At 39.4% G+C, this 144179-nt stretch overlaps 10 protein-coding genes across 10 annotated transcripts; 5 read left to right on the top strand and 5 right to left on the bottom strand.

Moving 5' to 3' along the window:
- Positions 1 to 1728: 1728 nt before the first annotated feature.
- Positions 1729 to 19545, top strand: hap1 (huntingtin associated protein 1). Its single transcript, XM_053330976.1, has 14 exons — positions 1729 to 1905; positions 6301 to 6377; positions 6633 to 6749; positions 6863 to 6957; positions 7400 to 7508; positions 7894 to 7972; positions 8069 to 8199; positions 8413 to 8487; positions 8859 to 9070; positions 12910 to 13128; positions 15323 to 15660; positions 16464 to 16652; positions 16844 to 16946; positions 17878 to 19545. The coding sequence occupies exons 1-14, from the start codon at positions 1746 to 1748 to the stop codon at positions 18296 to 18298; spliced, it is 2325 nt and encodes a 774-aa protein (XP_053186951.1). The 5' UTR covers positions 1729 to 1745; the 3' UTR covers positions 18299 to 19545.
- A 217-nt stretch (positions 19546 to 19762) lies between these two features.
- On the bottom strand, positions 19763 to 20247 carry LOC128370616 (gastrin/cholecystokinin-like peptide). Its single transcript, XM_053330979.1, has 2 exons — positions 20004 to 20247; positions 19763 to 19839 (listed from the first exon to the last, which is right to left on the bottom strand). The coding sequence occupies exons 1-2, from the start codon at positions 20245 to 20247 to the stop codon at positions 19763 to 19765; spliced, it is 321 nt and encodes a 106-aa protein (XP_053186954.1).
- Positions 20248 to 24605: 4358 nt separating this feature from the next.
- On the top strand, positions 24606 to 28016 carry LOC128370600 (keratin, type I cytoskeletal 42-like). Its single transcript, XM_053330978.1, has 9 exons — positions 24606 to 24754; positions 25607 to 25732; positions 26236 to 26318; positions 26565 to 26721; positions 26899 to 27060; positions 27184 to 27309; positions 27454 to 27680; positions 27766 to 27803; positions 27910 to 28016. Exons 1-9 carry the CDS (start codon positions 24668 to 24670, stop codon positions 28014 to 28016), a joined length of 1113 nt encoding a protein of 370 aa, XP_053186953.1. The 5' UTR covers positions 24606 to 24667.
- A 9392-nt stretch (positions 28017 to 37408) lies between these two features.
- Positions 37409 to 39727, top strand: krt15 (keratin 15). Its single transcript, XM_053341599.1, has 7 exons — positions 37409 to 37884; positions 38111 to 38193; positions 38313 to 38469; positions 38576 to 38737; positions 38887 to 39012; positions 39159 to 39376; positions 39519 to 39727. The coding sequence occupies exons 1-7, from the start codon at positions 37447 to 37449 to the stop codon at positions 39625 to 39627; spliced, it is 1293 nt and encodes a 430-aa protein (XP_053197574.1). The 5' UTR covers positions 37409 to 37446; the 3' UTR covers positions 39628 to 39727.
- A 1544-nt stretch (positions 39728 to 41271) lies between these two features.
- krt98 (keratin 98) lies at positions 41272 to 44916 on the bottom strand. The gene is made up of 8 exons (XM_053341610.1): positions 44578 to 44916; positions 43934 to 44016; positions 43626 to 43782; positions 42837 to 42998; positions 42018 to 42143; positions 41599 to 41819; positions 41475 to 41485; positions 41272 to 41369 (listed from the first exon to the last, which is right to left on the bottom strand). Exons 1-8 carry the CDS (start codon positions 44914 to 44916, stop codon positions 41272 to 41274), a joined length of 1197 nt encoding a protein of 398 aa, XP_053197585.1.
- A 10855-nt stretch (positions 44917 to 55771) lies between these two features.
- Positions 55772 to 60031, top strand: krt94 (keratin 94). The gene is made up of 9 exons (XM_053329667.1): positions 55772 to 55855; positions 56809 to 57268; positions 57706 to 57788; positions 57893 to 58049; positions 58185 to 58346; positions 58504 to 58629; positions 59317 to 59537; positions 59644 to 59657; positions 59763 to 60031. The coding sequence occupies exons 1-9, from the start codon at positions 55845 to 55847 to the stop codon at positions 59807 to 59809; spliced, it is 1281 nt and encodes a 426-aa protein (XP_053185642.1). The 5' UTR covers positions 55772 to 55844; the 3' UTR covers positions 59810 to 60031.
- A 6481-nt stretch (positions 60032 to 66512) lies between these two features.
- Positions 66513 to 76813, bottom strand: LOC128375231 (stromal membrane-associated protein 1-like). Its single transcript, XM_053335528.1, has 10 exons — positions 76560 to 76813; positions 74732 to 74865; positions 73231 to 73316; positions 73042 to 73117; positions 72818 to 72880; positions 72634 to 72709; positions 70889 to 71019; positions 70297 to 70504; positions 67912 to 68249; positions 66513 to 67199 (listed from the first exon to the last, which is right to left on the bottom strand). Exons 1-10 carry the CDS (start codon positions 76675 to 76677, stop codon positions 67065 to 67067), a joined length of 1365 nt encoding a protein of 454 aa, XP_053191503.1. The 5' UTR covers positions 76678 to 76813; the 3' UTR covers positions 66513 to 67064.
- Positions 76814 to 77637: 824 nt separating this feature from the next.
- On the bottom strand, positions 77638 to 82472 carry cenpk (centromere protein K). Its single transcript, XM_053335049.1, has 10 exons — positions 82380 to 82472; positions 82079 to 82180; positions 81942 to 81998; positions 80671 to 80734; positions 80071 to 80117; positions 79879 to 79961; positions 79656 to 79754; positions 79277 to 79412; positions 79106 to 79159; positions 77638 to 77975 (listed from the first exon to the last, which is right to left on the bottom strand). The coding sequence occupies exons 1-10, from the start codon at positions 82380 to 82382 to the stop codon at positions 77820 to 77822; spliced, it is 801 nt and encodes a 266-aa protein (XP_053191024.1). The 5' UTR covers positions 82383 to 82472; the 3' UTR covers positions 77638 to 77819.
- Positions 82473 to 89219: 6747 nt separating this feature from the next.
- lbx1b (ladybird homeobox 1b) lies at positions 89220 to 90555 on the bottom strand. The gene is made up of 2 exons (XM_053335022.1): positions 90228 to 90555; positions 89220 to 89707 (listed from the first exon to the last, which is right to left on the bottom strand). The coding sequence occupies exons 1-2, from the start codon at positions 90553 to 90555 to the stop codon at positions 89220 to 89222; spliced, it is 816 nt and encodes a 271-aa protein (XP_053190997.1).
- Positions 90556 to 128904: 38349 nt separating this feature from the next.
- Positions 128905 to 144042, top strand: slc2a15b (solute carrier family 2 member 15b). The gene is made up of 12 exons (XM_053332431.1): positions 128905 to 128949; positions 130685 to 130783; positions 134412 to 134572; positions 134669 to 134793; positions 135003 to 135148; positions 135683 to 135815; positions 136387 to 136574; positions 139112 to 139222; positions 139894 to 139995; positions 140714 to 140789; positions 142134 to 142261; positions 143815 to 144042. Exons 1-12 carry the CDS (start codon positions 128905 to 128907, stop codon positions 144040 to 144042), a joined length of 1542 nt encoding a protein of 513 aa, XP_053188406.1.
- The last annotated feature ends 137 nt before the right edge of the window (positions 144043 to 144179 follow it).

A 144179-nucleotide genomic window follows, 5' to 3' on the forward strand; every position in this document is an offset into this window, starting at 1 on the left:
TAATTGAATGTGTTGGTTCAGAAATACGAGCGGTACGTGGTTGCTGTTTAGGACTGTGTCTATGTTGACACTGTGGACCAAAATAATGTCATAATCAACCTGTCAGGGCGTTCACTCTGGCAAATATTGACCAGTGATGCCAGATTACAGAGTTAGATATATAGATTAGTAACTTAGTAAGTAGATTTGATCATGCCTTTGTAACATTTTTGTAACAATCTTACTTTACTGAATATATGAAGAAAACAAATCATCAGTTTGCTTGTTTTTGTAGACATAGCACTTGAAACATTACTTCCCTGCAACCTCTATTTACGTTGCTTCATTTTGAGTAATGCTTCTGTAGTACTGACCTCTTCACTTCTAGTGTTTAAACATTTCTCTATAAGGTGAAGTGGTTTCTTCTTAAGCCATACATGCTTTATTTGCTACTTTCAAATGATTTATTCTGCAAGGGCAAACAAACGCTTTCAGAGACGAAGGGCAGGAGGAAATGGGACAGTGCAGATGGCGAAAGTTGTGTCTCCGCTGTCTCTTGCGTGCAGTATTTGATCTGGAAGAGTTCCTCTTTGTGGCTGAAAAATTTATGAGCAAGTTAATATTTGATTGTCTGGGTCACATCTTCAAGTGCATATGGGGCGGACTGAGAAAAGACAGTGAGCTCTTAAAATATGGAGCATGACAGCACAATAGAGTCTGCTGGAAAATTTCACTGGAAACCTCTTTATCTTGATATTGAAATAAAAACAAACAGTTTTTCCTCCTCATTTAGGGAAAAAGAATAATATTTTCTGAGTGGGTGTTCACAGAAAGCAACCCTCTGATCACTTTCTTGGCTTGCAGCAATTGTGCAGAAATTTGCCTCAATAGAACAGCTATGTTTGATTAGTTATTCATATAAATGTTGACTTAATCTTTATGTATTACATAAAAGGAACTATTTATATACAGGGAGAAATATATTTAAATGGAAGGAAAAATGAAGAAACCCTTTCAGGGCAAAAAAAGGAAAAAAAGTTGTATTCTTTTTGTGGTTTTGCTCAACCACCCTGAACAAAACACACATAATCTCAGCATGTGTTCACTCTTTTTCCTCCATCAGACCCCTGTGAAGGGGGTGTGGCTCTGTCTGCACCAGTATTACGCAGAGCCCTCTCTCCATCACTCTGCTGTTACGTATGTGTGGAGAATAAGAGCAGCCATTGGCATGGGCGGAACCTACCATCTCCCTCATTTCACAGGGGTGTGTGGGCTTAATGCTGCTTCCCTTGAATCTGCATCAGTTTTTACGTCTTTATTATTTTTCTCAGTTAAAGTTATATTATAGTTAATCTTTGTATGCTTGGGCAAGGTGCGATCAATATCAGCTGTACTAGTTAGTGATTTAGCTTTTGCTTCCTTCTTCACCACCCCTCCTCCTCTTCCTCCCCTCTCTTACCCGGTAGTCCAACGTGGCCAGGTGAACGGAGGCAGGCATGACGACAGCTGGCCCTTACAGTCAGAGGGATTATATATTAACACCAAGCAGCTCAGATTCTCTTGCACACACAAACACAGGTGTATACACCCACTGTCGTAAAGTAGTCGACACTGTTTTTCCCCGACACACGAACCAGCAGAATGATGCTGGGGGCACAGCTGGTGTGTCGTAGCACAACAAATAAGCAGTAGAATCAGGAGAGTAAGAAGAAAAAGAAGGGATTAAACCCATGGACGGAGAGATGGAGCGCAGTTTTTCACCGGTCATGGAGGTTTGGAGCTCTTCGGCATCTGAGGAGGAGGAAGAAGAGAGGAGCACTTCCAGTCTTGTGGATGAAGTGGTGGAGGAGAAGACATTCCTCAACAGCAATAACAATAATAATAACAACAACAACAGTGACAGCCTTTGCAGGGAGGTAACACAAGGTGAGATAAGTGTGCGTGATGAAGTAGAAGATAAGAAAAAGGAAGGTGACATGCACAAGAGATGATCGGAGAGAGTGGAGAAATATAATACCAGGAGTTTAAAGTATTATAATGCTTTTTGACCTGTCAATCTAATTTTTACTGGCTGGTCTACTTTGTTGTACGTGGCATTATTGAGGTCTCTGTTATCTAAGTGCTTTAATACTTAATAGTGAACAGTGTGTACTGCAGAGCGCAGGGGGCAGTGATGTCATAGAAGGTAGATCATGCAAATAATAATCCAGTCCATTCAACAAAATGCTTGTTTTTGTGGTTGCAGTTATATTATTGCTGGAGTTTATCATGAAGGTGCCTGAAGACCTGTGCAGTTTTGTAAATATATCCAACCTGAGTGTTTCCTATTAGTGTGGTGAAGGTCACTGAGCCTGTGTGTGTTTGTGTGTGTGTGCACGTATACACACACATGCTGCAGAAACACAATCAATCTATGTGTACATATATAAGCAGTTATTATTTAAAGCAGTATTGTGATCATAGGTTGTGTTTTGTGCTGCTTTTTTATGGCAGTTTTAATGGAGGTCAATGCAATAAAATGTCAGAAGAGTATCTTAATGGAAGCTTATTTTTCCAGTGATAAGCTTGTTGTTAACAGAGAATTATAATGTTTAAATAAGAATAAAGACATGAGCTGAATGTTTTTCTATATATAATTTCGTTGCTCCAACATTTAGAGATTTCAGAGGTCTGTGGTTCAGTGGAACAAAACCTGCAGGTACAGTAACTGTGCTGCTAACCCAGTTTCTATCCAGTATTGTTAGCTGTCTTTAATTATACTATAACGCCTCTAGCAGTGATACAATATCAGTACATTTCAATCAATACTTAATGATCTAGTTACATGTGATCTTAATGAAGGGCATGATTGCACATCTGAGATTATAAAGATATTTGCACTGATCTCCTGAATTAACAAAGCAGTTGATGTGAGCAGGAAGTCTCCTTTATTCCCTCTCTCTGTGGGGCGTTCTTTGTCTAAATGGGCATGTGGCTGGCACCCGCACCATAACTGCGACACGGGCGCCCCTCCAGAAAGACGGGACGTTGTGAACAAATTTGTGAACAAATGTCAGTTATGCAAGAGGATAAATACACTGGATTAAAAAAATGTTCAGCGCATGTGTACGTCAGCTGTTTTTTGTTTTCTGTTGGATTAATTGTTCATCTATATTGTGTATGAATGTTTTTACCTACTAGTGATGGATCTGGTACTGATAATGTTATTAGAAATCCATAAAATTCTTTAGAGTGCGATTAACGTGAACTACTCTCAAAAAATATCCTAGCAGATTTAAGAAGCTTTATGAGACACTTCAGTTCAAACTATATTTTGGATTCACAAGAGGAGTCCATAGAGATATTTTTAGCTCTTTGTCAATCTTGTCAAGTCTGCACCTTTTACAGCAGTAGAGATGAACAGGGGATCAAAGTGAATCTTAATCTCAGAGCTCATCCCTGCCTGTCTGATCCCCCACACCATGACAGACGTCATAAGTATACCTATGTCTGCAAGGGTCATACATAGAAACAGTATTAGCTTAACAGTTTATGATGGCTGCCTGGATTTAGCTCCACCCAAACCCTAAAACCTCAAGCTGGCATAGTGACATCTCTTGCCTTGATCTATGCCGGTCAGGTCAAGAGGAAATAGATCAGGTATTTTGGCAGATGAGACTTTGCAGAGGCACTGTTTAGATGCATGCTGACAGAAGCATTCAATGAACAACAATTCACAATATTTGAGAAACAGTACAGGATGTCTAATTGACTAAGAATTACAAGAGCTTGCTCGTAATAAATGATACACTTCATATATTTTATTTTTATATTCCTGTAGCAGAATGATATGAGACACATAAACTGAAAATAGTTACAGGATAATTGAGTTTTCACTTGCTGCACTGATTGAATGAAAATTGATTTGGCTTTTTATTACATTTGTGTGTGTTTGTGCGGGTGGTTTGTCTGTCATAGGCTACTTCTGGGGACAAATTTTAGACTAAGACCAAATAATTGGGTTGATTTTTAGATCAGTAATTCAGAGCAAGTTATGGTTATGGTTATGGTTATGGTTGGGGTAAGTCTTCAGGAAGTTAATGTTAGTCTATGTAACGCCCCCAGAAATGACCTAAGTAAACTTTTGTGTTTATGTGTGTGTGACTGTGGATCAGTGCTGGGCTCCAGGACGGTATCTACTGCTGACTTTGCTTTTAGCACTTTGGCTGCAATCCACTTAAAGCACAGTAGGATTTGAGAGAGTTGGAACTGTGATGTTATCAACTTTTAAAATGTATTTTGATAACAACACAATCAGCCTGTAACTGCTTGAGAATTGAATGTTTGCTGTTTCAGAAAATGATCGTTGGTTGTCCTTCCTGATTTAAAGTCATTTAGTGATTGTACAGAATCAGAGTGGAAGATCTGTTATCAGAAACTGAAATGTCTACACTGTATTTGATTAGGGCGTTCAAGGTGAATAACGAGTGCGTCTACTATAACCTTGTATAGCTTTTAGGCACCGTAATGAACAAAATGAATCCATTTGATTATCATATTTGGTTCTTATGATGTCAGAAATATGCACAAAAGTAAGGAAATCAATTTAAGGTATTTGTGCAGTTATCAGAATGAATAACGTCCATGATCTATGTGTGACCTAATATTCAGGAAACAGAGTTGGCCAGTAACGGTAGATTCATCCGCCTATCAGATGTATTTGCCCTACTGCAATGTCCTTGAGAGAAACCTGCCAACAGTGAGCTCTAAATTTAAATTTCCCAGTGGAGTTTTAAAATGACAAACACATTTTTTCTGTTTTGTCATCTTGCTGCCTCGGACTCAAGTTTAAACTGTTCTTGTTTTATTTTCTTTACTCCACTTTTGCTGCTTAGTCTGCTTTTGTGGTGCTGTAGGTCTGCCCACTTTTAATGAAGATGGAAACATGGCCTCTATCTTATAGTTAATCATCTCAGTGGGGTATAGACCTTATTTATGTTATATAATTCATGGACAGCTATACTTTACAGTGTGGGGGTTCAGCCCCAGTTTAGCTTCTTTCCATTAGGCTGATTAGATACTGATACAGCTACCCAATCTCTGCATTTCCAAGCCAAATTCTAGGATCTCAATCTAATTACTTTGCTTTATGGCAACTATCCATCTCTTTAGTCCAGTTAAGCTTTCTACCAAAGCAAGATTACACAACAGATTTTGCTTTGGAGGTATGCAGTGTCATTCAGACATGCGCTCTAGTCCAGGCAAAATCTGTCCTGTCTTAAATGGAGATAAAATCAGAGGTTTACAGATGGTATCCATCTTAAGTCAACAGGTTGTGGCCCAAAAGCGGGAATCATGATGTTGCAACTTAATCATTGATCACTTTTCAAATTGAGGACACGACTAATTAATCACCCACACATCCTCACATAACCCTTACTGACTTCGAAATGGACATAAACAAGTTCTACAGGGTATAAACACAGTTTCAGGTCAACATCCAGTTACTGTTATCCCCTCCATGCTGTACATGTCCTGCTGTTGTGAACACTCCTTCACTTTAGTCCTAGCAGTCTCTCCCATTGAGCTATAATAGTATCCAAGAGAACGAGGTCTATTGGTGTCTTATCTGGGCTAAAAGGGATCAAGCTAAGAGGATCATAATGTGCCCGACCACATGGAGATGTTGTGGTCTGTTGCTCTTGAAACGTAAAGGAGAAACAAGCTCCATTCAAGAAAAGTCAGTCTTATAAACAACAGTGTCGTCAGTGTAAAGGAAGATTGTAGTTTTTTGTTGGTAAATGTTCTTTTGATGATGAATGAATAAAAACAAGTTAACAGAGTCAGCCTTACTCACTTTCATTTGTTTACATGATTGTGTAATTAATAAATAATAATCCACTCTGAATACTCATAATACATAATCCATTTTCAAATATTTCACAGACAATCTAAGGAAAAATGCTTTGATTTCCAGGTGAATTTTGGAAAGTGCAGTTCAAGAAATTATAGTACTAGTTGCTCAGGGACAGCAATATGCCAAACATTATGCATATTCAAGAGGATACAAGAGAAAACGTGCTTTTATTTTTATTTTAAGTATGAAATGAACTCTTCTTATCATTTTCTGTAGTAGTGATGCTGGCTCACTATATTGCTGGTTAGAATAAGAATAGATGTAGAGATCATTCCTAATCCAAAAAGCTTTTCCATTTGCTAATCATTGCTAATTATTCTTGCTCACTGCCTGTTATAGAAATGTTGTGTAGCTACAGTATTCTTTGTGTACCATCTAAAGCCTCTTCCCCATTCATGAAATCCCCTCTCTCCCTCCTCCCTCAGTGCTGTGCTCAGACAGAGTGGGCCAGGTCACCAAGACATATCATGACATTAAGGCAGTCACCCACCTGCTGGAGGAGGTAAGAGGGAGACACGCAGCAGATGAACAGGATTAAAGAGGATTAAACTTTTCTGCCTCACTGACCATCACTGTTTGTCACCATTTTCAGCACTCTTATTTCTATCAGAGGACACAAAACAACAAAACACCTCTGCTGTTTTTATGAATTGCTAAAAGTTTGATTGTGTTTCTTAAATTTTTTTTAATAAAAATATAAATATAGTATATCCACACACATTGTACAAATGCAGTAGTATTTTGTGTTACTTTGCAGAAAGAGCGGGATCTTGAGTTAGCAGCACGGATTGGTCAGTCTCTCCTGAAGCAAAACCAAGAACTTACAGCACGGAATGAAATGCTAGATGAACAGATTGAAATTGCAAAGGAAGAGGTATTTAAACAAACTCCATAATAATCGGAATGAAAACAAATATGGAATATGTGACCTCTTTTTGCTACAGTATCAACACCGTTGAACTCAAATGAGTGTGGCTTATTTTCCAGATTGCTCAGCTTCGTCATGAACTCACTATGAGAGACGACCTCCTCCAGTTCTATGCAAGCACTGAGGAGATAGAGAACGCTGAGTCCCATTCACCGTAAGTACAACACACACACACACACACACACACACACACACATCCAGTTGGAATAGTTTTTCTCCATTAAACCATGTAGTATTTAGTTTGTTTTAATAGGTTTCACATCTTTTAAAATGTTGTAAACAGCAGAAAATACTCGTTGCTGTTCAAAACACCACTTACTTCAGAATAAACAGTACATTAGTGTTAGCTTATTACATTCACAAATAGTATTTATATTAATACTCGTGATTTTATACAGTATATTTTCAAGATGATGCATGTTTCCTGAAATATTTTTTCTAATCTTTTTTTTTCTTTGATATGTTGTCATGTATGAAAAGATCCAAAATTAACACTACTATACAAATTATTTAAACGGCATTTGTACAGGAATTATGCTGTCCCAAGGTTTTTGACACAAATAAGTGGTTAACGCAGACACATTTTCATTTCGTAGAATAAAAAGGAATGAATCCTGCAGTTCTCTCAGCAACTTTGTCCACTACGACTTTCTGCAGCAGAAACTGAAAGGTCTAGAGGATGAGAACCGCAAACTGCGATCCGAGGTACTGTATGCAACTCTTCACAGTTCTCACACTCAGTGAAATATAAAGACGTTTGCTCTTAGTCTTGTGTAACATCAAATGTTCATGGTTTATGGATATGTCTGTAATCACTTAACTTTTTTTTCCTACCAATACATAAAGTTCAGGCAGTAATTATACCAGTAAAATCAGTGTTTATCACAGTCTGTATGTGTGTTTGTGTTAAGTTATAATCAGGTGTGCAGTGCAGTGTCTTTATACAGTACCAGTCAAAAGTTTGGAAACGGAGACAGTGATATACACAGTTCAGTAACCATATAAAACTGTCATACATTTCAATTTGTAAATTACTCTTTCATGAAATCTCCACCATTTCGAGCAATGACATTAAAATTACTTTTTGCAGGCCAATGATCTCACGACAGAGACGACAAACTACGAGGAGCAAGAACAGGAGCTGATGATGGTGTGTGTGGAGGAGCTCTGTAAGTGTCACAGTCTCGTTTCAGTACATAGGAATACTGTAATGCATAGTATAGAGCCTCAGTTACAAGTGCATTAACGGGACTTGTGTGTTTCAGCTTCTGTCAACAAGCAGGTAGTGGACCTGTCAGACGAGCTGGCGCGGAAGGTAGAGGACACTCTCCGACAGCAAGAGGAGATCAGTTCACTACTCGCTCAGATCGTTGACCTGCAGGCCCGCTGCAAAGGGGTGAGAGAAACACACACACACACACACACACACACACACACACACACACTAGTTTAACAGTTAAGATGTTCTTGAAAAGGGCACATAAAACACTTACTGACTATACTAATGGAGTAGATCATAGTAAATATTTAGTTTTGCTTTCAAACGATTCCATTTTATGTATATAATCACAGTGAAACTCTTCTGACTTCCTCCTCTCTACCTCTCCAGATCACCCATGAGAACGAGGAGCTGAACCAACACCTGAGTGCCTCCCGTGAGGGCCAGCTTAAACTGAAATCAGAGGCAAGGCTTTTTTTAGTGACTTTAGTAAAAAACATGCTCATTTGACGTTGGATTAGGATCCATTCACTTTCTTACCAGAGCTCAGTTTTGTTTTTCCTTATTGAACAGTGCAATACAAATATGCCACACACGCCTCTGTGCATACAAGTCTGAAACATGCTACCTGCCAACATTTGGACATTTAACAATAACAAATCACAATGTTCAGGAAACAGAAGAAAAAACAAGATACTAAATCCTATTTTCAGTTTAAAGAACACAAAAACAATAAATGAGTTTGTATTAAAACAGAAGCTTTTATTCAGTTCCTATATTGTGAAGGTATTCTTCATGTACTACGGTTTGACAGATTTATCTCCCCCTGTCTGCAGCTCAAGGACTTGCAGGACAAGTACTCTGAGTGTAAGGACATGCTCCATGAGGCCCGAGAGGACATTAAAAACCTGAGAAATAAGAGCGTGCCTAATAGCACAGTGCAGCGGTACACTGCGCTGGCCTCTGTGCTCCCCATGGACTGTCTGGCTGCAGAGATAGAAGGCACCTTCCGCAAAGGCCTTGACACACCGCCTTCCTCGGAGTACAAGTGAGTAAATGTTACTGTTTTATAACTGTACATATTTATCAACAGGTCTCAAAGTGTTTTTTACCCTTTTACCCTTATAGGTTGGTCTGTTTGCACTGTAAACTAGGAGTAGGTGTGTAGGTCTTATGTGTAGAACAATTCCTGTAACTAGAAATAAGTTCAGGACTCATAAAAGCATCACATTTATGGCACTCCATAAATGATTTTAATAATAGTAATTGGTGCTTTTGTGATTTCATAATTGACGCTGGAATCTAATGCTGAAAATCCAGTTTGATTGCAGCCGTTGTTCTGCAAAGGAGCAAACAAGATTTTTTTTACAGCCTACAGAGGATGAGTGTTTGACTTCACTGAAGGTAAAAGATCTCTTTTATCCAAGCCAACTTACTTTGAGATAAAGAGTTTGGAGAGAATATCAATAGATCATTATTGCACAAAATCTTATTGATTTAATCTTTATGTGTAATTAGGTAGCAATCTTACAATTTGATAATTTTTAAAGCCAAAAAGTATTTACAATTTCCGTGATCATTTAAACCATCATGCAGGAGCAGTTTGGAACATATCATGGTCTTATAGTGAAGTATGACATTTAAAGACCATATAACTGATTATATAAAATAAATATGAAAAATGAAACAAAAAAATATTTTTAAATGCTTGAAAATACACTTCAGGTGTTACTTTACATTCAAGCCTTCATCTTCTTAAGTGTTATTCAAAGAAATGAGAACCTGAAGGAATCAAAGGTTAAAACTTCAAAAACACTGAAAGCAGTCGTTCATCATAGTCATAGAGTATAATTTTAATACATTTTGTCAGGCTGCAGTGTTGCAGACTGAGTCACTATGAAGGAAAGAAGGAGGTGAAGCATGTGTGAATGTTGCTGCCCAGATGAAGCCAGTCAAACATCTTCATCGCTGACCTGGCTGTCGCAATCTGCTGCCTTCTTCTTTCTACAGAAAGAGAACAACCGTTTCTTCTTTTTTGAGCCCTGCTCCTAGAAAAGAAGACATATCAGGCTATAAAAAGATAGATCCTCAACAAGTTTTTAAGTCTTCTGTGCAAAGCAAAGAAACATAAAGGCTTACCTTCTCGGCCTTCTCCCTCTTAGCCTGCTCCTCTCTGAGTCTGACCTCCAGGGCCTCACATTTTATCTTCCACTGTCTCTCGCTCTCCTCCCGAGCATCCTTTTCCTCCTGCGCAGTCTGCAACAGATCGTTGACGAGAGCCAGCCTTTCTATCAGCAACCCACTGATCATCTCTTCCTTTTTCTTTATCTCCTCTTGCTGCCCACAGTACTTCTCCTGAATTTCTTTAAGTTCAGTGGTTAATTTTTCCTCTCTGAGTCTCCGCCGGCTCTTCCACTCTGCATCGACTACGTTCAAGATGTTATCTAAGTCCATTTGAAGAGCGACTTTTCCCTGAAGAGCTTCCGTTTCCTTCCGGCTCTCTTTGATCTTCTCCTCGTTCCTCCTGTCAGTCTCTTCTTTGTTGGACTTGGCAGCATTCAGTGCCATCTCCAACCTGTTGATCTCATTTCTAGCTTTGTTGTATTTCCTCTCGAGTGTCTTTTGTATGCAAACATTATCATGCATGAGTTTAGTCTTTTGCTTTACCCAGCTGATCTCCATGCGCTTGAATTCAGAGACCTGTCTGCACAGACTATCGTTGTTGGTGCACAGTTTCTGGTTGGCTCTGTTGGCTGACTGAAGAGCTTTTCGAAGTGAAGGCATCTCGCTGTCTGAAGGTCCTGCTCTGTGCTTTCTGGTACCTTTTGTACGCTGCTCTCTTTTATATGCCTGTAAGAAACAATTACCCAGCTTCAAACACAATCACACAGGCATATACGTATTTTACATTCAGTATGTTGTCAAAGAAAACTGCAACAGCTTCTGCAACCATAACCCTAACCTAATAATGAATGTTATTAGGTTATGTTTCTTTTGATACAGAAATTGAAATGAGGATCCATCAAAATGCCAAAACTATCCTTGTTCTGTACCTTAACTGACAGAAATGCTGCCCAATTTTGAATTTCTTCACTAAACTTATTTTTTTGTTCATGAAATATTAGTCTTTTCTATCAGGTTAGTAACAAAAACAGACACATTCATCTATTCCATTTCATCTATAATAAACAAAGCCACACATTTTCCTCAATGCATTCAAGGTGCTGGCATATCTGTATTTTAGTATTCTTAACTACTTAATAAGGATAAGGATAAAGTTATTGATCCCACAGTGGGGAAAATTCATTGCTACAGAAGCTCAAAAATTTGTGATATAGAAAAAAACAAATGTATACAACAATAAAATTAAAAATGTTTTAACTTTTTAAATTGTTCACATTTAGCTTTTGCTATTTAGCTAAAGGTTTCAGTGATGCACAGGATAGTTTTTTAGTGAATTAATAAAAAAAACATTTAAATTGCTGTGAGAAGTGCAAAGGTATGATTTGAGCCAATATAAATCAGCTTTTTTCACACAGGTTTGTTTGGTTACATTAAGTTACAATGCAAACAACTCACCTTTATTCAGCAGGAAAGGTTTCAGCACACCTCTGTCACCCTGCTGCATCCAATCAACCCTGTATTTATTGTTATTCAAAATATATCCAGGCTAGGCTGTGCTTTCTATTCCTCACTGTTATTTTATCAGTTCTTTTTATCAAAGTGTATGAAAATCTGTACGCTCACTAGAAACAGAAGATTTAATTAATTTATTAAAGCAACTTTTGCGTTTTGTTTCCGTAGTTTTCTTATAGTTTAATCTAGGGGGGAATGAGAAAATCTTACCTTATTTCTTTTCTGCATGTTGACTGAACACAGATAACAGATATGTAGATGCTAGTGCACGGTGTGTGAGGAGGCGACTCCAGATGACTTTAACATGAAGTGTAACGTTATTTTAAATGAAAACAAATGTTTGTCAGGTTCTGTGTTTGTTTATGTTTGTAATTTCATGCTGAGCAACAGTTCATTCTATAACTGAGCTTCAGTCTTGACTCTGGTTCAAACTGCATTTACAAAATTGTAGAAATGAACATGAAGACATCATTTTCTGCCAGAGTTAAAACAGTTTTGGTTGTTTCACATCTGAGATTTCTTTAATTGTACTTTTGTCTTTGCTTTTTTCACTTGTTTAATGTTGTGGAGCTCAGCTGGAAGAAAAGGTGATGTCACAAACTTCAGTGCACCAATCAGAGTTTAGCTGAATCTGAATGAAGATTTGATGACAGTTGCCAGGCCGCTGTCACTCAAATTTAACATTAGCACGCTCACACAGTCCTGATGAAGCAGAATACTTTAGCTTTTTAGCTTGTGAGTGTTAAATATTTATTTACATTTAATTTGAAAAAAAGAAAAGTCAAATTTGAACTTTGATTGTTAGGGTTAGGGTTATATGGATTTATACATTAATTTCAATGTCATAGAGAAAGGCTTTAAAGTGCTGCAAAGTGATTTTTTTCAGGATTGGATTATAACACACACCACATACTAATATAGGTGACCTGATTTGCTATCCAGAACACACCTGCTGGGCTCCTGCACTGTCGGATAAACATGGAACATTGAAATTGAAAAACATAAACTCATCTCTCAAATTGTCCTCTTATAAAATCACACAAGGTGGATGTGAATTCAGTCTAATGGGCTCAATGTCACAACTCAAATGCGAATTATTACTTCAAACCATTATGTCTATTTGAGGAGCAGTATTAGGGATTATATGATGAAAAAAAACATATTTCAGAAGTGTCATCATCTCGATGAATTCTCTACATCATGTGAGTTAATGTCATTTGATAGCCACTCACACCCTGTTTGTCTTTGCAGGAACCACCCGTGGCGTGTGTTTGAAACCGTGAAGGTAGTCAACAAGGTCGGGAGGCTGCGGTCTCTGTGCCACTCCCCGGGGCTGCCAGGCTCCAGCCCGGTGTCCATGCGCTCCAGTTGTACCAGCACACCCCGAACCAGCTACTATGGCTCCGATAATGTCAGCTTTACTCTGGAGGACCGGCCCAGCTCCAGTCAAGCTCAGAAAGAAGACAATAGGTGTGTTTCAAATATCTGAATACTGTGTTTATGATCAACAGCATGCATGTATTTGCACTGCATGTATGTTTCTGTTTGGATGTAGGTATTTCCCAGAAACATTAAAAGCAGTAATCTTTTTTTTATTGTGATTTATAATGTTTGATATTGTTTTGGCCACATGAATCATGTTTTTCTTAGTGCCTAAATTATATTAGTCCAGCCTGACACATTGCATTTTCTGTATATTTTACGTTCAGTATTGCATGAATGAGTGGGGTCATAACACATCTCAGCACAGTAATAACACCTATGAGTGCATCTTCCTCAAATCAAGTTGGTTCCTGAGGGCTGTTCACGTTCTTGATACTTATTTTACCCAGACCACTGTATTCAATAGTATGTACAATCACTGGCATCTCTGGGTGACTCATATATGTCTCTAGAGAGTATCACATTTGGTTCTGTCCTTTTAAATCACCCCAAACTTCTGAAATGCTGTCTGAGAAAGTTTGTTTTTTACTGTGCCAGTCTTGTGAAACAATACACTGCAGCTGACTGATTCAGACTGGACTCTTTCTTAGAGCATGTGTGGCATTTGTTGTCTCTGCTACAAAACACACAAAAAACACTTTGTTTCCTTCTTTTAGGTCAGAGGCTCCACTGTTTCTGCTGCCACTTAACCAAGAGAGCATTATTATGATCACGCACCGCCAGTGGAAAGTTCTCAATTGGCTTCCAAATCCATTTGCTCTGGCTTGTGTGCATTCACGTGTCTCTCTCCGTTATCTCTAATAGGCTCATTAATGTATCTGCAATGACTCACGTGCACCCATGTGATCCTCTCTGTAATCTTGACTGCTGAGGCAACAGTGAGGAGAACTAGGTAGAGTCCTTGCTGCCTGGCCTGGTTCCAAAGCTTTCTTCTGAAGTCCTTTATCACCTCCCAGTCAAGGTTGTGCAGGTTGCCTGGTTTCACCTTTGTGTGGACAGCACTAAGAACAGAGGACAAGTTTACACAATACTTCAACATTTCATCCATACATTCCTCTGTGCTGGGGAGCTGTGTTTAGCTGGTCCAGCACCTGGCTTCATTGGTCTGCCAAATAGGATTTCAAAAAGACTGAGATTTCTGGGTCTGATGTGTGTTCTCGTTGGTGTTAACACGCAGGAACACAATGTTTGGTCAGTGACAGTCTGTTTTTTATTTTCTCTCTCTGCTGCCCATCCACTCTTATCTTGTTCAGAGGAAATGTTGAAGGTCACACTGAAAATGTGTCACATGGTACAACAATTCCTGCTTTCAGGAGAGAGTTAAACACTAGTTTTATACTCTCTATTGCTTCTAGTGGGGTTGGCAGCAACTTGTACCATGTCTCTGTGCATCCATGGTCATCGGGAGGGAGAACACACTCCCCCATGGGGAAGATATCGCCCTCCTCTGATCTCACTTGCTATCACAATTGTAAAATCACAGAGCAGTTGTTCTCCTCTCTGAGTGAATTTGCTGGTTTGAAATGTATTCAGTCACCCAACACCAGACTCACACACGCCTCGGTTGCTCATTGAGTCTCTTGGAGGGTAGTTTTTGCAGCTCAGTGGTCCCAGACTGCTGTTCCCTTTTTCCTCAGAGATGAACTGTCACTGATTCATGCTTAACATGCCATCTTTATTCCTCTTAATAATAGATGAATTCATAGAGAGCAGCTTTGGGAGTTTATGGCAGTCAATCATTCGCAGATGGACGTCTAAGCGTGTTGGACGTCTAAGCGTGTTGGACTGTGTGATATTTGTACATACTGTACAGCTACGTCACAAAACATCCCATATTCATCACCCTCTAAGACAAACAGGTGTCTTTTAATTAATACAGTATATTCCTTCTGTTCATATCTGTCTTTCTCTCTTTGTCTCTGCTTCTGCCTACAGAGCATTAAAAGTTGAAGGTTGAATACACAGTTTTTTTGTTTTGTGGAACAATTTCAAACAAGAAGCAGAAAATACAAAGAATTACACTGTGAACTTCCTGTACCCATGGAACAGTATAACATAAGACAGTGTATATAAACCTGAGCTTACATTTCTATCTCAATACATTTCTCTGTATTCAGCATGGCATATTTGGTGTATTTAAAAATAAAAGAAGAAAAACTAGGAATCTGGTTTGAGTAACACACTAAAGTATTTAAAACACTGTCACTTCTTCTCCCTGTAGTGTCAGTGGGCCAAAGCGTCTGGGCCAGCCAGGAACACCAGGAGGCCAGGACCTGGAAGCCGCCTTGCGCAGCCTTTCAGACCGCCAGCAGAACCACTCTTCTGAGCGGCCTTTTTTCGACGTGGAGCGTGAGCGTAAACTCCGTGCCTTGGCAGCAAACTGTGAGGAGGGCGAGAGCTCCAGTGGCTTCCTGACACCTAATGACAGTCTGGTCTCCAGCCCCGCAGCATCAACGGGCACCAACTACTCCAACGGCAGCTCGCGGCACTCTTACGGCTCCTCGGGAGGATCCAGGTCCTACCTGCCAGACCGCCTGCAGATTGTCAAACCTCTGGAAGGTAGAAACTACAGCTTTATAGTTTGTTGGAGCCCATTCAAGCTTCTGTAGAGTCAGAGCGGACTATAAGAGTCTGTTGGTAAATAGGACAGGCAAAGAATATTGATAATTTTTGATATTAGTCTGTGATACTGATTAAATAGCAAAAGTTCAAAGCTGCCCTGCTCTTAAAAGTAGAAAATAGAATGAGAGGAATAAATTCAACCTCAGCAAAGGGAACAATATGTGTTTCAAATTATGAAAGCTATATCAGCTTTGCAAACAAAAGGAACAAAATCAATGAAAACCTTATTAGTATGGGATCAGATTAGGGTCAAATTGTATTATAGCTGTGTATCACCATATCTGAATGTGTGAAAACATTTTGTATGGATACATTCAAAAACAAATACAGATTTAATTTTGAATCTACAAGGAGATCTGTAGCTGCTCATTACTTAATTTGAACAAATGAAAAAAAATTGCACAAATCATTTCCAGTGTGTGAATGCATCAAGATGATTTGCACAAGGGTTTGCAGCTACACATCAGTCTGTCTGTGGTTGAAAGAAGTTCACACAGAACTCAGCTAATAATCAAATAAACAAGTACAAATCAAATACCAGATACAAATACTCTTGTCCCATAATTAACGCCTCCTCCTGAACAGACAATGCAGATGCTCTGAAACCATGAAGGTGTGTCAGGTCATCCCCAACCATCATTAATCATTAGTCAGTGCTTTTATAACAGTATAAATAAAATGAAACTATGTCGCTCTACAGCATTCCTAATCGGCAGTTCCCTTCACTTTCTCACTGTCAGGCTCGGTGACTCTGCACCAGTGGCAGCAGCTGGCTAAACCAAACCTGGGAGGCATCCTGCATCCACGCCCTGGTGTCCTCACGAAAGACTTCAGAGAGCTGGAGGTGGACATACAGCATGTTTACAGCCTGAACGACCTGGAGGAGGATGAACCTGACCTGTCGCTACTCTCTGGAGCACATGGCATGGGTAGGAAGCAAGTTGGCACCGCTACACTCTGTCAATCTTATTAACTTCATTAAATTCCTGTTAAAATCCTCTTAGCATATGTCCTCTGCTGTAGTTCTCAGCTTCATTGACCCCTGTAGTGTCTCTTTTGATGCAAGTATTTTCCCTCGTGCGTAGTTTTAATGTGACTTTCTCCCTCCATGACCTCGCAGTCTCTCCATCCGGTCCTAACCCACCTCAGACCTCTCCCACACATAACATTACCACCAGCCAAGCCCACCAACCCTCCCTCCTCATCCCCTCCCTCTCCGCTAGGTAAGAAAATACATACTGTGAACATGCAATGCTAAAATGTGTAAAAAGGTGTATTTCTGAGTATGTTCTGTTGTCTTTGTGCATTTTTCACAGCCCTGAACCAGATGAATTCCATCATAAGAACTTAAACTTTTTGATTTGTTTTTCTTTAGTTAGTCTTTTTCTTCTTTAGTTAACTCTGACCAAGTAAAAATCCCCAACAATTATTCAGTGTTGTTTTGTTTTTTTTTGGCAGCGTCATCTCATTGATAAAGTGTGGGCAGTTCAGATTTCCTCTCTTCCTTCCTGCAGTTGTTTCTCTCTCTTTACAAATCTTTGCTCTTTACCCCCACAGTGGCAGGAAACGTCTGTCCAGGCTCTTTGTCCACCTCTAGAAGAAGAGCTCAGGGCAAAGTAAGAGTTGGAGGATGCAGATACTACTAACTATTCCATTCATCTCTTTTCAAATATTAACAACAGGGTCACAGTACTATGTTTGAATAACTACAAAAAAAAACATCAGTTGAAGCTTTTTGCCAATTTTATTGTTTCACAGACTAAGATGTTACAAATTAGCTGTGACCTAATTGGAGCTGGTCAGAGCTACTTTATGGGCAAATCCTGTACTGTGACTCTGTTAAATGTTAACCCTTTACCACCTGCTAATGCTTTCCTTAATGCTGTTGGGCTGTTACATTCCCTCTTGTGTTGTTACACCGCATATTTCAGTGTCTCTTGCTTTTTTTAGGTGTTTCATCTACGCCGTCACACTAACATCATGTTTATCCATCTTTCAGCAGTGATAAATGGACACTAACAATGAATGAACTAACTGCTCACTTTTGTGTTTCCTTTTTAGTTGTTGAATTTAAACATGTTTGTGCAACAAGAAACATTTTTGTTTTGTGTTCTTTTTAATTCTTAATACTGATTATTCCTTTCTGTTTGGCAGCCTTCACTCTTTCGGCGTGCCATCTTGTTGGAACTGTGAGCACGTGAGTCCTGTGGCCCCGTTCCAGCAGCAGCAGCAGCAATTTGGCCCAGGAGGCCAAACCCCCAACCCCACCACCACCACCACCATCACAAACGGAGCCACTTCATCACTGGGACTCCTGCAGCTGCTGCAAGAGCGCGGCATCTCAGCTTCCACTCATCCCCACCACAACCTGCACTGCACCCACCAAACCAGCACCAAACCTTCACCCTCCACAGCGAACGAGAGAGGTGGAGGCTCACGCGTGGACAAAGAGGAAAGAAAAAACATTTTCAGCTTGAACCTGGTGGGGAAGCTTCAGAGGCTCGGGCTGCAAAAAGTGGCAGCCTGGGGGATGATGGGTCGTGACAGCGCAGACAGACAGCCTCCGAAAGTGTGATGCAGGCTGATCCACCTCTCACTCCTCTCTCATTCACCGTAGTGACTTTGCATCAAGCCATGTGATTCCCACTGTGCAGTTAAGGTCCCCGAGCACTGGTGTCTTGAAAACAAAAGCCACAGAATGTGCTAGAGCCATACTTTAAGTTGTCTGTAGTGTACAGTACTGTTCTTTTCTATTGACGTGTGTGTGTGTATGTGTGTGCGTGCATGTGTATCTGTGTATGTGTGAGTGTGTGAGAAACATCTTCATCTCAGGAGCATCACCTGTTTAATAGAAACGTGCAGAAACTGTTTCCTTTTACACAAAAAAGAGAAAGATTATGAAGGAAAAAAAACTTTTTATACTGTGTTTTGTGGAAGTCATTTTACATGTTTTTCCCTGCCTCTGGTTTAAAAAAACCTTATCTCCTGTCATTGTTTTAGTTTCCAAAGTGGCACATCAGTTTATGTACAGTATATATAAAACAACTTGTCTTTTTAGGAATGTTAAAACAAGAGTACATGCAGTAAATTATTGTTGGCTGAAACCACAAACCAAACCAATGCTGTCACACTGAACAACTGTCAAATGAACACAATGAAACACACTCTGGTCTTCCTGCTTATTAGCTGCTATATTGAGAAAAGCATGTTGTATATATGATTGTCAAATATAATGAATTCCAAATTGAGGAATAAGTAGATTAAGAAACACTGCGATGACATCATCCCCAAACCAGGACAGATGATGATGATACACTGACTGAACTGAATAATGTTGACACCCTTTAGCTGCCTGCCCTTCATCATTACATGTTGAAATTCCTGACTTAGTGGACTTTATCCTGAGCGAAACCTCACCAAAAAAACAAACAATTCAGGTGTGACAGCGAATGAGATTTTTAGAAGCGATATGTATATTTTACTTGTTGACTGTAAAATCTTGTATTAATCTGCTGTATTTCACGTCATCATCAGGAATTCTGCTGGGATGTAAAATCACAAAATCACATCCGGGGGTTGAAGGCAGCATTAATTTAAAGTAGAAGAGTGGACGTAATTATTGAAACAGCATGTTTTCTGTGAAAATCTTTCTGAATATTCAGATGTAGCAAAAAGGCATAGGATACTGAGGATTAAAAAGGGAAGAAATCATAAACACAAGTTATGATAATCAACCAAACCACTGTTTCTCTGCACTACTGTTTGCCCTGTTCTGTTTTAGCATCACAACTGTATGTGTATATACATATATATATATGTCAGTCTGTGTATAAATTGTACCACCTGTGAATAAAACTTTGCATTTCCATCCAGTACAGCTTTGTAAGTTTTTAAGAAGGCAACAATGAAACCAACAGATGTGATAATTCTGCAAAGTGGTTTATTTATAAAGTTGAAGGGGAAGTAAAACTTTGCATATAAAATCTGAACTTAAAGCCTTAAGTGTGAACTCTCCAGCTGTTGCAGCAACTGTTGGGTCTCATTCTGCATCCCGGCGTCCGAAGTCCACCCAGCCCTGATAGTCCCGATCAGACATGCACTCAGAGTTCATCATCTCTGTGAACAAACCATTCCTACATGAATCACACACAAGGATGCAGTAAACAGATCTGAGCGTTTCTTGGATCTCTGCCCACTCCCTCATTTGAATGTAACTATCACCAGCAAAACAATTCACAACAATCAGGAATGATCGCTCACACCCTAAACACACATCATACCTGAAATTGCTTGCATAATTTGTTTGGTCACAACCTCACGTTCATCCTCAGATAGGTGTGCCCGTCTCGCCATCTGTGCGGAGCGAGCCCTAAGAACTGGCGCCTGTCTATCAGCAGACTCCCTTGCTTTCTCCCTCTGGGCTAAAAGCTGCTGTAGGGCATTTTTCTCATTAGCTTCTCCAGCTGCACTAGACAGAAGCAGCACTGCCACAAGTGCAAACACCACAATCCTGTTTCCTGGCATGTCTGCACAGAAGGAGGACAAAAGAAAGGTTACATTCACACACAGAGTGACACTATTCTGCTCAAAGCGACTGTAAGAACTTACTGTAAGTATGAAGACGGCTATGTGCACAGCAGAACCCAAGCAGTGTGATGTTTCTGGTGCTACATCCATCCTTTTTATACCACAAGCTGGGTGCAAGTGATGCGGCCTAAAATCAAAGATCGATTCCGGTGTTCACCTTAGAGCTTTGCATTGATTAGGAGACAGGTGCATTGGGAGGATGTGCGTAAAGGAAATGATGGATCACTACATCCACAAACCCATTATGATGCTCCTCTCTTACCTGGAATGGCCTTTTTTTTGCACTGCAATAATAGTAAAACAAGTCAATGTATTTACATTAGAAATCCAATACTCTTTAAGAAGCTTTTTTAACCATTACAGAGGATGTAATGTGACTGGCTGGACATTTGGCTTGGAATATCGGAAAAACGTGTTTTCAAGATTTCAGATGGAATATAAGGAATAGTTATTAATAAGAAATTATTTTTTATTTTTATTATTTCTTATTTCTTTGCACTACTGTGTACATCCCCCTTCATTTCAACACTGTGTGGGATATTACACTTTTTAAAAAACTCTTGTTTTAAGAAAGTAGAGCTTGAAGCTGATCAATCACAGTTTAATGATTGAATTGAAGTGATGATCACCTTCATCATATCATGTTATGGTCTGGACTTTGCAGATGACGACCACTCTACCTTCCTAGCAACGGTACAACTGAGTGTTGTTGACATTAGGACTGTTTACATACTGAATGGATTTTCTACAACACCAAGTAGCCCAGTTATTGACTGCTCCGCAGAGCAAAACGCCTGATCATAACCTGGATGAGCGATTATGTGCTGTGTACTTTGATTCACACAGAGTAAAGGTGACAGGTGACAGCAAATATAATGGAAAGCAGAGAAAGTAGATCTCAGAATGTTCGGCCAAGGCTGTACAGTAAATCTACAGCTTGTAGGAATGTTACTGGTGAACTCTGAACGACTTCCTGCGGTGGAAAGACTTATTTTTGCTACTTTCCTTGGACTGTGACTGACTGCACACACCCAACAGTGAAATCTGATCAACGTCCCAGACAGCTCATACTGAGGAAAGATTGATCCCTCAACTTTATCTGTGTTCCAGGTCAGATTCACACACACACCCACTGTATCAGGAAATGATGCAACAGATATCGTTTTTGCTTTTTTTTTTTATCTTATCACCTACATTGTGTTTTCACACATTTTTCTTCTCACTTTCCACTTTTATTTGCAGAATTTGTGACCCTGGTGAGAGGTAATAAGTCCGTCTTTTACTAATACAATATATAAACTCATGCAGCCTCTGATATTAAACATACAGTAATGCTGTATGTGATCTTCACACACAACCACACAAAGGGTTATTAGGGTATTCACACAATACCACTTTTACATATTGTCCTACTGGAGGGGGGAAGAACATTCAACCAGCAGGACAGAAAAAAGGGGAAAAAGCCATTTATTGACAATGATGATGTTAACAAACATAATAATATAAAAAAACAAAACGAATGCACATTGCTAAATCCTATCTTCACCTTTTAACTAAAATAAATGAACAGATACCATAATGAACAGTGACATTTTGAAGCAATACATGATTATGATGCTGAATAAAGTTTTTAATTTAAAGTGAGTGTGTAAATTAGAGAACATACTGAAAATATTGTTCTCAATCAAAAGCCACAATCACAATGTTATGGCATACAATGTGTTATCTGTCACTTTCTACTGATGGGTGTGTTCCACAGCATAGCGACAAGATGGTTTTAAGATACAGGCATCAATAACTACTAGATGTTTTAGTCCGATTGCATGCCAGATATCTTTCCAACTAAGGTGTGACACTGTTTGTGTTGGGTTGACAGCAGTTGAGTTCAGTAATGTTTGATTGGACACATTTCCTAAATGATCCATTAAGAAAAACACAATTAACATATTTGCCAAATCTTGCTTTGAGAACATAACAAAAATGTTTTTTAAAAATATATTTATATTTAACCGTGCATAAGAAAGCAGAAAGTGATTCAGAAGAACCTGAAAAACATGTCTTTGTTTGCCAGCCATCTGTGTTAGTCAAAATAAAGTTTGCACTGCACACTTTCTAGATGATGTAATGTGTTATCCCTGAGTAGATGTGTGACACAGATTTGAATTAAGAACTTATATTAATGAAGATATAATGAGTATGATGGTGTTCCATGGGCATTTACCACACTCCTCCTATGAGCTTGCTTACCCTGTCTCCTCCTTATTTTCATAAATCATTTCCAAACCTTTTTCCAAATTAGGTCACAATTGTTGTGTGTGTACTGGCTCCAAACATTAGTTTTTTTTATGTTACCATTATTTCTGGTTCTGATGATCAAATCAAATAAAAATAAAATGGTGCATGGCTTTTATTGGTTCTTAAACCTTACTGATTCATAATAACTTCATATTAAACTTGTAACATAAACCACACTCCTGCTGAAGTGTGCCTGGTACAAGCTTCTCCTCCCTCATGTTGCAGTCCTTTCATATGTGTGATCATGCTGATCCATGCAACATTTGATTACACAGTGCAGTATTGCTTACACACACACACACACACACACACACACACACACACACACACACACACACACACACACACACACACACACACACACACACACACACACACATATATAACCATATATAACTTACACTAGGAATCAAACAACATTATATGACACTGGCAAACTTCACACATTGAAAATAACCCAAAATTTCCAACAGAAGCCACTAATTATTGAGATGTGCTTTGGATGATTCTCATTCGTAGGTAAAGTTCTTGTTAATGCAGCTGCTAGATACCTAATAGCCTTTACTATAGTTACAAATCAGTATGCAAACTGTAGAAAACATCGACTAATGCTGGTATGACTATTGTTACATTTGCTTACTTAAAGATCCACTTCAGACATGCATTAAGACATATAAAAACACTCTGCTTAGAATAGTAATGTGTGTCTTATATGGTTTTTCAACGAAAAGGTGTAATTACAACTTTAAAATCCTTCATCTCTTCTATCTCCCCCATTAGAAAAATCCATCATCTTAATAATGTTCATTTCAGAAGTTTCACTGCAAAATGTCTCCTACTTCACTGTAAAGTTCACTCTCAGTGTTTGTGCAGTGGGGGCTTCATGTTTCCTCATCACACTTGTGTAAGTTGATTATTGGACCAGGAGTGACTACAAACTGGTTGTGATGTCACAAATCATGCTAAGAGGCCCACCCCTTAAAATCTGACTTTGATGGGCACAGAGAAACTCCACTTTCAGCAGATGCATCATTCTGCACAGTGAAGTTCAAACATACAACTGTAGGAATAAGAAGAAAAACTCATTTATGAGTGGAGGGGGACTTTAAGATAGATGGTAGATGGAAACAAAGAAAAGATGCTGTGATGTAACAGTTTACTTCCATTCAAAAGCCCCCAAAAGTCCCTATACATTTGTACAATATGCAATTGGTCAAATATATTGCTGAGGTACTTTAAAGCTAAAGATAAACGCTAAAACTTATTGTAACAGTATAGTACAAGAAAAGATGAGTGTCTCATGTCAGTTAAATAGAATCTCTTCACTGGCTCTCAATATATTTACACAGAATAACAACTCAACAATATTCAGAAATACACACTAGGAATGATTACAGACAGGTGAAACTATATCTGTGAAGTGTATAAGTGAAGAGTGCAGGAGATAAATACTAAATGGTGAAAAAGGAGAAATGTTACTTTATATACATAGTAGGATTAACATTTTTTGATTTCAAAATCTTCAATATCAAAAGTAATATGCTTTAAAATGATCTCAAAATCTATGCAGACTAGACACAGTATCCAGATGATCAGAATTACATTAAAACCATGTAAAGCCAAAGTGAAACGGACACAGAAGAATAATAAAAACCATTAAACACCTGAGATGATCTGTTATCAATCCATCAAGTTTACCAACCTGATATTCAACCTGTCCTCCATGGAGAACATTAACTGTCACGCCTAATCAGTTAAAAATAAAACAATTATCTGCATGCCAGACACTGTCTTGGAATCTAAACTGACGCTGCCTCCCTCCCTCGGGCTCTATATAATGCTCAGTAGTCTCAGTCAGAAACACCTCCTGCTACAGACTGTCTAGTTTTGACCACCTGCAGCTCAGCCTCCTTCTCCACCTCTCATCATGCCTGTCTCTGTCGAGCAACGAAGCCTCATCTCCACCGGGGGCTACCTGGGGCGCGCTCCCAGCGTGTACGGAGGCGCGGGAGGTTACGGGACGCGCATCTCCCAGTCCAACTCTGTCTTCTCCTCTGGGTCTATGTCGGGCTACGACTCTTCAATGATAACCAACGAGAAGGTGACCATGCAGAACCTCAACGACCGCCTGGCCTCCTACTTGGAGAGGGTAAGTTGTTGTTGTTGATGATGATGATGATGATGATGCACTCTATAAACTGCAACAATCCCACTTTCCAGTACTTATGCCTAGAAATAACTCAGAAAGCACATGTAGTAAACAACAATAATAATCATAATAATCATAGTCATTATTATTATTATAAAATGTATCCTTGCTCCTCATACATAAAGTATCATATAATCTGGTTTTTGCAGTTTAATTTGATTTTATATATTTAAAAAAAAGATAATAAAGATCACAGGTCTCTGGAGAAAGTACCTTTAGTGCATATAAAGTGCTGACTATGCTTAATAACAGTACTACTGAGAATTATCTCACATTTGTGTCTACTACATTTTAGAGGGAACTATTTTTTTTTATTTTATTGTTTTTTACTTGACTTATTTGAAAGTTACTTGTTACTTTGCAGATCGTGATATTTAGCTGAATGTATCATGAGCTTACAAGATATAAATCACTGTAAAATAAGCTACTTAACCATATGTAACATATATGTACTTGAATTGAGCTCCACCATGACCAGCTATAACATTAAAAAATAACATATTAACATATTAACATATCATTACATCAGTGATATTAAGTCAATATTTCTACGTTTATATGTAAAAATACACCAATAACAGGAAGCTTTCAAGTACTTTATGTTTGATACTTTAAGTGTAGCAGGATGAAATGTTTTAGGAGTGGTATAATATCCTTTTTTGGATTAGAAAAATATAATTTAACTGAGGAGATGCAGGAGTTATGAGCCCGGACTGAAGCGCTTTATAAACAGCGTCATCTATCATCTGTCATCTGTCGTTGCGTGCCGTGACACTTTGGTTGTGTGTGCAGGTGCGTTCCCTGGAGAGTGCCAACGGGAAGCTGGAGCTGCAGATTAAAGAGTTCAATGAGAAGAGATGTATCATTTCCAGAGACTACACCATTCACTCTGCCACCATCTCTGATCTCAGAGCGAAAGTAAAACTTACATTTAACACCACACATTAAGAACAATAAGAAAACTATTTTAAAAACAAAGAGCTAGAAACACACAGAAAGCATGTTGTGTATATGGTTTAAAACCTAAACTGGATTAACAAAGCAGGTTTTTAAAAGAGGCATAATCCTCAATTATACCATTATGACAACACATAACACATTTTTTGTCTACTTTGAACTGCTTAGAAGTAGAGAACAGAAATCTTATTAGTTTTTCAAAAGAACACAGAGATTAAGATGAACCAGTTTCTAGTGGTTAACATAACTTTGTTTCTCAGCCTTTCATGTCAAATGTGATAGACTTAAGAACCAGTGGAGCACATCTGTGGATTCTCTTTGTTGTAACTTAAAACCTTTGCATACCAAGAAGTCAGTCATTTTCTGATGTCTGCTACAGAACAAAAATGACACAAATTTACTGATGAATGCCTTCAGTGAAGCAATCAAACATATGAACAAAGACATTTTTCCACCGCATTTAGATTGCAAGGAGATATTCAGAGAATCAAAGTATCATCCTGCAGATTGAGAATGCTCAACTGGCCATGGAAGACTTCAAGATAAAGTAGGTTTAATTCTTCTGTCACTTCATGCAAAAATCTGGATATACTTTCTTATAATCTCATTAGGGTAAAAAAGAAAGAAGAAAACAATACTTTTGTAATTGCTGTAAAGTAATGGCTAATTGTATAAGTTTTGAATAAGATTTACATTATGCATTTATTGTTAAATGTGAACTGTTTTATTGCAACTATAAATAACTGTAAATCCTGACACAGCTTCTGTAACTCCACCTGACCTCCTTCTGTAGGTATGAGATGGAGGTACACATGTGTAATGCAGTGGAGGCTGATGTGGCTCGTCTCCGAGGGATCCGGGACTCCATGAAACTTTCCATCACCGACCTCAGTGCGCAGATTCAAAGTCTGAAAGAAGAGCTGGCGTACTGCAAATCCAGCCATGCGGAGGTGAGGAACGAAATGTCTTCTCTGTCCTGTTTAAAACTGAATTTGAAACTATAAGTGTTGGAGGATTCTGAATGACTTAAGAGCAGGTGTGTTTCTGGTGCAATGGCACCATCTGTTGGTGCCATGACTCTCACACCACGCAGAGGACATAAAAGTTTTCTCCTTTTCATGTGGCAGGAGATGGAGCGGTTGAGGGTACAGCAGAGTGGTAATGTGAACGTCCAAGTGGACAACGCACACTCTGTGGATCTAAAAAAGGTCATGGAGGACATGAGGAGCCAGTATGAAGTGCTGATGATGAAGAACAAGGAAGAACTTGAGAGATGGTTCCAACAAAAGGTGAGATGGGAGAGCGACATACTCAAAATGACTAGAAACAAAAATTATGAGAAGAGTCACAGATGGAAAATTCAAGACATTTATTTATTGTGTGTGTGTGTGCATGTGTGTACGTGTGTGAAGATGAAAGGTCTCCAGACAACCATCAGCACCCACACAAAAGAGGTGGAGACATATTCTGTCCAGCTCAAGGAACTGAAGATGACCTACCAGAGTCTGGAGATTAACCTCCAAAGTGTCCACGCAGAGGTAGGAAACAGACAAAAGCACCTTGACTGTGTGGGATTATATTTGTATTGTGCAGATACATCACGAAGCTGTAACTTTATGATTTCCTATCAGGCAAGCAGTGTGGTTTTCCTTCTCTTACAGTTTCTCTTGCATTCCCTGCAGATTCAGTGCCGTTATCAGAGTCTAGAGGAAACAAAGAGTCGATTCAGCATTCAGCTCAGCCAGCTCCAGCTGACCATCAACATGATGGAGGTGGAGCTGCAGCAGTTGAGAGACTCTCTGGGACAACAGAGAAGGGAGTACAACCTGCTGCTGGACATCAAGATGCGACTGGAACTGGAGATTGTCGAGTACAGGAGACTGCTGGATGGAGAACATAAGCAAGCAAAGTGAGATATGAAGCAGTCTGTAATTCTTTAAGCCAACAGTTTAAGCAGAACATTATGTTTTAACACATGTCCACTCTCTTCAAAGGGCTGTGATCATCAGCAAGGTGGTGGAGCATGTGGAAGGTAAGAAACTGTCCAATAAACCAGCTTCACTTTCCTGTAAATGTTTGCTGTGATTAGGGTGCAGCGACTGTCAATGATGCATTATGTGTCTTCTCCACCTCTGCAGAGAAAAAACCCCACATTGAGAGGCGAGTGAAGACCATTGTGGAGGAAATCATTGATGGAAAGGTGGTGTCCTCCGTTGTTGACACTCAAGTGGAGGACATTCAATAACACCTCTGATAGTGCTAAACTTCATTTATGATGATTCGGCCCCTAAATAGTTAATAATTGACTCCTTTAATATCATTTATTATAGTCAACTGTTATGTTCAGCTCAGCTGTCTACAGGTATTATAATTACTTCCTAAATTTAAACTATATTGAAAAAGCACATTTCCTTTGCATGTTCTCTCTCACTTTTCTTTTTATTGCTTATTTTGTTTTTATATTGAGGTGGGAGTACATAATGAGTTTTTTGTGGTGATTGCTCAGTGCGAGGCCAAAATACATTAAAAATTCAGAAAATACAGATACAAATGCATGTTAAATCACAAATCAGAAAGGTTTTTGTGCTTTTGAATAGTATAATTTAACCACAGATGGTGTAACTTCCTGTTTAAAACATCAAACAAACAAATCATGTTTTGGACACACAAACAACAATTGGGTGTTAAAGGTGGTCAGACAGTATCAGACATTGTTTAAAAAAACATAGCTATGTAGAGAAACCTGCATGAAACTTGTCAATCTTTTAGATCACTTTTGGTTTTGGCCCCCTGCTGCAGCATCAAGCCAGTTTTAAGCTTTGGAAATAAAATGACATACTTTGCAACGTTTTTCTGCAAGACCTTAAAGTTAGTATCGATATTTTTACTGTGTGGATACTCTGCTAAATATTATAACAACATACTGTAATAAAACCTAATTAAATGTTAACTCTGAAGTCCCATGTAGTTTTTATTATGTAATTCTACTCAAGACCACCAGGTGTCACCTTTGTCTTTCCATCCAACAGTGCAATCATGACATACTGTAACTTTGGTGGATCTTATGATCGCATTTCACCAAAGTGGAAACAGATTGTTGTTGCACAAAATTCATTTAAAGACATGATTAACTGAACTTACCCACAGGACAATGAACAATGTTCTAGAAATAGCACAGTAGACACGATATAGACCTATGTGATATACTCAGAAACATGCAGAGCTTTGCCAGAGATGTAAATGTGTCCTGAATGTGATACAGTAGATGTTTTAGAGTGGTTGGGGGAGGCTCATAGTTCATGCTTCAGTCTTCATTTGGGTGGAGTTGAATCAAGTGGAGACTTGAGATCTCCATACATCCATTATTCACCTTCCTGGTGGGAAAAATGACTCAACTTGTAATACCTTTCTTCCTTCGCTGCTTTTGTGCTGCACTCAATTAACACATCATTGCTAGGTTATTAAATCAATTTAATGGTCCTGAGATGTGATTCTTGCTGTTTCAGCAGCTTTGAGTAGAAGAGAATGATCAAGTTTAGGCAAAGAAGACTGTAGGCATCTACCTCACAAACAATCGAAATGTGAATCATTCTGCATTGACTAGTCAAGACAAAAGCCAACAGTGTTGATGGACCTTTGAAACTTACACTTAACTCACTGTAGAGGCAGTCTGAAAAGAGTGTGTGTCACATTCATGATTAAAACATAGATACTAAATCTGTTTAGATTGGCAAATGCACAGTACACTTCCTCTCCTTTACTGTCCATCTTCTCACCTGGACACACACATTTCTAACATCCAATTTGTACTCCTAGTGTCAAACTTCATGCCCAAGAGAGTAAAAAGTGGACAAAAACAGACAAAATCTACATTTTGCAGTAGCATGTACTATGTGGACAGAACAGAACAGAAAAAAACAACAAAATCACAAACACAGTCCTGTTACCTCAGGCTTGTGTGCAATGTGCATCACATGAGTTTTCCTTCAGCTGACTAATCTCTATTATCAACAAAATAAATGTCATTAATTGTGTGCATGTGGGTCCTCATTCAATTTAGTTACGCATTGTGATGCTTTTGAAATGCAGCGAGGAGATAGTGAAGCTCTCAAGTGAATATACAAGTTACTTTTATATATTATTAATGACAAAAAGTGAATCTAGAGTTAGTTCTCCTCAGTTCTGTTGCATTTTCTGTTGTAAATTTCCAGACTTCTCAGTGTATCTGCATTCAAGTGTTGCATGAATTACTGCTGTTAGTAAAGGGTGTTGCCAATATGTGCAGGGTATAAGTGCAAGCAAAATCTGTCTGGGCCTGAAATACTTTTTTAAACATCACATAGACAAATGGGCATTTAAAGAAAAAAAACAAACTTGGATGCATCAGTGATTCACCCCAGAAGGTATTCGCTCTGCTACAAGACATAAAAAGAGAGATATTGTTTCAGGCTGGTCTTCTCTCTTACATGAGACATACACACCCAGGTAAAAGCACCTCGAGCTAATTCTCATGTCACAGCAGTAACCACATTTCAAACATACTGATCCTGTTTTCACCACAAGCTGCAGTTATTTGTGTGTAACAGGAACTTCGTACCCAGGCTTGAATAGGTCTTTCGTACTCTGAGAACTCATTCAGATGAATAGTGGAACACATATGTGACAAAGTAAAAGTGTCATTACGGGTTATTGATATGTTTTTTTTTGACAGAACACCCACAAGTTAAACTACAAGTATAACTAATGTATATGTGGAGATTATCACCTTCTATACACACTGCACATGAGTCTATTACTGTAAAGTCTGCATTCAAGTTTCAACATGAATTCTCTAGATAAAAAAACTGCAAAAAAAGGACATTCTTAGTGAATGGAGCATGTGGTTTGTAGGAGTCTCCCAATTAAAAGCGTCCATACCTCATTCATGGTTGCTTCACACACAGAAACCACAGTCACACCTTGCCTCATAGCCACACATACCATAACCATCACTCACTCACATAAAACCAAACCCTGTCCTTTGTTTTGTCAAAGCAGAAGAGTGCACAGAGTGTCTGTTGGTTACATAATATTGTTTCACTCTAACTAAAATTAAATACCTTAGTTTTATCTTCAAGTGAATTAAATCTACCTATAAAGTGTATGTATTGACAAAGAGATCATAATAATGATAACTTTATTTGTATAGTACCTTTCATAAAAGAAATGCAGCTCAAAGTGCCTTACAACAAAAGAAATTACATAAACAAAGTGCTTCACATTACGCAACCTGTGAAGAAACTTATAAAGTCTCTTAACACTTTGGTGTTTTAAAAGAATCCTAAAGCAAGAGCACCTGAGTTTGATTTCAGAGACAGTGGGTGAAAATGCTTGCTATGTTATTAACTTAGAGCATCAGGGAGGCACAAGCACACTTCTCCAGACCACTGCTGCCTCAAAGGGACTTTTATGTGATTTTTGTGGGTTTTGTGGATTATGTTTTGTGAACTGTCATTTAATTGCAGAAGCTGATAAAGTGGTTGTGTTTATTTCTGGTAGCAGTAATTAATTAAATTAGGTAAAGTAAAATACCCTCTCAATGTTCCTGGAAATATGCAGCATTTCCAGTTTATTACAATTGCTCACAGGCATTACTCTATAGTCATACAACTACAACTCTTCACAAAGTCAGCACCACAGAAGTCTTTGTTGATTAAACTGGGCCGGTGTGATTCGTTACCATGACACTAAATGCCTACAATGACCACACCTTTCACAATTCACAAATTACTTTCTCACTAAAACTCAGCCACCAATGAATCTCTGTGTAATTCCATTTTGCACACATTTACATACTATTGTCAAAACTGTTCAGTTTACATTAAAGAACCAAACATATCACAAAATGACGCTACATTAGGGTGCAATTTGATACATTCTGCTGCATCTTAAAATACAGAAATGAGAAAGAAATTGGATTATACAACACTGAGCTCTTTCTTTGATGACCTCCATGAAAGCCAGGTGGGGAAAAAAAGGGTTAAAAAGTTTTTCACTTCACTTTTCATTGCTCAACCCCACAGAGAAATACTTTTTCTCATTGAGGTGTAAAGTTTATGACCTGATCACATGATCACATCCTTCTTTGACATAATGGATGCTGCATGTCTGTATCTGCAGGGGATTGTAGGGACGGATCAGACATGGAAAAAGAGTCTTTCGCACATGTATTACAAGATGGGGTTGACTATCTGTAGCTCTCCTTTACATGTAAGTGAAAATGCATGGGTTTGTACTGCATTACTGGTAATACTTTAGTTTCAAGCAATTGATAACATCTAAAATACTGCAGCATCAAAACGGTTTTATCTTTGCTCAAAATCAAACAATGATTGCACCACCAGATAAAATAAAAACACTACTGATCATTTATTACATACTACATAAACAATTGCATAGAGATCTAGAAAAAAGTTTGTTTATACTGTAATACAGTAAATGAAAAGAAATATTCACAACTCAGTGACACAGTTGATGGGCCCGGCCAGCGGGCTTCATCTACATTACAGGCTGCCTGATAATGTTCTGTCTAGGCAAGAAATGGGAGAAAAACCCTCTAGTGTGCCAGATCCAGCCTTGGCAAGACTCCACACCTGTATCACCACAGGCTAATGTCATGGCCTGGTACTGGGTTTTTGGTCGTAAACCTCCACTGCCATGCAGACAAAAACCCTTCTAATGGGCTTAAAAGGGAGTACAGTGGAAGGCAAACATTTATGAATGCCTGGTTGATGTTGAACCACTCTTTTAACAGCACAGTGAAAACTGGCGTTGTCCCAATTTACGACATAGACAGGAGGCTCTGCCTACTCATGATCCTGCTGCTCAAGTCCAAACAAGACATTCTAAAGACCACCTAGAAATGTAAGATGATGTTCGGTGTTTCCCAATAACGCTGTGGAAATATGTTTACTGTGGGGCAGTGTGGGCAGTGCAAACCCACACTAAACCAAAATGGGCCCTGTGTGTGTTAGCCAATGTAGGGCCCAAAGCAACTTTGCCTTTTTGGGCCCTCATGTGGGTTTCATACCCCTTTCACACCAAAGCAGTTCCAGTGCTGGTGCTGGTGCTGGTTCGCAGTCGGTTCAACTGCGAACCAGCTGAGAACCAGTTTGCTTTCCCACTGCTCAAGGGTCTTGCGGGGCCACGTAATGGCATCACTGCATACGCCAGTTACGTTCGCTGCTTTCCCATAAAGACTCGTGCAACAACAACAATAATGGCAGACTAGCTTTGGTACAGCTGTTGCTCCTGGCTCGCAACCACACGGCAGATACAACGTATTTGTGCTGCTCGACAGGTTGTTAGTCTTTGTTGTTAGCCGGCAGAGCGCAGTTAACTCACAACACATTAATTTCACCATCAGTCAAATGTTCAAGGGATAATTCACTCCTTATCTATTCACCACACGGTCTTGTTTGTTGTGGTTGGTCTCAATAACCCCGCCCCCTGCACCTTAAGGTAAGCGGTTCTTTCTTTTAGTCCAGCAAAGAACTGGTGCCACTCTGGAACCAGTTTTTGTGGCCCGGAGCCAGTTCTTTGTGTGAACAGGAAAACCGGTTCCAAATTAAGCACTGGCCCCGAACCAGCACTGCAACTGCTTTGGTGTTAAAGGGGATGTGACCCACTGTGGGCTTGACCACAGATTGTCAATTTTCAATATCATTTCTTAATTTCTTTCTTCTAATCTGGTTGTGAATATATAAGTATTCAAAACATACAACTTAGTTGACACTACTTTCAACAAGAGCACTTATCCTGCATATGCATAGTAATTTTGTGGGTCTATACTACAGGTACAACAGGACCACATTCATTGTTTTTGTTAAGTATGCCCAGTTTGCCCACACAGGGTCTAACAAATATACTGCTTTGGGGCCTCTGCGGCCAGTGTGCTGTGGACCAGCATGAAATGCAGGGGGAATGTGGACTCCACACCCCACACTATGGTGCCCAGGTCTGTATGGCTGAGGGCGACATGACCTGTGGAGAACCCCACAATTACTTACGGCTGCATACAGTGTCACATTGTTACCATGTTGGCCAGGGAGTCCTTACATACATGTCTTTACAATATAGTGCAGCCTGACAGTTGCATGTAGCATACTGTACTGTAAACAATCACCACTGACTGTGTCTGTTTGAATGCACACTTTTACAAACTGAAATCACTGATCTTTAACGCTTCGAGTTATGCTCAATAGGTTGCTTCATGTGAACCCTGTTATGTTGGAGCACACGGTCAGTGGTGGAAATACTGACACTGTTGATTCCTTCAGACATTGGGCCAGATGCAAAAAAACACTCGTACGCACAGATTCGTTCTTAAACCATGCGTACAAGTGATTTACGAGGATTTGCCGCATTCACAAATTTTCTTGAATTTTGGATTTTCTCTGAGGTACGAACAAACTGTCGTACCTGTCACGCACAATCAACCTGCAGTCCTCCATTCTTTGTCTTTCCCTTGACCTTTAATTCCACCACGTACACACTAAATAATAAAATGTGTTTTAGGTGCCATTTTAATGAATGGAGCTTCTCTACAACCTGCCGGATGTCCTAATATGGTATTTTGAAGGCGTCATTCATGTTATTTCACTATTCTCGGGAAAAAGGTTGGATTCATCATGTTTATGACAGCCATTTACGACTGTTTCCTGGTGATAAGAATGTTTGATGAATCCGACGTGGCACACTCATAAATTCCACTTCACGAAAAAAGTACAATAGATTTTAAAAGAAAAATACGAACATATTCTTGCATCTGGCCCATTGTCTTGAAGGACCATGTCAACAATGAGAGCCTCTTGCTGTTAAGAGAATGTAAGAGTCCCTCCACTCTCACATGGCAGTCCAGCAATACTACAAAGAGGGAACATGCAGTAATTAATTCCATGAAGAAGAACATGGTCTATCACAATTGCAGGAATTTCATCTGAAATGTTTATGGTCTTCCTCCTCCTCTTCCTTCTTATAACACACTTTTCTGCCTTTCAGATTGTTTCCTCCTGTTGGTATCATCCTCCAACTCACTTGTGCAGCCTGTCCACTTTGAACTGGCTTACATTGGTTTTATCCCATCATTAGCAACCAAGTGAGAACAGTTTAGAGTCATTGTGTGTAAGCTATGACATCTGTGCTGTAATTATGTTTAACCTCGGCCTCCTGTGGTTACAGTTATGCATCAGAAATGTATCACAACACAAAATGTGTTTTAGTGAGTTTCACAAAAAGAGTAAAAAAGATCTACAAATTGTGTATACTTGATAAAAAATTGTTGAAAGTTTTTCTAAAAGAGCCATTGATTCAATAAATGGGTTCACGCTACTGAACACTTGGTTCAGAGAAATGGGGTTTACAGCTTTGGCAGTTCAGAAAAACTGCAAAATGTAAACCAAATGTAGCAAGTGAACTTAAAAAGAATAATTTAACTCTGTCATAATAATATTAACCATGTAATCTACATTGATAATTGAACATCAACCATGTCAAACTGTAAACCAATATGCTCAAATTGATGAAATAACATTTTGAACAGCATGAATTTAATTTCAGAAAAAGTCAAGTAGGCAAATATTTTAAAAAGAAAAAAAAATTACTAATTCAACATTGTCCATGTCACAGTCTCCAACTTTAGCCCTCTTTGACCTGCAGTGAGATCTCTCTGCCACTCTGTCTGTTTTTTTGGCAGATGTAATGATTGCCTTGTGCCTGAGGAATAATGTCTCTGTCATGCTTTCTTTCATCTTTGATAACCACCAGTTACTATCAAAATGTTTTCTCTTTAAGAATACGATTAATATTCTTTATATTTTCATAGTGTCTATTTTATTATTTTGTTCAGTGTGAGAAAATCTCACAATTTTTGTCAGTCCACAGAAAATCAATGTGTTTAGTATTTTGCACTCATTTACTCACAGTGTAACAGTGTCTGAAATTACTCATACATTAACTCATAATTTACTGCTGACACTAACATCCAGTAAACTTTATATAGACTAACTAAACCAGAATGTACTGTAACAATATGCTCTGTTTAAACATCTTCACCAGTGCCACACCCACGATACAAACAATGTGCACAAACTCTGTCCTGTTGCACTGAATTATGTGGCAACTACCAAGCATTAAGTTCATATTTATAAATGAAACAAGAATGCAAGCTAAAATGTTTGAAACTCGACAAATGTCCTTAATTATACTTCGGTGCTGTAGAATACTTTTTCAACACTTGTGAATTGCTATACATTAGAACACACACACACTAGAGTTTGGTGTGTTAGTGTGAAAATGCTATCTCTAGGGAGCTGTCTTAGACATAATTTATAGCTGTTTAGCACATGCATGGGATGAGTTCTTAACCTCAAAACGAAAAGCAGCAGTGAAAAGAAACATCTGGTTTGTATTACCCCAAGCCAGTGTACAGTAGTCATTTGGCAGTTAGAGATCAAACAACTCTTTGTTAGGTTTAACTCTTAAGCAAAATGCCCCAAAGCAAAAATGCATTATTGTTGCATCCGTAAATCCAGAACTGCAAGGAAAACTTTAAAAAGTCTGCATGTTTTAATTAAATCAACCTTTTCACATTTGATGTGAGACTTATTGTTCAAAGTCCTCTGGGCATTATAAAACACCAAAAGAAATACTGTTGTGAAATGGAAAGAAGCAAACAAGCAAGAGCTTGTTCTTCTTTGAGCATGATGCACATGCCAACGCACAATGCCAAGAAAAATAAAGAACAAGACTCATCGTGGGGAACTTTCCAGCATTGCTGTGCCCAGTCTTGAATATGGCCAGGTCTCAACTAACGTCATAAATGCCCTTAAAACTAATTAAAACTGGCAACTCTGCAGTCTATTGTTGAGCAAAACAGAAGACAATGTATCAGATCTTTTCCAGAAAAGTTTCAGATGTGAAAAAGAAATTAATGTATGAAACACAAAAGAACCAACGCTTAGAAGTTGATTTTACTGCTAGATAACATCAGCATAAAAAAAAGACAAAGGGGTGTGTGAAAAGAAGTATGCTGGCTGAGAGTCAAGTGAAAGACTATCATTCATTTTGCTGTGTTTACAGTGCTCGTTTCTGTGGTTACACAACAGGTTTGCCATGGCACAAATTCAATAAAAATGGATTATGTGTCAGAACACTGACAAAGGCTTAAACCTGACGGATTTGCATCAATAACTAACCTGGAGCTCACAGTGACGGGTGTGGCTGTTGGCAATCATACTTTGTAGAAATAACAGGTAAAAGTTCAGATAGATGCACATTAATATGGAGTCTTGATATGAATAAATGCATAACAGAATAATGAAGCATGTGTTTTGTTTGAGGTTTGGAGATAGTTTTGAGGTTTGAATGGTGTCAGTAAATTGCTTCTCAAACAAGGATTTAGTGTAACCCTACTTTCTCCCCAGAATCGTTGCATAAAATGAACCTGAAGGGGGGGTGTGATGGGTGGGGCAGAGCACTCATCTCAGATTATGCTCCTCCCTTCAGTTCTGCACGCCCCCACTCACAGCAGAGGGAGCAGCCTTGTGAAGGATATAAAAGGTGAAGGAGGCAAGGCTGTACATCTCAGTCTATCATCTCCTCTCCAAGGCAGGCAGACCTTCTCAGCAACCATCACAATGGCATCCATTAGAAGCAGCGGCATTAAAAGCTCATTCTCTGGGCGCTCCTATTCAAGTGGAGGCTTGGGTGGAGGTTCAGTGCGTAGGGGATATGCCTCAAGTGTGTATGGTGGTGCAGGTGGCAGTGGAGCAAGAATCTCCTCTGCCAGCGTTTTCAGCTCAGGAGGTGGTTCAGGTGGTTATGGTTTTGGCATGGGAGAGGGCGCAGGCTATGGAGCAGGAGGTTGCATTGACCTTAGCGCAGGCCTCAACGAGAAGGCCACCATGCAGAACCTGAATGACCGTCTATCCTCCTACCTGGACAAGGTCCGCATCCTGGAGAAGGCCAATGCTGAGCTGGAACTCAAGATCCGCCAGTTCATGGAGAGCAAGACCTCCCCCAGATCCCGTGACTTCTCAGCTTTTGAGGTCACCATTGCTGACCTCCAGGGAAAGGTATGTTAGAAGAAGCCAAAGCATGTCACACTGTAGTTTATCATGCAGTGCAAAATGATCCACTGGCATTTAAAGTCAATGATTGTGAGCATTACTGTCCTTGTGTTACATGTAGTACCTTTTGTTGCTGACAGCATAGTTAATGTCTGGAGTCTGTTTGCAGTTGGAGACAGGTTGATGAAAGAACTCCACTAATTATGTTACATGAAACATTTCTTCATCACAGATCCAGGATGCCACCCGTACCAATGGAGGCATCTATCTGGCTATTGACAACGCAAAACTGGCAGCAGACGACTTCAGAACCAAGTAAGAATCATGTTGACTATGAGTGAAATGGAAAAAGAAGATAATTGACTGTAAAGAGAACAAGAGATTCATAATTTGAAGGTGCAAACACTGATGTTTGATCTCTTGCTGTGTGACAGGTATGAGAATGAGCTTGCTATGCGTCAATCAGTGGAGGCTGACATCGCAGGTCTGAAGAGACTCTTGGATGAGCTGACACTGGCCAGATCAGACCTGGAGATGCAGATAGAAGGTCTCAGGGAGGAGCTGATCTTCCTCAAGAAGAACCACGAGGAGGTGGGTAAAGCAAATTGTCATCTGAGTGGATTTGCATTGTGATTCATTCGTTACTGTACGGTAAAAGGAGCCCAACAAACCTCTTACCAATCTGTTTATTCAAAAGGAAATGGCGTCCATGCGGGCACAGATGACCGGACAGATCAACGTGGAGGTGGATGCAAAACCACAAGTAGACCTGAGCACCATCATGGCTGAGATCCGTGAGCAGTATGAGGGTGTGGCTGCCAAGAACCAGAGAGAGTTGGAACACTGGTTCCAGTCAAAGGTAAGACTCAACCCTGTACCCTGGTATTTATTTAACATGACATCCAGCACTATATATTTCTTTCACTTAGTATTTAATTGTCTGCTTAGAATCTAGTTTGATGGCATGTAGTCAAACATAACACTGATATTCTCCCATGTCTACTGCAGACAGAGGCGCTGAACAAGGAGGTGGCCGTGAGCACAGAAACTCTACAGACATCCAAGTCCGAAATCTCTGAGATCCGTCGTACACTGCAGGGCCTGGAAATCGAGCTACAATCCCAGCTAAGCATGGTAAATCCTCATCTTACTCCCTTTTTCATTCTGCACATTCTTTACCTATTCCACTCTCTGCAAAATGTCATTCAAAGTTTGATACACCTACAGTATTCATTGTTTCTCTCCTCACCGCCTCTCTTTTCTTCTCTTCCCTCCTGCAGAAAGCGGCTCTGGAAGGCACTTTAGGTGACACAGAGGCAAGATACTCAATGCAGCTACAAGGCCTCCAGATGCAGGTGACGAACTTGGAAGAACAATTGATGCAACTACGTGCTGACATGGAACACCAGGGCCAAGAATACAAAATGCTGCTCGACATCAAGACCCGTCTGGAGATGGAAATTGCAGAATACAGAAGACTGCTGGACGGAGAGGGCAGGTAAGAGAGGAGAGGATCAAAGCTTTGTAGAGATATGTATGATGTGATTGTGTGTGAAATAAAACTAACAGAACATTTGTATCTTTTCATCATAACTTTTCATCATAAACTAATATAACAATGATTGTCTTACCCTCCACAGCTTTGGCACTTCATCGAGCAGCAGTACGAAGACCAGCACCAAGGTGATAGTGGTGACAGAGGAACTGAAGGACGGCAAGGTGGTGTCCTCCTCCACCACCACCTCCTAATCCGTCTCACGCAGCAAACAAACACAAGAGAGCGACACCTGACAACTAAAAGCAAATCTGAATCCAGTACTTCCATCACGTACATGTTTGAACAAAATAAAAGGCTCTCTGTTTGCCGACTGCCATTTTGTGCTCTGTGTTTGACTAAATGTGTCTGCTTCATTCAAAATAATATCATGATGGTTACATGTTTTGAAATGGTATATTTCATCTTCCTACTGATGAATGTCAATTTAGATGTTTGATAGTTCAAATATTCATTACTTTGGGACATATGTGTATAAAACCTACACACAATGAAATCATAATAGCTTGAAGCTGTAGTACTTCAGCAGTGTTTGCCACATTATGTCCTGACAATAAAGGACAGATAAAATGGTTCTGTGAAGATAAGGTTGCTAATATGAAACCTGAGGCTAGCTGGTCTTGCCTCTTTTCATAAATTTCTCTGGGATACAAGTGACTTCAGGATTTAAACCCCAGAGACTACCCAGTGTTCAGCAATACAACACTACAGTTGTACAGCTCTCAGGTCTGAACTATAAGACTGAAGCAGAGCATGTGTTAAAAACAGCATACATGCTCATCATGACTTTTAACCCCCAGTGAATTAAGATTTTCTGTTTCAAGTTTAATTTTTATTAAACAACAATTTGCATATGTATTTGATTCTCTGAAGGGCAACTTATCAAGTGAGTGTGCTTCACTTTCACCCAATGCATGCTGGGATAAGGCTGTCATTACACTGACTAAAGTTGCATCAATTGATGTTTGGCCACTAGGGGACAAAGCATGGCGTGCTCTCTGATTTGCTTGCATCATATGGAGCCCACTACACATGTGCATTTACTGTTTCTTCCATGGGTCCACCTGCCTGTCCAAAAGTCTTTTTATCATGAGATGACATCACACACATAAAAATATATTTTCCAAGCTCTGAAGAAGATTTACAATATTAACTCTTCATGGATTAAAAATGCGTAATGCAAAGAGTAATAATGGCTTGAAGCTACACATTTATTTTTATTATCTTTTTAATGGAGGTCTATAGGTATTTTTTTGTTGCAGCATCACAGCCACAAACAAAGCCACATATCATCACAATTGAGTTATTTCTAGCCACCTGACGAATGTTAGTTCACATTCCTTGGCTTTAGCTTAGCCTTACTGTCTGTTTATCAGATGTTGTTTGCTATCAACTGTTTGCGATAAAAAGCTGCCCACTGATGCTGGAAACAAGGTTGAGGAGAGCAGTAAGCCTCAATCGTATAATAATTGTGTCATTAAAGCAAAACAATGAGCTATAAGAGGCTGAAAAGCTCCCTAGAAGTGCAGAGTTAGAAGATAATTCTCTGAGTGTGTGACTACAAGTGACCCCGTTTTCATTACTTGTACAGTACTCTATCCATTGTTTGTATAAAAATGCTGATTAATGCTACTTTTTAAAAATACATGGGCACATAAAATAAAATAGCCATCAGAAGCAATATCTGCTCTGATATCTGTTCTTTACCAAAAGATTCATTATTCGTCAGCGAGGAACAATGATGATGAAAATGTAGCACAAGCAATTAAATCACATACACAGGAGGCTCTGATTCAGTTGCATGATCTTTATTGTTTTTTAACAATACTTCCAACGCATCACTCAATCTGATCGACATCCACATCAACAGTCTTGCTAGTTTCCACTACCTTTCCATCCACAACTGTCTCCACAACTGTGATGACCTTGGTGACCACTGAGGAAAAGAAAAGAAACAACAATCATGAGAAAATCTTGTCATGTCATTTCAAACGCTGTTAAGACTTGAGCAGCACATTAAAGAAAATCAGAGAATGCTTACCTTGCTTTGTGCTGGTGATGGAGAGGAGGACAAGAAGAAGAAAATGTTAGAATGTATCGACTTTGTGATTAAAACATTACATATTTTTATCTATAACATATAATCTCTCCCTCATCTCTCTTACCTTTCATCCTCCCCATCCAGCAACCGTCTGTACTCTGCGATCTCCAGCTCCAGCCTGGTCTTGAGGTCCAGCAGCATGTCGTACTCTTGCTTGCTGCTTGTGATGTTGGCATGGATCTGGGACAGCTGGGCCTCCAGGCTTGTGACCATGTTTTGAAGACTTGCTAGCTGTGCAGCATAGCGAGCCTGAGTCTCTGCCAAGGTGCCTTCCAGAGATGCTTTCTGGTGGTGTCAGAGGGTGAAGTTGTCATGTGAGTGAACATTCAGTGATTAAGATTTTGATGCACTGACTGGAGGACCTGTAGGTCTGAGTGTGATTCTGCATCATTAAACAAATCTACAGTGTTGTAGACTTGGAACTATATCCTTACAGTTTCAAATGCAGTAGATGATCATTATGATCAGTATATGTTAACATACCATGCTCAAATGGGACTGCAGTTCGATCTCAAGCCTCTGGAGTGTGCTCTTCAGGTCTTTAATCTCTGTGCGGGTTGTTAATAGAGTTTCTGTGTGTACAACCACGTCCTGTTCCACTGCTGCGATCTAAGCATATCAGAGACAAAGTGTTACATGTTTTACTCAAGAATTACAGCAGATGACTGTCATACTCTCAAGATAAGAAAAGCTCTTTAAAAATCAATTAAACAGTTGTATTTTGCAGTGGTGGAAGAAGTACTTAAATCCTTTACTTAGTAAAAGAAGCACTGTCAAGATATTACAAGTAAAAGTCCTAGATGAAAAATCCTACTCACATGAAGTATTAAAAGTAGTTTTTTCATCCCTGGTGGTGTTTTGAACTGATATATATGACATCATTAAATTATTAATACTGAATACTGAAATACAGAATCAATGTGTAAGCAGCAATTTATTGTTGTAGCTGCAACTACTTTATATCAAGTGGTTCCCAACCCTCCAAAGGGTCAACAGATAAATTGCCTCATGAGGTTCAGGAGGGTCATGAGGTGATTAATAGGAGAGGAAAGAAGAAAAGTTCAAACACGTGAATCTGTTTTCTGTTTTTTACTTTTTCTGTAGTCTTTGATTTCATGTTAAAAGTCACTAAAGCTGTCAAATAAATGGAGTGTAGAAAAGTACAACATTTCCTTCTGAAATGTAGTGGATTGAAAGTATAAAGAAGCATGACATGGTAATACTCAAGTACCTCAATACTGTACTTCATTACAGTCTTGAGTAAATCTACTAAGTTACTTTCCACCGCTGGTATTTTCTCACCTTGTTCTGGTACCACAACTCGAGTTCCTTGCGGTTCTTGGCGATGGCACTCTCATAGTGTTCCCTGATGTCTGTCATAACCTTGTTCAGGTCTGGAGCGGGACAAGCGTCAACGGACACATTGACCTGACCACCCATCTGACTCCTCATCATAGTCAGCTCCTGTGGGGGTCAAAGGGCAACAACTTGATCAGCCAGTGCAAAATCTCAAAGTAATCAGGTATTTTTTATTTATTATAGCAAGAGTATCTTCCTGTATTGTATGCATGCATGCTTTTGGTTAGTCGATCTCTGTTAAGAACTGTGTGAGTGTGTGTTCGTGTGTGCAGTGTGTCTGAGACAAACGGTGCCAATGAGCTAATGGAGGCAGAGAAGAATACAAGGAAGTGTGCAGAGGAGAAGGGGGGCAGCTTTGGGAAATTGGAGAGGCCGACAGAGCTGTTTATAAAAACATGCAATTTCCTCACTGCTATCAGAGGTGAGGCAGAGGTCATGTGTGCACCTTTAGTCTGGTTTAGGTTACAATGGACTATGACAAATGATGAGAACTTTTTCATGCAATGAATAGCTGCTGTGTTAGGCTCCCTACTGCTAAAGCGATGGATGATGTTGAACATTGTGTCATTTATCACTCGTGTACTAACATTTACTCTCAGACACTGTGCATACACAGTGTGGGTGTGGGCCTGTGTGAATGTATTATGTGCTGACAGATGCAAATTAAGTTTTTGCTGTCAACCAACACTGAGTTAGTTCAATTTGGTTCCCCACCACTCTCTATACCCTCACCTCTTCATGGTTCCTCTTGAGCATGATGAGCTCATCCTTCATGTTCTCATACTGACTCTCCAGATCCATCCTGGCCAGATTCATCTCATCCAGCACCCTCTTCAGTCCTGTAATGTCTGCCTCCACAGCCATCCTCATGGCCAGCTCGTTCTCATACCTGAGGGCAGAGGGCACAGGAGGACGTCCAGACAGGTCAGGCAGGTTTTAGTGGATTGTTAAGATTAGAAGTTGTTAGTTAGACATGACGTCACGCTTTGATGCACATGTAAAGTTTCACTTATGTGGCAGGTTGAAGAGGGCACACTCACTTGGTTTTGAAATCATCGGCAGCCAGTTTTGCATTGTCGATGTCCAGGACTGTCTTGGCATTGAGTCTGGAGGCGATACGAATCTGAGAAGGGACATAAACACAAGGAAATAAGTCAAAAAAGATACATCTCATGTATCTAACAGTTTACCGGACACAACAGCACTACCGCTATGGGATGTTTAAGGCCAATATATTGACATTTAGAGTTCAAAAAGTATGTTATACCCTGATTTCTTTTGATATCCCATTTTAAGGCTGATAGTGATGATACTTAATAATGTCAGTCAGGCTGTGGCTTTCGTAATTATCACTGTGACACTGAACCCTGTCGGCAAGATGTGATGCACTGTAGGAATGACAGTCATGAAAATTGCCGTCTCACTGCTTTCTGTTTGTGTCATGTGCTTCCTGATGAGATGGCTTACTTCTAAACTATGGCAATGATGGATTTACTAGCTCTCTAAATCAAATGTCACCTGTCATACCTTAACCCCGAAATCATAGTTAAGCTACATGCAGTACATACCAACAAATATCTGCCCAACCCCTTACTCCTAAACTCACAAGATACAATAATATCACAAAGATGAAAAGATAACAGAAAACACTGAAACACACCCACATCTCCCTGCTTCCTCTTACCTTGTCCTTCAGGTCTTCGATGATGACGAAGTAGCTGGTGTAGTCGTGGGAGATGATAGTTTTGCTCTGGTACCAATCCCTGATCTGCTTATCCAGGCGGTCGTTCTCCTTCTCCAGGGTGCGGACCTTCTCCAGGTAGGAGGCCAGACGGTCATTCAGATTCTGCATGGTGGCCTTCTCATTGGCTCCAACATGGAGGTCCAGGCCGTCGGCAAGATTGAGGCCTCCCTGGGATGGTGCATAGTTCATCTGGGCTGAGGAGATACGGGTCCCACGACCACCTGCTCCACCGTAGACACTCATGGTCCTTGGGCCGTAGGATCTGGAGCTGAAAGACATGCTGAAGGATTTGAATCTGGACTAGGTAAGGATACTGGAGGTGATCAGCAGTTGAAAGCATCACTTGGGTATCCTTGGTTATATAGCAGCAGCAAAGTGGGAAGGGCTGGGGGTTGAAAGGAAAGAATGCAGCTGACTGGCTACCCCCACACAATCTCTCCATCAGCATGGGTGTGGTGGTGAATGGTGGGTAGGGGTTCTTTTCTCCTTCTTTACAGGTCAAACTTGTGATTCCACATTTTAACATTTCTTAATGAAAGACATTCCTTGAATACATTTCTTGTAAGTCCTGAACCTGTAGTAGTGTGTAACAGCAGGTTTAAAGACACAAAAACATGCTTAAATAATGTGCACCTTCGGTATAGAAGAAAAGACTATGTGCAGCTATATAGTAAATATTCATTCAGCCTGATTGCTCACACCAGTGACAGAAATGGCACATACCAGTGACAATTTCACCTCAGTGAAACTTGGGGCCAAAGGTAGAGGGCAAAGCATTTCTAAGATGGCTGAGATTATTTTGTCTCAAAAGTTTAGAGCCAAGATGTTCACGATTGTGTGTACTAGTCTTTATACAATATACTCTGATGAATAAATAAATACTTACTCAACTGTCACAAACCCAAAGTTGAGAGGCAATACAGAGGCAATAGAAAACAAAAAGGAACAAGTAAAGCTCTTAGCAAGTGTGTCACAACATAACAGTTGTAACTTTAAAGTAATTGTACCTTCTATTCATACCATGAAGATAAGCCTGTGATAAATGACTGGTATGTAGACCTGTACGCCCACCTGTTATGTCTCTGGAAAAGCACAAGTCAACCATTCAACAACAACAATCAACTGTAAAATATTTAATCACACAGGTGACTCTTTCTGTCCACCTGAGCAACATACCTGCGTGCTCTGCAGGATAGGGGTGACAATTTTTCTCTGCATGGGAAACGTGCTAAGTAAGTAGGTTTGCTTAGAATTTATCTAAAACATTTCTTCTTTGTCAGTCTTAAAATAACTAACACTATAATGGAACTTGAATCATTTTATGTAGAGTAAATTAAACATTGGAAACAACTCTGTGGGCTCCATGGATAGTTATTTGAACAATTACATTAAAAGATTTGTTCAGTAAATCTGTTGGAAGGCATGTCAGTTCATCTGTTCCAGAGTCTTATTATATCAGCCCTTTTCCTGACTTCGCATGGCTCCTAAAGCTGACCCTAACCCTGACCCAAGTGCCGATTGGAACTTAAGGCAGCAGAAAAGGATGGAAAAACTATGGAAGACAAAATTAGGCACATTGTCTGAACAAATGTCTGAATATGTCATAGTTGCTAGGCATCACCGTTGCATGAATGAAAAAACAACAGAAAAACTCCCTGCCATTTGTAATTAACCCACCTGGATTGTTTATTAATGTACTGTTTAACTGAAACTAATTATGTAGTCAACTTGTACTTCTCTTAAATTCAAGGTGTAGAAGCCATTGGGATTCTATCAGCCTCCTGAGCCTGTACAATAAAGCCTCATGCAGGATAATTTACCCTCAATCTCTCCTCCACCTGACTTTAACCCTGACAGTGATTTCCCTTCTGAACCATGTAGGATTTCCTCTAAAAACACCCATAAAAAATTACTAAAAATCCAAAAGGCTTTAATTAAATCAATTGGGAAATGTGAAAGTCTATGACTGTTTAGAGCAAGTAACAAATTGGATGAACCAAAATGTCCTTCAATTAAATCAGGACAAAACTGAGGTCATTGTTTTTGGCAATAAAGAGAAGAGGATTGCTGTCAACATCTTGAGTCACTCTCTCTAAAAACTAGGGACCAAGTCCGAAACCTTGGTGTGCTGATAGACTCAGATCTGACCTTCAGCAGTCACATCAAATCAATCACCAAAACAGCCTTCTATCAGCTTAAGAACATATCCAGAGTGAAGGGTTTATGTCTCAAACAGACCAGGAGAAGTTGATTCATGCTTTCATCTCAAGTAGACTCGACTACTGTAACGGTCTTCTGACTGGACTCCCACAAAAAAGCATTAAACAGCTGCAGCTCATTCAGAACGCTGCAGCTCGAGTTTTAACCAGAACAAAGAGATCAGAGCACATTACTCCAGTTCTAAAGTCTTTACACTGGCTCCCAGTCAGTTCTAAAGTCTTTACACTGGCTCCCAGTCAGCTATAGAATAGATTTTAAAGTTCTGCTACTGGTCTACAAATCACTGAATGGTTTAGGTCCAGAATACATGAATGACATGTTAGTAGAATATAAACCCAGTAGAGCTCTGAGATCTACTGACTCAGGTCAGATAGTTGAGCCCAGAGTTCAAACTAAACATGGTGAAACAGCTTTTAGCTGTTATGCTGCACACAACTGGAACAAACTACCAGCAGAACTGAAATCAGCCCCAACAGTGAACACTTTTAAATCCAGGTTAAAAACACTTCTCTTCTCCTGTACTTATGATTGAGCTCTTTTAAAGCACTTTACATTTTAATCTTTCTTTTGCACTCTGCGTCCTATTAAGGATTTTAATGCAAATCATTATTTTATGCTGTAACCTTATATTTAATGCTGTATTCTAGCATTTTATTTATGTCTTTCTATTTTTCTGTACTTTGTTTTTATTATTAGTGTGGGGGATGGGGGATGGGGGGGGGGGTTAATTGTATGTTTTAATGTTTCTCAAATTGCAATTTTTTCTGTTTTACGTAAAGCACATTGAGTTGCCATTGTGTATGAAATGCGCCATATAAATAAAACTGCCTTGCCTTGCCTTGCCTATGATAATCACTACCAACTTCTACAAGGTTGACATTAACTTATTGAAAATGTACCATTTGGTTTCATTGGTTTATAATCCTCCACACATACACATCCCTACACTAGCAAGAACTCATCACCTACATTCTTTTGTTTTCAGTTATCTCTCACTTGTCTCCACCTTACTTTGTCTTCATTTCACAACCTCTTCAGTCAACACTCAGGCTGATAAGCAGGGCGAGTCCTGAGAAGACTTGACTGATGGTTTGATAACGACTGAAGAATGAATGCTTCAGTTGTGTTTTTTTATATAGCACAATGTGCAAAATATTATTGGAGGTGAATGACACACATTCTAATCCAGTGCATGCTTCCATTATGCAGCAGAATTTTTTATTGATTATTAAAGACCTAATAAATGTTTTATTATTATGATTTGATTTTATTACTGTCACTTTATTATGCTACAGGGACCTGAGTACAAATTTCATTCTGTTCACGTAAAAAGCATGTTTCAAATGACAATAAACAAACCTTGAATCTTGAACCTTGAAGGATATCAGTCAGTGAAATGATTGATGTGGATGATTCGAGGGCTGATGCATGTTTAAAGTCGGAAAAAACACCAGTGTCTTATCTTGAATCTCTTAAACTGTAGACTGTGTTGTAGCTTTAAATTAAGGATTGTAATTACTTGTAGTGAAGCTGTGATAAAGATTTGACAGTTATTTTTGACAGTGAGATGTGCCTTTTGTTGGGAAGAGGCCCAGTATTCATATTAAATTATGTTTTTCCATTTTTAGGTCCTGTAGCAGGTAACAAGGTCTGCCATATTAAATCTACTGAGCTGTCTGACCGGTGACACCATTCTCTCACATCTTTAAACTGCATTTGAACACTCTCACCCAGACAAAGAGCTGATACTGTCTTGACTCAGTCTTGTATCTAAATGAAATCTGCTCAGGCTAAACTGCATTGGCTTGCCCCACTGGCTGAGCAGTTTCATGTAAATGCCATGATCCGCCCAGTAGCCCTGCAATCATCCCTGCTTGTCTAATAAAACAAAAAAAGGTAATAAAGGTAGCAAAGCCTAATAAATTAAAATGATTGTTGTTTATAGGATCAGCTATTCTGGTCTAGTTTTGGCTTGTGAATACATTTTAAAATCTAAACCTTCTTTCCCACAAACAGCTTCAGGCCTTACAGGCCTCGAATAATGTAGCACCCTGATAGGCGTGACAGGCTTGTAAAACAACTTTCTCAATTTCACTTGAACCCCTTAAAGTTCCTAAAGTCACTGTGGGCTAAATCCAGCCTGTTTGCACTCTGGGATGATAAGTACTGATAAGTCTTTTGTTTGATCAAACACTCAAGACAAAAAATGCAGCTCTGCCAGATCGGCACAGCTCTTCCTCTCTGATAAGACAGGTTAATGGTATGTTTGCATGTGGAGGGAGAAACTGCAGGTGAAGTAACACACCTTTATGTGCATATGCTTGGACAGCGTAGGTATTTATGTGGGAACATTTTTATCTGATTGTTCATTAAAGTACTGCTTTTGGTGTGTTGCATTATGCACACAACTGCCTTGAGCTTGTAGCTTCTACTGAGTATATGATGCATTTGAAAAGCATGGTCTGGCTGTATGATTGCAGCTCTTCAAAGGGGTTAATCAAGTATCCAGCACATAAATCCAGTGCAGACCTACTTTTTAATATATTGAAAAAAAGGACTTCATAAAATGAATAATGAATCCCAGTCTTATTAACAATATCATCACTTCCCTGTTGGGAATGGAGATTCCAGCAGATCAATGTAAAAGCAGCCCAAGGAAAAAGGCCACCTTTAAAAACGTATGTGTTCATAATTAAAGGATACATTTTCAAGTCTCTCTTAAACAACAGTCAGATGTCCTTATGTACACTGACACTGTTTTTTCTTGCCATAATCAATCCACTTGTTCATACAGTAGGAGGCAAGATAAATCAGTTCCCTTTTGTGTAAAACACTGAATCTAACATGAGTAGTCAGCAGTCTTTTTAAAACAAAGTTCCCTCTTTGTCTTACTATCCCATCACTGCAGCTCAGCATGGAAACACTTTCTCTGGAAACACAAAAACATCATCTAAAACGTTTGCACTGTATTATATTACGAAATAAAACAGTGCAGGTTATGTTTTCATTGAGTAGGCTTAGGTGTGCTGGTTTAATTTACCCGGCAGTGGTTAAAATAACCATCCAGGGATTCGAGGTGTAAGCAAGCTCAAAGAATGATGGCAAGATATGAAATTAAAAAAAAGTTTCAACACTCAACACTGACCAATCCTGACCATGCATAAACTCACCACCTCCCAACAGCTGTCCACGCCCACTTTGTTTCACTGTTCAAAACTGAAGAAGCAGAGAACTCAAAGTGGGCACAAGAACAAGAAAGAGAACAACAAGTACTACTACAAGAACAAGAACAGGTTTAAGTACAAGAGTTGCAATGTGTGTCTTTCTTCTCTGCTCACTCCCATTATGTCAAGATGCTTTCACGAACACATTCTGCAGCTGCTTGCTGTTATTAGATGTCGGCTACAGTGTACATTCGTGTGTATTATATAACTACATACTTTGTGAATGTCTTAGTAGGAAGACAAAGAGAGAAAATATGTGTCTGCTTACTTTGAATTGTGCTTTAAATGACTTGCAACCCACTGAACATGAAACATTCATTTTTAAATATTCATTAGATAGATAGCACCATGGTTTAAATGACCTCATTACATGTATAAATATACACTGACTGATAAAATACACAGGAAAATCAACATCATATTCTTCTTTAGGAAAAACCAGTTTTGACTCTTACTTCTTTAAAACTTTCACAACTCTCAGGTGTGGCACAGTGATTCACTTTGACTCATTACACAAAAGTAGGGGGGCTTGCTGGATTTCTATGGTGAGCAGTTTTTGCAGTGACCATCGCTAGAGGGAGCTCTTCAGCTGTGCATCTCACCTCCACAACTCAGAAATCTGTTTCACAGGAAGGGTGTGGCCCTGTTGATCATCTGTTGCATTTGTCAAGTCAACTGTGAGATGCGTCAACCCCCAAAAACCTCATCACATCATCTATTTGTCAAGTATCACTTACAGTATGAACTCTTGCTTAGGTTTGCAATATGATACTCATTATTATTTCTGGCAGTTCCTTTGAACATTTCTCTGTAGCGTGAGTTGATTTAAAACAAGAGGTCTGCTGATACATCTCAAAGGTTAAATCATGTCAGTTTTCTCTCCTTATACTTAAAATGTTTACTAGAGGGATATATATGTTAAATGTGGTATTTATTCATGTTATGTGAAACCCCATTAATGACATCCTTCTATAGCACTAAACATTCACTGCACTTCAGTAGTCATCAATTCATTAGTTGTCATAAGGTGTTTTCACTTTTGAACAGACCAAGCCTTCTGGTAATATATCTTTATTAATGGAACCAAAGGTATAAAGCAAGGTGGCACTATTGACAAAAGACTTGTGTTTACTTCAGATACAGTGGCTGAACAGATAAGTCTAGCTGATAACTCAAGGTGTTAGTGAATGTTTAACTTCATGTCTAGAAGCTGTTTCCACATCGCATGAGCACACAAACCTGAGCGTGTCACACCACATACTACATAGCCAGACACAGGTGTAACCCACGTCTCAGCACATTTCACTGTGGATGTTCAGTCTATGATTCAATCCAGGAACTCGGTGGAGGGTGTTGCATGCTGGGCTGCTATTGCACAGTGCAGGCTAAGAGTTGAGCAGAATGGGATGATGCCTGCTGCGGAGGGGTGTGGTACATCAGGAGGAGGCTCCAAGGACCATGTTGCTCCACACAGGCCCACAGCTGTGATTCATAGTTAATATAACACTGTACACACAGAGCTGCACCCTCTGATGTTTATCTATTCACTGGAAAGACTTTATTAAGTGGCTATTATTATACAAGAAAGAACTAATTAACTTGTAATCTTTTGATGATATGGATTTTCTCTAGAAGTCATAAATTTGCAAATGATTCACAGAACACTATCTATGTTGAGTTCATCTCAGCAAACACACCTAGAGGCAAAACCTTGTTCTTGTTAAATATGATAAAGGTGCTGCAGAAATCTGTCTTGGTACAGATTTAACTGCTGTATAAATATTTCCTGGATGTGGTGCAACAGGCTGCTCAGTAATTGCTGCTCAAATGAAAAAAATCTCTATATATCAATGTACTTGTATTCTATTTCATTAATTTGATGTATTATTAATTCTAGTGTTATATATTTTTATTTATTCATTTAATTCATTTTTGTGGATGTTCATGCACTTTTGTGGCTGCAACTGTTTCAATGGAGGAATGAGGGAGAGGAGCTGTCTGTCCATGCTGTGTTGTGTGTATCCTCAAGAAAAACAAGTTTGAACTGCTACCTTTAGGTGACTCATTGATAGCTGTGTGTCATTGTTGGGTGAACAGATGTGTCTAGCTGGCACAAATGACAGCTGCAGTGACAAACTTTAAGATTTACTGATGTCCCATTTTGACATGACAAGACAGGTTGTGGATGTGTCAACTTATTTTACTGGATGTGATCACTTTGTGAAAGACATGAGAACATCAGCTGCTTGTTATTCCCACTGTGCTATGACACTGATAGTATGTAATTCTCAGGTGCAGCAAAATAAACCATCCAGACCTCCCTCAAGACAATAGGTGAGATTCAACAATGAGTTCATAGTGACACACACTCTCCATGTGGTTGCTATGCTACAACCAAATCAAATAGTGGATTGTTGTGATGATGTTGTGAGTGTATTGTAATGTCAAGGTGACATAAGTGAAAAAACATAACAGTGGATTTCCGTTCAGGTATTGTCTTATGGCTTCTCTTCCTTTAGTCCTGACTCTCTTTGTTTGGTGTTGAATAGAAACTGGTGTTGTTCAGCTGGATGAAGGAAACTCAGAACATCATGGATGAAATATTAAACTATTATTGCTGGAGGTAATCTCCCTGTTACAGTTTATTGTGAGACTACTCCAAAATGCAATGCTGCTACCAAGAATCACAGACCATTAATCACTGGTGATTTGGAACAGTTCAGTATCTAAATATTTAATCAGAGTTTCTCTAAATGAGAAAGAAGAAATTGCACTACAAAAGGACATAAAACAATGTAAAAAGGTGTTGAGCACTTCCTGTGTAATGAGGCCAGACTGCTCAGTCTCCTGAAAAATACACCACTCCTTTGCTAAAGGAAATCTGTTTATCAAGGGATCTTATCTTCAGTTTTACTTCACCCCTTTCAATACCCGGTGGGATTTGAAAAAAGGGAGTGGGTTTTCTTGCTTGGCAGCAGTTTGCTCTCATTAGAGTGTGCAGTCATGTGCAGTTGTGTGTACTGTATTACTGCATGAGTGTATCAGAAGAAGACAAAGAGAGAAAGTAGTATTTAGTGATAGTATTTCTCCCAAGTCTCACAGTTTATTATCATCTAACACATTAAAAAACTCCCACAAAGGACAAGTGGAGACACCTAAAGATTTAGATATAGTTAAAAGGAAAGGAAGGGTTTGGTGTAACTGTAAGTTTTGCAGGTACTAATTTATGTTCTGAGTAAATACTGAATGTCATATAGTCTTTGTTCTGAATCATAATTAGATAGATACCAAAAAGTAGCTAATTCTGGGTCTGAAGCTCTCATGAGAAGCTGTAAACATGCATTATAATTTCACTGCACCTATTATGTCTAACCCATTCACCAAAGTGATTACAAACAGGACCCAACTGATATTGGATTTTTGGGGCCGACGCAGATACCAGTATTAGAGAATTTCAAAATGACGACATTGATATAAACTTTATAGCATCAAATGACAGCACTGCATTGATCGAATATAAATAAAATGCTGCTTATATAACTTTAAAAAATTGAAAAATATTGGCACATGTTCACCAATATCAAGATATCTGTGATAGATTGTTATCAGACCGAAATATTACTCGGACTCTAATTACAATATAATTTAAAAAGTGCAGATTGACAACAACAGATAAAAGAGATGCACATATAAAACGGTTTCCTGCAACACTGGACAGGAGACTTTTGAGTTTTTCAGTAAACCGTGTGGCCATGAGTCATGTTTTAGTGAAAACACCCATCTATGGTCTCATCCACTTTGTTCTGACACCTTGCCAGTGTGAAGCAGTCACTTGTCTCTATTTCAACAGATAACCCAATCTGCAAGGTATTTCCCCATCCCTGTCTGTGTCTTGTGCCAATGTAAGATAGTCTCAAACAAAGGTTCTTCTTTCAACTGTGCTCAACACATTTATATTGTACTCAGGAGATGTAGAGAATATCTTTTGTGGTAGACCATAATCCTCATCTAAATGTAGTTCTAAGCACCCACGGGGCACCTAGCAACACCTCCCAGGTTTTTGTGTATTTTTCCAATCTGAGCTCTTAGTAGGGAGTTTTCTTTTCTTGGTTTAAATGATGGTCTGAGTCGGGAGGAGTTTGTCATCCACTGTTTTCATAATGTGGGTGATGACAGGCCTGCTGAGACTATAGACAACAGTCTAAAGGACCACACAAATAAACATCTTGACTTATTTTGAACTCCTATCAAGGCAAGAACAACTTGGCACTCAAATATTGGACATCTGAGACAATTTTGAACTGTTTCAACTCCCCTAACAGAAAAAAGCTTCTATAATAATAACATTATTTTCTTTTAAGCCTAATACAAAAAAAGATGAAGTCTGGGAAGATCTGTTGCAGTGCACTCATACTTTCTTTTTTGGTTGTTTTAAATTTAAATGCAGGATTATGTAACTTTTGAAAAAATAAATAACACAATCCTCCTCTTAACCTCATTCATAAGCAATAAAACACACTTTTTTAGCTACTTTGCCTTTATTTATATAGTAACTGGCAGAGAGGCAGACAGGAAACAGGGAGAGAGAGAGAGAGAGAGAGAGAGGGCTGACCTGCAGCATATGTATTTGGCCGGATTCGAACCAGGGACGCTGCGCTCATGTGGCACTCGACCACCAGGATGCTCCAAATAAAACACACTTTTATTCAATACACTCAGGGATTTGCGGTTACAGCCTCACTTGCTCTGGTATGACCAGTAGTTTTATGATGGCTAATGTTTGCGTCACTATGTCAGTTTGTTGACTTCATAACTCTTGTATCCTTGTGTTACTGTTACACTATGTCTTAACATGTTACAGATAACCATTTCAATGGTTTATCACAAAGTACAACAAGAACCTGACTCAAGAAAATCGTGGAAAATGAAGGGACATTTGGTGCGTCATGAACCGGTAATTGCCATTTGTGGCGACTGTGGCTGCAAAAGTTACATAGTCTCAGTTTATAGTTACTTGTTACCTAAGAAACTGCAATACAGTCATCTGAGTTACTCTCAGACATACTCTGTGACATGTATTTTGAGGGTTATTAGATTATAAAGACATAATGAAAGGTGCAGTAAAGCTAAAATGAAGGCTACAGAAATTCTGGTTTGTGTACAATTGAGTTAAGCCTTTAAAAGTTTTTTTTTCCCACAAGTATCTGTAATTAATATCCACAAAGGTTTAGGTCAATTATGTTTCTCAATGCAGTGATGGATAGAGGGACCAAAGCCTGCTCATACTCACAGTACACAAGAAGCATGATTCACTTCTCCCTGACTGAGAGGTGACCCCCATCTGCCTCCCCCAACTCCCGCTCCAGATACCAGATGTTACAGTATGAGAGCACAGAAATTGGCCAGAGTCCAACACTGAGATAAGAAGAACAGCACAACGCAACAGACTTCTACACACACACACACACACACACGCACACGCACACGCACACATGCACACACACACAGATACGTGCACACCCAACCACCCACATATCAACACACGTACACAAACCTTGGAACCATACACAATCCCTTGAGGCCTCATAGCCTGTGACACCAGCCAAAACCAACAAAATGAACAGCGCATGTGCACACATACAAACGCACACACTGACATGCACACTCACACACACAGGATACAGCACTAAGGGGGGATGTTTTGTGCGATATGGTGAACAATGGGGTGCTGACGAATTTCTTTAAAAAGGTTTGACTGAAAACATGGAAACAAGGTCGGTTAGTGGTTCAGGGCTACAAGGAATTCATGCAGCTGTCAATCAGTAGCTACTTTATTAATCCTTCTTATTTGATCTGTCTAACCGCAATGCCATTCAGATAAAATCTACATGTGATTAAATGGCAAAGTCTATAAATGAACTGGTCTGCTAATTCCTTCTTCTTTCTTCTTTGCCGCTGAAAGATGAATTGTGCAAAACCCACACAGTAACAGTATTTTGCTATAAATGAATGATGCTAATATTACAAACAAGGATTCATGGGACCAGTTTGGATGTATGCAGGATCTATTGGATGAAATACTGTAAAGGCTGTGCAGTTAAATGTTTAATTTGGATTACATCAACTGTAACTTGATCTTATCGTCATGGTTGATTTTTGACAAACGAGCACTGACAAAAGATATTATTTGCAAAGTGCTCAATGTAAATGTTGACTTATGGTGGGGCACTGGAACAATAACTATGCCTATTTGCATAAATATACCAAATCCAGAGTAGACTAGGCTAACAGGTTTTCATAAACATATATGCAATTATAATATACTCACACATAGTGACATAGTGACATAGTGAGATCCCAAAAGACCAACACAACCCTCCTTTCCTCACACACACACACAGGAGCAGGATCACACACACACACACACACACACACACACACACACACACACACACACACACACACACACACACACACACATTCCATAACAGTGTCCTCACAGGAGAGGGAAGAAACCGAACCCTGGTCCTCAAAGGAAAACAAACGTGGTTCTGCCAAGCTGAACTGTGAAGGAAAACTCCCTCCTTCCCTCCCCAACTCCCTCCTCCCTGTCAGGCCCGCCCCAGGTCCAGCACTATATCAGGAAGCTGCCTCCCTCCATCACACTCCACAGTCCTGCTACAGTCTACAGCTGTATAACAGTCCTTTCTCCTCTCTTGACCAGCAGACATTCAGTCATCATGTCATACAGCTACAGCATGATCGGCGGTCCCACTATGATCACCAGACAGAGCCGCAGCTACACATCAAGTGCTGCCCCAAAGGCTCACAGTGTGTCAGGATTCAGCCTTAGGGGAGGCCCTCGCATCTCCTCTTCCAGCGTTCGCACTGTCTCCTCTGGATATGGTGGTGGATATGGTGGTGGATATGGTGGTGGTTATGGGTCTAGCAGTGGTGGATTCGACCTGTCCGGTGCCATGGACCAAAGCAGCATCCACCTGAATGAGAAGGCCACCATGCAGAACCTGAATGACCGTCTGGCCTCCTACCTGGATAAGGTTCGCTCTCTGGAGGCAGCCAATGCCAAGCTGGAGATGCAGATCAGAGAGTACTATGAGAAGAAGGGCCCTGCAGCAGAGAGGGACTACAGCAACTACTGGGCCATTATCAACGACCTGAAGGACAAGGTATTGTAGTCCCCAGCCTCAACCAGACAAGTCAAACGTTTGTATAACTGTTAATGATTATCAAGGGAGGGTTGTAAAATGTAACACGCATTACAGGCATAACTGGAGTCTGCATGATATACTGAGCTTCTGAAGCCTTGGTCTCTGAAGGACTTTTAAATGCAACTATAAAGAATGATGTATGATTTTTAAACCCTCCAAATAAACAAGAGACGGTTATGTGCATGGGAGTATGACCCAGTGTTGCCAAATCATATGTAGCTGTGGGACTTCAATGGGTGATGCTTCTGATACAGATGAGAAGTTAACTGATAAGTTATAACTTAGTAATTTAAAGTTAGTAAGTTAGTCTTTGCTACTGCATGGTACTGCAAAATTTACTGTTAAAGTGTGACTTTTGCCTTTTGACCAACTCCCAATGTTGTTTTTCGTTTAAGATTGGTGCCGCCACCATCGGCAATGCCAACATCCTCCTCCAGATTGACAACTCCAAACTGGCTGCTGATGACTTCAGAACCAAGTGAGTATGAATTTCCACTCAAGAGCTCTTCATCTGGTTTATACCAGTAATTTAGGGATTGGGGTCAACTCACAATGATGTTCTCTACTCTCCGAACAAATTAGATTCGAACATGAGCTGATGATGCGCCAGTCAGTCGAGGCTGACATCGCCAACCTGCGTCGCCTGCTGGATCAGACCACTCTGACCAAAGCTGACCTGGAGATGCAGATCGAGGGCCTGCAGGATGAGCTGGCCTACCTCAAGAAGAATCACGCAGAGGTGCCTGATACACATCCTCTAGCTGTAGTCATTACTGTGCATGCTACGACAACAGTACTTCGCTCAATCACACCAAGAGAAATGCTTAAAAAATTGTATTAATGGTGACTTCCCTCTCTATCCATGGGTGTTCAGGAGCTGGCAGCAATGCGTTCTCAGCTCACCGGCACAGTCAATGTGGAGGTTGATGCTGCACCCCAGCAGGACCTCAGCAAAGTCATGGAGGAGATCCGCGCCCAGTATGAAACCATCACTGACAAACATCGTCGCGATCAAGAGACCTGGTTTAATGAGAAGGTGAGAAGATTCTCACATAAACAAAGGTGTCATAATACACACTTTGCAAATCACTGGGTTTACTCACTCAGGAGTCAAACCTGTAATTAAACATAATCTCAGTGAGACTCTCAGTGAGTAATGACTATGACTTCTAACTGTGTATTTCTTGCTCTAGTCGGCAGCCTTGACCAAGGAGGTGGCAATCAGCACAGAAACAATCCAGACGTCCAAGACAGAGATGAGTGACCTGCGGCGCTCACTGCAGGGCCTGGAGATTGAGTTGCAGTCTCAGCTCAGCATGGTGAGAAAAGAACCCAGACCATCTGTTCACGTCCCACTGATCTTGCCTTATATGAACAAAATTCTCAGATCCCCGTCTTGTCAGGAGCAATGAAGAAAAAGAGGGTTGAGGGTACAGAGCAGAGGTGGGAGCGGTCAGAGAAGGAGGCTTTGTTGAAAGAATGAAGGGAGGGAGAGAAAGAAGGGAGTGATGGGTGCTGTGGAGGAGAGAGGAGGAGGAGGAGGAAGAAAACATTTCACAGACATCTGCTCAAATTCTGAGAGACATAAAAGAGCTTGGAGAAAGCTGAAGGAATGCTGAACTGGATGGCCCAAACTGTGTACTCCCATGAGTTATCTGTGCCCAGCTGGAGTCAATCATTCAACACTCCTGGGAGGAGCAGCCCTCTGCTCCTGTGTAACACTGGGGGATCAGCCAAAAAATGTGAAGGAAAGAATGAAAAACATCATACATACGTCTCTATGCAAATTATTAATTTGTAAAGGAATGGAAAAACTACCATGAACACATATATTCTTTTGTGTCTGATATATAGTACATGTCTGATATATACAATCCAGGGTGTGGCAGGTGGATACTGAATTATCTAAAGAGTCACACCTCAAGCTACCACAATCAATAGGATTGTCTTTCTGTGTTGCAATTCACATGCATGAACTCAGCTTATTTCAACTTTCTCCCTAACAGAAAGGTGCCCTGGAGAACACGTTGGCAGAGACAGATGCTCGTTACAGCGCCATGCTCGCTGGCTTCCAGAACACAATCAACATGCTTGAAGCAGATCTAGGCAATGTACGCGGCAGCATCGAACAGCAGGGCCAGGACTACAGGATGCTGCTGGACATCAAGACCAGGCTAGAGCAGGAGATCGCGACCTACAGGAGCCTGCTGGAAACAGAGGAGTCGAGGTAGATCTAGTTGTGGAGTGACACAGGCCCCAAGAAACCAAAATTCACACCTTTATTTGGAATATTATGTACTCACTGTTATCTCTCTTTTCTCTCTCTCTTTTAGACCCATGAGTACAGGTAAGAGATATCTGTTTTAATGAGACACTACATAATGAAAGTGCAGTTTGTTTAATAAAAGCTTGAAGCACTACCATGATATTTTTTTTCTCTTCCTTTTAACAGGGGGCTCTAAGACCACAATCTCAACCACTGTGAGAACTTCCAGCTAGGAGGTCCAACTGGCAGGACAAGCTGTTCTCAGACACATACACACACACACACACTCTGACTAAGGAAAGCTGTTACATGAGATAAGTGAAACTGTACTGAAAATACCTGAGCTGTGCTGATAAGGAAGCTCCTGTTTAAGTTTATGAAACAATTCAGAAGAAATGCCTGACTCTCTGTGAGTGTGTGTTTATGTGTTCATTCTGAAAAATAAACTCTGCTGTTGCATACAAGTTCTGTTGTTTTGTGACTTTACTGGACTTTCAAAAAATCTGAGAGCCTGCTTCTCTTTTTCCATGACATCGCTCTGTTTATGCAGTTGTCATGGCAACTGAATTACATTCTGGGAGGTGGGGTATGGGCTTGTGGAAATCCGTGTTACATAACAGCCCTTTTGTCAGGAAAGGGTGAACAATGGTTAAAAGCACCAGTGTGGAAAGCATTAGGAGTTTAAGGAGGAAAAAGAAAGTTATGTTACACTTGATGCTCTCAAAACCAAATGACCCTGGATTTGTCCAGAGATTTTTTTTAAACAAGACACACCCAAATGGTTGACTAATCTTTGCCCTGGAGGCTTTCGACAGTGTTTCATGAAGTCTGTCTAACTCTGGTCACTTAGTAACAAGAATACACACGGCTCAGTGCAGAAACACTGACTGGGAAGGCAAACACTGACTGAAGGAACTAAGAGAGCCATTGAGGAAACAGGTGTTATCAGCGTTGCACTTTGACCCCTTTTACGAGGACTGATTCATAGCAAACAAGCAATGTGCTGTCATGATATCGTGAAGGGTGGAGCTCTGTTGCTGCTGATGACTGTATGTATGTTTTGTGTGAAAGTGAGGATGGATGGAAATTAGTATGTTCATGCAGTGTGTGTGTGTTTGTGTGTGGAAGAGTAATGTTATTTTTGTTCATTTCATTAGCGTTGTCTTTCATAATTGTACTTGTGCTTTGGCAGCTTATCAGAGTTCATGCCAGTAAAGCCTGTTGAGTTGAACTGGCAGACAGAGAGGAGCAGAGAGGGAGAGAGAGGAGTGTTTGAGCCCTTGCACACAGTCCAGAAGTAAGAGCAGCTGAATTATAGTGAAATCCTGTAAAGAGTTCATAATTCTCAAATGATGGTGTAATGTTAGTATTGGATGAGACAAGGATTATATAGAGGATCAAATTGCCAAATCCAACCCCCTGTGAGAAGCTTGACTCACCCATATTAGGTCCCATTTGGTTGCACATAAGCATTTCCTCAACACTGTTATAATGATAGTTTATGACAAAGCCCTTCCAGCACCATAATATTTCTCTCAAACCAGTGTTAAAATATGTGGCTACAACATCACTGACCTATAAAAGGTGAACAAGGAGCAATGCCGGCTATAATAAGCCCTTGAATGGTGGGTCTTAACAAAGTCTTGATCCATGACTCATTTCTTCATTCCGTCATCACTTTCTCTTCATCAGTTTCATAGTTTTTCTGCAGGAGATATGGTGCAAATGTTAAAAGGCCTTCCAAAATATACATTAAAGAATAAATTCACAATTTTCAAGTACATATTTTTTTTAAATAGCCAGGGGCCCAAATGAAATGTTTTTTGTGTGTTTGTTTTTTAGCTGGAACCATCCTTCTTGTTCATACTGAACATGAGAAGATCTCCACGTGCTTAAAAAGTAAGTGATGGGGGACAAAATCCAGTACTCATTTTTAAAAAAAAATATATGTAAATGTTTTTTTTTCTGAAGATAATACGAGACTTCAGCCATTTCAGTAAGTCAAATAAAGTGGACATCTTCCACCGTCTTCATGGACAGTGCTTACTTCATGAGCTGCAGTGGAAGTGTAGTGACAAAAAGAGCGAATTTGGCAGTACAAATACTGTAAAGTGAATTACATGTATTAGACTAAGCTTTAGGTTACCTTTCAATACACTTTTAATAAACTCTTGCATGGAAAGAGGGCTGTGGATTTTGTCACTTACATTGAAAGTGCATTATGAAGAGATCCTTCAATGGCTGGCATGAACAGGAGGAATGATTACAGCAAGCAAAGCATGTCAGTGTTGATTGGAGTACCTTACTGTTGCTTTAGGTCTGCTAGTTGTCAATTTCACTGTGAGGACTAGGCTAATAAATGGAAACAGTCCAATCCCCTCCTTGTGAAACCTAACCTTATGCCTCTTTTTCTATACAAATAAATTGGATTTATCATAAGCTACTTGTCCACTGGGATAGCTTCATGTTTAGCATGTTGCAGTGGTACAAATCTTTAAATTTAACTCTCTGCAAACAGTTCCTTTAATTACTCGCCAAACTCGAATGGTAGCCATTGTTCTGCAAAGCTACAGAGGAGGCGTTATCCCCTTTCAATCATCCTAATTCAGAGGTAGTAGGTAAGTAGGTGTTTAGTTTGCAACAAAGACAACTACCAGAGAGGTTGCAGTTCAACATGCATACAATGGTGGATTTTAGATACACCAGGACACCTATTTTCATTATGGGACAGACATGAAGGAGGTCAAATTTACAGTCAGTTTTATGAGAGACTGCTAAACCACCACAATGCCCATATATTTTGATGTGGGACTAGTTGGAGGATTTGCTTCATTTGGTGTTGGAGCCTCACCCTTGCATATCAACTGTAATCAGAAATTAATAAACTGTCATTGCACATGAGTAAGATTTGGCTAGTGACATATTTAATAGGCCAAATAAAGAGATGAGAACAGTCAAGCAAGAAAGATGAAGCTGGGTAGTAATTAGGTTATTATTTGCATGATCAGGCAAACTATCTGCGCGTGGCTTCACAAGGAATATGATTGGAAGCTCTGTTGTCAACAGTATTTTCTTCCTGTCATGGCTGTCTGCCATGCAAGACTGGCCTGAGGCTAGCAGAGAGTGAGCTCATGGGAGAAAAGAAAAGAAGATGTTACTCATTTGATGCCATGAAATACTTGGCATATTAAAAGAGTTCAATTCAATTAATTACAAGCTCATGGCGAAACCATGAAAGCCAGAATTGTTGTTAGGATACTTTGATGCTTTCTGTCTTGAGATTGTCAAACCTTCCCACAATGTGCTACCCTTCCTTGTCCTACAGCTAAACCACCAGTTTGTGGCTTTAAAAATGTGTTTACTGTAGGCTATGTAGTGCAGCAAGCTTCAGAATTACATATTCTTTGTTGCCAACACTGTACGACAAATATGAAGCTACCGCCAGAAACCGGTTAGCTTAGCTTTGCACAAAGAAACTGGGGCTGTTTTATCCCTCTCTTCAGTGAGAAATAATGTGTTAAATAGTGAACAGAGCCAGACTCTTTTTAAAAAAACATGTTTTCAGTGTTTGAATGCTAAGCTAAGCTAATTGGTTGCTAGTTGTGGGGTTTTATTTAGCATACAAATGACAGTGGAAGTCTGAATCTTCTCATCTAACTCTCAGCAGGAAAGCAAATAATTGTTATTCCCAAAAACTCTTTACAGTATTAATCCAATTTAAAGTACTGATTGTTTGAATTGAAGGATAAAAAATTAAACCAGAAAAACTCCCTTGAATCTAAGCCTGCTGTACTTCATCAGAGAATTTTCCCAAATCACATTAAGCTTTTAAACTTTCATATCAGTGAAATGTTTAGATAAGTATTAGTCACGTCCACAGCAGTTAAACTGAAAGGTGACGTCGGTATCAGGGGGAATGTTTTTTTGTCTCAGGGTCAAAAAGTCCATTAAAGGGTTGGGGGAGAGAAGGAACATTCTTCACTCGGTTGGCGGACACTATTCTGGATCAGTGTTAGGTTTGACACACAAGCTGAGAGGAATGCCTAACCTCTTTGCTAAAGCTCTCAGTCTCAGACACTGCATGGCATCAGACCTCGCTGTGAAAGTTTTCAAACTGTGCCTGAGCTGCATCGAGGCGTAGGAGCAGTTGAGAGGTAGACAGTGGAACACAACCAAATACTCTTCAGGGGCTTTCAGGCCCTGCCAAGCATGAAATAGATGTGATTTTTCATCCATTTGCATGGGTGTGAGTTTGATCCAACTGTGCAAGCAAGAACAGTCACCATCAGTCCATCCTGACCAGGAAAGTACCATCACTGTTGATGATACACCCCTCAAACGTTTAAGTTTAACAGGCAGGGCTGGTTTGAAGAACCACACCCAACGTACAATCTATAATGAAGACCATGACAGACATATGTCAGCAGGGCTTACAGTACTTAGCAGCTTAGCAGCATTCTATACATTGCATATTGTGAAAGAGTCAGCTTATAACCTATATAGGATGAATTTCAAGGCTTTCATGAGCTGCTTGGTTGTCTACTGGAACATACCCCAGCTGGGAGGAGAAACCCAAACTAAGATGTACTGTTGAAATCTCTATTAACGGACACAAAACTGAGTATGGAGGGAAAGAACTAAAGATCAAAACCACTTAGTGGCGGAGTGAGGCACTTTTTCCTTACAAAACTGCTACTGACTGTAAACACCTATTATTACTCTGATTTTCCAAATTCTGTAGGTTTGTGTGAATGTGCCCCAAAGGCAATTCAACAAAAGTGCATTCATTCATCAGCTATAAAAAAGGCTTCTTGAGTGTTAATAAACTTGTACTTTAGGTAGCACCTTAAAATGTTAGGAAGGGAAAAATGGCACAGTCTTAAGTGCAATTCTCAAACTTAAGTAATTCAATCATGGAAACTACAAATTAAATCCATTAAGACACAAATATGATTACACTGCACAGTGATACAGCACATTGTGACTGATAGAGGGTCATTTTGGCCACAAACCAGCAACTCCCTTTTCTTTTAAAAGTGAATGCAATACTGACATCAAGTGCTGTTTCCTGTACTCTTCAGAAGGAGCATGCCACTTTGTCTTCAGGAGACTGGTTTCAATAACATTACATTTAGACTGTTCAGTTATTTTCAAACCCAGAGAAAAATATGTTGCACCTAGTGACAGCCAAAACCACACAGCCATTAATCATGCCTGAAATTAGCTCGATATGTACAGGCACTTGCCAAAATGAATCCTGCTTGCATCATAAATCAGCAGTTTCTCAAACATTTACGAAATTCATATCAACTTTGTAAATGTTTCAGTTCGAGGAAAACATCAAGAAAATATTTGTGATGATAGTTTAGGGACTGCTACATTTTAAAAATGTATTTGAGAACCTTTCGTTCATACCAGAAAAGACTAAACCCACCATGGATACTCGAGATTGTCGGTGTAAAGACTGAATTATGACCGCATCTTGCACACTGGTTATATGTAGATGCTGCTTTACAGAGGTCTATCACACTCAACCTCAGTTTAACACAGCTAACAAGAGCAATGATGATGTGAGACGGCTCAACAAAAGGGCACAAAAAGAACAAGCTCTTAAATCAGTTGATCCTAACGTTTGATCTCGTTCATTCTGTTCTCTCTCAGCAGATAAATGTGAAACACTGCAGAGCAAAACGCCTGAGGGCCTTTTTAGGACATGCCCTTTCTGTTACATAAAGTTCAGCCCTGAATGACCATGTTCAAGCTATGAAGCGCTTCTGACCTGCAGCTGTTTTCTAACATGGCAATGCTGCCACCTGCTGGACAGAAGCAGAGATCAATTATCTTCAGCATTTAAACAATGGTTGCACTGTGAAAAAAACATCAATCCTGTACCATCTCAATCTTTAAAAGACTGAAAAGAAATGTTACAACGGAAGCTGTTGGGATTTTAAATGAGGCAATGGCACATTTTGATCGTTTTGTTTTGAATGTTTGGTTAGTTTAGCATGTCAAACGCAAATGTAGAGTGATTTTGTATCTGCACACCTTATTCATTTACCAATCATTTTTGTTCTGAAATTATAATCAAATTTTTAGTAGGGCTGTTTTGTTATTCAGTTTATTTTTCTGTTTATGCGATCAATCAAGAGTAAAAGCCCTTATACCTCTCTTGATTATTGATCCATTATCAAACTAGGCCTACCAATACACAATATTTGCTGCTACTACTACTTACTGTAGGTTCAGTGAATTCAATGTTAAGCAGATACAACATGAAAGTGGAAGTATCCCTACATGTGTGTCCTCCCATGACCATAACACCTGCTTCCACAGTGGTTTGGACAACTTTCTTCAATTGCTCTGATGTCTGTATTGCAACAAAGAATAAGAATCATTTCACATCCAATTAAGCCAAAAAACAAAAACCTCTTTAGCCCCTCAGTTCCACATGAGAGTGAGTGTTGATAAAATGCAACATTAGAACTGAACAATTAATTGAAATTTTATCGAAATTGCAATATGGCCTACTGCTATTTTCAAATCACAGCGGGCACAATACTGGTGAAATTTGTGTCAAAACTGAATTTTAAATTAAATATTGTGGTGCAGAGATGTTCTGCCCTACACATCATATTCTACAGACTTAGGAAAAACACTTTGTTTGCTATAGATACCGGTTAAAAATCACACCATTATCATTTCACTGTTCTTCAAAGAAAATGAGAATAATGCTGTAAAAACGATCATTCCCTTTAATATCACAAGCCGTATCAGAATTGCAATATCAGTCAAAATAATCGCAATTAGACATCTTCTCAAAATCATTCATCCCTATTCAACATCTTGATTCAGATAGATTAATTAAAGCCATTCAATTGTATCACAAAACCTCACATTTTTCCTCTATTTTAAAACACTTGAATCACAGAAGACACATCAAAGCAAATCCTTTATTATCATTTTAATTTTATAGGGGAACCACAAGTACTTTAAAAGAAGGTTATACAGCGCTGTACATTTGGGGAGCAGTACTGACAGACTTAATAGTCATATCTTCTCCCGTTAAATACTATTCATTTAAATGTTCTATAATCTTATAATGATACAGTGATACAATAAAAGCTTGTGTAACTGGTCCTGCAGCTTTTCTGATATGTCGATATCATTTTTGTTAGGACTGTTATTTCCTTGTCGTTTTTTTTTTCCAAAAAAGGAAAATAAAAGTTATGATCAAAAACCATACGACAGGCAGAAACTGCCAGGCTGTAATCCTGTATGACTCCCAATTCACTCACACAATAGAGAGAAAGAGAGACAGAGAAAGGGAGAAGGGGGGAAAAAAGAGATACAATTTTTCATATTCTGAAGGCTGGTCCATGGTGGAAATGGACGTCAGTTCATAGCTAGATGCAGAGAAGCACAAGATATATTTTGCACTTTCTGCAACTTTGACTCTTACTCTGCCTGGCCATCGACACCCTTGAAGGCTCACTTCCATAGCTGTGTGCTCAGAGTCTGGCCAGATCCAGAGGCAGCCCAACCACCCATAGCTGAGGGAGGCTGACCGAAGGCCATCTGACCACCTGCACCGTTCAGAGCCAACCCTGACATCTGCTGGTTCACCTGGAGGCATCAGAGAGATCAGTATTAACACTAATAATCAGGAATAAGTCATGGACAAAAACCCAAAATAGTTTACTTCTGGCCTCTACCCCCATCCTAAAACTCCTATAAACTATATATTAACTTATAAACATCATCTACATGTTGGATGCTATTTTTACCTCTTCTCAATAAAAGAGGTAAAAGTATGTTTTTAAAAATTTTCTATCAAAGTTGTCCCCTTTCTGCACCACTGCTACGTTTACGTACAAAATTAATTTCTCTGAAGTGTCTCATTTCTGCCCTCTAATGGTCAGGATCAAATATTGCATATTACATATCAACTATACTGATCTAAAAAGTAAATCAACCCAGTTTAAAAATCCTGCTTGAGCTGCCATCTTGTGGTTGCTGCAAGCTCTGTCCACACCCTGCACAGTAGATCTTCACAATACACTATCAAAGCCGGGTGTGGTCATAAGTGGAAAATGGCAGGTGATGTGTGTTTTTCTTGAAGTATATCAGATACTCTCGGGCCTCTGAAAATCCTTCAGATGCAACAATCTAAGAATGACAAACACTGCTACTAACCCAACAACCCTGTGATGAGGGGTCACATGTTGACAGTGTTTCTTAAATAGAGGTATTACTGCAGAAGAACAAGATTTAGTGTGAAGTCCCTTGTTAAATAAGCAAGTGCTATAATCTACATATGTTAATCTGATCCTCATACCTGACCCATGTTCCACTGAGCTTGCTGCCCGGGCTGGATGGCATACATGCCCTGAGCCGGCACCATGCCAGCAGGCATTGCACCGCCCTGTGGTCCCATCATTCTGGGGGCCATGCCCATTACACCGGCAGCGGGCGCATTCCCCATGAAGCCGTTAGGCATTGTCATCCCAACCATCATACCCGGATTGGGCCCCATCATGGCCGCCCCGCTCTGAGCCATCATGGCACCCATGACAGTTGTAGGCGGCATGGCCGTGCCCATGCCAGGGAAAGCCTGGTAACTAGCAGGGGCCTGGACAGGAAACTGCATCTGAGAGGGGCCCATGAACATGCCAGCTGTGTGAGGAGACAGAAGGAAGAATGTTAAACTTACACGTGATTCATAATCTAATATTTTAATGCTGGGGAATTTCCAAAACAAGTTCATACTTTGTTGTATGCTTTTAAAGAGCCTGTAAGTGAATCAGGATTAGACATTAAGACAGCTGTGGGGACTGTGTTGAGAAACAGAGGCAAGCATCCACTTGCTCCTTGTGTATTCAGTCTACTGATGTCAACACATCCCCACATCTTAGCATCTACGTGGTGAGTCAAATGTTACTCTAGTCGACAGAATGGCTGCCAGAACTAAAGAAATAAGACCTCTGTTGCCAAAAATGTGGTAACAGATAGACTAGGAGAGGTTTTATCTGAGAATAAGCAGACAGCTGGGCTTTGGGTGTGTCTGACAACCATAGATATGGAGTATTTAAGCACAGAGCAATAAGGTTAGCTATCAAACCTCAATACTTTTTTGTTAGACCAAAATGTGTAGGCCTGAGATCAGTTGTCCTTCCTTTTTTACAAAGCAACACATGGCCAGTGCTCATTCAGATAGGGTGGTGTATAGATGTGGAGTGCCAAAGTACACGTTATCAAGAGCTTATCTTCAGAAAGTATTAAAGAGAAACTGAAGTCACATTTAATTAATGTTGTCGGATTATTTTCTTGATGTCTACATATGCACAGTTTTTCTTCTTTTCCCTGTAGTGTGATTTATGCGTTTCTTGTTGGTATTTATTTTTGTTGCTTTTGATTGAAAAAAATAATAATTCCTCTTAATCATCACTTATTAACCACTAGAGCTGTGTGGTGGTATCTGCAGACTCTACCCTCTACTTGTATTTGCTTATTAATTTGCTGTGTTAGCAACATTTCTGGACATCAACCTTTGGGCAGTGGTTGTGTAGCCCCCAGCCTATAACAGCATGCAGGGTGTGAGGTCATGACTCATAGTATAGCAATCAGGTTACACACACGCACAGCAGAGACGCATGGTTCTGCGGCATTGTGGGCGTGTTTTATTTGTGTTGTAGAAGATAACCACTCTGTATCTGGTGTTGTTGAACTGTGGAGGAGGAGGCCAACTTCGATTGCTGTGTTTACAAACAGCAACCAACAAATCCTGCATAGAGTGCCTTTAAGCTTCTTTCGTTAACCCTTAGGGACCAAACGGAGATCTAGTTTTTTTTCTTAGGGAGAGACAGGGGATCTTTAGGGGGAGACAGAAGTTCATGTGTACATGCCACATTAAAGTTGTGTACATCATCTGAAAGCTGGGAACATGAAGATTGTCAATTTTTTCTATTCATAAATCTGTGATAAACATCGTGTTTTGGTAAGATGCCTATTGAAATTGTTAATGTTTACAGTGTATAAGGGTTTAGCACATTATGAAGGACATTCCCATGCTCAGTTATGTCTCATAAGTTGTTGCAGCAATTCTAGGGTTGGTAACATTTGTTAAATAGATATGGTGCAAAATTAAATCATTTTTGACCACTTGAGAAATGAAAAAATAGTAAAAAATCCCTCCAAAATACCACATTAAAGACACAAAGACCTGTGATTTGGTATCCAAGACTTTTGATATTTAAAGATTTCTGTAAGAATTGCAGTTTTAAGCGATTGGATGGTGAGCACAAGATATCCCTTATTATCAATATGCCTTGGAAAACCATACATCCTCTGAATGCCTGAGGTCTCTAGCTTGTGGTTGTAAAGTTTCATGAGGTTGTGAGGATCTTAGAGGTCATAACAGGTCATACAATGAAATCAAGTTTCAAAAAATGGTTTCACTACAATGAAATGGCTACTATGAGGGCTACCATCATTCATCGCACATAAATACAATGTGGCTCATTGAATCCACAAGAGTCTCTGCTTTCTAGCCATAGTGAATTAATGCAATTAATTAACTAAAGCGACTGATGTCCTCGCAGGACCCTGAGGGTTAAATGAAAAAAGGAGGTTTGTAGAAAAACAGCAATATTTCTGACGCCACAGAGACAAGTAACACAAACTTATTACATCATAATAACAGGATAAACATTAGGACCCTTACCAGCAGGAGCCTGCTGGGACATGCTGTTAGTTCCATACAGGGACAGGATGGAGTCCTTGGACAGCGGCTTCTTAGCACTGTCCTCTGTCTTAGTGGTGCTACTGCTGTCACTGAACAAGTCGAGGTCTCCCTGTCCTGACCCTGAGCTGGCTCCTGCTCCTGCTGCTGGAGCTTGTGTTGGGGTGCTGGCCACATTACTGGAGCTCACCTGGAAGGAAGAAAATGACCCAGAGATTTAGAGGACACACTGATGAAGAGATAGCTGACTCATTTTTAGGCAGAATAAATAGTGAAATGATTGATAGAGAAGCCATAGCATATTACATTTTGGACTGGCAATTTGATTGATACTGGAGCAGTGAGGAGCAGTGAGTGAATTTAGGACAGAGGCAAATTGATGATGTTTCTGGTTCTCTTTCATTTGATTTCACTGCCTGTCTTATGGGCTGTTGATGCTGATCGTAAGTCTTTTTTCTTTTCTTCTTTTTTTACAGCACACTTAATTTCAGCTTTTTAAACTAGTCAACCATTACTGTCAAGCTTTGATAAGCAATATTCTGCTGAGAAAAGGAGATTTCTTGCTCGGTTTTACCTGAGAAAACTGAGCTGCTGATGTGGACGCGGGGAGGGGGTTGGATACCATGGGGCCGAATATGTCCAGGTCATTGTTGTTCTGGCTTGTGCTCGTGCTACCATTGTTAGTTGATGCAGCTGCCGGTGCGTCTGAGACAGAAAGGTGAACAAACTGGTTTTACAGGTTGAAAAGAAGCTTATGTAATTAGAGAAACAACACTGAGAGACTTTTAACAGGATTCAGAATATCTAGCTGGTTGTTTACCAGCATGAGGTTCCCTCCATTTCATTGAGAACATCTCAAATAATTTTCGTACATCATTTAAATGCTGTGGAAAATGTAAAACAAACAGATCTTATATTTGCTAAAGTGAAAATATTTATTCTGCAATTCACCTCCACTGCTGCAAACCTGCCCACACAGTGAGAATAACTGTTAATATAGTAATATAATAAAAAGGAATCATCTTATCCATATTGGCTCACTGACCACAGAGCAAACACAACAGTAAACATGCCAATTCCCCTCTAAGCCAATTGGTGATCTTTTTAAACTGTAAATGAAAACGTTGTTGTGCAGTAACAAAGTATCAATATCCAATCACTGTCTGATCTATCTCATTAAATAAATAGATGGACCTGTATTCTAGCAAATGGACAGATTATCAGGTGGAGTTCTACCCAAATGTTTGAATACTAACAAGAGCACAATTGTCTATACATAAAGACACAAACAACCGTTATTCATACACAGAAATAACTACTGCAAGTGATCCAGTAACAAACCTCGCCTTTAAAACCAAAATGATCTCTCTAGAGGTGGGCAATATGGCCTTAAAGTGATTTCCCATTTCTTCACATGTTTGGGATGCCTGTGTAAACGCGATCAGGTGTTGCCTCTTTACATGGTGTATCTTCATTGCATATTACTTTTATTGTTTGTCCTTTGTACTGAGCCTCCCAAAATGTCCAAAACCTTTTTCGTGTAGAGTCAACCATTAAAATAAAACCAGAAGTAACAAGTCAGTCCCTCCACCATGGTGAGTCAACAGCGAGAGCGCTTCCTCAAGCTGCCTAAAAAAAAAAAAAAGCTTTGTAGCGGTTCACAAAGTCTGTAAAGCAGCAGGGGGAATTTTATACTTTCCTTTTAACAGGAACTTAAAAGAAGAACAGACTTTCTTACAGCTGCATGCTGCTGCCTGTTAGCTGAAAGCAACAGGAGTAAACAGGCATAGAGCCTCCTTTGTTACACGGATGCTACAAGATGAGCAGAAAGCTGTTGAAAGGTGACAGTTCTTCTCCGAGCTGATGTTTGATCTATACGCGCTGAGCCAATCAGTTTACAGTGACGACACAACTCAGCTGAGAAAGGAGACAGGCAGGATCACAACATGTCAGTCGACCACAGTTAGCTCCTGCTGTGAGGGTACATAACATGACAGAGCTCAAACATGCTACACCAGGCCAGAGGTCAAATGGAAACCTGCACCCATTATATATACAATAAAATGATTATATACTGTGGCTCCTAATAATGCAATATGAGTATAAAATAACAGTGTGAAATATCTTAAGTTTAATCAACAACATCTGAAGACCACACAAACTCATATCAATCGGCTCAATCATTTTCATCCTATTTATTAGATTTTCAGAAATGGTAATGAAACCTTATTCAGCTGGATTCCATAATCAATATCTCAGCTCTAGTCAGCAGATTTTTAAGGCATTTTGTTTTTGATATTTTTGCTATTTCGTACTCACCAAGGCCTAGTAGGTTCACAGAGGGTTCTGAAGTCTTAGCTGGGCTGATTTTGGGTACTGGCTTCGACTCTTCACTCTTTAAAAGAAGTGAAGTAGTAGTAATGAGGACACAGGGTGGAAAAACAAGGCTGAGGAGCATGTTTACACAGCTCTATTAATGAAGGAATGTATATGTGACACTTACCTTGGTGTAGGATGACACCTTGCTCCCTCTGTCTGGCTCCCTCTCTTTCTTACTATCTTTTGGCTGAGAACAAAAAAAACAAACAGTGAACAGGAGGCTTGAGTACACAGAAAAATGTATACCGGCTGAAACCAGTTTACATTCAAGGTGTGTACACTTATCCACTGAAAAACCCTCAAAGCGAACAGTAGGTATATATTAACCGAGAATGAAGAGAAACATACACTACTTCCATTGGTCACATTCTTGCTGTAGTATTTCTTCTTCTCATATTTATCCCTGATGAAGAATTCCACTGCTCTGAGATCAGAGTTAAGGGTGAAAAAGGCAACAAGCAGGTCAAAAATGAATGACTGTATATACACAGTATGGCACAGTTTGAATTGACTGTGTGTGCTTATAGTGAAGGATACTGGTCTGTTTGAGGTCTTCTGAAGTTTTCTGGAAGGTTGGCCTCATAAAGCTGCCTGGCATTGGTGTTACCCATGTCCTGTATACTCTGAGAAAAAGAAACACAAAGGGGTAAACACAAGACAGAAACGGTTCATATAACTATGATGATTGTATAAACAGGGGTATAATGTGTCTGTGGTGTGAGTGCAGCTTTTTTGTGTATGAGAAAATAACTCCAATGATGTGATTGATGAGGTTATCTTGGTTTGGATTTGAGAGCTTGAGGCTGTGATACAATCTGGGGGTGTGTAGTATGTGACAGATGGGCGTGTACCAAGAATCACATCACATGGAGTAGGGGGGTTAAATATGGGAAAGACTGCTTGAGCTGGGAGCATTCATGTTATGAGACAACACGAGATCATTGAGTTGGTCATGTGAGGTTTTAAAATACAATGCACTTAAGTCTCTCTCCTCTTACAAGTGTGTGCTTAGTGTTATTTCAGTTGGATGTTTGAGCTTCACTGTGAACTATGATGTGTATGCAGATTTTGACACTAGAAGTGGAAAGTGGAAATGTCTCTGTGATCACTGAAAAGCTGATTTTAAGGGGTGGGTCTACAAGGAGGATTTTGTGACATAACAACTAGCTGAAAGCCAACTGTAGTCAAATTAGCACTTTTGACAAGTATAATTTGGAAACCTGAAAAGTCAGAGACATCGTGTGCGTAGACGCTAAACCTTTGAAACAAACACTATTTGCATATTCATAGATTCCAAGGAAGGAGAAGAACTAGATGTAAATTTAAGAATATATAATACATAATTTAACTGCAAAAAACATATCAGTGGTACCATACTCAAAGCAGAGTATTTATAAAAGCCTTAAACATGTCTGGAAAGGATCTTTAACAATAAAGCAGAACATCCATACATTTTGTGTTAACTACGTTGGCTGCCAAACTAGGGCTGATGTGTGACATCAATGTTTGTCAAACTTTTCCAGTACTTAAATATTACAAAGCCAAGTCAGATATATTGGAGGTTTCAAAAAAATGTTTCTGGTTGTAATTATGACTCAGATGTTCAAGTGAGCAGTAATTTGCAAGTTGAAAACTGGTCATTATGGTAACTTCCATGGGACTATGTAATGATATATGAATGCAGCATACTGAAATACCCGGTCAAGTTGCATTATGGGAATTGTAAATGTAACAATTTGGAAGCTTGACCTATATTAGGGATTAAAAGTTAGGATAGCTCAGCCTCTGCTGCACAGAATTGAACTGTTCTGGTTTTCATCCATCTCTCCCCAGTTTATCAACTATATTGAGATGCAGTGCTAAATTATTGGGAGTGTCCTTTAAAAAAGGGGGAACGGAAATTTAAGAAATTGTCACAGCTGTATGGGATTAAGAGGAAAAGAATGGCGGTAGACTTAAGGACTGAGGTGATAAAAGGCAGGAAATGAGGAGTCATTTTCAGCAAATGAACCTAGGTATATCAGCTAGAAAACTGTACCTGGATTTGATCTGAGGTCCATTGGTCCAGGTTGACTGATTTGACCCTGGATATGTGTACACCCAGGTTCCTGTGGATGCCAGCACACCGGATGCAGATAAAAACTCCCAGATTCCAGGATGCCCATCTTGGGCCTGATAAAGAAAAAAAGCATTGTGATTTGAAAAATGAAGAGATGTCTGAAGAAAAAACAAACATGCACCATCTTGTAATGACTTAAAAGTGCCAAGAACAGGCTTTCCGTTCCTTACTAATGAGCTCACATGAAAGTGAAAGCCAGTTTGCCGCACGTCTCTAAACACATGTAAAAAAAAACCCAAAAACAAAACTACATGCAGCTGAGCTGGAGGTGTTACAGTTCAACCGGTGTTTGTTTTACTGGTGATATCCATGTGCATGAAGCTGTGGTTATGATTGGGATCGAATGACTGAAAAGGAAATGACTAGGCCTAGACAGTGCTGGTTTCAAAAAACTGCAAACGTCAATACTTTTTTCTCATTGTTGGTATCATAAGTCGTGATTAATCTGATGTGATGCAGATTTGGGAGTTGTTTAATACAGCGTATCATTACATGCATCTCATACTTGGCTGGAATGCAGCAGGGAGCAAGCTGGAGGCAACTTTTGCAAAGTGCAATGTGTCCATATTAGCTGGTGATTCATCTGCCATCGATCCTGTTTCGTATGAAAGTCTACAGACGTTTATTCCTCTAACCACAATACTCTACACTATTCAGCACACACATTCATCCAAATTATACATAACTTCCAACGTTCATTTCTCAAAAAGGAACTGAAATTAGATCACCTTTCAATGAATACACTTAAACTCAATCAATACTGATCACTAGTGTTGCCATTCCTTATATCATGTAACATTACTGGGTGTCTACTATGTAAAAAACAGTGCTTGTGCTTCATATTTGAGCTGGAATTTGGTCGTACTGTTAATGCATATATGTAGAGTTGGCACCATTAGTGTGCTGCTATGTTAACTATACAATGGGTTTCAATGATGTAAAATGCAACCAGTATTGGTTGTAAAACTATGTAGAATGTATTATTCTTAATATGTTTTTCCCCTAATGGAACAAGTAGGCAGTGGAGAGAGACAGACAAGAAATACCAGGGAAAATACATTTTCGTGGCATGTGCAGTGACCATAAAGCGATGTGAATCTAGTATTATATTATATAATACCACAATTCACTCTAGACTAAGGCCAAGTTCACACCAATTTTTATAACATTCAGGTTTTATTATTATAAAGCATCTAATGTTAATATCACAGTTTGCAATGGGATTTTTAGTTGAATGTCTCCTGTTGCCTCAATGTCTCCATTATTGACTTTTTAAGGCGTCAGTGTTGATATCATATGTTACGACGTCCAGCAGTCTAATGGGTCGGTTCAGTGTATTTTTGTTGAGACCAAAATGACTGTTCAAGTAAAGCGTTTCTATTGTAGTGTATCAAAAGACACCGAGAAGAGAGAGTGATAGAGAAATACATCCATATGGGCGAAATATATTGTTTATTCATGTTTATTTCCTGGTTAGTCGACAAGCCACGCCTACGATACATTGTCTTCACGCACTCAGCGGTTAAAGTGTACCAGAGAGGTAGAGCTTAATGTAGATTTAGAGAAGTTAGCTTGCTAGTTAGCCACTTAGTTTAGCTTAAAGGGAAGAGATGTCAGCTGACACCCCAGCGAGCTAGCTTAGCTTAGCCAACGCAGATGCTACATAAACACAACGGATTGTGAGTGAAACTGTGAACTTCGTGTGGTTAATAAAAGAGAGAAATATCCGTCTGTGTGAGTGTTGTACCTTTCGCCTCGCAGTCGGCGCAGTACTTGTTGTCTTCCTCCCTGAGCATTTTGGACAGGATGGCCTGGTGCTGCTCGTTGAGTTTCTGGGCCTTCTCTCTCTCCGAGCGGGTCGTCATGTTCACGGCTTAAGCTGGACTTACTTAATAAAAAAAGAATTGTACTTTAATCAGTCGACAATCGAAAGAAGTTTCTGATAAAAGATCATAATCAGAGGAGCGAGCGCCTCCGAGTGGGATCTGAAAACACCCGGAACCGGAATCCCTTCTCCGCCCACAGGGATTGTAGCGCTGACGCGGCGGCCGCACCGGATTGGACGACACGTTATTACGTCACACGACGTCAGAACGCGTCCTTCTGCTTTTGAGTTCATTTTTAACTGTGTCACGATTTATTGCTGATCATATCTACCAAACCTTTCTTTTATACAGTCGATGTACCAAACCATATCTATCTATTCATTTGCTTACAACTGTACAGACAAAAAGGCTTAAACCACTGTAAGCTTTACAAGATGTCTGACTATTATTTATTTATGATTGTTAAATTACATTTTTATTGTTTTATTACAACCTATAGGCCCCATTACAAATTAAGAATAAAAGTAAGTCAATCTGTCAACTTTTTCATGAAGACATCATAAGCACACCTTCTGCTTTATCATATCAGTCCACGTTTGTTGAGAAGGTGTTGGTTATTGCCACCTTAGATTTTGTTGACTAATAAAGTCAGAGATATCCTCTAAAAATGCCTCACAGGTTTTATCCCACTAACCATTATCTGCAGAAACTCAAGAAAGACACTGAAACGATGGTACATTTTTTTTAGTCCTACTTACAAGATCTACACTAAAAGTTTGTATACCATCTCTTATTGAAAGTTTAGATGGGAAATATGCTGACCGGTTATTTACATCATCATCATGAGAAGATCATTTATGATCTGAATTTCAAGCTTTTCCCCCTGAACACAATATCTCATCATAACAAATACAGTTACCAAGTTTATTGAACATAAAAATGAACAAAATCTACATATTTACAGTACATCATTGGGGTATCTGATGGTTTCGGAGAGTCGGCTTTATGAAATGCTTTAATATTTAACAAAAATTTTAAGGCCTATTTAAATAATGCAGATAGATACTGACATAGCTGGTAAAACAGCTAATTGTTGTAGAAACTCTGCCAATGAGTAGACACACTCTAATTAGAAATACAGGCAGATAAGTGGTGCTTGAGATGCCTAATGCATTACTGCCTCAGCAAAAGGCTTCCAGGCGGATCTTGAAGTTATCCTCTTGGTGCCTCACTGCAATACAGTAGCGGAGCAGCATCTCTATGTACGGTGGCCAAAAGGTGGAGTCTATTGTCACGTAGGGGTCATGTGGTGTTTCCAGGGCCTTGTTCATGAGCAGCTGCAGGGCACAAATGACAGTGGGAGACCAGGGTTAAGGCAGTAATGGGGAAAGATGATACAACTCATTAGTTACACAGTGAGATGGCCTACATTTACACAGGGACCATTTAATAGATTCTAAGTTATATTTTGACTTTGACAATATACACTGGAAAGCAACAACACAAAAGAGATCAAATATGACAAAAGTGCTGTGCCACAAAAAGGATAGGTGAAGCTTGTCTTAAAACAACAGAACATTGAAAGAGGTTTTTCTTGCTGTAATCATTCCTCCTGTTCATACTGGTCATTAAAAGATCCCCTTCAAATGTGCTTTCAATGTAAGTGCTAGGGGCCATAGAGACCTGCTGGTGATGTAGGGCTGCAGTAGGTCTCTAATGTAGCCAGGAATGTGACCATGTAGAGCTCTATAAGTGATCACAATCTTTTTTTTTTGGCTGGGAGCCAGTGAAGAGCAATCAGAGTCACATGAATCTGTCCATACAAGATGTTTACGTGTAAACAGTATGTGCCATGCCCACCAGCACATTAGATCTGTGCTTTAAACAGAATGTGACTGTGTACATATGTCTATAATCTAAGGGGATGATGGATGGAATTATAAATACTTAGTACTTTTTTTTTATACAGAAAACACAGTTATAGTATGGTCTTGGTTTATATTATTGTCACTACTACAATAACAACAAAACACAGATGGAACATTTATAATGATATGAAGTTCATAAAACTGTTGCAATTCCTGCTCTTTGTTGACAAACAAAAGTTATTCATCACTATCAGAGATATTTTTAAAACTGTCTGCAGTAAAATCATCTCAAGTGGCATCGTCGCTGTTCATAGAAAACAAATTACTGTTGAGTTTGAAGAGTCACTTTTGATGCTTTGGACACAACAAACAAAAAACTACATTCTTCTCAATTGTACTTTTGTGTCTCAGTGACTGATATCACCAATTTTGGTGATATCATAAACTAAGCATTTCAGCATTCACTCTTATCCTGACACAAAAACAAACTTATTAAGTATGATAAAGTAAATTTTAAAAAATCTCTCATCAAAACAAAACCTTACCGGGAGACAGCTAGGGTTAACAAAGCTAAGTAAAGCTGATTATATAGTGCATACCTCCAGAATTTCATTCAATGAAATTAAGTCTTCATTCATCTCCTGTGTAGCGCTCTGTAAATAAAAATGAAAGATGGTAAGCTGTACTGGAGTAATAACGATACAGATTTGGCATGTGAAACAGGCTGCAAGAGTGCAGACAATCATCAAACACCAAACAGGTCACTGCACCTTCTTCTTCTTGTTTGCACCGAGATCACTCTGAGGAAGAGGAACGTGATTCTCCAGTATATCTGCCAGACACTCCATCAGCTTTTCCTGGTAGACCTTCATTTTCTGGATTTTCACCTTGGTGTCCTGTAATATACTGTGGAATATTGACACAAAACTTTAGTGCAATATTCAGAATTTTGGGAACTCTTCTTCTTCTTCTTCCAAATACATTTTGGCATTGTTTTTGAGATTCTAATGTTTAATTTGACAATATTTACATTTATAATTTCTACAGATCTGCATTAGTTTTCCAAGTTTCTTCTAACATACTTTACATGGAGATAAACCTCTTAACATGAACTCCTCTGGTTCCATGTGTCTATGACATCACACTTACGTTTGCTCTGATATTTTCTCCTTTTCCATTTGAAGTCGTTTAACGTGGTCACTGGCAGCCACCAATGCCTGTTTCTTCTCCTCCTGCCACTTCTGTTCACTGAAAAACATCAAAGTGAAACTGATGAAATGTCTCTTCCATTCACTTGTGAAAAGCATCAGTGTGCTCCAAAGAAGGGCGGTAAGTTAAAGAGAGTCTGCACTCTAAATAAAAGCTCACATACATTTCTTTAGTTTCTCTCAGTTTGGCTCTCTTGGCTTCATAGCAAGAAACAACCATCTCAAGTTCAGAGCACAGCTTGAGTATCTGTGGAAAACAAAGTGGGAAGAATAGATTGCACAGCTGGAGAGATGCATTTAATCTTGCACATTAGAAAGACCCATTCTTCAGTGCTGCATTTTACACACAGACATACCTCCTTTTTTCCAGCTTGAAGTAACACTTCAGAATTTGCTGTCAGCACTGCACAGAGCAAAATAAATAAATACACAAAGTGACAATGATATAATCTCAAGTTACATGCAGTAAATATACAGTTTTAATGTGATTTGCATGTGGGCCAGTGACAAATAAGAGTAGGCAAGATGAGCAATTCAAAAATATCTTTCAAATTTGTTTTAAAAAAAGCAGCATCAGGTTTGTTAAAATGTACATTTTGTATTTTTGTTGGTTTTATGTCATTTGAAATTACAATTGCACAATCTTTTTTTTTGACTGAATGCTCCTGAAAATGTCAAATGGTGTATGTAATGATAGCCTTTTTAAGCAAATTTAATTATTTGGTAGAAAAAGTTTTTATGGTTACATCACTTTGACATGTTTGCCATAATCCTATAATATATTTCTCAACATGGATTAAGAGCAGACATTTTATGCTGCAAAATTAAATGTTAATTAAGGAGAGATGTTTAAGGCAATAACTTCAAATCAGGTGATTTGTACCAACTGATGAAATGCATTACTCAGCTGTAAATAGTCATATTCATCACAGTGTTGTATTAACAGACAGACTTACATTTAGGCTCCACTGTCAGCCACTGCTTCAGTTCAGCTTCTGTTGCTATCAGCCTGTTTACTGACTACAGAGATGAATATGCTCAATAAACAGAAAAAAGAACCACAACACATTTATAATATTAACAACAAAGTACTGTACATGGACATTTACCGCTATGTACAACATCTATGCAGGATTGAACTACGGGACCCTACCAAACTTGCTCTAATTGCTGTCTTATGCTTCAAGTCCTGCAGGTTTATTCTGAATGTGTAAAATCTGCAATTTTCTGCTACTAACCTTAAAATTGAACAAAACTGAAGTTATTGTTATTATCTAATGATACAAATACTCTGGATGACATCTGGATGGGAGTTTTCTTTGATCAAGATTTGTACTTAAACTCCCACATAAAACAAATTTCAAGGACTTCCTTTTTTCCATCTACCTAACTTTGTAAAATTCTGGCACATCCTGTCTCAAAAAGATGCAGAAAAACTAGTCCATGCATGTATTACTTCTAGGATGGATTATTGTAGAAACTTCAGCTATCAGACTCCTCTCCTATGGAACCATCCATCTTCTCAGTATGGGTGACAGGCACCCTCTACATGTTTATGGGCACACTTAAAACTCTCCTTTTAGATAAAGGCAACCCATACTGACGTGGTCCTGTTTGACACCCACGCCTGTCAGTATTATTGTTGTTATTGTGCTTCTCTGTGTGTGTCTCTCTCCCCCCTCCCTCCTTCTTTCTCTCAACCCAACCCGGTCAAAGCAGATGGCCGCCCACATAAAGGGCAGTTTTTCCTTGCCGCTGTCGCCAAGTACTGCTCATGGGGGAATGCTGGGTCCAGAGTATGGTCTAGTTTTGCTCTATGTGTAAAGTACCCTGAGATCATTTCTGTTATGATTTGGCTCTAAATAAATAAAAATTGCTTCATTGATTGATATCCTAGAAGAGACCACTCATATCAGGATAGAAATGTTTCATCATAGGATAAAGGTGATCACTCAGGACTACTTTATATAGATTTGTAATGACTCTTCCCTCTAAGGGAAGAGGACCCAAACCATGCCAGAAAAAAGCCCCCACCAGCATAACAGAGGCACCAAACCCCCTCAATGTAGGGGTCAAGCATTCATATCTGTACCAGTTTTTACTTTAATTTGTCTGTGCATACTTTATTAAACCTAAATAGGGTACTTTATTAATACCAATAAAGCTAACACAGTTTTATAGCATTATAAATACAACAAACCACGAGGAAGGTATGAATGAATCTCACCTGCTCTTGTGGATTCTCACCGAAGCCTGGTTCACTCAGTAAAATGTCATTCTGAAGCTGCAGCACAGAGAAACACAGTCAGCAGCCTGTAGCTCACGCCTGTACATCCACACTCTGCTATGGTCAAAGTCAGTTACCTTCTCCAGCTGAGCAAACTGCTCCTCACACAGGTTGAGCAGCTCAGTCTGAGCAGCCTCTGACAGTTCTGCTGCTGCATGCTCATCTGCCCTCACCTCAGCCTGAACACCATAACACAGAAAGGACTGTTTAAATACGACCTACAGCCATAGACTGCATCACGGAGAAAAGATGGCTGAATTGACATTAGTTTACGTAGCAGCGCATGCATTATCGGTAATAAAGGTGAAATTATGGCGCAGTTTGTTATTCTGTAAGTATCCAGACAACATAGAAGAGCCAAATGATGCGTAGTCTTACCATAATATGTAAAATTCACTAGTTTTTCTTCACTGGGCGGACCACAACAACAACAGACAACAACTTCCTTTTCAAAATACCGCCAACATCGATGACGTAACATCCGGTGACATAAGGGAGTGTTCACAAGTGCTAATGCTGCGCAGTTTTGTGCGCAGTACATCAACTTCTCACTTTTTTACTTTTGTTTTGATTTCCCTTTTTTGCTTCCCTTTATTTTTTGTTGTTTTGCAAGGTTTGTCTTGTAATAGTTCATCTTTGATAAAAAATTAAGTACTTAAATCGATAAACAGAAAAAATGAATCAAAACTATACATGTAACAACCTTTTTAGCCCCTCAGTTGAGTTTGTTACAACCAGTAAAGGCATTACAAATCTGTACTGGTTTAATTTCTTTACTATTCTCCACTTCATATAAGGAAGGTATATTCTACATATTAAACCTGTTTCATTTAAATATTTAAATAACGCCTTTTGAACTTGAAATTGTTCATCCCCCATCTCTTCCATTATCAGTCTTCAGTCTCTCTCTTTCTACAATGAACTTCAATCTATCAGCATGTGTTCAACAGTTTCCTTACAGTTACAAATCTCACATTTTCATGGTAGGCTATATGAAGTAGCATTGAGTTCTGTATGTCCTAACCTAACCAAACCATCTTTTTTACTTACATTACCTCAATTACTTCTCTCTATGACAGACTTTTGAATTTTGTATTATTTTCCCTTAGTATTGTTCTTCCAGATTTCCAAGATGTCATGATTCCCTTTTGAATTGAATGATTTTTAAATGATCTAAAATGATCTCTGCACAGGTCTTTTAAACTGTTCACAGTCATATAGTTTAAAAGACTAACACATTGCCTGCTTTTCTGAGGAAATGGATAAGTGTTGCTTTAAGGATATCATACACATCTCAGCTGGTAAGTAATAGAAAATTATTGGTACCCTCAGTTTTTTGTTGTAATGAATCTCAAAATACACGTTGCAGAGATGGAGAATAGGGCAATGAGGGGTTTATTGTTTTCTCTACTCAATAGACAAAAACTATTAACAAGAAAGCCTCCTGACCCTTCTGACTAGCACATTGACAAAGCATAGATGGTTAAATGGATAGACAGTTTCACTCAAGCAAGGTTATAAATGCAGGAATTTAACTTGAGTGGTAACTTGAGGTATTTCTGCAAAAAAGATCAATATTCATAAGTCACATGAATATAATGGAAATATGTTGCTAATTTCAGAGTCACTCATTCATTACACCCACTAGCCCGGTCCACTGGTTGTGTTGGTCAATATTACAGTGTTGTACAGGAGGATGAAAACAGACACCATGTTAACTACAATAATCATGAACACAAGTTCTAATTAGTATAATAAGACAGAAATACTCAGAGAGAATTAGAGGAAACAGATGTATTCACTGCTGCAGCCTGTAAAAAAGATATAACAAGTTCATACCCAAATCAAACTCAGAATTCAACAGATTCTCAGATCAAGTCAAAACAGTATTTTGTATTCAGTGGTGAAACTGTTATATTACAAACAACATGAAGACAAAAGTGGTAAAATCTTCCAGAGCTGAAGATGAAGCTAATTATGATCATGCAAATAAATCTAATTTGAAGTTTAATTAAAAAGATAAAGTGAGGTAAAGCTAATCTAAAAAAAGAACACACACTTCTTAGTATTTATGTTATTAAAATATTTCATTTTGTAAAACAGGCACACACACACACACACACGCACACGCACACGCACACACACACACACACACACACACACACACACACACACACACACACACACACACATCATGGCTGGTTAACCGCTCACTGTAGTGCAGCACAGAGTCCTGTGAACACCAGCAGGTGTCTCTGTTTGTCTCTTTCTTCAGCAGCCGAGCAGCTGATTGGAGTTTGCTGCTTGTCAACATTTGCACTTTCTCTTTCCTTTTCTACCTCCATCCTGTTATTTATTTATTTATTTATTAAATGTATTTCAGAATTTCGTGTCACAGCCATTTGCAGGTTAGTGTGAGATCAACTAGCACTTTTTGGTCTTGCATGCTTTACATGATAAAGCAGATTTGAGTGCACCTCCATGACAACCATCAGAGACACATATGATTCAATAATAACTGCTCATGTTATTTAGTTTAAGTGTTATTGCTGTAAGTGTGCCGTTAAGACATTACACTGTCCATCACTTACATCTAAATATAAAAATCTGAGCCCTTAATGATCACATTTTACCTTCTTTGACCTATTTGCTACAGATAAACAGCATGATATTTTACTTTAGGGTCTACTTCTTTAAGAATGAAATCATATTCATTTTATATATTTACATCTATGCAGCACTCTGAGCACATAACTCTGCTTCAGTTGTGTCTATATTCAACCCATCAGATCAGCAGATGTGCTTATCATTAACTATTTATACAACAAACATCTAAAGAAACAGGTAATAATGATTGAATAATGACTTTATATACAGAATAATCAATCTGCAGAGTGTCATTCTGCTTTTGGTCTCACATGATCTAATTGGAAGCTTTAATATTAATACAACTGTTGTTCCTCTCATTCTGCTGCCTTTCATCCCCTCAAACTAAGACTACAGCAGTGAGGCAGATTAGCTTCCATCAACTAGATAGCAGTCTGATTGTTTTTCTATTTTTCTTAATTGGTATTTTTTCTAATTAAAAGAGCCAATAAAAATAAAAAAAATAATAAAAAAAGTCAAGCAGCTTCCTTTACTCTCTTCTGCCTGTCATGCTTATTTATTCATAAAGCACACAGGCACTTAGGTTTACTTCTGTCTTGTTATAATCATGTTAATCTATCAATGCATTGCTGCAAGACTAACAAATGAGTCCAAACACACTGTATCTTCCTGTGTGCTTTAATGCAGTAAAGCAGCAGCAGCAGCAGCACTCTGAGAGAATAGACTGTATTTATTGAGTTTCTTGTTCTATGTTTTCAAGCTACATCCCCAAAGTCACACAGCCTGGATTATTTGAATGATCAACTAGAATTTGATTAATATGCAAATTTTCGAACAAACTGTTCCATTTGAGCCTTCAGCGCAGCCTAATTAATCAACAGTTAAAGGAAATTAATACATACATCAATTCTGTCAGAAACATGCTTAGTTCAATCGCCCGTAAAATTGAAGTTTGAAGTATTAACTGGCTCCACAGGAAGGCTATGATTAAAACTCTGCAATTCGGCTCTATTTAGATATATAGAGTGATTTAACTGCAGGCAAATATACAGTCATTTACAGATCTCTGTCTATACTTATTCAATAATAATAATAATAATAATAATAATAGTAATAATTGATTATAAATTGATGTAAATTTACCGATTTAAAACCTTTACACCTATGGTTATTCTTTTTTTTTAATTCATTCATTTTTTGAGGGGATCAATTGCAAATATCGAACTAATGAATTCATTCAAATGCTTGTCTTAAATGCTGTCACTCGACCAGTATCTCAAATATTAATTTTCACTTTGCACCTGAGACTGTTTTATACACAGGGTGCAAATAATAAAATGAAGAGAGAAAGGAAGGTGAGGGGAGGGAAGGGGAGGAGATGAAAAGAGGGAGGGCTGTACTATTGTTTCAGTAGGGACTCATGCATCAAACTTCAATTTTCCGGACGATTGAAGTAGTGATTTTTTCCATCTTGAAGTGAAATACTGAAATACACTTAAGACCTCCAGATTAATTACCACGAAGTGGTCCCTCAGACTGTAGTATTACTTATCGCCGGGCCCGTCTGACAAGCCCTCATAAAATAAGCAAGTGAAATCCATAAACTTAGCCTGCCTTAACACTCTCTCCCTTCATAAATATGCTTGATTCAGAATATAGGCTGCAGAGAGAGGGGGGGGGAGAGAGAGAGAGAGAGAGAGGGAAGAGAGAGAGAGAGAGAGAGAGAGAGAGAGAAAGAGAGAGAGAGAGAGCACATACACAGAGAAAGAGTATGCATGTTTAGTTTTGTAATGCAAATCCCCTCAAAACAAAAGTCAATATTTAATATATATCTAATATTTTTTAAAGTTTTCAATGGAAACATTTATGTCCAATTACACGTCAATTTATACAATTTATAAAAGAGCGTTTAACAGGAGGAAAGGAAAGGAAAGGAAAGGAAAGGAAAGGAAAGGAAAGGAAAGGAAAAGAAAAGAAAAGAAGAGAAAAGAAAAGAAAAGAAAAGAAAAGAAAAGAAAAGAAAGAAAAATACTAGTATTTTTAAATACTAACATATATATATATAATATATATACACACACACACATATATATCCATTGATTTTAAAAGTACAAACAAAAAGGTATTTCTACACATATATGTATGTGTATACACACACACACACACACACACACACACACACACACACACATACATATATATATATATATATATATATATATATATATATATATATATATATATACATGTATGTATGTACACATATATTCTAACCTTTCGCCTACAGAGAATTGAAAATAGCCAGATTCAGTCATATTAAGTGCTTCCATGCCTAAACCTATTCAAGTTTCTTGAATAAGGAATAAAGAGTAAACATAAAAAAGTAAACACTATAAAACAAGTCACAAGAAGACAGCTTCTACTTATCATTTCTTTTAACAAAGAGGGTTAAACGGGAGGTAGCCTTTTGAGTCGCTGTTCTGGACACTCTCTCTTCCTCACATCATCATGTTTTCAGCTTCATTAAACTCCTTAAAGACAAAAGGAATAAAGAGGCAGAGGAGAGGGGGAAAAGAGATGAGAAGAAAACAAACAAAAGGCTCCCTAACCAGACTTTGGCATAAATGTCACAGTCTAAACTCTTTATGGCTGCCTACTTAACATTAAAAACACTTTCAACAAAATCCATTTCTTGTTTAGAAAACGTTCTTGGACAGAAGTCAAACATATTATTCGGGAGCTAAAAAGCGCAGAGAGACAAGCGGCTCACAAAAAGGGGCAGTTTCATTGTAATTCATTGACTTGTTCAAAACGCCAGGCAAAGAAAAGGGCCAGACATTAATAGCCGCAGATGCCCTCATGAAGGGAGAGTCTATGTAGGCATTATGGCCTTTGTTCGCACTCAGTTAAACTGTTTAAAAGGAGGGTTAACTCAATCCATCAAATTGTCTGAAATTGTGTGGAAATTTCAAAAACCATATGGCCTCCAAACGTTTGCGTCCTTTTTGTGCGGTGGGACACACTTGTCTCAGTATTGCTGCCTGCGGGGGACCGGCCCTGCTCCTTTGTGGCTCGTCCCATCAGGGAACGCTGCTCATTTGTCCCCACTTTTCATGCTTTACGCTCAAAATTATGGCCCAGTCCCGCAGAACAAAAAAGGTCTATAAAGGCCCGGAGAAACTGGCCCAAAACTTTGTGTTTTTGTGGCATCCTCGTCTTTTTTTCCCCGGGACCAGATTTGTGTTTCTCACATAAATTTTTGCCACGAATGGAGAAACACGTCTGAGGGTCAAGAAGCCATGATACGCATTTAGGACCTGAAAGGGGATGTGAGATTCCGGGCCACAAAATGTTTAGAGCATCCTCGTATAAAAGGACAAAGGGACAAAATACTTGAGTATAATAACTCTAAATAGGCCGCTTTTGATGCGCTTACACGCCCAGATTTGGCAAAGAGAGCGTGTTTAAGATATGGGTTTTTTTTTGGGGGGGGGGGGGGTGCAATAGAAAAGAAGCCCTGATATTAATTCAAGAATTACAACATAAAAGAAATATTCAGAAAAGCCATTTTATTCCCATAGTAGCCTATATACATTACAGTCTGTGCATTGGTTTTTCAAATAATGTCCTGATTTTAGAAAGGCACTTACAGGTGTACAAAACATAACAAATTTATAACTGTAAATCTATTGTATCCAAACAATAAATCTAGAAAGTAGCCTAGCTGTTCAAAATCACCGCAATATTCATTTTTGTTTGTCGCCACATCGCATGAGCATTCCCATAAAAACGCATAACTGTGAATGTCCGAGTTTGCCTTTCCGATCATCATCATGCACTGCAGCATCGGGACTGAAGTCAAAGGGTTACAGTCAGGTGATGAGGAGGAGGAGGAGGAAGAGGAGGAGGAGGAGGAGGAGGAAGAGGAGCCGGCAGTGACAAAAGTGACTCATGGCGATTTTGGCTCACAGAACACAAAAAAGCATTTAAATTAAAAAGGAAAATAATAAAGTAAAAATAAATAGATAATGATCACAAATCAAATCATGCATTTCCATGCAAGAAAATATGGAAAACTGGAGCGCTTTAACTGTGGTGTCTGAGCATATATAGCATATATGTGAAAAAGTAATGGAACAGGTGTGTGTGTGTGTGTGTGTGTGTGTGTGTGTGTGTGAGAGAGAGAGAGAGAGAGAGAGAGAGAGACAGAGAGAGAGAGAGAGAGCGTGCGTGCGTGCGTGCGTGTGTGTGTGTGTGTGTGTGTGTGTGTGTGTGTGTGTGTGTGTGTGTGTGTGTGTGTGTGTGTGTGTTTGTGTGTGTTGGCCTTTAGTGTAAAAAAATAATAAGTTACTCACGTCATTTTAGACCATATTGCTTTGATTGCAAGAAGTAACAGTTTGCTAATGAGTACATTGTAAAATACCACTGCATATTTCTTGTTCAGTGTTCATGCTTCACTATGAATAGGTCTATCTGTGCCGATATAAAAGTCATTACATTTTGGTACATGTTCTGAGATATGGTACAATATAAGCAGTAAGTTACAAGTCCTCGGTAGAGCTTTTTCTTTCATCGTCCTTTGTGTTTCATCTCCAGCCTCACACTGCGCCATCAGTCATCTACATCAATCTCCACGTCCTCGTCCTCTGAGCACTCTTTACTAGTTGTGTGGTCTGAGAACGGAGACAGCGGCGACGTCCGCAGTTTTTGAGCGAGCTCGTGCTCCTGCAGGCCGCCCCGCGTGGGGGACTCGCCTCGAGGGTGGCCCAGCGTGCCGTTGGCGCATTTCTCCAGGTCCGCCAGCTTGGCGAGCTTATCCAAGGGGACCTGGCCGACGGCTTTGGCCGACTCTACGTCGGCCTTCATCTCCTCCAGGTCCCGTTTTAGCTTGGCCCTCCGGTTCTGAAACCACGTGATGACTTGCGCGTTCGTCAGGCCCAGCTGCTGAGCTATCTGGTCCCGGTCAGCGGGGGACAGGTACTTCTGGTACAGGAAGCGCTTCTCCAGCTCGTAGATTTGGTGGTTTGTGAACGCCGTCCGGGACTTCCGACGCTTCTTCGGGGTGCTTCTCTGGCCGAACAGAGTCATCCCGTCCCGGCCTGTGAGGGAGAGAAGGAGGCTGAGTGAAAAACATGGATTGATGCAGGTGCAGGGCTTCCTCTGCACCGCTGCAGTGTACGCGTAAAAGTCATGCTAACACAAGAATAACAAAGATACTGTCTGATACTGTGTAACAGCAAAGCCTCAAAGCCCCTGTGGGAAAAGATCATTACGAGAATATTACAGAGACACCACTGGGAAATATTGAGCATCAGACACATGAGGCCCTAATATTAAAGAAAAGCGATGGCGATTTATTTTGTTGGAGAACAGGTCAGAAAATGAACACGCCTTTGTTCGATAAGACATTTTTTAAAGGCAAGATTTGCACCCATGAACACAATATACTTTTTGCTCTGGCTATTATCACATTGAATGGATGTATTCCAAGTCAGTGTGCACAATACACATTGGAACAGAAATAAAACAATGCCCGTCTGCTCAAATAATATATCATCTGAGAAAAGATGAAATCCTAAAATGTGTATTTCAGATGCATTTTAGAGGAAGGAGATTTACCTTCCGCAGCTTGTAAAACGCTGACTTCCAGCCCCTTGAAGGTCTTGCTGGCCAGCTCCTCCAGCGCGCAGAGCGGGGAGGTTTGGGTGAGCAGAGCCCGGCTGGACAGAGGGATGCTGGACGGACGGTGCTTCTCTGAGGATGAAATGAGATGAGCTGTGCCACAAATGGTGTAACTTCGTTTCACCGACGGTTTGTTGAGGATGTCCTCGATGCTGAAGGGGGTCAGCGGCTTGTTGGAGTTGGCAGGAGGCGGCAAGTGGTCCAGCGGACTTCGCCTCCTGTTTTCCACTGCACCACATTTGGCCACTTCTTTGGATGTCATCATTGGTTGTGCGCAGACTTTATAGGACTTGATCGAAATATCAGCTGTTAAAAAACGAGCGAGGCTACAGAAGGGGGGAAAAAGTCACATAACAGTTTCGACTTTTTTTAAAAAACACACAAAAACCAAAGAGAGGAGAGGGGAAACGGATGAAGAAAAAAGAAAATCTTATTCCAAAGTGGGATGCCTTCAAAGTGTCGATCCACGGGAGCAGCAAGTCCGGAGGAGTGAGATGCCTCCCTGAAAATGGCGAGGTCCAAAGAGTTGACGATTACTAACAAGTTATCATTGATTGGTAGGTAATCAATTATTTCCAGTGGCACTTTCGCCCTCTTCCCTTTCACTCTTTGACTATGTTGCAGTCCAGTGCGGGGCTTTTTGCGACTGGGGGTGTCCCATTAATTAGGACGCATGGCTGGAAGGAGGAGGAGCCCGGCGGAATTATAATGCTTTGTGCTCTTATCATCTTTGGTCTAATTTAGTCGTGTGGTGAGATACCAGAATAGGTATATGGGGTAAATGAGGGGAAGCAGAGAGAGGGAGAAAAAAAAGAAGGGAGATGGGGGGAGAGAGAGAGAGGGAGAGAAATCACAATCCGTAGCCTATTTAAGCGTTTTTACGCGTAAAACTTCAGTTTCAGTTGGCAGGAGTTTCTATTCGTATTTAAAAGTATTTGGATTATCCGGATGTTGTGAAAAAAAGACAAGTGGACAGAGGGTTTATTTTAGATGTCGCAGCTAGTCAGAAGGATGTTTTTCACGAGCCAAAGCGCGGATGATCCTTTGTTTTGTAAAGGTAATGTTGAGCTGGGCCATATATCAGCTCTGATGATACCTCCTCTGGGGCGAGAGAGAAGGAGCAGCATGCATCCCTCTCAGCAACGACAAATCCGGGCCATAACTCAGGCGAAAGGGCTCCTTTTATATCATCCGAGAAATATTTCATCTCCTCTCAAATTTCCCCGCGTCCTCCAGGTTTGACATGATGGGTTTATTTTGGCGCTGCTGTGAAAAATTGGCGAAGGACTATTTGCATAGGAAAACAATTTTTTGCTGTAGGACAAATAATATATATATATTTACCATGAACGAATGAACTTTTTAAAATGCAAAGAGAAAGGAAATTATAGTTTTAAATGTCATGAGATTTGAATTTAAATTTAGTGGTTAATTTTACTGTGGGAAGAGGGATATTTAAATCTCTGCTACTATTATTATTATTATATACTATATTAAATCTACAATAACGCTGTATTATGATTATCATTATATTTTTCATTATTATATAGTTGTTAATGCTGTTGTTGTTATTTTAGGATATTATATTTATTTACCTTCATAAGGAATTTAGTTCAGGGTGCTTTAAGTCAATATTGAAATTAGTTTCACGTCACTGTTGGTAAAAAATAAAACATCATCAGAGAGATGATGATCATGATGATGATGATGATGATGATGACAGTGATGATGATGTGTGTGTGTGTGTGAGAGAGAGAGAGGGAGAGAGAGGCAGAGAGAGGAAGAAAGAAAGGTAAGGATAGGATAAATGCATGGTCGCGTTTTAATATTATAATTAGTTATTTACATGTTTCCATTATAAATGTTTTATTAAAATATTTGATGATTTATTTATTTTTTTTTACAGCCAAATCCTGTCTATTAATATTAAGTTATGTTGTTATTTAACTCATTCAGCGGTTCCGTTGAGATGAAGGCAGGGCTGCTACAGAAAAATAACAGAAACAACGAAAAAAGACGTAAAAACAATGTTTCTTCTCTGCTGTCAACTGTCCCAATATCTGATTTACGTTAATGGAGCAGACAGCATGACATGTTCACTTTAACAAAGCAAATCATTTTAATGTTTTCTTTTACCTAATAGGATCAGATCATGTAAGGGAAATGTTGGAGAAGTTATGTGTCCGGTTTAACTCCATCGAATAATGAAGGAGGGAAAAAGCAGGCAGATAAATTAAAACCAGTTTATATATTTGCTGCTGTTAAGATTTCATTTCAGAGTCTATTTGATGTTTTGAAAATCATTCGCTTACATTTATCGTGTTTCATTTTTCAGAGATGTAGGTCTGTCCACTTCTAATAACAACAATAATAATAATAATAATAATAATAATAATAAACAATAATAATAATAATAATAATAATAACAATAATAATAATAACTATTATAAAAACAATTTGAAACAGTGTTTTAAAAGGACAGATAAATGAAAAGAATAAAATAAAACAAAAATAATAATAATATGTTGTCAAATGTAACAATTACTAACTAATATTTAAAAGTCTGCTTAAATAAGATGCATGAATGTATATAGTAACATGATATTAGCTGCATAAAAATAATAACTTTAGAATTATACCTTAAATTTTTTCAAACAAACAAATATTTCAATTCAAAAAGTATTTAAAAATAACAAATGCATCATGATTACAAAAATGATAATCACATATGACACTTTAGCACAATTCTAAATAACCAAATTCTAAAAATGTGTAAGATGACACACAAACTTGATTGACAGTGCGCACACACAGTATCATTTGGAAGGGGTATTAATGGGAATCAAGCCCTTCACTTTGCATGAAATGTGTCTGTGCCAGCTATTCCAGCTAGGGAGGATCATGATGTTCAGGCCTGTTTATTAAAGACAGATATTTGTAGTAGTGTGTCATCATCTCTGTGTCTCTCTTGCCAAGGTCAACGACACGGCCTGCCTCTCAGCTCTCCTTTAGCCAGAGAACTTAATCTCTTAAGCTACTAGACTGTGCAGGGGACGTTCCTTGGCAGGGGACAGTACACACCACATCACTGACTGTCTGGAAAATGACTCTCTCCGATACACTTTTCACTCACAAGCTTTCTGGTATCTAATGAATGTCGTTCATTTGTGTCAAATGTTTTAGTGGGTATAGGATTTGGGAGATGTGATGGATATCTTTTGTAATGTTGATGGACTGATATTGAATTTATATCCCCAATTAAAGCCATAAAAAGCTCTGTCTCAACACAATCCTGTACAGCTGCTTTAATTAATTACAATATTTTACACCGCTACTGTAATCTGCCACTTGGATGCATTTACAGAACACAAGAGCCCCCTTTCTTCTTCCCAACCAGGTGTTGATTTAGGCCTTCCACACTGCGGTCTGTTAGCTTAAAATGCCATCCTGCAATATGTGTTAGTGACCTCATGCAGGAGGAGACACAGCCCTCACTGCAGGCTTACACTGCGATTAGACAGCTGCAGGGGGAAGCTATCTACATTGTAGCCATTTTGTGAGACCCCAAAGATGGGTGTCATGTCTCCCCTTCTCCCAAAGGCCTCACATGACACTAGATATAGATACAGAGATGGTGTGGCTTGGAAGTGTCTCTCAGTTTTTTAAACATGTACTGTAAATCACACGTCATTACCAGAGGTCACTCGCTGAGGTGCACCATTGGATGGTGTCATCTTGAGGGCCAGTGTGATTGGAGGAGAGTGGATTTATCTGGCAGTTGGATCTCTAGAGAGGCAGCCATATTTTATGTGACTAGAGATGTAATAAGAGGCCTCTGACAAATCCCTGATGGCCCGGCTTTCCCTGCCTCGCAGTGCAGTGCAGTGCAGTGCAGTGCAGTGCTACTGGAACAACCGGATCATATAAGCAGCACCATTACCACTGCACCACATGTGGACTGCACTGTGCTGCTGTGCAAACTGTTCTCTCCAGGGTCTGGGAGATCTTTGCTGTGACTTTCACAAACGTCTTGTTAAAGGGTCAGTTCACCCAAATCACAAAACACATTCTTTCATTTACCTCTAATGGTATGCAGCCACAAACATAGTAATGGTCCTACTTGAGTTTCACCTCTGACACTTCAGATTCACATTTTTGTGTATCATAATTGCATTGGTAATACTGTATATAAATAGTTATTATAGTAGAATGGTTAATAGCACACTATAATGTAGTTGAAAACAAATGTAAGAGTTCATTTGTATTTTATCCATAACTGGAACAACTGGTGTAGAAACAGATCATTTATGACATATGTAAAATATTGTTTTAATATTATTAAACAATAACAAACATTTAATAAATGGTTTATAACACACTATAATATAATTAAAAACTGACATGTGGGTTTAAAAAAAAAGTAGTTAACAACAACTATATTATACTGAATATTGTTGTATAAACAAATAATGAATTACAATAGAGTAGTTACAGATATATTTGTAATAATATCAAATATGTACTTAAAACAGCAGGTCTAATGGCTGAGAATGATTATATATTGATAAACACTTACATTTTCCTTATATCTGCAAATAACTATATTATAGTGTGTTCCAAACAATTGATTTCATTTTTATGTGCTGCTTATAAATGCTTAATAGACAAACTTCATGTTACTATAAGTGTACATTTGTGAGTCATAAAACACACATTTGCTCAGTTTAATAAACTACAGCTAGAGCCTCATTCGTTCTGTTGTGATCAGCAGTTTATGGTGTCTCGTCCTGGAAAAGGTTTTATAGATATTTTTGTGTTAACGATATTACTGATTTTGACTTTATAAATTTTACGTATGTTGCTGTTGTAAAAAATTGTAGCATTTATCATCATCACATAATTGCTACTTGTGGCTGATGTTAAGCTAAAGTTACACAAGTCCTACTTTACAAGGGGAAACACTCTGCAACAGGGCACAGGGTTTATATGTAATGTTATGTTTAAATCCACTTAAATTAATATTTATGTTAATCTGAAATAACTTTATACCAAAGAAACTTTTGATTCACCTCTGTTGTGTTGAGTAAGAGACAGATAATATCTGCAACAACAGATACCACTAAGGTTAAGTGTTACAATATGTTTATTTTATGATTTGGATGAATTAACCCTTTACAATTAATTGATCATCTGCAATCTTTCAATCACCAAATTGAGAAGAAAAAAAATTATAAGGTTTGATTGTGAAAAAAATCAGAACATGTCTCCCTGATTTTGTTTCTTCTTTCAACTTCTCTAAAAAAAAAAAAAAAAAAAAAAAATCAAACATATAAAAGTGTTGTTGAATACAACAGTCAATAAATTACAAGTCATGACATTCTCCTCATGCAAGGGAAAGCACAAACAGGTGCACAGCCTCCCAAGAAATACAAGAAGCACAGCAGTTACCCCATGGGGAGTGCATAATGCAGTGTTACTCTCCTTAAAGGAACCTTTTCATGGGTCTCTGGCTGTAGTAATACAAAATATACTCACTTTCATGGATTCTGTAAAGAATCATTTACACAATAAATATTTTAATACCACCAGTTTTATACTAACAGAGTGGCAACATAGTCCCCCCCCCCCATCTGATGTCAATAAAAACTGAACATGAACCCCATAAGATCTGTTTACTGTGTCTTACCTGGTGGAACAGTTGCTCCTCTCATACACTTCCTGCCAGCCAGTAACAGACCGGCTGATCATACTGGTGTGGTTTGGGGCCTGTACACTTGTTGTTGGCGCCGCCTGAACATAAGCATTCCTAATTTACAGAAAGCACACTTTGAAACAGCACATATGTGACTCAGTGAGTCCATGCCATGCCGGCTTTGACTCATTAACCCATCTCTGAAAACATGTTTCACATCATTTTTGTTCACCTGCTCTCAATCTGTTCTCTTTGTTTAAAAAGCCACTAGTTAAACAAGCAAACAACAGCAGTTTCCACATGTTTCCCGTGAATATTTCCCAACATATTCTCGGACTGCTGATGAATCCCCCCTCTGCACTATGAATGCCATACCGTAGCACCAGATAGTGACTCATTTGAATGTTCCTCCTTTCTCATTCCCACTTCACCATGAAGCACACAGTGAGCGGCGATGCTGAAGGATTATGTTATTTGGGATGGCCGGGCTGGTGTAGATTATTCACCGCCTTTGGTAATAAAAACTGCCAGAGGAAAACTAGGGAGAATTATGACAGCAATTCTTTAGTTTTGTTTGTGAAGGCAGATTTTTTTTTTAATATATATATTTCATGCAAAGTCTTACAAAGGAGGATAAACAATTGAAAGAAACAGATGAAAAGCAGGAAAACCTAATTTGTCACTTTCAGAAATGTAGAATTTATTTATGACTTCTTATTCTTCTACTGTTTATTGTACGGTGTAATTACCTACAAAATGTTCTAACCTGTGATACTATATCATCCAATTGTGTTCAAGCTTTTCAATAACTATTAATGATGCAAAGGTATGTCAAGTATCTGCCTTTTTAAACGTAATTGTAGCTTATATAATTCAAATATGTATTTAAATTGAGATAAGACCACAGGGCCACTCTAATTACATGAAGTGGGTTTGGGTTGTGTTAATTCAATGCCCATAGGGGCTTTTCCAATATGGCCGCATGGGAACAAATGCTGACAGGTCAGCTGTTCTTTCTGTGAGGGGAGGAATGTCTCTCTTTCTCTTCCTCGCTCCCTCTTCCTCCACTCACTCCATCCTTTGTCAGTTATTTTTCTCTTTTTCTTTTTCCCTCTCTCTCTCACTCTTCTTCCTGTCAAATCTCCCTCTCTCTCTACACACACCCACACACACACGCATATACACACAAACATTGTCTTTGAGAGATGGCCTCTGTCTTTCAATTAGCCTGCAATGGCCCTCTTACAAGGCTGGCGTCTGGCGAGTTAGGCCCGCAGCAGATGCTGCTGTGGATTGGCCGTTCATCTGCAGCCTGCAGACTGTATTGAATAGTCATTAGGGTGGAGCTGAGTATTCATGACAGAAGAAGTGCCTTTGTGTGGGAGGGGATGCAACTACATCAGGTTATCTTTATTCACTTGTTCTCTGCTGTTTTTTTTGTTTGTTTTTTTTAAACAGTGTTCAAAGTGGGGAGGGGGGTCTGATTAGGAGGATAAACAGATGAATAATTGGTGACTCTCCTTGGCAATCATGTCCAGGGTGGTTTATTTTTCACTGTTTAAGTTGTAATACTTTGTTATATCATTTTGAGCAGAGAAAGGGAAGAGAGAGAGCAGAGAGAATAAGACGGACAGCTACAGAGAACCCCCCGATGGGCCGCAGAGCCACGAGCCAGTCTGTTGCATTTGTGTATGATTTGTCGACTCTCAGTGGGTCCGTTCATGAAGCACCTGGCAACCCTGCACAGAGGAATATGGTGGCTGCCATGACCATACACCAACACACACACAACCATATGCCCCCATTGTCATTCCAATGAGCTCAGACAACATTCACTTTCCCCTCCTTTCAACAAACCCTATCAATACAAACCCCATGTGGAGGGGCCCAGGTCAAGAGGGAGGCTCACTACAAAGTGGCTGCGGACACACAGAGAGGCACAGGCAGGAACACACACACACACACACACACACACACACACACACACACACACACACACACACACACACACACACACACACACACACACGCACATGCACGCACGTATCAATGTATGCAAACACACACACACATACACACACAAACACACACCCTGCTGCCTCCCTCTGCTCCTCCTCCCCCTTCAGCCCCTGAACCCCCGTAGGCTGGACTGAGGAAATGTGAATTAGCTTCATCAATGCAGAGGTTAACATTGCGCAAAGACGATGTTGACCTCTCGTTGTATTCTTGGTTTGATGTCTTTCTTAGGGCCAAATGCTTATGAATAAAAATGGCAAGGGGAGAGGTTGACAAAGGGATTTGTCTGACTAATGCCAAGGGAAAACCCCTCAGGGAAAGCCTGGTTAAGCCCAACACCACTGATTCCCCCCTGCAGTATTATCAATCACACAGTGGCTCACACGGTGCTGTTATTGTTTTTGCCATAATTGTGTCAGAATAGCTTTCATTTGTCTTTAATGAAAAGTGTCTGCATTCATCATGCTAATGTAGTGACGGCATAAATATTACACGTGGCAACCTACAGCACCTTCTTAAACATGCACCATTTGAAATATGCAAGATACAAACAGCATGTGTGCTGGCAGGTCGTGTCGGCTTCATAATAAACAATTTAATTTAACTTTAATGTGTGAAAATGAAAGAGTCACCCAAATGCAAAAAAATAAAGAAATAAATAAAGAAATCTCTAGTAGCAGCCAGCAAAAGAAGCTTTGGTTTGTTATTTGTTTATGTCTTAAGATATCAGACATGGAAGTGAATGGATTTTATCTTATATTGCTAACAGTTTTGAAAAACGACATTTTAAAATATTCAACAGCTACATTTGTTTCCACAAACAGTATATCTGTTATTCTGTTAAATCAATTGAACATGCTGTGCTATTTGATTGTTCACATTGAGATTTGTTGATATTTCAAAACCCTGTCTTTGGGATAGCACACTGCTTCTTCATATTTGAAATGTAGTTTTTCAAAGCAGTGAGCTCCACAAATAAAATGAAATTCATCTTTGGTGTACTGAGGATGGTGACAGAAATCTCAAAAGCAGGACAAACCAAACCAAAACTTTGTGCATGGTTTTATTATCCCTTGAAGTAAATGAAAATATTTGTTTTGTAATTTGGGTGAAACATACCCTTTTAAACACTGAGGGTAAATCTCCTTCTGTCTCCTGTAATGTGAAAATGAATTGTGATTTGTGTGAAACAACAGCTTAATTCAGCAAATACCTTGACCGATTCACCAGAATCAGCACTAATTTTACAGCCAATTTAAAAAGCCTTCGATGGCCTCCTCACCATGAAAGAGCTCATGGTAATAACCACTGGTAATAACATAAACAACAGAAAACCCGGGGCGAGAGGGGTGAGGCAGGCTCTCAACCTTTAACCTTGATATAATTGAAAAACATGTCAGTGTTTCACAGAACAACAGTAATCTCTCAGATAACTAAGTGCTTCCACAGGACTTTAAAATGCTTCAATGCCATTAAAAAGAAACATCTACACATTCACAACTAAAAAGCTGCTTTCATAATTTGCTTTTTGTGACTTTTTATATATACAGGTGTTCATCTTTATCTCCGAGCTCTTATTTATTTTGTGTGGAAACAAATTAAAGACTGCACACTCCTACTCACACGCACATTATATGCTCCACAGGGCCTGGGCCTGTCTTTATGAGTTTATTAAAAGCTTCGTGTTTCATATCATGCTCTCCCAGTAAAGAACCATATACCCAATATATCACACTGTTATTGTAGGTAATTAAGTCCAAAACTTGGTGTTATATGGCGCCTGTTGTGCATAAGCAAAACTGACCATTTTAATTGCAAAGGAAATATTTGCTCGCATTTTATCTTGCGTGAAAAATAGTATTACTCTTCTTAATATTGAAGGAGGAGGAGAACCCGGAGACGATAGCACAGGCATTTATTATACTAACAGTCCCCTTTAAAAATGAATGGTAATGAGACACAACAGCTATTTACTTTGCTTTAATGTTGTGGCAAGTAGCAAGCAAGACCCCCCTCCTTCCTGCAAATACCCCGCTGCTGCCCAAAGCTTTTTAAATCTCCGGACTTGTTATACTGCAAAATACAACATGGCATTAAAAATTTAAGAGATACGAGTCCAGCCCAGACAAATTCACCTCCCGCTGATTATCCTGCTAATCAGTGCAATGCAGCATCTGCTTTCTGCTGCTGCTGCCTGCCATGAACCTTCACTCTTTCTTTTTTTTTTATTACCAGGGAGGAAAAATAACACAGCATCCTCATCCATCAATCATCATTTTCAGTCTCATCCTTCCTCTCTTCCTCTGTTTTCTGTGTCTTCTTCAACCTCTCAATATATTGTGCAGTATTTTTTTTATTTTTTTTTTACAGCGAGCCCAATAACCTGCGTCTAGAGTGTGGCCTGGAGGAGGAGGGCTGCCATTCATCCAGATCTGTGCCTGTTCCTGCCGTTTAAGCCCGAGCAGGCTCGACTAATGCCCCTGCCTCACTTCTCCGTCGCGCTGCTTTATAGGCTTTGTTCGAGGCAGCTCCTTTATTTCCCCCGCTATCCATCTTTTTCATATTTCTCATCTCCTAATTCTCTCTCCTTTCTCTCTTCCTCGGCCTTTCCCAGCTTAATTTCTGTCCTCTCCACTGCTGCTTCCTCCTTCGTCTCCCCTTTTCCCTCCCTTCTCTTGTGCTTCCTTTTTTTTTACCTCTTTTACCTTTCACTCCCCTTCTTAGCAATCGCTTTCTCCATCTTCTTCCCCTCCTGTACAAAAAAAAAACCAAGGGGGGCCTTAGACGAGAAGTCAGTGGCGTTGAGCCGAGGAGGACACACTCCACTTAGATAAATATCCCCATCGCTCTGAGCAGAGCCAGAGAGATTTATTCATCCGCCGAGCTGGCAGAAAATTGACTTGTTTCATGGGGGCAGGCTAGTGACGCATCGCCATGAGAGGCAGAGAGACAGGAGGGAGGGAGAGATAAAGAATGATAAAGAGAGAAGGCACACAGAGAAGGAAGGAGGGAAAGAAACACGGCGGAGAGAAATGAGGGGAAAAGGAGAGAAAGAGGGAGCGGGGAGGGAGAAAAAACGATAAAGAGAGATGTGAGAGTGATGTCCCTCCCCTTGTACCAGAGGATAAAGCTAGTGGGGTGGTGAAACAGTGATGAGGGAAATGGTACAGTTGACATTTATATAAGAGGATATTGATGAAGCAGAGACAATAGCAGACTCAATCCACTCCTCCTCTTCCTCTTTTCCCTTCTTTCCCTTGTTTACTACTTTTCACTCTTCTTCTGGCTGTCTTTCCTCCTCCTTCTCCTTCAACTCTCTCTGTCTTTGGACTGACAAAACGTCGTTATTGGCCACTACATCCTCATTGAGAGAGAAGGGCCACAACCTTGGGTGACTTAAGACTACAGCTGCCAATGCATCACAGTGATAATCTCTTATTTTCTCCCTCCCGTCGCTGCATACACACTCCAGCCTGCCAGCATGCAGCAGCATCGTCCCTCTACAGAATAAAAACACTACAGTGTTGCTGTGTTTCATATCACGTCCATGCTAACACAGCAAATAGAGAGGAGATGAATGCTGCCTCCCCTCGGCTTCTCCGAAGAGGTGTAGTGAATGGAGGTGTGTGTGTGTGTGTCTGTGTGTGTGTTTGTGTGTGTGAGTGTATTTGTGTGTGTATGCTTTGTATGTGTGTTTGTGTGCATCTGCAAGTGTGTTCTGGGAGCGATGGTGCGTGGAGTATTTCTGCTTGTATCAGCACCTGGGCTGCACTGAGAGAGAGGTATACAGGGGAGAAAGATGGGGGAACTGGGAATGTGTGTGTATGTGTGTGTGCGTGTGTGTGTCTGTGTGTGAGAGAGAGAGAGAGAGAGAGAGAGAGAGAGAGAGAGAGAGAGTGAGAGAGAGCGAGAGGTAAGGTGGGGGTGGCTAACAGGGAGTACAGTATAATTTACTCGCACTGAAGCTCAAGGCTCATGTCAACCTTGGATAGGGACCCAGGATGATAATTTGAATTGGGAATTAAGTCACCAATCAATGGTTATACTTATGCTGAATCAGTGGTTTATTAAGAGATGAGAACTCAATCATCTGATTGCGCGTGTGCGCAGGTGCATCTAGCCAAGTGTGAGAATTTGCACTCCATTCCTCTGTGTGCCCACATGCAGATGTTTTATGCCATATTTGTTTGTCAGTGGACTAGTGCATTGTTTTCTGATGGTAGTATTTTAACATGTAAGTTTTCACACGTCAAGACCTCCACCATAACAGTCCTCTCCTTGTTACTACCATCCAAAATATTTATGATTATTACAAAATTTATTCATATGATGTTTTCTGATCAGCCACAACTATGGTTAAGGTTCAGTTAGGTAAGGGCGCAACTATGTGTTTAAAATCAATAATAAATAAGTGAATAATCATGGTTCAGGTTAAAAAATACAACTAATGGTTATGGTTAAAAGAAAACACAGTTGATAGAAAAATGGGATGTGTTGTTAATGCACCCTGATCTTAATCTTACAACAAGTTTTGATAGCAAAATATTTAACTTTGTGGAGTAAATATATGCTTTTCTAAAAGATCCTTTTTATTTAACAAAAAAATATCTCAACTTTTGAAATAGTTTGATTATAATTATATTTCTTATGCAAGTATCACACTCACTGTCTCAAGGTTTAAATGGTGTTTGTCGTTAGCTTGTTTGTAGCTGTAGTTAGCTTGTTTGTAGCTGTAGTTAGCTTGGATTCACAGTGCATGAAAGTATCTAAATGTCCACAGAAACTTCTCAAAGCACTACTGCAACATTATCAACTTCTTCTGTGGTTTTGTATGTTTGCTAACCCTAACCCAGTATTTAATGTCTTCAAAATACATCTTGCTAGTATGGTTAACTAAAGTTAAATTAATTTTACAATATAACATGCAATATAAGATACACTAAAAATAAACTAAAACTAAACAAAGCTTTGTTCCCATGAGAGGCAAGACAAAGACCACAAGCTAGTTCCTTTTCATGAATTAGTGTTCTAGTTTGGAAAAGGTCAAACTAGCCTACATTATCTAACCATGGTGTAATTAGCTTTTATTGTCCTGATAATGATGAGAGATTTCAATACATGCTAACTCTTAGCTTGCTTGACAGTTTAACTTGAAATAAGGTTTGCCCGCTAGCTTAATGTAACAGCTACCTACAATTGGAGGCAACCTGACGCAAACTGTCCTGCATTATAGGAAATTTTACTTTTTTTTTTTTTTTTTTTTTAAGCTGTCAGTTTCTGACCTATTTTTCTCTCTACCTTGCTAACCACCTATTGCTCTGCCATCTGTGCTGTCTGACTGATTAACAAATGACTGGGGCCACTGATCTATCTTCTAGGCAGGTTTTAAGGAAACCCACTAACATACAAATGGGGGAATCCTGTGAACGTTCTGATGTGTGCAAGTTCTTACATCACCTCATTTAGGCCTGTGTTCCCTACAGCTATGAAGAAAGTATGTTTTAGTCATTGATGGTATTATTAAGACAGAGAAAAGCGTAAAAATATATACAGTGTTGAAGTTTCGTGAAGTTAAGCATCCCGCATTATACAGAAGAGCGTAGACCTACAGCATGTGCCAGGGCTGGGCTCTACACAGCCCCACAACACCAGCCCAATTTAACCCCTGTGTGAAACAAGATATACTGTGCTTTGACGCCATGTTGTCAGAGAGGTGTGTCAACACTTTAGTAGTTCTTTTTGCCAAGCGAGAGGTGTCTAATATAGCTGTCCAAAATTCCAGATCAGTCATACCCGCAATTACAAATTGAAGGCTGATGTCAATTTCGTTTCACATGGAGCTGCTTCTAATTACATGAACAGTATGATGTAAATGTGGCATTAGCAATATTTTGGCAAGAAAAAAAAAGATTTTATAATTTCTCAATGCAATGCACCATTGAAATTTATTGTAACTGTTGTGATTCAAGCTAATGACAGTAGTCCCATGAGAGAGAAAGCTATAATGCTTTAATCTCATCAGTTTCAGTTCAGCCACCATTCCAGTCTACAGTTGCTGAGTGTCTAATATTTAAAACACAGATTACAAATCAGACTAAGCATTCAAAGCCAACTTTACTATGGAACAGTTTTAGATCATTATTGAGGTTTGATAGCCAGTCCAACCAAACACCAACTCCCATCTAACCCAACATGGCACGATTGCAAAACACCCCCGAACAAACAACTTATACACACACCAATTTAAAATGACCTCAGGATTCCTTGAGGGACTGTAAGGTGTGCGTGTAATTTCCACATATGAGAGTATTTGTACCTCCCGAGTCTGAGCAAAATGTGAGTGGCAGCCGTGTTGAAGAGGCATTGTGACCTTCTCTCTCTGGACTGTAACTCAATCAGAGCTCAAGGCGTGACACCATAACCCTGCGTGGCAGGAAGCAGCCTTGCTGCACCACTCAGCTAATGCCTTCACTAATGGGCGTGACCGCACCACGCTCATATCCCCACTGAAAACAAAGCTGCTCCACTGCCAGTTCCTTACGAATGAGAGATAAGCTTGGTTTTTTCGTGATTCATTGCAAAATGTGTGTTCTGGATGACAAGTTCACAGGTTACCAGCTCTCAGGTTACAGGTTCATTAAGGGAATTAATGATGCTTCTGTGGCAGCTGGATTAAGGGAGTATCTGCTTTCCTGCCAGGCATGCTCTCCAAAAAGCCCTGTGGAAACTGTGTATTAACCAGAATTATTTTAAATGGCCTGCAAATGTACAATGGTCACTTTAAAGAACATGAGCCTGGGTGTTGATTTTTCTCAGGCTATAAGGTGGCATTAGGTTAGGTCAGTAACACTTGTAGATGTTTAGATAAGGGAATCTAGCTAATCTGATTATGTGGAGTTCATCACTGACTCTAAATGGTGGAGGCTGGCTGTGTTTCATCAGCTGCTCAGAGGAACCACACAGCTTATGTTGCTGTGCTTACAGACACCTGCATACTCACTGAGTGGGTGGTGTATGTGTGCGTGTGTGTGTGTGTGTATCTTGCATTGCTATCGCTGAGTATGTCAAACTACTTCTTCTACTTTCCATGTATTAAACTGCTGTTGTGATTAATGCTTTGTTTTACCCCTAATAAATCTAGATTAATCTAATGTGTACCACTTTAAAATAAAGTATATATTTAAGGGTTTATAACCCAAAATCATTGCCATTATCAGTGATTAATAAATCATGTATTTAATTAATCCTTTTTCTTCTCTATAGCAAACAACATAGATTGCTACATCTTTTAAGCTAGTTGTTTAGTGTAATTGAAAGGCCTCTCCTGGACCACTTACCTTCTTCAAAGGTTCTGCATTCGTTGACATTTTATTAACATTTACAACTTACAAGAAGTTTTGATGAATTATTTTAGCAGTATAACCCTTTTTAAAGGCTGGTATTATATCCACATTTTTCTTATTGTCAACACATCCCATGAAAAGACCAAAGTCAACAATGTGTTAGTCCATTTCTCAATATTTTATGACTTACCTTCTCTATTTGTGACACTAAATCCTAAGCCCACTGGTTCCTACTAAAGATTTTTTTGAAAATATATCACAAATATATAGTTTAAATACATTTAAAATAATTTTCTTAAAAAGCTGGACACTGTAGTTTTTAGCGAAAATTACCCAAACCGTGATACATAGTACGTTTGTTAGGGACTATTTTTAACTGTGGATTAACACACATTTGGTGCCCCAGTGAGTATTTACAGCCGTAAAACAGTGTGTTGTAGCCATGTAGGCCATTTTCATCATAATGAAGAAACATGTCAGTTTGGCTGAGTTTTTGGACAACAATAGAGCTTTATTGCAAAAAGGAACTTTGGCGACAGAGACAGTAGTTTTTACTACGATCAATTCATTGTTGGTTTTGGTAGTTTCACGGGTTTTGTTAACAATTATATAAAAATCTATTTGCTTACTGACAGCAGACCTGATTATTATTATGCTAGTTATTATTAAGTTAAAAAAAAGACCTGTCTAATAAGCTAATCTGCAGCTGTTACGGTTAATAAGTTATTGTTAAATGGATCTTATTATTCCGTACTTACCTTCAGAAGGTAAGTGGTTGAACCGTTGGGGAGGTCTTCCAAGTAAATTATTTATTAACCATTAATAAAGCTATTAGTTTCAACTCATAAACCCCTTATAATATCTGCCTTATTAGAAAGTATGGGCATTAAATTATGGAATTAAATTATAGTAATTTAATCATGAGTGAGCAAAACGGAAAGATCTAAAATATATTATCAACAAACAATCACAAACCAATACACAAAATCTCAGATCAAATGTAAAATCAAATAAAAAGATATCTCTGCTTGTTCTGAGCTACAACCAGCTTTAAACAACAATTCCAATTATCCACAGTTGCATGTAAAAATAGATAAACGAGCCTTTATGTGAATACATCTGGTGGAACAGGTGCAGCTTTTCAAACGGGAGCTGCCCATTTGATGTTTCCTTCTATGAGTCAGAAATCGTGAGAGGGGACAAGGTCGTTCCAATGAGATGAACAATCTTGACCCGGCTCGTAAAATCGGAGGTGCCACGGATAAAAAAAAATAGTCAAAAATTCACGTTTGGGCGTGATGGAGAAGTCTGGTGTGCTGTGTGTCGGTATGTATGATCAGCCAACGTGTGCTATTTCAGTCTACCATCAGTTTTTGGTGGATGCTTTGGAATGATTACACATGTAGAGTTTTGAATCGGATTACATGTAGCGGAACACAGATAATACATGCAGGGAAATGTGAAGTTGTGTTGGCATGCACTCACACATGAACACACATGAACACAGTTCCACGGTGATGTGCTGCCTGATACTCATGTTTATTATCAAGCCTGGTGTTGGGGAAAGGGCTTAGTTGCAGGTCAGGGGTCAGGTTGGTGGGATTTCATGGCTGACACAAAGATCGGACCACTTGTGAGAGATCGTGGCCTCGCAGAGGTGCAAAAACAACAAGAATCCCAAATGGAGTCACTGGATAAACAAAGAGGAATAACAACAGACAACACAGCGAAAAAGAAATTGTATATTCTGCTGTCTGTCGGTGAAGAAAAATCCTGGCACACAAATCCATTTCTGTGTTGTTTTTGAAATACAACAAAGCATCGGGCATAGCACAAAGCAAAAGCAATGTGAAAAATGTTAATATTATTTATTGTCCTTATTTTCCTATTGCCACTCTCCCCCAGATTTGCATGTGTTTGAGCTCTCCATTTGTCTTTGCTGGTAAACATAATTTAATATTAGAATAAATTACAAATGGAAGACTGATGCCTGGAATAGATTTTTCTTGCGGGAAGTTCAGACTCCACCAACATTAATGTCCCTTGCACTGTTGGAGGCATAAATCTCTTTTTTTCCCCCTCTTTTTGCCTTGAATCATATAGTGATATTGAATTACTCCCCTGCTCCGCACACATAGAGGCATTGTGCATTACATTGACTGATAAGCTGTCACCGGCAGTTTAACTTAGAGACATTCAAAGAGTAATACACCAGTTGAGGATAAACTAACCCCAGTCCCCTTAGAGTAAGCTACGATGCTGTCACCGTGAAAAATACGACGGGGGCATTTCATATAACATGCAGCATCTGGAAACAGAAAATAGAGGAAAATACCTCTGAACAATGCTTGGTTTATGGCTGTTTTCATATGGTGCGACAGTTTTACCCTTGAACACAAAAAAGGCTTGGATCAGAGAATCAAAACACTATAAAAGGCTGAAATACACACTTCACTATAATCTTTTGACTCTGGAGGAAAGATTGTGCCACTTTTTGAATTAGGAATCTTTGAGTTATTAATATAAAACAATACGCTTGGTTTTATCATCAACCATCATTATTACATTATGACACCTTACAACATCACCAGTGGTTGTATTCCTGAGCTTGTGTGTATGTGTGTGTGTGTATGTGTGTGTGTGTGTGTGTGTGCAAACCTTCATAACTCCTGTGATGGATCACTTTCTTTTTTTTCTTTTCTTTTCTTTTTCTTTTTTTTTTTTACCTCTTTACCATATTTATGAGAGCAGCTAAAGGGCCTTTTCATGCTACAATCTGGGAACAACCATTAACGCTTGGAGTTGAACCAATGGGAGCGAGCCGTCTCTCAGCCATCGTAGCTGGCACGAGAGCAGGCCGATCCATCACAGCAAGTTTGTCGGCAGTGAGACTTGAGATACTGTATGCCACGGTGCTTCAGGGTGGTCTGTCCAATTCAACATCTGCATGAGAGACTTCGGCAGAGCAGCTGTGTACAGGACTGCTGCTGCTGTGTGTGTGTGTGTGTGTGTGTGTGTGTGTGTGTGTGTGTGTGTGTGTGTGTGTGCGTGTGTATGTGTGTGTTTCTTGGTTGTTTTGATGTTTGCATTGTTACTGTCTGGCCTCTGAATGTGTACAGACTGGACATAATGTTACATCTTTAATATAGCATCACTTAGATTAACACAGGAGAAATATGAGGGAGAGTGGGAGTGGAGATTTGAATGTCTTGTTTGTTTGGTATCTTTCAATTTATGTTGTTCAAATCAATAGCTACATAAGAGCAAAGGCTCAGATTTGAAGATTTCTTCATTTTAAGATTGTATGCACATCCTACAATGACAGTGTGGACATTTAGAAGAAGACACATCAACTATTGCAGCCCTTTCTGTCTTATTTTATCTGTTGATGCCAATCTTCAGCAAAAATCAGAAACTGCCTTATTTTTAGCTTTAGTGTGCATATTAAGTAGAGTTTGCCTAAAACAGAAGTGATATGTCATCAACACACAGCAGGCATTGCTGCCAAAGGATTAATTCAGTATCTTTAAATCCAAGGCACGGCGTTGTCACAGAGCAGCTTAAAGGTAAGGCCGTAAAAATGTGATATAGCAAAGCACTGCCACTGACTGAGAGGCTGAGGGAGGACATAAACAAGACAGATGCTCGTCCCCTGTAATATAACATAAAGACTAAGCTGGAGAAAATAAAACACCCCATTGTAATGAAATGCATTTACTGCAGCACAGGCTTGAAATCAGGCAGAAGTGAGCACAAATGTCAAAAGAGCTCTCCTGTTGAGCAGAGCGGCAGAATTAAGAGGCCTGATATCTAATCCATTTCCAGTGAAACCGGCGGTGTAGAGGACATCAAAGAGAGTTAAAGGGGATTCAGTGAGAGCTGTTGGAGTGGCACGGCAGTGAAATATGGCACATTTGGTTTCTTCTCTCCCCCGGCACTGGGCCTTTGGAATAATTAGAGCCTAATTCTGTCTAATTAACGGACTCAATTACTCCTGAAGAAAGCTCATCAAAAAGATGGCGGGAAAGCAGAGAAGAGAAGGGTAGCGTTTTTTCTTTAATTAATGAACTGAGTTGAATAACGGCCATGGAATTAAACATTTCCCCCAATGTGTATGAATTGCAAATTGGAGTGTGGTTTTTTTTCTCTTTTTTTTTTCCAAGACGGGAGCCCAGGGGCTAACGCTGCTGTCAAGTAGCTCTCTAAAAAGTCAAAGCGCCGATGCAGCACTAACAAATTACTTAAGATTACCATCTTTAGCACATGCGGAGGTCCTAACGAATAGCGATGAATTAATATGCCGTCTGTGTTTCAGCGCTCCCATTGGCTATGAGTTTTCACTGATCCTAAAAGAGCCAATAAACCTAGCACCAGCGTGAACTTTATGGAACACTTTTCTTCCTGTACAACTGGTTGTCTGTCGAGTGCATATTTCACATCCATGAGACGTTGATATAAGTCTTGTTAAATTACTCAGCTGAGACAGAGCTGTGCATACACAAGTGTTTTCAGAGGTTGAAAACTTTTTATGTGCTATCAGGGCCATGTGTGTGTATGTGTGTGTGTGTATGTGTGTGCTGTGCTCAGCAGCTTTAAAGGCCCAAGGGCCGGCTAAGCTAACTCACTGCCTCAGCACTCTTTAGCTCAGCTTCTCAACACATTCGCTGAGGCACTGGGAAACAAACCTAAAGGCCCCGTATAATCACCCATATGTAGACAAGGAGAACAACACAACAGCACCAGAAACCTTTGGTGTTGCATCTGATGTCTTTCTGCAAACCTTTTTTGTAAATGAATATAGATAAGTACAGTTTACAGTATGGTTTTTTGAACATATATTTTTGATTCAAAAAGCAAGCTTAAAAAGTTCAACTTTGAACTTCAAAACACATTCACAAGAAATTATCACTGCATCTGATTACTCCTAGTACTTCATCGTGGATCCTTCAAGTTGAAAACGCATGAAAATTCCCCAAACACCTCTGAATATCTGAGACTCAAGAGAAAAAAAAATGTGGCTGAAATGACCCAGCTGCTAGTCAAATGATTATGAAGCATTTTCTGCTATTTCATGCAATCATCTGATTTGAGACTTTGATTTGAGATATAAATGCACTGACTTCCATCAGAATAACATTCAATGGTACTACAATTCATCTTTGTGAAACTACTGTAGTTTGTAAACAAATAAGATGCACTGTCATGATTTCCATGAGGACATGTTTCCAAAATGCACATTTTTGGTTCATTTGTTTTTTGATTTGTTTGGATTTTTTTTTTTTGTTAATTATGGAAGCATTGTACCCCATACCCAAGATTACACCACTAACATTAAAACATTAAAAGAGATTTGGGCTCAAGATTGGATAAATCATTTACTATTGAAGAACTATAAAAGTGGAACTATGGCCTGAAATTGAAATGAATGTTCATTTTGTCCAGTTTAAAAAAAAGATGTTTTATCCCAAGTTGAACACTTTCACAAATGACATGAGGCTTTAACTTTGAGTCATTGTAACTGTATGCTTTAACATACACCTATGCTAATTAATTTATGTCTTAATTTGCACAAACAGCATACATCAAATTATATTAAAATAGTTATTAATATTATTTGTAATGACTCAAACCCAGTCTCATGACAAGACAATTGTATTATGATGACGATGATGATGATGATGATGATTATTATTATCATCATTATTATTATTATTGGTAGTAGTTGTAGTAGTAGTAGTAGTAGTGATCTCCTTACAAAAAAATCCCATAAAAATATTATATTGCAGAAATATAAAATGATCTCTATAAATGAATAGATTAGTATTCTGATAACCCCTCCTATTGCCTATTGTATGCAAAAGGACATTATATCAAAGCTTCCTTCCTCCCTTGCTTTTGAAAAATATCTCTCCACATCAAAATTAGTTATGGTATAGGATTTGCAGAAATGTTAATGAATCCAGAAACAGGCTTGGTCTAGAGGTCAGGAGTTGGATTACAGACATTCAGGAGCTTCAGGAAGGAGACTTTCCTATCAAGGTTGCACTACATGTTCCTACATTTCCATTTTCCAGACAAAAAGACAAAAACCCACGCCTGTATGTAACCCAGAAGCTATACACAAAGAAAGAAAAAAGAAAAAGAAAGACAAACACTTAAACTTCTGAAAGGCATTTTCAGGAGGATTCTTCATTTGGTGTTAGATGTGCCATGACACGCCTTGTTTACATTTGAAATTGAGGGGAAAAAAGGACTTTCAGATCATCCAATTAAAGTTGTACCCCTCCAGAGACCCGATGCCCTTCCTCTCCTCAGCTTATTGGGCAGCACCCACTGAGAAAAAGCATTTGACTGCATTAACAGTAAATGAGGCCAACTTGGTTTTGTTCATTAGAGCACCATTCTGAAGATGATAAAATTGATAGTCGGCAAGTATTTCCAAATCTTCTCTCTTAATTTGACGTTTCTCATGTTTGGAGAGATTGTTGGTGGTAATTGAATACATTTATAAAAACAAAAACAGATATTGTTACGGTTCAACTAGCAATATAAAAAAGATGTATGATAGCCTGCTATTTCAGCACTGTCTCCAATGATCATCGTTTAGGAGCACCTACTGTGTTTTTAATATCCTGTAAATCTAATTAAGAAGCAATACTGTGGTTTTGGGGTTGTGTGCAAACAAGCATTGGCCTATGACACCATTGTGAATGTTGAAAATTGAAATTACGAAGAAATTATTAAGAAACTAAAACAAACAAATCTGAGGCCTCGTAATTGTCTTTGTCAGGACGTTAAAATCAATAACAAGGGGGTTTATTAGTTTTAATCACTATCCACTCACTTTGTTTGAGTTGTGGGGCTTATATCTCAGCGTCCCTCGTGTTATTTTAAAGCAGAGTAGGAAGATTTAGCAGGTAAATAGAGCACTTTTTTTTTTAAAACAATACAGATGGTTCGAGTATCCCATCTGTTTAAGAAATGGTGCAATCTCGATCCTGAGGGTTGTTTCACTTTTAGACTGAATAGCATGTGGCACAGCATAAACAGTATCCTAGCTTATAAAAGGCTTCACTGGTTTTACCATTTGTAATTAGCAAAAAATAGACACCAGTAATTCGCCCTCTCGTAATAGCCTACAAGAAGTCATTAGTTCATCACATTAGTTTGTAAAGTTCAAAGATAATTCTGGACGACGTAGGAGAGCCATACATAGCTCTGACTGATAATGAGGTTCCAGCTAAACGAGCCTGTGCGAGGGTAGTAAATGTGGATGGAAATGTCATGACGTAGAAAACCTGTTTGGAAAGAGAGAAAGAATCAAAACTTTTTTTTTTTCTTCCTCTGCACCGCCAAAGCAAAGTCACACACTCACAAGCTCACAGATGCACACGACAACACATGCACACACATACACACACACATACACACAAAGGGGCAGGTTCCACTGGGGGGCATCCATCTTATGGTAAGCACAGCTGAACCATTAACCTCATTAGTATAATGGTCACACATGACTGGAATGCAGCTCCATGCTTCATGATGGCAAATTGATGCTGATACACTCCTAATGTTGCTTTGATAAATATAGGCAGGAACAGGGAGCTCACACAAAACTGGTATATATCATTGTTAATGAAAAGAAGCAACTGCAGCCATTAAAGTCTCCTGGCTGCTGATGGAGGTCTGCTTGCGGATAAAGCCGGGTTCTGGCTTTGACGACAGAAAACACAGTGCGGTGGCAAAGCAAACAAATGGAGCAACTTGCATCTGCTGAGATGATCAAGAAGGGGCATTGGGGACATTTGTTTTCATGGATCCAGTGAGGTTTTGACCTACTTAAACATGATCAAAACTCTCTTGACATTCATTCTATACTTCTAACAAGCTCAAAAAACCTATAAAACCTGCAAAGTCCACCGCCCCACACAGAGTGACTTGTAAATCCTTTAAACCCATAGAGATTCTTTGCTGCATTTGTAGCCTTTTGAAGCCAACCTTGGTCCAGCATATTGAGTCAGGCTAAGAGCCTTAGAGAGACAGTCAGTATGTCCACGGTGTGGTGCTCAGGCTGTCTACCATGACGGGGAGCGCATGGCTCAGGCTGCGTCCCAGTGTCCTGCAGGCACCCTGTTAAAAATGTCACTGCAGGGAACGAAATGGCCGCCCCGGGGCATCACGGCCCCCTTTTTTCCACGGAGATAGAACACAAATTGCATCCTGGCAGTCACGATGGCTCTCCAAATGTTAGATTTCACTATCATTTCCTCGGCGCAGTGGCCTCAGAGAAAATAAATAAAGAATATGTTTATAAATATAAATACATTCAGAGGCGGCAAAATGTGTCCGATAGGGCAGTAAATGATAACACAGTAGGGAGCCATGTGGAATGTGTGTTTATCCCTTTGGAAGGCAATGACCTCTATCCCTCCTGACATTTCCCCGTCGCCCATCCCCAGTCAACACCGATGGGGGTAGAGTGTGTATGTGTATGTGTGTCTTACTACTTTACAAGAAGCTAACACAACATGCCCCCGAGAGGTACCCTTTTCAGCCCGAGCCATAAAAACCACCAGCTTCAGCAGCCTTTCGAATCATTCACGATGAAACATCAGCAGTTCGGTATTAAGTGTTTTTGATAAATCACTTTTATGAGAAATGCTCGGAAAACAAACCGGGGATAAACTGCAGTGGGCAACAGCGAGTGAATTGAAGGAGAAAAATGTCTCCACCGCATTTGGAAAGACATGTTCATTAGTCTTGCTTACTAACATATGGTGTGGGGATGAAACAGAGCAGCTCCTCCAATGAAAGTGTATCTTAAAGATGCTAAAGCGCGCGTATCTTGTAGGAATTCACGGCAGACAAACAAGACAAAACAATGAGCAAGAATGTGAGGTGATAACATGAGATAGTCAGGGGTGGGGGGGTACAGGAAGTTGTTGTACCATTCCTCCTATTTGGCCTTTTGCCAAGGCTCCAGTTTGGGTTGGATCCCTGAAGCATTAGCATCACACATTCAAGCTGTTCCAACAGCCTGAGCGCTAACGGGCTAATGGGCTAATGGAAAGACTGCATCATGGGTGCGGGCTCCGTCTCACCAAACCTGCGTGATAACACAGACACACAACAACATGGCACCAAGAACTGTGCTATCATTAATGAATATGTGGAAATACAAAGAATTAGGCATATAAACCTGTGTTGCTCACATCTGCCCGGCTAATTTTAATTATGTTTGGAAAAAGTCCATCAAAACAACATTGTAATGTTGCTCATTTGATTAATGTACTTGTTTACAGTCTCCAGTTTGCCTTATTATTGCTAGTAACCTGTAACAAGTTTTTTTAATGGTGAAAAAGAAGCTAGCTCCTCTGTAGCTTTCATGTTTTTTTGCTAATACTGTCTATACAGTACATTTATTAAACTGGAATGTTTTTATTGCAATCTCTGGACTTAAAATAAGTCTTGTCATTTATATTTTATTAATTTATTCATGTTTTATGAATCATTTACTTATGTTTCATAGATCAGTTGGGCTAACTTTTGGGTTGCCGGGTTGTGAAAACCCCCTTTGACAGTTTAGACCATGAGATAACTTATTCGCAAAAGGGCTGCAGAAGATCTTTACCAACGATGTATCAACATTTATGACTGCGGACTTAATGGCTTACTAAAAAGTGAGAAACCCATGTGCATTGATGGATACCCAACATTTATTACAGCATTATTACTAAATAGGAAACACAAACTCTACACCATTTTAAAAAAAATAATAACTGAGCTATAAAGCATTAGTAAATTATTCATTGGCATTAGACAATAAAATACATTATCTCTGACTTATAAAGGATGTCTTATCAGAAAGTTGTACCCAATATCTATTATCTATCAATTTAACTTTAAATTTAAACAGAAAGAGGACACACTTGGTATGTGTTATGCAACAAAACTTTTCAAGCAAACCTGGGTCAGAGTACTTACGTTATTGTACTTTCATCAGTGCTGCAAACATACAAAGTACTGAATCAAATAACCTAAACCTAATTTTGACTAATTCATTGTTTGTGTATTTAATGGTGACTGATGATGTAGTTGATAGTGTACTCATAAAGCCTCTTTTTCGTGGCCAATTCATTCATTCAGTTATTAAGAGGCTCCATTAGTTGATTTGGACTTTACCATACTCTCCTGCAGTAACTGAGTGGACTGGTTAAGTTGTCAGTGGTGTAAACTACTGCTATCTAGTGGTGTGAGGATCCATTACACTGCAGGAAGAAGTTTCCCCCTGCTGATGACAAGAGTCCCTAGAGCTTCACTACACATTCATCTGATTTGTCGTGTTCAGAAATCAGTTTTACCACTAAACACTTCAATTATACTACACTAGCTTCCCCTTGAATGTATATTTTCCATGATTTTATCCTTGTTTTTTTCTTTGAAATAAATACAAATAACAACTGATAACACCTGTCTTGAGTTTTTGTTGAAAGAAAGGGACATGGATGCTGTACCAAATTCTACCTGCTCCAATCAAATGAGGGAATATGTTTTTGGAAGAATGTTGTTTATCTATTATCTGTGACAAGGACCACTGAAACTAACTCAACACCTTATACAATAAATGTTTTTTCTTCAGTCTTTTACCCCTTCTACCAACTATTACTTGGATGGGAATTTCACATCACATAACCACAAACATAAAGCTATAAACCTTCACACATACTCCTGTTTAGGCCTGAACAATGTTGTAGTTCTTTGTACCGTGGGAGTGCACTGATGTTAAAGATGTGACTGCACCTATTCATGCCCACACTGAGGCCAGATTACTTAACAGGCAGTAATCCTGCAACTTTTCATTCATACTGAGTATCACATCCAGTGTATTAGTGGAAAAACATCATGAATCCTGCAAAAAAAAAAAAAGATTCCTTCTGATACAAACTGACACCACCTTCACCAACTCTGATACCCTCACGTCACCCAACCACCACACCCCCAGCCGCAGTGACATCTCCATTGTCCCCCTCCTTTCCTGCCCCCCTCCCCTGCTCTCTAACTGAAGTGTGGCGGGGATGAGTGATGAGCCAGTGTTTGGGTTAACGACAGGGACGGGGTGTTAAACCTGAAGTGTTTAATTAACCCCACAATGGGCCTGCCTGTCAGCCTGCGCCCATTCCCTCTTGATGGAGACTTCAGCTCACCCACCAATTCACACGCACATACACACACACACACATGCATACACACAGGCACACACACACACACACAAACAGACACACACACACTAGCCCGGGAGAGGACGAGGGGAGGGGAGTAAAGTGATAATGCTCCGCCACAAACGCAAGATTGCTTTTTTTTTCTCCCTCTCCTTCTCTAAAGTCCATTTTCTGGGTCACTGCATTGCATTCATTACTGTCTTTGAAGACATTGGGCTGGGAAGGAATAATGCTTCCCTTTCACTCGCGCTGAGAGAGAGTCAAGAGTTGTGAGTACCTGAGTCAGGGCCAGAGGCCTGGGAGGGAGGAGAGACGGGCGGGGACGCAGTAATATGTCACATCTTTATCTAGTTTTAATTTCAGTCATAAATATCGAATGCTTTATTTGCTCATCTGCAGCTGCCTCCACTCAGTCAGTGTTTGTGTCTCTTGTCTTTTTTCTTTTCTTTCCTGCTCTGCCAGCACACACCATGTTTCTTATGTGGTAGCTCGGGGCCAAAGCAATAGGATTAGGTAACGATTTTTCCATTTTCAAATGAACTCCAAAATGGACTTTAGCCGACTGAAACACTAAAAATTCAGACTGTGGATCCCCTCCAGATTGAATGAATATGAATAAAGCATGATTTAAAATACTCTCGTCCAGGGTCTACATTAACTATCGCATGAAAGGGAGCAGACAGGGAGGAGAGAGGCTCTCTGAGAGGGGCGACATAAGCATTATGGGAGTCATCTCATCCCCTGGGTGAATCAATAGGTGCCATATGATTGTGGCTCACCCATCAACTGGCACAGATCTGGGAGTGCTGCTGCTGGAAATTTGCTTAAAGCCTACACCAATTAACTTCAACATGACAGATTTAGGCAGCCAATGAGTGAGCACTTTGCATTCTGCCGCCTGCCCGGCTCCGTGGGTGCAGAAGGGAAACCTCAGCTGTTAGACGGATGGCGAGATGCTTTTGTGTGTGTCACAAGCATCAACCCTTGTGCATTTGCATGCAGTTGTTTAAGTGTGGTGCATGTGTGTGTGTGTGTGTGTTTCTGGGAGGGGAGGTGGTGGTGGTGGTGGTGGTGGTTGTGGTGGTGGCGGTGGTGGAGGGTGGGAGGGGATGGGGGGGGGGGGGGACTAAATCTGCAGTGATTCAGGCCCTGCTCTCGCTCCTTAATGATGATGTCAATCTGTGAAAATGCACGCACACATTGGAGCTGTCAGGGCCTCATCAATCAGAGAGGGGTTTGTCAAAGGAGCCCAGGCCCAGATTAACGAGGCGGGGACAATGACGGCGGCCCATTTGCATAGAAAATTACCCTCATCTTTAGGAAAGTGATAGCGCCAAGGAACAGAGGCTGACAATGGGGATGTTAGCAGCGTTGCAGCCGTGTTAGATGCTATTGTAGCAGTTATTGAGAGAATAAAACACTTTGATCTCTGCTTGTGTATTAAATATGACTGCAGGAGCACAATTAGAAGATTTGACTTTTATGTATTTCATGACATTTACCCTTGAGTACAAACAAATCACATTTTTTAGTAGTTCAGCTATGATAAATGGATTTAATAGTTTCTATAAAAGCGTTTTTGTACTTTTCCCTTCTGACTCTACACTAAGCCCCCCACCCCACCCCACACACCGTGCTACGTGTCCATTTGCTTTCCTTCCCAAATGAGACAGTGATGAATCAAGTGGGTTTTAGCTCAGTTTTTATGAACTCCTCTAAGAATACAAGCAGAGTCCATCTTTAGCTGCAGCTTCAGCGAGCGCTCCTCCCTCTCAACTCACTCCATTGTCAGGCAGAGGAGACAATGGTTAAAGCTACATATTAACTCGGCCTGTTGTTCCGAGCTATTCGACTCTGCTGCCATCTGGCTGAATTGGCTGACACACAGGACAGTAAGGGTCAGGTCACCTGCAGGGACAGGCCAGAGTACATTAAGGCATAATGGTTCAGCTCCAGTGTGTGAGTGTATTCATGTGTGCGTGAAAGAGGGAATCAAAAGGAGAATTGTTTCTGTTGATCATGTAGAGGGTGTGTATGGTGTGGGAACTGGGATTCAAAGGCAGTTTGTGTGAGTGTGTGTGTTGGGCAAGTTTGTGAACCCATGGACAAGAGTTTGCATTTGCACCTGTGTAAGAAAAGAAAGTGACTACATGCAGTATGTGTCATTGTGTTTGTCCTTTCACCACCACAAGAGAAAGTGTGTGTGTGTGGTTGTGTATGTGTGTGTGTGTGTGTGGTGGCAGGGGGCCTTCCTTGCTGAGCGAGAGCAGGACAGTTAAGGTGTCACCACCATGATGGAGAGGGTCCTCCTTCACAGGAGGCCAGCAGCTGCCAGGTTTTTAGCAGCTTGTGCCGAGGCCTCCACATAAGTTGTTGGTCAGAGGTTTGGGTTAAGTGTGAAGAAAACCAGGAGATTTACAGCAGAGGTCAAAGGTGAGAGGTCAAAGTGTGGAAGGTCAGAAGATGCACTCTCTCGCACACACACATACAAACTTGAACAAACGGAAGCGCATCTGAAAGCTAATGTTAAACAATGCTGTAATGCCATTCATTCACTTTTTTCAATCTCCACAGGAATTTCCAACCTGTGCATTTTCTTATGCAACCTTAAAGGGTCGGTTCACTCAAACTACACATGTGTTTCCTCACTTACTTTTAGTGGTGGCCTGGTAGCTACTCCAATAATTTTGGTTTTATTGGTTTGGTTTTATTTTATTTTGTCTTGTCCTCCAGCCCAACGCAATAATAGTATAGTGGTAGGATAATAGTGTAAGATTGTATATTATTTAGAAAAACTAGGACATTGTTTGTGGTAAGACCTGCTGTTGTAGAATTTTACAGTTCTATATACACCACAAATTAAATGTCATATTTCTGTTTTATTGGGGCGTAGACTTCGTAGACATTTCAAGAGAAAATACTTCAAAACAAACTAAAAATATTGTTTGGCCATGAGTTATCCTAACCCCCACGCCAAAAATAAAATACAGTATGAATTTATTTTATCGTATTTAGCTCTTCAGTTGTTTACATTTTTTGCAATTTTTTTTTAAATGGAGCATTTGTAGAATCCTGAAATTCCTCTAAAAATAGTGTTTAAACTTGACTCGAACTTAACTCTAATAAAAGATTATCTTACAAGGTTTTTTTGTTGATTTTTTCTATTCTACCAGATGACATAATTCTTTAACTTTATTATTGGCATTAGTGGAGAAATTTAAACTTGGGGTGTTTGGGGGTGTGTAATGAGGTAAAATGTGTTTTCAACTGTGGGCTATTAATTCCAATAATATGCAGGGCACTGACCTCTGTGTAGTGGTTCATGTATAGTCTCCCTTCTTATCTGCATAGCTAGCTACCTTTTTGGGTAAACTGACCCTTTATCAACAAATATTTTTCATGTAATCTAAACCAAGGAGAACCACATTTCAGTTTTCACCTTTTTAATATTGTTTACATTTTAAAAATTCAAATAAGAACCCAAATGCTTGAAACCTTTTCATCTGTATTTCTAAACTGAACTTTAAATCTACTTAGAGAAAAGTAACAAACTGTATTTAAGGCCAGTAAATAAATAAATAGCCTCATTAATCACCTCTAGATCAGAGTCGACACTTAAACACCCTGACAGTCGACTTGGCATCCCCCCTTATTACACTGTCATGGACCAATAAACACCCAGGCCAGCTCCACTCCACCAATCAAGCATCTGGCATCTGCAGGTCGTTAGGGAGGACGACGAATCAGATCTCTTGCTCACGCAGGGAGGAAGGGGGGAGTCGGCGCCGTGCCCGGACCCTCCTAATCTCACCAATGGGAATGCAGCACTCCTTGTAATCCAATTAAAGGAGCGTAAGCGGTTTGTTAGACACTGTGTGTTAATGTAAGCACTATCCAATATACTCTGGGCTGGTAACAGCATGGCTGGGGATACACTTTGGTCCACGGAACAGAGGAGTAGTATACAGCTGGAGGGGCTGCTGTGGTAATATCAGGATCAGCAGATTTCCATGGTATTTGCTTTGGCCTTTTGGAGTCTCATTTGTACCATCTCAAACCAGGCTTGTGAATGCAGCAGAGGGAGGGGGGTGGTGGGTGGGTGGGTGGGGGGGGGGGGCTATGGTACCCAGAATGATAATACTGCTGACCTTTGGTTGTTCTTCATCAGGTTTGATGACGAAGACAAAGAATGGAAGAATTAGAAAGGTCATTCTCAAAGTCAACTACACATAGCTGTAAATATACTTGAGGCCTGACTGTGTATTGTATATATATCTAGCATTGTATGAAGAGAGAATGCACAGAAACCCCCTAGAAAACTGAGAGGAATCTTTGCTTGATTGTAGTCATATTAGCTATTTCAGCTCTCATTGTTTTTCAGGACCATTCCCACTCTAACGCAACATTATGCATTTTAATTTAGTGCATTTTTCCAGGAAGCATTTAATAACTGTATATTTGTACCATTTGCAGTCATTGCAGATGTGAAGAAGAGTGTTTTCTCATACTGGCACCTCCCATTTCCTCTGATCCTGCAGTTGCACGTGAACACTCTGCATCTGACATAGAGGAACTTAATCATATCTCCTTTTTTCTCTCTCCCAGATGCACCGAACTGAACTTAATTAGATGCTACATCACCTCGGTGAGGGGGCTGCATGGCAAATCTTATTAAGAAAAAGCAGTGTGTTTCTCTAGCACTCACTGATTCCTTTACATCTTGGCGTCTGTGGGAGAAAACCCCGCCGAGGCGTATTCTCCAGCCCCTGTAACTAATGACGGCGTTGCCCAGATCTGACAGTGAGCTGTGTCTGTATATTGTGCTTAATATCATAATAATAATGAGAGCAAATTAGAACAATCAATTTCCATGGCTGGTTGTTGATTGGAGGAGGAGGTGGAAGTGACAGGGGGTGATCCATCATCCTCGGCCAGTCACATTAAGGAGAGCGCTGTGGAGCAGGTGGGCTGGGCTGGAGGCCAGCCGCAGCCAATGGGAGCGGGCGGGAGGGGAGGAGGGAGATCCATTACATCCAAATCAACTGCTAATGTAGCTGTGAAGTGGGTAAAACACAGATCAGAGGAGGAAAGAGAAGAGAGAGAGGATGACAGGGTGTCGCTGAGACTTATGACTGATTCAGGTGGGCTTGAGTGTGTGTGTGTGTGTGTGTGTGTATGTGTGGGAATGTGTGTGTAGTTTGTCCCATTTATCTGTCTATCTGTCAGTGTGTCCATGCATCCTTTTTGCTACAACCACTGATATTTCATTATATATTCAGTGAAACATCATCACTAGTCTAAACCAAAGCTTACACAAAAATACACAGCGTTCAGTTCATAATCACACTCATCATGAACTGAAGCTTCAGTCCCACAAGGGGTCACTAAAATCTCATTTCCATTCATTCCTCCACTGCTCTGTCTCTCCAATGTTTATCAGCACAATGAGGCAGTTATAACGTAGCATCATGTGCTGTTTTCAGCCTCAGAGAATAATACACAAGCTATAAAGACACGTGTGAAAAAGCAAAATCCCAAATTTCCTGCCATTAACCCACTGACCTCACTGACTCAAAGGCACACACGCACACACAGACACACACACACACACACACACACAGAGACACACACACAGGACATAAAGGCCATGGTAACAATTGTGAAAAATAATTAGGTTGGCATGGCGGTTGATGACAGTCACTGCGCCTCATGGTTTTTAAATGTACAAACGGTGGCCGAGTGACCTCACACACTCACACGGAAGCACACTTCATTTCCCTAACTCACTTTCATCACACACCACGACCCACAGCCATCGGTCAACAGCTAATGTCCCAGACTCCTGTCGAAGCTACTCGACCACATCCAAAAACTCCAGAGTTAAAAATGTGAAAAAGCAACATTAAAGTATATTTCCACCTTCTATCCGCTAGTGTTGGAGGCTTTCTCTCTAATCCTATTTCTGCTAAACGATGGCATGGGGCGAGTAGCCTATATTAGATTTCATCAGCAGCCATCAATCACGGCCGCACTTAACACGATCAGCTCCCCAGTTTATTCAGAGCGAACAATGGGGGACAGGCACGTCCCGCCTGCAACAGAGTAAATGAGGAATTTAAATACTGCACAAGAGACTACGGCGGCTCAGAGGGGGCTGACTGATTAAAGGCCACAATATCTACTTTTCAAGGCAGATGATCTGTCAACGGGATGCAAGAGGAGGTTTATTGAAATAATGGGCTGCTAATGTGAGGTTATTCTGTGCTCGCAGCACACATGCACAAATGCTGATGAGGACACTGTGGTAACATGTCTGTGCACATGTGTACATGTACACAAAACAGACACACACACACATGCACGCACGCACACACACTTCTTTTTCTCACACTTGCACACAAAACGTTTCCCCGGCACAGCATCCCCTACTGTCTAGTATTGATGGGTAATTTATCAAATGACATCTCATTCACTGTTGAGAGGAAATTAAATCATGTAGTTCCAGATCCTGATTACGATCATGAGATGTCCCTCTTGTAAATTATGCTGATGAGATGTTCATTTCTTTTTCTCTCCTTTTCTTTTTTTCCTCACAGCTTTTTATTTAGCCAGGCTCCAAGTCTCAGTCTGGGGTTTTTACCTAATCATTGTGTTAATAAGAGGATACAATGAGATACTGAGGAAGGTGATAGAGGCAGGACAGGCTGGGACGGAAATGTCAACACTTGGAAATGACCTCCCACCAACCCATGTCACATGAGCAGCACTGTGTGGGGGTGTACAAATTGTTAAGACATGAACTGTGATGGAATGAATCAATAATAATTAATAGAATAATAATGGGGAAGTAGTATTAGAAGTGTTTTCTGTTTTTATTTTTATTGTTATTATATATATGTTGAAATAAATTGGATTTGTTCTATGTAGTCATATGATCTTTTGTAATGTGTCATTTTTAACACTTTTAGGTGTTGGCTTTAAATAAACTCATTTGGGTTATCTGCCTGTCCCTGCACTGTATATTATATCAGTATCTATCTTTTTTTTGGTGTAATTTTTGTGTAAATTAAATAAATAGATACATAAAAAAGTGAATACATGCACAATCAGTGAACACTTATAATTGTGTTATTTTAATTGGTTGCTAATTCTGAGTGTTTCTATTGCAACCTCTAGTCTTGGCCTTGATCCAAGAAGCCCAATGAGCTAAATGAGTATAGACCTGACATTCATCAAGATCCATCAGGAGACACACAGCTCAGTCTACTCATTTACTTTCGCCCATTCATCTTAACTGGTGAACCTGCTTTCAAATGAAGGCCTCTCTGTTTGATGCATTTAAAGAAATCAATGTATAGATTTTATTGGCATTATTTTCCAAAGGTCTGATTGTAATTATTATAATAAGGCACATATTAATTATTGTCATGGTATGGATTTGTTTGCACACTGAAGGCTGATCTGACTATCGCAATGACTTCCAATGACAATTCTTTTGATTTTCCTCATTTTCCCTCCTGTCTTCATCTCCTGCCACTTCTCTCCTATACACATTTATTCATGAGGAACTTACCTGACATGCAATTCTGCACCTGTCCACCAAATGTCCTCAGACGGTCTTACCTGTCTTGCAGTCACCTGATTCCCACACACACTCAGATTGTCAGTGTTGCCATGTGCCTTTGCATTGCAGCTTCCTGATTCTGATCCCGATCCTAATCCCGATTCTGAGCCTAATAATTCTGATCCACTTTCCTGGTTTTCTGCCTGTTTGTTGCCTATGTTTTGATCTGCCACCCCTCTGGTGTTATCTGCTTGTTTTTTGGAACATTTATTAAAAGTCCCTTTTCTACAACTACTTCCTGCCTCTGTGTCTGCATTTGGGTCCACATTTGCTGATGCTGCACACCATTCATGTACTTATAACTTACATGATAAACAGACCTTATGCACTGCAGCATTGACGAGCCTACACTTAAGGCTCGTCAATGCTGCAGTGCATAAGGTCTGCGTCCAACCACATGACCAGCAGCAAGATATTTAAAGTCACACTGATCAGTATTTTGACAACCACGTGTCAAATGGCTGTGTGTAACGTGAAAGTGTACGCTCCTAGTGACAACCCCATTGAGAATCAATGAACCTCCTGAATCTACAGGTTTCCTTCAGCAAGGTGGAGTGTTCAAGCGTCTTTCAGCTCAATGTTTTGGTTATACTACCTGCAATTGCTTCCTTTCAGTCTCAACGCTCTCATGAGTTCTGTCCTAATCCAACGACTGGCGGGTGAACATGGAGAATTCTCTCACGAAACATGTCAGCATTAGTCATTTCAGCAAATGTACCAAAACAGTGTATGTATACGTTTAAGTGAGAAATCCTTCTAGCAGTCGTAGGAGTTATAACTTTTATCCATCAGGAGCAATATCAAGCCACAAAGTCCATAGAGGGAAGAGGTTTGGAATGATTCAACAAAAGAGCAGCCTTTCCTTCGGACAGTCAGCATTATAACCATGACCGCAATCTTTCCCTAATGCCACAGGGTTATTATTGTAACTATGACGATGAAGGTACCCTAAACCTAACCAAGTCGACTTTGTGTCTAAATTTAACCTTAGAAGTTTTATGTTTAACAGTTTTTCTGTCAATAGGAGCATCAGACCAGAAGTTACTTACGGCTTCAGGTGTTCAAACTGGTCTCCTAAAATTAATTTAGATGTGAAATAATAAGACCTTCAGTACAGCAAACATCTATAAAATGTTTTATAGATCTGTGGAAGATCTTTAAAAAACGGATTAAAATCAAACAAAATCACCATAGACACGTCACATTTATGGTCATAATTGAAAGGTGTCTCTCAAATACAGAATGACCTCATAATTGAGTTTCCGAATTCCCCAGATTTATTAGAAAAACATGCTAATCTAAAATCATTAGATTAGCATGTAATCGTATTTGTGCCTCATAAACTGGAAACTTTGTCATCATTTGAAAAAAAAAAAACGCAGACCTTTCCACCATTCTTCCTGTCTTCTGATTATTTTCTGTGACTGCACAGAAGATCATCCACTTCTCTTTGTTTATGGTGTCAACCCTGTGAGTTGTGTTCCTGCTCGCTGTATAATTGATTTTTTACACAAAAGCAGCATGATGCCACGGACCTTTTCACACTGATAGAAGTCATATGACACAAGCCATCTGACTTGCATGATAGTCTCGACTTGACTGGTTGGGTTGAACTTCAGAGCACGAGCCTGCAGGTTAATTTGGCTGTGTATCAAACTATATCATGCAGGAAAAAGTTGCAACATGTAATAGCAGCAGGGAGGAGTAGTGTGATAGAGCAGCGTGGCACAGAGATCCTGTATTGTTTGAGGACTTTAGTGATAAGAGAGCCTTGCCTTGAAAAAAAAGACTGGTCTGGTTTGTTGTTGGCTCCTCTCCTGTGGAACCATCTTCCAGATTTGGTCCGGGGGGCAGACACCCTCCCTACATTTAAGAGTAGGCTTAAAACTTTCCTTTTTGATAAAGCTTATAGTTAGGGCTCTTAGAGCTCTTAGTTTATGCTGCTATAGGCTTAGACTGCTAGGGGATTCCCATGATGCACTGAGCTCCTCTCTCCTTCTCCTCCCTCTCTCTCTCTATCCATCCATCTATATCCATTAACATTCATGTTCTATTAATTGCATTCAATAACCTAAACTTCTTCCCCAGAGTTGTCTGTGCTTTCTCGTCTCACAGGTAATCTGGGCCTGTAGATGTCCGGATGACAGATTACGTGGTTGCATTAAAGGAAAGGGAAACTAAAACATTTGACCATGAAATCACCACAGAGTGGAGAAGCAGTGACCGGTCATATGTGAAGCAGGAGCCACTGGAACGAAAGCCTGTTACAAGGTGACAGAATAGGAGCACATGTAAGAGAGTCATGTGTGAGGTAGTGAGGCAGGGCATTATCCGTTTTGGGAATTCATTCATATGATTCATTTGTGCTTTGTAAGCACAAGACAAAATCTGCCCTGAGGGAGAGACAGAAATGTTTGTAAAGTTTGGAAGATTTACTTTTTATCCACAAGTTTTATTACTAGTATTATTCAGTTCACCTCTGGAAAGGGCAGGGGGGAGTGGGGGGATCCACTTAAAAGAGGAATACTCCCACTAATGGAATTAGTGGGCTAAAGTCAATCACACCATGACTTTCTTCCAAATAACGCACATTCATTTATAATATCATAAATACAGGCCTATAGTTCATGCACATTTTTATTTTTCTGGGTTGTGTGAAATAGCTAAAAAAAAAAAAGTAATACAAAACAAATCTGTGCCCTTCCAAGGCGACTTGGTTTAGTATCAATCACGAAATAGGGGAGCAGATTTCATATGATGACATCATTGACGATTTTGCATGAAGGAAGGCCATAAGGGTGAGGTTTTAGTTGGCTTTGTGCCATTTAAACAGTGTGTTTGCTGTTCGAAGTGCAATAGTGTAATAATTAGATTCTCTTCAGTGTGTTTTCCCATTTGTGTTAGAAGGATTTGTGCTATTAAGAATATTTATTCTCTATGTTATTTGTATTATATTATTATTGTTGCTTTCTGCTCTTCTTACATTTCTGATTGTATATATTTTTGGCATATATATATACAGTATATAGTGTATATTTATGGATGTCCTTGTGGTTCTCTAAGTTCTGATAAGTTATACAGTTATAGTTTGTGCAGAATTGTGTTCGTTGTCTTGTGGCAATGTTGGAGGTGGTGATTGTGCACTTTAAACAGTGTGTTTCTGTTCTAAGTGCAATAGTGTAATAACTGGATTCACTTAAGTGTGTTTTTCCATTGTTCTGATGAAGGATTTGTGCAACTGAGAAATGTTATTCTCTATTTCATTTCTATTATATTATTCTTTTTTTCCACAGAGCTTGTATTTCTTTTTAACATTTAACATATATTTTTATATGTCCATGTGGACATATAATACATAATATATAATAAATATTTTAAATAAAATTCCTGGGCAGAGGGTAGGAGGGGTCGCTCGAGGGGAGTCTCACCCAGGGCTTCAATCAAGCTAGAACCATCACTGACTGTACGTATCAGCTCTGACAAAATAAAAGAAAAAGAATAAAAGCTGTAATCTGAGATCTCAATGTATGCTGTATGCATAAAGACAAATCAAAAATGCCAAAAATGTGTGTTTGCTATTGATAAAAACACATAAGAAAAAAGGCTGTTTATGGGCCACAATGATGATTTATCTTAACCTAAACATTTTTTATGCCGTGATTAGTGATTTTTTTCATCTTCTTACAATCCATATTTTACGGGTTAAGCAGTGGAGGACAACTCCTAAATTTAATTTCATTACTACTCTTAGATCTTTCTAATATAAGCCTTTTAACACCACATAGGACCTATTGATCAACCATTCAATCGTGGAAAATACTCTTTTTAATTTTTTTAATTAAAATTTGGTTAATTATTCGACTGAAATGTAGTTGTTTTCTGTGGAAGCATTGTTGTACAAGTTTAGAGATTAAGTTAAAAAAAAAAAAGTCATTCTGTGCCCCTGGCTCCTCACATGATAGATACAATGATGATGCTTTATATCCTAAACACAACTGATCATCAAATCTAATCAAATTGGCCAAAATGTAACATAAATATCCTACATGGCTTGGGGGAAAAAAATCTTCTTACTAATCTTCATCAATAGTTGAATCTTTCATTAAGTCTCCCAGTCTAAAATGAGCAACAGAGCAGCAGATGTTAGCATAGATTTACAAAGAGAACATTCATGCAACATGAAAAAAAAATCTATATCCATTTGTAGAAAAATGACATGTAGGCTAGATGTATCTGATGCAAAATAGTCAAAATGTGCAAAATACCATTTAATTTACTAAGTCAGGTTCTCAAATTCCACCCTCCCTCCTATCCTGGGGGGAAGTGCCCCTGAAGGTGCCCCTGGGCCTGAGCCAAGCCCCTAATGTTTACCAATCGTGGAATCGCCCCTGGATACAGTTAGTCATACGCTATTTAATAACAAGTGTCTTTACTGTCAGCCAGTTGGCTCATGTGATCGCTGATGGACCGGGACAAACGATTCACGGTTGGGATGGACCTGCTCCGTGACGCGCTCCGGTGATTGGAGAGTTTGGGATTTTGACAGGCTTGTTCATTCCGCCCCTCAGCGTCGCGCGCCTCCTCCCCCTGCGCGCGAGCATGGCTGGGAACTACAAACAGGGATGAGAGGAGAGGAGTTTTGAGAAGTTGTGCAGATGAGCTGTTACTCATCTCAAACAAGCTGATCACACATTGGGAGTAATTATTATTCATGACTTAAATGGCGGAGGAACTATTACTGGAAAACGATGGCAAAATCAGCACGGTGAGTGTTAAATGAACTCTTTCAAAATGTGGACAGTTATTGGGTTAGTCTATCAAAGATATCACATGAGCACTTTTTATTTCTTATAATCATCAATCTGACATTAGAAAAATAACTAAAGATTTGAATTAAAATGATCCCCAGACTTTATTGTCTCCATCAAGAACTGTCATGTTTATTTATTTTTTTACAGACATCACTCATCAGTAAGTTACAATGTATTTGAACTCATCATCATCATCAGTATCTAAATGTGGTAATGCTGCCTGTGGATGCTTAATGAAGCATTTTTGGTGCCTCCTGGTCACAGTGAGACTTGAGTAAAGATAGCCCAATTTACCAAACATCCACGCCAGCTTGGGACTTAACTTAAATTGTGTCTTTCTTTAAAAAAAAACAAGAAGAAAAAGGCTTAAAAAAACAACTCAACTAGTAAGTAAAAGTCTTAAACATAGTTTGGCCAGAGTGGTGTAACATGTGAAGAGCTGCACATCTGACAGTTAATCATCCTAAATTGAATCCTGACTGGTCTGCATTGTCTGCTACCAGCTATTTTCACGTGTAGTCGTCTAACTCTCTCCATCAGGCCATTACCGGCTAAATTAAGTTTCTTTAAGGCATCTGTGCTGTTATTGTTCAGTCAGAGCAGAGGGTTGCTGCTCTGTCTGCTCATCCTTGGTGCTAAACAACCAAATATTCTGTATTTTCACTTCAGTCAGCTCACAGTGTGCTTTAGTGTATTATTGTTGGGATATTTGTATGATCATTTACACAACTGCCATTTCCCCCCATCCTCCATCCACATTATAATCTCACTGACCTTCTAACTGAGGTCAGCTAAGCCCAATGTGCTGGAATTTAGAATGGGAGCCAAGAGGGTAACTGCAGGCTGTTCTTAATGAAAATACAGTACCCGTCTCTCTCCAAAACAAAGTGGAGCTCATGTGACTTTCCTTAACATGTGTGTGTAACATCAAATTCCACCACTGCCCTTCAAGTGCTACTGGAACTCAGCTAATGCCTGAAAAGTGGAGCTGCTGGCGCTCCTTTGGAACTGAGTCGATCTGTTCAACTAATTCAAAGTGTTTCTCCCAAAGCTGACACGACCCCAGCAGGCTAGCTGCATCTGGATTGTGTCCAGTTTGTTTCATGTCTTCCGGATCAATCCTGTGCTACTCAGTGCCTGTACAGTACTGCAGAAAAGTCCAAAGATCACAGAGTCACATGTAACATATACCCTACTTATGATGCTGGTAAATACTCACACATGAAGTGCTAATCTTTGCACAGGCTGCACAAAAATCTAGAAAAATAGAGTGAAAAATGGAGTTTGTTTTAAATCTCATTAGTGCATACTTTCCTATTCACTTGAACCACTGGTATGTATTTACTGTAGGTTTCCATGAAATAACTGAAAGGAACCAAGAATTTTATGAATGTCCAGCTCAGACCTTTTTACATAAGCTATTTTCTATAGATCTCAAAAAGCTGCTTATTTTGACCTGAGTGGTATTACATCACAGTTACAGTTAAAGGCAGGCATGTAAACCTTATACCTTTGTTCTCATACCCTTAAATTGGACTATTTATTATTACTTTAAAAAGAACTTCTTATAACCATAGAGCTTTTTTTTCTTACATTACTTTAAATGTTGCTTTCAGACCTCTGGGAGATTTTACTGTGTAGTTTTTTGTCTCAGTATCTCACTTGTTTTTCACCTCATCTTTTCTTCAGCATCTCACCAAGTCACTGCTGGCGGTGGCTATCCTGGCATCGTTCGGCAGTTCTATGCTCTACGGCTTCAATTTGGCTGTCGTCAACTCTCCTGCACAGGTTTGTGTCACTGTCACATCAACAACATCATCATCATTCTAAATCTCATTGCTGTCGTCATCATGGACATGAACACTAAACTTAAAAATTCCCAGTATGACGTTTGATCTTCCAAAAGTTGAACGTCAGTGCATAATGAAGTTCTGATTTTAAAAAAAATTGTAATATGGAGTCATGCAGCAGGCCCGTGTATCAAATGTAGAAGCTGCTGTTTGTCTCACCGTGTCATCGATGTTCTGACATTTTTTTTTATCCATCATGTGCTCCGTTCTGTCCCTTCGATGTTTCATTTGCTATGGTACAGTGACTAAGCTGTGAGTCATTCCTGTTTGATCATGCACCACTCTGAATGGAAGCACGTGAGCTGTAAAGTCACATCTCATGCTAGTGTGCTATACTATACTTAAGAGAGGGTTACATGGAGGGACTTAGCTGGTTTGGGCCTACACATGAAGGGTCATTTTCTTTCACTGAAGAAGAACTGACATGATCTTTTTTTTCGGTTTTCATTTCTATTTTGATATTTTACTCTGTTGGATTGAGATATATGAACAATATCAAGATGCTGAAACTGCATGGAACATTTTTTGTGATTTATGGCATTGTCAAGTTTTTACACTATGTGGGGGGATATAAAATTTTACACATAATACCTTTGAAGGAACTGTTGACATTTTTGGAGAAGCACTTATTGCTGAGGGCAATAAAGGACATGAAAATAACTGTTCAAATAAATTCTTCAAACATTGAAACCAGTATTTCATGGTTTGATGGCCATGTTTTTTACCATGACTGGCCTTCTGTTCAAACATTGACTATTAAGGTATCCCTTCATAATAAACTTACAATGTAAGCAATGAGGAACAAAATCCACGTAGATAGATTTCAACATTATGATCTTTTTAGTGCCAAAGTCCCTTTTTTTTGTTACTATACTTCTGCCAAAGCTCAATAGGTAAACACTGTTAAAGGAAACACAGGAAAGGAAACAAGGAATCTGATGCTAAAAAGACTGTAAATGTGGCATATATCCACCTGATATGACTAACTCACACTGCTGAAGCCTCATCTAAGCTTAACATCTTCTTTAAATACATTTTTGCACAAAATGACTGTGTGGACACACAGTATGAACAGGAAGAATGATTACAACGAAGAAAAACTTTTTCACTGTTTATATAGGAAGAAATACTTAAGCACATAAAACCACACATTGTCATTGTTAGTGTGTTGTTTCTGTTAGTGTATGGACAAAGAAACCGAGAAAGAAAAGAGCTAGGCTGGCTGTTTTCCATTCTCTACTATGAGCTCACCATCTCTCAGTTTTAAATACTTAACAGAAAAGTATGAGACAAGTTTCAATTTTCTTACTCTTGGCAAGAAAGTGAACAACTTAGCAAAATATCACACTCTTACTCTGATAAACAGCAGCATGCACTACTTCATTTTTCTCTCTGTCACTTGTTAGATTTCATGAAACTGGGTAACTTTACTTGGTATCACCGGCTGAAACAGTTCTGACCTGTATTTCCTCTTTCAATTACAGCCCATTGCTCAGTGTTACACACATACACAAGTTGTTGCTAATTTGGTGAGGTCAAACCTTTAACCATGGTCCATGTGACTTCATTGCCCTTTGGTTGCTGTGTGTCATCTGACATCAGTTACACCAGTGTGCTCAAGATCACATTTTAGGTGTGGTGGAAGGTCTGGTTAGTGAGTTGAGAAAAAAAAAGTTTTTGTTTCAACAAGACACATTACAAACTAACAGTCTGCCTTCATGTGTCTCAGTCATTAGACTATATTATCCGACAGCTAAACTTGTCACAGACTCCCCCGACTGATTATTTCAGGCAGATAGCCATGGCACAGGAGGACTGATTTAGTGTTGGATTAGCAATATTGTGTATTGCACTTTAAAAAAAAAATCATTATGTATCCATAAGCCTTAATTAGAATGTATTGGCCTTGTAATTTGATTTTGACTTGAAGGTTGAAGGAGGGAAGCAGGATTCAGCGAGCTAAGCAGAACAAAAGTCAAGGTCAGGTCAATAATGAGCAACTTATTTATTAGCCAGTTTGGCATGTATTCTCTGAACCTTTCTTCTTCTGGAGACATTTAAATTGGTCTTGACATCATGTGACACAGGCTCAGCCAAAGTCGGACATCAGTTGGTACAATGAGACAGGAATTCAAATACAGTAAGTTTGCTTCAACAGAGGGGGCATTAAGATGTGTTGTTCACTACGTCACTGGTGTGGCTCCTGTAAACCTCCTGCCAACTAAAATCACCAAAAGCCACAAAGAAGCTTGTTGCCAATTGATAAGTGAGAAACAGAAAGATGACAATTACAATCACATCCAGATCAATCCTAAAATAAATACTATTATTATGAAAATCACTAAATTAATAAATGCATGGGTATAATTGTGGGTAAAGGTACAAAACCACATACAGAGTATTGCACAGAGAACTAATAGATCATAAAAAGAGTGTGACATAAGATAAGATAATATATTCTTTCTAGTACCACCGGGAAATTTATCTTGGGCTCCGAGGCAAGTCATGGCTTGACCTATGGCTCGACTATAAAATAGTCAAAGAAAAGAATGATCATACGACTGGGGAACAAGCTACCGCACAGTTTCTTTGTGGTACTTGTGTGTTTGTGGTATTTTAACTTACAATAGGGCTTTGTTTGGTGTATGTCTGTTTGTAGCAAAGGGGCATTCCCATGGAAGGAGAGGAACAGTCTTGGTAGTGATGATGTTTTTACTTTGATCCTCATTTTCAGAGCCTGTAGACATAATACATATTGAACGAGATTAATAAAGATTTAAAAATGTAATTGAATCAGTTTCTATCTAGCCAGTTTATACAATGCTGGTTATCAGACGTGTTGGAGATGGTGATAATCTTGTGACACATTGGACACAGTCCCATTAAATCTTGACAAATTAAAACTTCTCTCTGTTCTTTTAATCACTTGACTCCTTCAAGACCTACTGTCACTTCCTTCTGTATCCACTCTGGTATACAAAATGATAGAAAATATTTCATCTTTCAGGTTTTTTTAAATTTCTCATATGGAAGATGAAGACATTGTATCTCTTAAGCAAAATGAGGCTTTATATAATGGATTCACCAGGACAACAGGATCTCTGCTGAAGAATGATGTCGGCTCTTGCAATATATTTTTGTCACACTGCGAGCTTGCAGTTTATGGCCTCTTTCCCATCAAATTCCTTTTGACTTTTGACTGTGGATCTAGTCTAGTCTAAAATCACATGAGTAAGGTGCGTGAAGATGGCTGTCTCTCACGCTGCTTAAAACAGCCCTTCGTCCCATCCCCCAGCACAGCGTTCAGCCAGCGCTGCAGAAACGGCAAGACTAATGTAGACATTTAGACATGTAACACTGTGGGAAATACTTAATGAGGTGGTGATGTCAAATTTCATGGCCACCATTTTCATGCTCCGGGTCTACTGGAGTGATGGACAGTATGGCCCAAGAGTATACAGAGTAAATCTTCAATAATAATTTCTTTCTCGGTTGGGAAAGGCAAAATTATACATGTTGTTTTAATTGTATTTTTTTTGTAATAAACGCACTTCTTCTTCCAACAGTACATTAAAGACTTCTACAATGAGACGATGATAGAAACTTACGACTGGGCTCCAGATGAGGAGCTCCTTACCGTCTTGTACTCCCTCACCGTGTCAATCTTTGCTATTGGTGGGATGACCGGGGCCTTGCTAGTGGGCAGACTCGTTACCAAATATGGAAGGTTAGTGTGTGTGTATATACAGATGATTTTTTTGTATATCTGACATATGTCGGTTTCTGATAGTTACTAGCATCTTATTCTGCGTGTCTAAAACAGGAAAGGGACGCTGGTGAGATCCGCTGTGCTGGTGTTTATAGGAGGAGCTCTTATGGGCTTCAGCAGAGCATGCAGGTTGCCAGCAATGGTCATCATTGGGCGCTTCATCACAGGAGTACACTCAGGTAGGCCTGCATGATTCCTAAATGGCCGAAATGAATCCCAGTGTCTCATCCTCAAAGTAAAACAGAAATTATAAGCATTATAAATGTAAAAAGGGAGCTGTTATTTATTATAGTGAGTGCGTTTTTAATACATTTTTACCCGATAATTTTAAAAATAAAAATAATTGAAAAGTTGTGCCTGTGGTAATTTCTTTTTTTTTCTCCAACAGGTATCTCTCTCAGCGTTGTGCCGATGTACCTTGGTGAGATCGCTCCGAAGAACCTGCGAGGTTTCCTGGGTCTCGTTCCCAGCATCCACATTTGTCTTGGGGTCTTCATCGCTCAGATCCTGGGGCTCCATGAAACCCTGGGAAAGGTACTGACATCATGTCATTAATCCTCCACACAGGTCGACCCCGTCAAGTTGTTATAAACGCTCAAATGCATAAGTGGTTTATCCTCAATTGATTTTTGGTAGAGATTTTTAGGGACAGACGTGTTCAGGTATCTTCTGTCTAGTCCTGAGTGTAACATGTCTAGCTGGCCTTCAGCTCTTCTCTTCCTCCTTCATATTTCTACCTCCTGTATGATCTGGATCAGGCAATGTTCTTTCCATCTGCCCACACTTACATCTGATAGAGAGGAGGCAGGAATGCTAATGTGTGGAACAGCTGCAAAGAAAAATGAAGCTAAAAAAAAAGACCACTTCAAAGATTTTAGTCTGCCAAGACATAATTACTCTCTGCTTTTCCATTCACCCCATCTGGAGAGGCTTTAACATCCTTTTTTAGACGATATACTTATCAGAGATGATATGTGGACTAGTGAAAGCTGCTGTATATAATCTGGTATTCTCTCTATAAATACACTCTACACTGTATGTGTTAAATGTTGTGTTTTACACACACAGGAAGAGTACTGGCCTCTGCTCCTGTCCCTGGTGGTGTTTCCTACCACAATCCAGCTGATGCTGTTGCCATGGTTTCCAGAGAGTCCACGGTACCTGTTGATAGAGAAGGGAAACGTTCACGCCACTATTGCAGGTAAGAAAGTGGATTCTTAATTTCTTTCACTTTCACACACATTTTTAAAGATATTTCATTACATGACTTAAAGAACTCATCATTTCCCTTAAGAACCTACAATTCTTCTTTAAAGTTATCATCACTCAAAGATCATCACATAAAATCCATTAATAAAAGCCATTAATGTAACAAATGTGCAGCTCAGGTCCTCATTTAGATTAATTGACTCACCGCACATGTTACAATGTACTTTATATGCTCTACACTTGGATTAAAGCTCAAACTGTATATGTTCAATTCAACGTTGTGTATCTGCTTTACAGCCAAACCTAAGTCATGTTAGCCATTTGAAACCTCAGTATGGGTTGTGGCGAGAAATTCCTGTGGCACAGGTTCATTGATTACATGACGTTTCTTTGCTGTAGGAATCTGCATTTAATAAAGAAATTAATGGTTGCCAGCTCTTGTCATGGCATACCTTAAGTGTGCAGTGATGACTGGACCTATTAAATGACTCTATTTCAAAAATTTATTTGTCTTATAGATAAGTAAAAGCCTTTTTTGTCTGTGCACCGTCTCTGTCCCACAGCCCTGAAGTGGTACCGTACTAAAGGAAACATCCAGGCGGAGGTTGAGGAGATGCAGGAGGAGCAGCGCTCTCTGTCCTCCGTCCAGACTATCTCTGTCCGTGGCCTGCTCATGGACCGCTGTGTTCGCTGGCAGGTCATCACCATTGTGGTGGTCAACATCGGCATGCAGCTGTCTGGTATTGATGCGGTAAGTGGGAAAAGCATTGTTGCATTTTCGGCTTTTTTGTGTGGTCGCACTCTTTGCACATTCAAAATGACAGCACAGTTATTAAATGAGAATTCCCAGCTGTGCTCCTCCTATCTGTACTCCCTCCTGTCCATACATCACGGTCCCCCATGCAGCCACTGAGTGACTAAGCAGGGGGCAATAGGACCACGCCTCATTATCTCCTGGTCTTCTCTCTTAGTGCTGCCTCACATACAGTAGGAGGGTCTACCCATCCTGCACACACACACATTGTTGTACTCATTGCTCCATGTGGATGGAAGCTCTAGGCATGCTGGCTCACATGTTAGCACCATCTCCCAGCAGGGGTGCCCCCCCTCTGAGTGCCATGGTCCCAGCTGTTCCTGGCAGGAACACTGGGAGGCTTCAAACATGCAGAGGAACCAACATGTAATCTCAGTGTGCTATAAATCTGCTATACAAAACACAAAATGTGATTTTTAAGGAGAGTTTAAATTGATAATGTGCATGTTGTTCTAATGTCTCTGGCACTGATAGCAATAAGACGAACAAGTTACAAGATGAGCAAGAAACAATAAAGTATCTGATTCTTTGACAGAAAACAGTTACAATGAGTTACAATGGGAATGTGCATATTTTGAACCTCTCTAAAAAAATGACAGAATTTTGACAGATTTATTTATTCACCACCTTCACCAGTTGATCAATCTACAGCTGAGTGATTACTGTAACTATCTCAGTGATGACTCCATGAAACAGTAGCTGTTTCAGGTTGTGTCCAGCCAAGCAAAATAGATTACATGTTTTCAGAGTTCTTTTTTAAAATGGGTGGAGGGGCATGAGAGGAACAGTTGTTACATTTTATTGGTTTCTAATGCTACAGGCACTGTAGCATTAGAAACACAGAGATAGGTTTGTTCCTCATTTTGGATGAAGTCAAGCTCACTCAAGTCATCTGTGAACTGATAAGGTTGCACCCAGTCCCCTCTCTTCCTCTTAAAGACAGTTTATTGAGGCAGAGTAGAGGTCACTGTCAAGAGTGATATATCTGCACTCTTTGCAGAAGATGTTGTCCTTTACGTTCACTTATAATGCAAACCATAGCAGTCTATAGTGGAACGTGACACGGTCAGAGACAGGGTATGTTCACACTTCACAGCATACCCATACACGAAGCAGGAGTCCATTGGGCTTTGGGATTGGGATTTGCAGTGAAACAGTGGCCATAATGATGAGTGGGAACACAAACGGTCACTATGACACTGACTATGCCCTTTTTTGTATAAAACTATGTCAAAAACACAGAGCAATGAACCACAAAACGAAATCAGTTGAAGTCTTGATATCACTGTTGATTTAATTAATTGTAGAATCAAACATTTTTAACATGAATGCAGTGAAGAATATTTTACAGCAGGTTCATTAATGAACACTCAAACTAGTGTCTCCGTCTGGTCATCACACCTTTTTTATGTTCAAGGTTTAAGTCATACACAACAAAGATGTCACATCACCCATTAATATGTATAAAATATATAAAATGCTGTTCATTTGCAGAGTCGTAGAGTTTTTGTACTGGTTGCCTCTCATGGGATCTACCTAATGCATGATTACTGGACCTTTAAGACCTCTAAGAGTAAGGCCTTCACCATAAGTATCACAGCATAACACAGCTCGCTCAGAGTGACAGGAGAATTAGCTCAATGATCCAGGAAGATTGTAGAGGTGACTTGCTGATTCTTTGAGTTTACAGGATTCAGCTGAGTTGGTTCAAGCAGATGTACAGTACCCTGCAGGTGCCTCCCTCTGGCACCTTGAGGGCATCCGTCTGCTCGAAGGGAAATATGTTCCATACACTCTGTGGCCACTGCAAAACTTACCTAAAATATAGAGATTGATAGGGGACTAATGAAAAATGAAATATGAAAATAGAAAAACAGTTTCAGGCTACACTTCCTGTCCAGAAAGTTACCAGTATGCATTTCATTTTAGGGAAGAAGAGCTAGCCCATTATTTTATAGTGTTTCAAAACAATATATCTGGCACCAACTCTTTTTTAATTTGTTGGAACTGGTGTATGTTTGAATATATAATACAGGCAAGTGTGTGTATGCATACTTGTAGGCTGGAATGGTGATGAATCTCTACACATATGGTTACTAAATCAACAAGACAGCATTTAACTGCACCGATCACGATCTTGTCCACACCTCATCAATGATGGATGTTGCATCAGCAAAGTGTGATTAATGAGAATACACAAATTAATTTCAAGGGGAGCACTTGTCAGAAGTCCATACTGATGAAACGCCATACCTCAAATGCATGAGTGATGGTCGGCTTGATGATAATGATCGCTATGATGAATCACGTGGAAACGTCAAATAAGCAGAGCGACTTTTTGGCTCCTTATGGAGGAAAAAAAAGAAAGACAAACTCAGAGTTTCAAAGCATCTGTCTATGAGTGTGGATCTGTATGTGTCTGTGGTCCAACACATGTAGTATATTAATCAACTTCCTGTCACTGTCAATTTCAGATCTGGTTTTACACAAATGACATATTTAAGAACGCAGGAATCCCAGAACCTCATATTCAGTACACAACAGTGGGAACTGGTGCTATTGAGGTCATCTCTGGGATGCTGGGGGTGAGTAGACACCATCATACTTAAAACACTATATAAAATACACACAATACATACTATTATATATACTGTATATATTACCATCTATGTTGTGCTTAAATGACAGGATTAGAATGACAGGTTATCTGATAGTTTAGTAATCAACGTTAAATAAAAATACAAAGTATTGCAAATGTGAGATGTGCTATTTCATGTCAGAATTTTTTTTGTGATGGCTTTAAAAAAAAGACTAAATTAACTGTTGAGTTTGATCTTTTTTTAAATTGTTTTTTTTTTACTGTCTGTTCCTCGACTTGTTTAATATACTGAATAGTTAGTCTCAGAACTGTAAAAATATAAAGCTATGAATATAATCATAATCATAAAATAAAACATAATGGTTATTTGCACACTTGATGCTCATTTAATTCTGCATGAGATTGATTTTAATGTATATTCTAAGTAAAGTAAAAATAGTTTCTTATCTTTTATCTAAATTATAGTAATATGCCAAACATGTATTTGAATATATTTATTTATCATGAATTAACATCATAATGATGTAAAGGTGACAGATTTAGCCAGATTTTGTTCATGGTGTTTCATGCAGCAGTAAGCAAACAAACTATTAATAATAATGGGATTAAGAAGATAACCAGGTGACAGCAGGTCCTGCCTCTCTGTCCATCTTACAGTGCTTTACTATCGAGCGTCTGGGCAGGAGATCTCTGATGATTGGTGGCTTCCTCTTCATGGGAGTCTGCTGTACTGGGATCACTGTGTCTGTCCTCTATCAGGTACAGCTTCCTAAACATCCTGCTGGCAATTTATGGCTTAATTCATGAACTTGCACTTTGTAGCATGCTGTAGGGCACGTGTTTTTTAATGCAGTTAAGATCATTATCCAATCTACATAAAAACAAATAAATCTGTTTAATTTAAGTTTAATTAACAATTAGTTGGTCAACAGAAAAAAACAGACAGAGTCATTTTTAAGAAGAGAAAGTCTAAATGTTGTCATTTCAGCTTCCCAAGTGTGAATATTTTCTGCTTTATTAGTCGTCTGTGATAATAAACCAATCTTTGGGTTTTGAACTGTTGGTCAGGACAAAAGACATACGTGGACATAATAGTGATTGACATTTTTCACAATTTTTGGCTATTTCATGGACCGAACAATTAAAAGACAATGAAAATATTTCAATCCTAAGTCTTTTTCATTATCTACATTTATAAAAATGCAAGTAAAAATATTAACCACATTATTAATTAAAAAATAAAAAAAAGTTATTTTTAGTAAACAGTAGTGAGCTGGGTGAAGTTTGGAAAAACCCCTCTTTACTTTTGAATAAGAGTGTAATTATGGAGCTGAATGTCAGTAGTCATGTTTCTAATATGTCACATATGATCAAAAATGATTAAATATAGAAACATTGATAATTGTGAACAACCATGAAAATTCTTAACTTACAACTCGTGACTTCAGACTCATGACTTGTGCTTGACCAATCACAGGCGGAGCTGTCCTTCATGCGCTACATCAGTGTGGGCTGCGTTGTTGGGATCATTGCTGGCTTCTGCATAGGTCCAGGTAAACACAGCATGAAAACACACCCAGAGAACACATGATGCAACATCATGATATCACACTGGAAGACATTCAGACTGATTAAATCAACCCTCTCTATGTCTCACTTGAAAACACTTTTATTTCAACCTGTCTAGCCTTCACACACACACACACACACACACACACACACACACACACACACACACACACACACACACTACTAGATTTGAGCTCTCCTGTGTGAAAGGTAACACTGCTCCCTGCTGGATGCTTTTACAACAACAGGCCCCAAACCTGAAAACCAGCAACCATCCCTCCTTACTCATCGTCTGACTGTGAAGAGATATTGTATTTCATTAGTCTTGTAAATTAGGAAATCATAACTGCCACACTACATCCATTCCCACAGCCATTTGTGCACTGGATGTGTTGAGTGAAGTGAATTAAGAGGCAATAGTTTACAACGTCGGGAGCCACGTTGAGTGGACCTGCGAGGATGATGAATTAGAAGGAATCTGGTTTACGTAACGTCATTCGTCAAGCCGGCAAAATCTGCACCTCAGCACGCGGATGAGGATTTCTGTTGCTGCAATTAGACTTTTAATGGCTCATTGTTCATCAGCTCACCGTAATGAATTCGGTTTTTCTTCAGACGAAACCTTGCATGCACAATGACGCCCCCCATACATACCGCAGATGTTGACAAATTATGGTCTCGTTATTGGTTTGACGATATTAAACCTTCCTCTATGCAATTATCATGCACAGATAATGAGGACATCATTCGGAAAGCTTGTCATTAGAGCTCTTACTAATGCATATTTCTACTTCATAGCTTTCACTTCTAACAATGATGAATTATATGTTTCAAGCTAAGACACAATCTCGTGGATTCTACTCATCAAACTAATGAATTGCACAAGTCCTTGCTAAGCTATTCTGCTTCTAGTGGTTCAGAAGTTGAAGTTTTGCCAAGTCCACAAACATCCAACATCTTCCTCTCTTGTCAACCTTTGATGGCTGAGTAATACTAAACACGTACCAAAGCACATGCAGAAAACTCAATGTAATATAATAGCACTGGGGCTCGAGGAATGTTTATCATTTGTTATATGTTCTGTCCGGAGTGGGAATATTGATAAACTAATTGAAAAATAAGGATGCTGATGTTAGTCTCACAACACTCAATAGATTCATACAGTTATACTGAGTGGATACATTATATAGTTTGTATTATTACAGCTTGACGGAATGTCTTTTAGATTAGACCCATAGATGAACTGATCTTTGAGCGAGCCATGACTGACTGAGAATCTTGTGTTCTTTTAAATAATATACATATGTCCTTTTTACTGTCCTTTGCAGCTGGTGTGCCCTTCCTGATCACTGCGGAGCTATTTAAACAGTCGCACCGACCGGCTGCCTACACTGTGGCCGGTTGCCTCAACTGGCTGTCCAACTTCACCATCGGCTTTGTCTTCCCCTTCCTAGAGGTCAGAGGAAACTAATATTCTACTATCAATTGTGTTCACATGAAGTGCAACTCAAATGCGCCTCGGTCATTTAATGTGCATGTGTACAATTGTTGGCTTGCAAATCTAGTTCCTGAAATGACCAAAAATGTGTGTGCACATCTTGTGGGTGCCTGAGTTTATTGGCCAGAATACTGCCAGTAATACAAACAAGTAAAGGTTTTGTTTATTTGGCTCTCCAGGCCTAGTTGGCATTGAGGAATATGATTTTATTTTGACAATACATCCCGGATCTGTTGTGGCTCCACTTACAGTCAGACAGGGCTATTATGATATAGGCTGTTCAGTCTAGTTTGAGTAGAAGCAACTCCCCAAATACCAATTATATTAACAACCTTGCTGTCCCTCATTGTCCTGGGTGCTGTTCCAGTCTGACAGACAGAAAGTAAAGATGACACTGATCTGTCCCATGGATAGTGACATAAACTTACATTAATTCTGATCTGACAGCTCAGAGAGCCACGGACTATTTATACGTTTCAAATTAAAGACCCAAAAGAAGTGGGATGATTTTCTGTTTAGATTGCACAGAAAATATAAAACCTAGTACAGCTTCATTGTTTGTTGTTTTTTCACTTGGTGCTAAGCTAGCTGTTTCCCTTTGCCTTCACTCTTTGTGCTAAGCTAGGCTAAACACATCCAGGACCATATCTGTACTGAAGTAACAGGAAGAAATCGATACCAGTCATCACATCTAATTATAGTAAACAAGTAAAACAATGAAAAAGTAAATGTTCTCTCCTTAATTTTTTATATTTTGTAGCTGATGGGCACCACCAAAATTCTTCTTTCTCTATAAAACTGCACTCATTCATTCATTCCCCTCAGCTCAACAAAGCATTTTAGCATCTTTCAGTCATTGTTTTGGTTTTATGACCTGAAACTTTCAACACTCTCACCGCTGTCGACAGCATCATTTTACACTGCCTGCCAGGCAAGCAAAGTTAGCATTTAGCTTGTGAACATAGTGAGACTTTTAACAGCTAAAGAGCCAGATATTTCCTTCAGACGCTGGTGGAGACCAAAACAGAGATAGGAGGAAGGATAATTAATATCGGATTTACAATTGTAAGATGGCCAGAAACACCACTCCAAATGCGTGCTAATGTTACTCAGTGTCTGCTGGATGATACAGATTTGCGACCACAAAGTTAGAAGTGATTTGTATTATATGATACATAAGTGTTGTGTGTTGCGCTTGTCATTCTGCTCACAAGTCACCAAAAAGTTATTTCAGTCATTCCAAGCGTCTGCTTTTCAACCCAACTATTTATATAATCTAATCTAGTGTGCAAAACCTATACTTCTCTTGTTCATTTGAATTGAATTGTGGAAACGTTCTGTGAACTACAACAGTGTGGCTCCAACTTTATTGCATGACATCCAGTTTCATTTGTCCCCTTTTTCTTTCCTTTGGCAGCCTCTACTTTATAAAAGAAAACAAATACTGTTCTGATTTTATTCACATTGTATTTCTTTTATTAGAAGTTTCACTGTGTGTCTTCCCACCTCAGATAACCATGGGTCCGTACTGTTACCTGATCTTCTCTGTGATCTGCTTTGGAGTGGCCATCTACACCATCATCATCATTCCTGAGACCAGGAACAAGACCTTTGTGGAGATTAGTCAGATGTTTGCCGCCAAGAACAAAATCCTTGAAGAAGAGTTAACTCCCAATGGTCATCTGAAATTGTCTATGATGAACGGCTATGGAACCACTGGCCACCATGATGAAAAATAAGGAGAGAGGCGGCGGACATACACCTAAATGGCGGTTTCTTCTCTCAGTGTGTCCTCTTTGTGATGACTGAAGTAAACGTTGCAGGGGTGAAAGAGAGAGAACTGGGGCCACGAGGGGATCTGCTGCTTCATGTGAAC

This window comes from Scomber japonicus, chromosome 2 (genome assembly GCF_027409825.1).
Source record: "Scomber japonicus isolate fScoJap1 chromosome 2, fScoJap1.pri, whole genome shotgun sequence".
NCBI lineage: Eukaryota > Metazoa > Chordata > Actinopteri > Scombriformes > Scombridae > Scomber > Scomber japonicus.

Coding starts and splice junctions, on each gene's coding strand:
- LOC128370600 (XM_053330978.1), top strand. CDS start 24,668: ATGTCGGGCTACGACTCTTCAATGATAACCAACGAGAAGGTGACCATG. Junction 25,733..26,235: donor TCTCTGATCTCAGAGCGAAA/GTAAAACTTACA, acceptor CACCGCATTTAG/ATTGCAAGGAGATATTCAGA. Junction 27,310..27,453: donor TCCAAAGTGTCCACGCAGAG/GTAGGAAACAGA, acceptor CATTCCCTGCAG/ATTCAGTGCCGTTATCAGAG.
- lbx1b (XM_053335022.1), bottom strand. CDS start 90,555: ATGATGACATCCAAAGAAGTGGCCAAATGTGGTGCAGTGGAAAACAGG. Junction 89,708..90,227: donor CGTTTTACAAGCTGCGGAAG/GTAAATCTCCTT, acceptor TCTCCCTCACAG/GCCGGGACGGGATGACTCTG.
- krt98 (XM_053341610.1), bottom strand. CDS start 44,916: ATGTCTTTCAGCTCCAGATCCTACGGCCCAAGGACCATGAGTGTCTAC. Junction 43,783..43,933: donor GCCGATGATTTCAAAACCAA/GTGAGTGTGCCC, acceptor CTCTGCCCTCAG/GTATGAGAACGAGCTGGCCA. Junction 42,144..42,836: donor AGTTGTGGTACCAGAACAAG/GTGAGAAAATAC, acceptor TGATATGCTTAG/ATCGCAGCAGTGGAACAGGA.
- LOC128370616 (XM_053330979.1), bottom strand. CDS start 20,247: ATGCCAGGAAACAGGATTGTGGTGTTTGCACTTGTGGCAGTGCTGCTT. Junction 19,840..20,003: donor AATTATGCAAGCAATTTCAG/GTATGATGTGTG, acceptor GTTTGTTCACAG/AGATGATGAACTCTGAGTGC.
- krt94 (XM_053329667.1), top strand. Junction 57,269..57,705: donor TCAACGACCTGAAGGACAAG/GTATTGTAGTCC, acceptor TTTTCGTTTAAG/ATTGGTGCCGCCACCATCGG. Junction 58,347..58,503: donor AGACCTGGTTTAATGAGAAG/GTGAGAAGATTC, acceptor TTCTTGCTCTAG/TCGGCAGCCTTGACCAAGGA.
- LOC128375231 (XM_053335528.1), bottom strand. CDS start 76,677: ATGACGACCCGCTCGGAGAGAGAGAAGGCCCAGAAACTCAACGAGCAG. Junction 73,317..74,731: donor GGACCTCAGATCAAATCCAG/GTACAGTTTTCT, acceptor TCTTTTTCTCAG/AGTATACAGGACATGGGTAA. Junction 70,505..70,888: donor CAGCAGCTCAGTTTTCTCAG/GTAAAACCGAGC, acceptor TCTTCCTTCCAG/GTGAGCTCCAGTAATGTGGC.
- krt15 (XM_053341599.1), top strand. CDS start 37,447: ATGGCATCCATTAGAAGCAGCGGCATTAAAAGCTCATTCTCTGGGCGC. Junction 38,738..38,886: donor AACACTGGTTCCAGTCAAAG/GTAAGACTCAAC, acceptor TGTCTACTGCAG/ACAGAGGCGCTGAACAAGGA. Junction 39,377..39,518: donor CTGCTGGACGGAGAGGGCAG/GTAAGAGAGGAG, acceptor TACCCTCCACAG/CTTTGGCACTTCATCGAGCA.
- cenpk (XM_053335049.1), bottom strand. Junction 80,118..80,670: donor GCTGACAGTGGAGCCTAAAT/GTAAGTCTGTCT, acceptor TGCTCTGTGCAG/TGCTGACAGCAAATTCTGAA. Junction 79,962..80,070: donor TTCAAGCTGGAAAAAAGGAG/GTATGTCTGTGT, acceptor TGTTTTCCACAG/ATACTCAAGCTGTGCTCTGA.
- slc2a15b (XM_053332431.1), top strand. CDS start 128,905: ATGGCGGAGGAACTATTACTGGAAAACGATGGCAAAATCAGCACG. Junction 135,149..135,682: donor TCCATGAAACCCTGGGAAAG/GTACTGACATCA, acceptor TTACACACACAG/GAAGAGTACTGGCCTCTGCT. Junction 135,816..136,386: donor CGTTCACGCCACTATTGCAG/GTAAGAAAGTGG, acceptor TCTGTCCCACAG/CCCTGAAGTGGTACCGTACT.
- hap1 (XM_053330976.1), top strand. CDS start 1,746: ATGGAGGTTTGGAGCTCTTCGGCATCTGAGGAGGAGGAAGAAGAGAGG. Junction 6,378..6,632: donor TCACCCACCTGCTGGAGGAG/GTAAGAGGGAGA, acceptor GTTACTTTGCAG/AAAGAGCGGGATCTTGAGTT. Junction 6,958..7,399: donor AACGCTGAGTCCCATTCACC/GTAAGTACAACA, acceptor TTCATTTCGTAG/AATAAAAAGGAATGAATCCT.